Source organism: Macrotis lagotis, chromosome 5 (assembly GCF_037893015.1).
Source record: "Macrotis lagotis isolate mMagLag1 chromosome 5, bilby.v1.9.chrom.fasta, whole genome shotgun sequence".
In the NCBI taxonomy this organism is placed as follows: Eukaryota; Metazoa; Chordata; class Mammalia; order Peramelemorphia; family Peramelidae; genus Macrotis; species Macrotis lagotis.
The window spans coordinates 270,895,908-271,040,086 of record NC_133662.1 but is presented as its reverse complement, the minus strand read 5'-3'; the positions used below and the strand labels follow the sequence as shown (position 1 = coordinate 271,040,086).

The 144,179-nt window shown below is 40.9% G+C and overlaps 2 protein-coding genes and 3 pseudogenes across 11 annotated transcripts; 1 reads left to right on the top strand and 4 right to left on the bottom strand.

Annotated features, from left to right (window-relative positions):
- Nucleotides 1-43,465: 43,465 nt before the first annotated feature.
- Nucleotides 43,466-123,761, bottom strand: LOC141489139 (UDP-glucuronosyltransferase 1A1-like). 10 transcript variants are annotated; one of them, XM_074189855.1, is made up of 7 exons: nt 59,773-60,114; nt 58,514-58,533; nt 54,865-55,441; nt 51,004-51,135; nt 49,493-49,580; nt 47,429-47,648; nt 43,466-45,179 (listed from the first exon to the last, which is right to left on the bottom strand). In XM_074189855.1, exons 1-7 carry the CDS (start codon nt 60,025-60,027, stop codon nt 44,882-44,884), a joined length of 1,590 nt encoding a protein of 529 aa, XP_074045956.1. In that variant the 5' UTR covers nt 60,028-60,114; the 3' UTR covers nt 43,466-44,881. The 10 variants fall into 10 exon arrangements, with proteins under 10 accessions (XP_074045956.1, XP_074045955.1, XP_074045953.1 ...); XM_074189854.1 differs by lacking the exons at nt 58,514-58,533; nt 59,773-60,114 and adding an exon at nt 63,200-63,885 and having other exon boundaries at nt 54,865-55,195; XM_074189852.1 differs by lacking the exon at nt 58,514-58,533 and having other exon boundaries at nt 54,865-55,554; nt 59,866-60,115.
- LOC141489140 (UDP-glucuronosyltransferase 1A5 pseudogene) lies at nt 83,510-89,525 on the bottom strand (annotated as a pseudogene).
- LOC141489141 (UDP-glucuronosyltransferase 1A3 pseudogene) lies at nt 100,505-112,952 on the bottom strand (annotated as a pseudogene).
- A 3,435-nt stretch (nt 123,762-127,196) lies between the features above and the next one.
- Nucleotides 127,197-133,873, bottom strand: LOC141489572 (UDP-glucuronosyltransferase 1A7-like). Its single transcript, XM_074190129.1, has 4 exons — nt 132,998-133,873; nt 128,312-128,551; nt 127,896-127,997; nt 127,197-127,277 (listed from the first exon to the last, which is right to left on the bottom strand). Exons 1-4 carry the CDS (start codon nt 133,856-133,858, stop codon nt 127,212-127,214), a joined length of 1,269 nt encoding a protein of 422 aa, XP_074046230.1. The 5' UTR covers nt 133,859-133,873; the 3' UTR covers nt 127,197-127,211.
- A 768-nt stretch (nt 133,874-134,641) lies between these two features.
- On the top strand, nt 134,642-143,802 carry LOC141489571 (large ribosomal subunit protein eL24-like; annotated as a pseudogene).
- Nucleotides 143,803-144,179: the final 377 nt, after the last annotated feature.

Genomic DNA, 144,179 nt, shown 5'->3' with positions numbered 1-144,179 from the left:
CACTCTTTTCAGGTGGCATGAGGTGGATGAGGAACAAAAAAAGTGATGCCAGGCACTTTGCCTATGCCCACAGAAGCAGCCCTTATTCAAGAAGTCAGAGATCAGTGGACTTTGTTGGATGCTTGCTATTTTCTGTTACCACGAGATTTAGAATGACAGAATTGCTAAACCATATGATTCCAGAGTTGGAAGGGATTGTGGGGGGGCATCCAATCCAGTCCTGAGCTCCCAAGAATCTTCTTTGAAAAATATTCAATAAATGCCACCCACCCTTGTTGAAAGATCTCCAGGCAGGGGGAACTCAATGCTAACCTCTTCTACCTTTCAAGTGCTTGAAGATAGCCATTCCAGCTGCATCCCTCCTGCCCCACCTTCCAAGGCCAGTTCCTTCAATTGATCCCTGTATAATTTGGACTTCATCCATTCTGGTTAATGTTCTCCAACTGCTCAAGATTGTTCCTAATGAACTGTGGTGACCCTAACTAGTTATAATCCTGTAGTTTTAGTTGGACTAGGTTAGAAGCCAGGAGGGCCATGATCTCCCTAGACCCAGCTGCTCTGCAGCTAAAGGTGACCTCAGCTTTGGGGCTGCCACATATCACTGCTAGTTCAGAATGAGTTTGAAGTCCACCCAAATGCCCCAGATTCTATTTTCTCAAATGAAGGGTTATCTAGCCCTGCCCCTACCAAGATCATTGAACCCAAGCGCAAGGCATTATATTGATTCCTATTGTATTTCATCACTCCCTCCAAATCTGTCCCTCCTCCACTCTAATTTCCTTTGAGGCACCTCTTTCAAGTTATCCAAATTCACATATATCCCAAAGACTTTCTGTCCCTTTCCAGAATACCTCATTCATATCCATCCCTTTTCTTTGCATTGTCCCATTCCCATGCCAAATCAGTGGCCAAATCTTGTTGGTTCTATCTTGACAATTGCTCTCATATCCTTCCCCTTCTCTCCACTGAGGTATCTAGGATTCTAATTCAGGGTCTTATTGCCTCTTTCCTAAACCATTGCAAAAGCCTTCTCACTAATCTCCTTGCCTCCAATCTTTCCTCACCCTTTTTTGGGCCCACAGCCCACAGCCTCTTCACTGGTCTCCCTGCATCCAGTCTTGCCTTATCATTATTCATCTTCCACCCAGTTGTCAAAATAATCCACCCAAAGCTCTGCTGACCATGTTCCACTCCCTACTGTCTTTAGGATAGAATACCTACTTCTCAGTTTGTCATTGGTCGTGCTGTCATTAGGACCATGCAGACCAGACTAGAGTGTTCTCTTCTGAGTATCTTGTTGATCCCCTAATCGTTGTAACATCAACTTTAACTTGTTCCTGGGGGAGAAGGATTGTTATGACACTCAAAGGGGAGATGATGTGATAGAACAATGTATCTGGATGGAGTCTAACCTATAGAACTCCAGTGGTTATGGAGCACTGAGCAGGGATTCTTGAAGCCCATCTTTTTTTGGCTTACTTTAATGGATAAGGGCTATGGCTTGGAGATAGAACCCAAGTTCAGATATTGGCTCTGCCACTTATATAGACTTCTGAATCTGTGGTCAGTGACTGGGGTCTCAGGTTCCTCATTTGTAAAATGGAGAGGATGGATGGTCCCTCTTTCATAGCAGAGACTCAAATGCTCATGGAATTGAACTGAACTGCATGACCTCTTAGGTGTTTTCTAGTATGTGATAAATAAAAGGGTGACTGAATGTATGGATTCTTCTAGAGATTTCTACACCTCTCTGAATTAGATGAATACAGTTAGGATTTAGCTAATGTCACCCATGTACCAGATGCTGAATAGAATTTAACACATTTTTTTTTATAATTAAGGACCAAATACAAAAGAGAAGCAAAAATAACTTACATGGCCTTGGGATCTTTTGTGAAGAAGACACATTCCCTTTTCTTAAAATTTCCCTGAATAAAATTCATCAAATCCTTAGGACAAAAATACAGAACAAAATGTCACAAAGTGACCTTGAAACTCAGGTGCTTGAACAAGAGCCTGCTAATTACAGAAATCCATTAAAAGCACTAAGCCTTTCTATTTTTTTCTCTTTCAGATGAAAAGAGCCCCAGCCCTAAAGATCAGGGAAAAAATCAGAGTAGTGGATGCTGTGTATTTGGAGCTTTCTAGGTCATGAAAGGTAAATGCAAACCCCAATGATAATTTTCCATGTCGTAATTCTTCCCAGATAATTGGGTAGTTGGGTGTAGTGGAGAGAGCTAGACATGGAGGCAGGAGTTCTTGTCCCTGACTCAGCTGCTGTGTGACCCTGGGGAAATCACGTAGCCCCTCAGTACCTGAGACAACTCCCAGAGACCCCTAGGAATCTAAATCTTGGTGATTGCTCTTATTATGGAAGAGACCTTAGGGTCACCTCATCCTATAGCCTCAGTTTACATTTAAGAAAAGTCTCATTAGAAGAGAGTGACAGAGCTGGTCCTGAACCACTGAATCAAGTCTTTTTTTCACTTCATCAGACTGTTTCCCAGTCAGGATCTAGTCTGGACAAGTTTTCTTAGTATGGGAAGAAACAAACTTTAGAGAAAAAAAGCTCAAATCTAAAACCAAGCACATGCTTTGTGGTCCTGCCCCAGATACAGAATATTTGCAACCCTGTGCTTCCCTGTCTCTATGGATCATTATTTTTATTCCACTGATAAATTTCAACCTAACTTGACCCAGAGGAAGAGAGCTCCCCACAAAGAGCTATAATGAGGGTGGGGCCACTTGGACTTTGTTTCCAGGTGATAGAATTTAGCAAGCACCGATAAAACTTGCCTTCTTTCAGGGGCATGAAAATAGCTGAGTTCAGCACCTGGATAGCAGGTGCAAAAGGTAAAGTTGGAAGATTCTCCCTCCTCATGCTCTCCTAGCAGCATCCTCATGGTGCCCAAGCTCTCTTCTCTATGCTGGAGCATGTTCTGGGAGCTTAAGTAAGGACTCTTGCCTTGGGAGCAAATGCTGCTTGTCACGGGACTTTTCTTATGTAACACTCTCCATTTTGGAGAAGAGTCAATAACCACTGGTGGGCAAAGGGGTAGGAGAAAAGACCCGGTAGGTGTAGACATCTGCAAAGAACCTGTTGAGTGTTTTTTCTTCTGTTAACAGTGACATATAAACATGAATGGAACATGAGACAAAAAACATAGAAAAAGGCAGAATCCAAGAACTTTCCTTTAACTTAGCTGAGGAGTCCTCTACATGGAAAGTTAGGGGGTGACTTGATTCCTGGGAGTCAGAGGACTTGAATTCTGATACCTGATCTGCTCCTTTGAGACTATGGGAAAGTTGCTCACCTGTTCTGGGCCTCATTTCCCTTTTTTAAAACAAGGGGTGTTGGTCACTTTCTACTGCTAAGGGAATCAGCAGCTCCCATAGCTAAAGCCCTCTTCTCTCAGCAATTTTAGGAAGTTTTCTCTTATAGATAAGGAAATTGAGGCACAGAGAAGGTAAGCAGTGAGCCCCTGTCATACCACAAGCAAATGGAAGAGGGGAGACTAAGCCAGACTGAAGGAAGTCATTGGCTTTAGATTCAAAAGCTTCAAGCAAATTACTGCCCTCTGACCCTGGGTCTCTATCTTTAAATCCAGACTAATATTTCATTCTCAGCCTCCCCGGAGGACTGCATGGAAAGTGTCTCATCAATTATCAAAACCCTCTTCAAATGCATTTCGCCACACTCTAGCAGAAGTGGTGAGGAGCATGTTAGCAAAGAGGAGCTGGGCTGGCGGTGGAGGAGGGGGCAGCCCATGGGTTTTTCTGACGGCTGATTGAGGTGAAGATGGCCTGCAGAGGCCCCAGGCAGGGAGGGCAGAGCACCCATGGGGATAGCAGGGGAGTGGGGGTTACTCACACTCTCGCTGTAGGACAGGTCTGTGCTTCGAGATATGCTGGAGTAAAGTGTTCGCATGCTCTCCATGGTCCCATTTCTCCGGTTTCTCATGGAGTTCCCCGAAGGCCAATGCATCTGATAGGGAATAGGATTGGAAACCTGGCATGAGGAGATGCCACTTCCCTTAGATTACAGTCGAACTTTTGTTGGCTTTGAGCAGCAATTAGTTTCAGAGAGGAGTCTGAGACACAGAGAGGTTAGGGACTTGTCCATGGCAAGGTGCCAGCATTATCATGGGCAGAAGTGGACCTCAGACCTTCTTGACCACAGGGTTGGTGGTCTAGTCACAGTGCCCCACTGGCTCTTGAGGTTGCAGAAGAGAGAACTTTAATCAGCAAATATGAATTGACTTCCTGAACCAGGCTTAGACTCTTAGGAAGCTCAAAGGGTTTGGGCCATTCTGTATAGATTTGACTCTAACCATGAAAGTTATCCCCTTGAGCCCTGGAGAAGAGTGGGGTTTTCAAAGATTCTGGACCCTAGAAGCTCTCTCCTTTGTTTTAACCCATTCTCTCTACCCTCTCTAGATGGCCTGATCCTGCACTATCCTCTCTCCCTACCCTACCAAGCTGGATAACAACTGGTGGACACACAACCCTCAGCTTCTTTGGAGGCTCTTTTCTATAATCCCTTCATGAACTGTTATGGCAAAAGTTACGGAAAGTAGGGACTGTCTCATTTAAATTGGTCATGTCACCTTGTGCTTCAGTATAGGGCTCTGTACAAGTTGACGTCATACATTCACCCCTCCCCAAATCCAATCAGTTATGTCATTTCTCCCTTTGTGCCATCTCCCCCAAACCCCCTTCTTTCCTCTGACACTGTTTCCATGTGTTACAGGCCCTCATTACCTCACTTCTGGACTATGACAGACTCTGGGAGTCTGCTTGCCTCAAGTCTCTCCCTACTCTAGTCCATCCTCCATTCAGTCACCCAAGTGCAGTTCTAGTGATGCCACCCCTCCTATATTTAATAAACTCCAGTGGTTCCCTATAGCCTCCAGAAACAAATACAAATGTCTCTGTTTGGCCTTCAAAACCCTTCTTTACCTGTCCTTGTTCCTTTCCAGTCTTACACTTTATTCTCCTCCCACTACTCTTCAATACATTGATAGTGGCCTCCTGATTGTTCCAGGAACAAGACCCTGCATCATTGGGTTCTGAAATTTTCCCTGGTGCTCAACTCCTAATAAGTTGTTAACATATGCTGGTTGATTTGACTTGTTTGTTGACTAAATGACTGATTTTGCAGGATTATCTCTTGGGAGAGATTGGACCTCTCTGTGCCTCAATTTCCTCCTCTGTAAAATGAGGGACTTGAACTAGATGACTTCCAAGGTCTCTTCCAGGTCCAGATGGATAATCCAAATGGCCCATCCCACAAACTCCCAGGGGCTTTTTGAGAGAGACTCCCTTGGTGGGGGGGGCGGCAGAGAGTTGGCAATCTTAGCCCTATGGACATGGGTTTGGTCCCAGCAAACATAAATTCTTGCCCCTGTCTGAAGTTTTGAGGGAAATGAGTGGAGAGAGAGATGAGAAGCCATTTCCTGGAAGCAGTTGCTATCCATTTATAAAATAAAGGGGGAGTGGATGCCCCACAGCGTCTTATACCTCCATGACCAATTTGCTCCCATCATAATCCAGGAATACCAGGGTCAGATGACTCTAAGATCATGTCTTTTATTACTCTTCTGTGGAACCTACTTCCCCTCTAAAAATCACATCCACACAAAAGGAGGAACAAGCTCCTTGTTTATTTGGGGGTTCAGGAGGAAGGCAAGGAGAGAAGTTGTCTTATTAGCTAGGGCCCCAGACATAAAGATGGCAGGGACCTCCGACTTTTGTCCAGCTTCCACATAGGAGCAGAGTGCACCTCCAAGAGGCAAATGGACTTTGGTGACAGAACAGTAGTAATAATAATAGCTACATCAGTGCCAGACCTTGGGCTGGACTCATTACAAGTCTTACCTCTTGGGATCCTTACAACAATCCTGGGAAGAAGCTGCTGCTATTCATCTCATTTTACAGTGGAGGAAACTGAGGCAAATAGAGTGAAGTGATTTGTCCAGGTCATGCTTCTAGTAAGTGTCTGAGACTGAATTTGAACTTGGTTTCTTTGTGATTCCTGGCCTGGAACTTTATCTACTGTACCACCTATTGGTTAACCTTAGAACCCCATTTCTAGAGCTGTTGGGAAATGGAAGCCCTCTGATTTTTAGATTTTTAGATTTTTAGAAATGGAAACCTGGAGAGAGGAAGTGTCTTGCTCAAAGTCATATAGGGATTAAGGACTGGAACCCAGCTCCTCTGCCTCTGACATCCAACATTCTTTCCATTGCCCTATAATGATCTTCCTTAATTACCATCACCATTGCTGTTGCTGCCTCCAGTAAAACTGATGGGCTTCAAACCATGGTTAAGGTTGAAAGGTTTGCAAAGGTGATGACTAGAGAGAGCTCCCTTCAGACCAACCATAGCCCCCAACAGCTACAGGAGAAGGCTTCCTCAGAATGCTCAGCATCCTTGGCCTCCCCTCTCTCCACCCCACCCCGGGGGCAATGCAATCTGTGCTGAATTTCTATCCCAAATAGACTCTTCATGAGAGATAGAAGCAGAAAGCTGTTTAGCAAAGAGATACAAAGAGATGGCACCCCTAAATTTCAGTCCCATCTCAGTGTTTTTAATTCTGGTGCCAGGAAAACATTTCCCTCTGGAGTCTAGAACAAATTGTCAGGAGACCAAGCTGGATGAGTTCTCTGTGTGAAGCCCAACACCCAGTCAAGGAGAAGATGCTCACTGCTCACTAGAGGTTCTCTCCAGGGTAATATGATACGGATAACCTAGCCGGAAAGAGAACCATTTAAATTCTAATGGATGGTGGCAGAAGCCATGGGCTTGTAGCTTGAGCCTTAGTCTGATTGGCTTGTTTTTTTTTCTTTTTGGGGAAGAGAACAGTTGGGGTCTTGTAGTTGTGGCATGACTTTGACTTTGAAATCTCTTTAAAAATCTGGGGCCACCTAGAAATTTTTCATCCAGCACCATCATTGGTGACCTGGGCCTCAGTTTCCTTATCTGTAAAATGAGAGGGTTAGCCTAGATGGCCTCTTACATCCTTCTCTGCTCTAGATCCAGGATCCAGTGCTCCTCAAAGTTTATTCTTAGCACGTGGTTTAGGGTAGACAACAGTCCCCTGAGGAAGGTAGTACAGGAATGGTACTTTATATGTAATGAAACTGAGGCAAGTGGTGGTAAAGTGACTAGTCCAAGATCTCACCCAAACGCCATCATGTCACCTCAGTCTAAAAGGAGAATGATTTTTATGGCACTCAATATATGAATCACATTACGTCTCAGTATGAACTGTGATCTTAAAGTGCAGGTTTCCCCTCATTCTTCCCCTGCTCAAGAAACTTCAGATTTCCTTCTGCTCTCAAGCTAAAATGCAGTTTTTCTGTTCAGCATTTAAGCCCCTTCACAATCTAACTCCATGCTACCCTTCCAGATTTCTTTTATAGGACTGCCCCTCACATATTTTGTGTTTCAGACAAAGTGGTCCATTTGGGGTTTCCATGAGATGCTTTCTATCTCCCATCTCCAGACCTTTGTCCAAGCTGTGTCCCAAGCCTAGAATATATTCCCTCTTCTCTCTTCCCTCTTCCCTCCTTCAGGGATCCATTTAGTCTTTCCTGATCCTCCAAATCTTAGTGCCCCAAACACAGTATATTTATTTTGTATCCAGTTATTTTTTTCAACGTTTCTTCCACTCTGGTTAGGAGTCTGGCATTTCTACAATCTGGAAAAGTCATGTGAAACATTTTGGTCCTTTCTTTGTTTCTGAGACGTCTGGTTTTTTTCTTTTTCTTTGATGGGGTAGTTAGTCTCTAATTGTAAAATTTGGGCTGCCATTCGACAATACTACACAGACATTTTATGCATTTCTGAATTTCTAAATGTTTTCTGTGTCATGTGCAGTAGAAGCAAATCCCCCCCCAAATTCTCATTTCATTTCTTTTGGTGACCCATGATATATAGAAACTGCCATGGGGAAAGTGGCGATGTGGAAGGGATAACGGTCTATTTATTACTCAGTTACTCTCATGCTCTCTGTATTCTCCCAGTACAGTGTAAGGTCTGGGAGGTCAGAAGCTGCTGCTTCCGTTTGTAGCCCTGAGGCCTACTACCCTTGCTGGTATGCAGACAGCAGTAAATAATTGCTTATTGCTGTACAACTGAGGAGCGATGTGGTACAGTGGTACAGTGTCAGATTGGGAATTGAGAAAATAAGTTAAAATCTCACCAATAATGCTTAATGGTTGAGAGACCACGAACAAGTCCATTAACCTCAGTTTCCTTCTCTGCAAAAGGAGGGAGTTAGAGTCGATGACAATGAAAGTTCTTTCTAACTTTCAAACTATGATCCTGTGAATTCACCTTGGTTTGTTTTTACCACTTGAAAGCAAAGTGATCCATCTAACAAACAAACAAGCCCCATCAGAGATGGGGTACGTGTAACAGGATATGTGGACCTCTGCCTACTTCCTGCTGGACTCCTCCCCCATGGGGGATCCTTGCTGACTGGAACCTCTTTTTGGTGCCTCCTTGGTCTAGCAGTTCCAAGGACCTTCCACCCAGCCCCACTTCTCATTATCTATTGGCACTTGCGGGGTGATCGGAGAGGAGATAATAGCCAACCCATAACTGGAAGGAGCACCACTATTATTCTGATGGGGTGTCTAGGGCCCTCCCCAAGGAGTTAACACCGTTATGTTGACTGTCTGATTTCACACAGCAAGTGATTTGGGCCCTGGAAGCTCATTCATCTCCTGGTGAGTCAAGGGCATATGTCTCCTCTCTAATGTGAGCTCCATCAAGGACACAATGAGTCTTTGACCACGATGCTGAAGCCAAAGCTTGGAAGCTGGGAGACTGGACCAGACATGAGAGGGCAGGTCGGGATAGCACCTTTGTCTTAATCACAAGGGGAGAAGTGAAGGATTCACTGAGTCCTAGAATCACAGTGATGGGAGAGGTCTCAAAGACTAAGCTTTATTCAGCCCTTACCTTGCGAAGCTGCTTATTCCATTTTTGGATGCCACTGAGACTTATACATTTTCCTCCCACATTGGACCTAAACAAATTTCATTTCTTGCTCCCTGGGACATATAAAACCAAGTCTAGTCTCCCAAATTCCTGGGAGTCCTCACCATGGCCATTCCCCCCAGCTCTAGAGCAGATTTCAAGGGTCAGAGCAGGAAGTATTTGGAAATAATGCAAGGCAATTGCTTTGTCTTAATTTTTTTAAGACAGTAACTTTGACTTGAAGAATTCAGAGATGCGTAAGAAGACTGTACAGAAGGATGCAAAGTAACGGAAGCAGAACCAGGAAGACAATGAGCAACGACTGCTGCAACGATGTCAACAAAGACATCAAGCTGACCAAGCTTCATCTGGAGGAAGCAATGGGCCCATGCTCCTCCCCCCCCATCTTTGCAGAGGTGGAGGAGGTGGTGAGGAGGGGAGAGGGACAGTGACGCCTTGGGCACTGGGGGCAACAGAGGGCACAGAGCCTGGGTTGGAAGACCAGTTCAACCATGACTGCAGATGTGACTAACTGGGCAAGTCACTCAACTGCTTCCTGCCTCAGTTTCCTCTACCATAAGGCTCAGATGAGCTAATGTTTATAAAGTACAATGAAAACCTTAAAACGCCAAATAAACGCTAGTGACCATTCTTATTTGGGTTCCTACTTCCAGGTTCAGCCAACATATCCACCACTTTGCCAGACTGCCTTTTTCTTCTCTCCCTCTATTTTCCTTTTTTAAAATTATAAACAATGACTCCTGGTGTGGAAGAGTGAGGAGGGATGCGTACAGAAATGAAGGAGCCATAAAAACAGATCAATAAAAATTAAAGACAAGAGATTGTAACTTTGAAAATATGGGCTCTTAGAGCTGGAAGGGACTTCAGGGAACCCTGGATCCAGTCCTTTTAATTTTCAGATGAGCAGACTTGCCTAAGGCAGGTCAAAGCCTTGTCAAAATTCTAACCCAGCTCCCCCCGGCTCCAATTCGGCTCTTGCCCCTTTCTCCTTCCTGGGCAACCATACACTGAAAGTTAGAGTTTGTTGTCCCCACATGGCTGCTTTCTTTCTAAATACAAGGTTTAGGGATCTTGGACAGAAACATGTTTTTAGGAACAGCTAGAGGGAGGGTTCACATGGGCTAAGGGCAGTGGCATGAGGAGTGGGGAGATTTGCCTCCTCTTTTACTCAGCAATCTTAACAACTAGAAGTGACCACGGGCATGGCTGCAAGTAAAAAATTAAATGAGAACTAGCTTTTTAATTATTTATCCAAATCTCTAAAGTGCCAGAGTGTTTCTGCCTGGCTTTTAAATAATCCAGAAGATGAACCTCCTGGAGCAAGTGAGAGCACTGAAGAAACAGCCCAGTTTCATTACCAGTCCAAATGCCTGTTCTCCTAGCAGTTAACATTTTAAAGTTGCCGCTTCTTGGTCAACTTGGTGCCATTTGATGAAAAGGCTGACCCTGCTTCCCACCTGCCTCAGCTCCCTGGGAGCCTGCTCACTAAGACTACATGCAAGTCTGCTCTCTGTAGCCCCACGCTCGGGAGAACCCCACATCCTCGTCCCTCTGAGACATCCTGTCCAAAAAGCAGTTGAGCTGAGGCAACCCATCACCCCCAAATCATCCCCACCCCAATCATAAAACTATGAACACCATGAATTTTTCAGCAGTGTCTATGGGTAGGAAAAATAGCGGGTGAAAGTTTGAGTTACCATTTCAAAATACTCTCAGCTGTCAAAATTAGAGATGAGAAAACCTTTCTAGAGTCCTCTTCATGAGTCAAAACCAGCACCAAGTGAGCCCAGGAATCAGTCCTTTCCATCCTCAGCTGATGCTTGTGCCCTTTTTCCAGCTTGTGAATCCCCACCAAAGCCAGGGGCTGCCCAGATGGCAGGAGCAGCAGGAGCCCCTGTCTCCCACCCCTTCCTCAGAGAGGAGAAAAGCCCCTGACTCACCATTGTGGCTGCTCTGCTGGCAGAGCCTCTTCCTGGCCTCAGATTCCAACTGTGTTCCAGCCTCCTCAGGAGGAAGGTTCTGATATATTTGGAGCCCAGAGCCCCGCCTCCTCCTCTGAGGGATGCTTGCAAAGGGAGGACCACAAAGGTCAGGACAGTGAAAGGAGAGTGGGGGGAGGCAGGAGCCATTGGTTTCTGCCCAGGAGTGGGAAGAGCCTAATAAGAGACTCAGAGGCCTCCTGCAGAGACCTCCCAGGCAGGTGCCAAGAGTCAGAGATCCACTCAGGGCCTCTTTGTTCCAGTGACATCCAGTCACTCTTCAGGTCCACAGATGATCCACCGCACACTGAGAAAACCATAAATGCAAGTGGAAATGCTAGTTAAAGAAAATGATCCCGGGAGCTTAAGGAATGGGGCAAACAAAACCGGGGCACCTGTTTAAGAGGGTCATCTCAGGGTACTTGGGGAAGAGGCTCCGAGAGTCACCCACTTCTGCACCCATTGCACCTTTTTGTGTAATAACAATATCATCATAATAAACAGAAGATTGAATGGCTTGTGAGGACCACATGGATGAAATATCATTCAATCCACCAAGCATGTGTTATAGAGAGCCTACTGTGGGTATGCCAGGGCCACGGAATGAAAGTGGCTACCCTCAAGGAGCTTATCTTCCAGCCTAAGGGCAATGAAAAGGTGACTGGGAGGCATACTGCTGGGGAGGGCTCTGAGTATTGAGTTGCGGATTTTGTCTGTGATGCTAGAGGAACCGGATCAGTGAGTGGGGGGGCAGTCAGATCCTGGTTTTGATGACTGGGTGCAGAATGGACTGGAGACAGGGGAGTCTGGAGACAGGGAAACCAAGCAGGAGGTGATGACCTGGACTGGGTGAGATGTAATAAGAAGAGAAAAAGCAGATTCAAGCTGTGCCAGGGAGGTCATGTCAGCTAGATTTGGTGACTGATGGAAGATGGGGATGAGTACTAGGGAAGAGTTAAGGATGATGCTGAGATTGTGGAGGGGCAAGAGGGTGGTGGTGTGGAGGTGCCCTCTGGGGAAAGAGGGGCAGGGCTGGGGCAGGAAGGCAGAGGAGGGAGCCAAGGCCCCTGGCTTGGCAGAAGCAAGTATAGTCATGATACAGGGCAGTGTGACTAGCCTTCCATTCTAGAGCTTTAAGGCATAGGATCTGGTGGGCACTGCTGACCGCGAGCCCTCGGGTGCACCATAATCCTTCTGTCTGAGTGTGAGCAAGGGCAAGGAAGGCGTGAGAAGGAGGAGGAAGGTGGGATCCTTAGCACCCTGGAGCTTTGAGTCCCACAGGTGACCCAAGGTATCATACTTGTCTGCAAGCCCCCAGAGGCTGCCTCAGCTCCAGGGAGGACAATGAGCAAGGCAAGTGTCATCTATGATCCAGGGGCTATGCCAGCAGCCCTCCAGTGCAGGCCATGGCAAGATCCCCAGCTCTGGAGTCGAGGGACCTTGGTATAATGAGGTCAATGAGGATGCAGCTAACATTGATGACTAAATTATCACATTTGATTCTCTTAATTTGATTCTCATAAACCCGGGAGGTCGGTGCTCTCAGTATCCACATCTCTTGTTGTTCAGTCATTTTTATCATTCTTCATGATGTCATTTCCTTCTCCAGTTCATTTTACAGATGAGGAAACTGAGGCAAATAGACGAAAGTGACTTGCCCAGGGTCATCCAGCTTATAAGGTCTGAGGCTGGATTTGAACTTAGGAAGTATAGGTCTGGCACTCTAGCTGCTGTGCCACCTAGCTGGCCCTCTTCTACAGATAAGAAAACTGAGGCAGACAGAGGTGAAATGATTTACCCAGGGTCATGGAAGTGGGTAAATGTCTGAGACTGAATTTGAACCTAGCTCTTCCTGACTTCAAGATAGATGGCATTAAGTAGAATTGGCTTTGTTCATCTGAAAGAAGTTAAAATGGAGGCAGACACTTGGACGTCAGGAATAGTTCGGCACCGAGGCCCTGGAGTGCTATTGTGCTCAGACTGGATCCTCCTTTTCATTTCAACTTTGCCTGAAGAATCCTACTTTTTTAAGATGACTCCCCATTGAGCAAGCTTCAGAGAGGAGGCCTGTGGGTGGTCTCTGATGCTCACAATGGCAGCATATGAGGACTGAGAGGGGCCAAAGGCACCAGCACCTTACCTTAACTAGAAGAGTCCCAAAGGGACCTCTCATGTCATCTCCTAGCAGGGACCTTATAGACCATCTAGTCTAATCCCTTCATTTTATAGAAGAGGAAACTGAGGCCTAGAGAGAGAGAGGAAGTGGCTTGCCCCCAGGTTTCACAGGCATATTTGATCACTAAATGTAATCTTTGGAAAGAACTTCAGTAGCCACCTAGCCCAGCCCATACATGAAATGAATCCTGATTGAATAAACCCAACAAAACCAATCCTTTGGTGAAAGATTTCTTTTTTTTTTTTTTTGTAAGGCAAACGGGGTTAAGTGGCTTGCCCAAGGCCACACAGCTAGGTTATTATTAAGTGTCTGAGGCCGGATCTGAACCCAGGTCCTTCTGACTCCAGGGCCGGTGATTTATCCACTACACCACTTAGCCACCCCTGAAAGATTTCTAAAGACTGGAAAAAGGATGCATCAGTCTTCCATCCACCACCATCAACCACCATCTAAGGCACTTTCTAATTGCTGATGATATAAAGAAGACTTACAAAACTGTCCCTGCCCTCATGGATCTCACATTCTTTTTTTTTTTTTTTTTGGCAAGGCAATGGGGCTAAGTGACTTGTCCAAGGTCACAAAGCTAGGTCATTATTAAGTGTCTGAGACCACATTTGAATTCAGTTCCTCCTGACTCCAGGGTCAGTTCTCTATCCACTGTGCCACCTCTCTGCCCTGGATTTCACATTCTAAGAGGGTAAATGACCTCAAAGCAGTAACCTACAAGATCTGCCCAGGACAGAAGCAAGGGGGATGCCAAGGGGATGACTAGGTGGGGGGGTGGTATCTTGGAGGAGTTGGTGCTGGAGTTGATTCTGGGGAGTCTGAGGCTACAGGGAAGCAGGGAGGGAGGGCACCTGCTCAGGTGTCCGGCCTCAAGGGGGGGCCAAGGTTCTTGCACTGAGATACCTTGCCTAACCGGGCTCATGGCAGCCCTTCTCTTCCTGCTCTGGGTTCTTTTTGACTTCTGAGAAGAGGGAGAAGGATCTGCCCGGGAATCCTCAAGGCTCTCTTCCTACTGGACCTACTGTCCTTCATTCTCAGTAGAAGAAAACTAGGCTCAGGGAGGCGACCTAAAAGCTACTCCGTAGTGGAGTCAAAGTCCAGGTATCAGGACAATATGACGCAGGAAGGACAGCGGTTCTGTCCACACTCGCGTGTCTGCAAGTTGCTTACCCTGAAAATAACTCTGCTCCGTGTCGCAGTTTGTGTCCAAATGCCAAAAGACCGAGCAGAGTTCCTGGCTCTTTGGAGGGTTTACTGCCCATGGCTTAGTTGATTGTTGTGGATCGATTCACAAGACCTTGGAGAGGGCTCAGGATTTGGAGCCCGGAGATGTGGGTCTGAATCCCAGCTGCACTGCTGACTATATGTAGAATTCTGGGGGGAGTCTCTTCATCTCTCTGAACCTCAATTTCTCATGTCCTTAAGATGACCTGGAAGGTCCTGTCCAGCTCTAAGGCAATGGATATGGAGGGTGTGATGAGAGAGGGATGTGAAAATATCTGGAAAGATGACAGAGCCCCAGCTCCAGGCCAATGGGAGTCAGGTTCTGCCACATTCACTCCATCATTACCCAGAAGCATTTGCATCTGCCTCATTTGGGGCTACAGAGAAGGAGAGCTGCCTTTTGAGACATCACAGCCAGCGTGGCAAGAATCCTGGAGGGTTTCCAGGCTGCCCCCAGCTTGAAAGGAGGTCCTCTGGCCATCTCCCAAAAGTGGGGGATGCTTAAGACCCCCCCGCCCCAGAGCCTCCTCAAATAGCCATCTGCTTAGGGGCAACTTTCACCATTGTGAAGAGATTGCTACCTGTCCTCTAGACAAGCACCGACTTTCCATAACTTTCCTTTGGCTCCTAGATTTCACTGTGTCCAGCCTGGTGAATCCAAGTTGCCTACAATTTAGGCAATTGTACTGTGCCAATGAGTCAAGTTCATTTTACCTTTCACTGGGGACCTGTGATGGGACTTAGGGAAATGACTTTGCCTCCCTTCCATTTGTCCCTTCCTGGAATTCTGCAGATACTAATGCAATTTTGGGCATGAGTTTGAGGGTTATTGAAAATGGAGTATTCTAGGTCAAATCCCATTGATTCTAGGTCACATCCGAATTATTCCATAGCCTTGACATATCTTTTCACCAACTATAGTTAGAAATAAGCAAGTCACTCAATGGGGATTACCATGGACCATAGTATACTTCTGTTATGTACCCCTGTTCTCTGCCCTCCTCTCCAAACCGCAAAAACCCTCATTCAAATACCTCAATTTTCAGAAGAGAAAAATTGAGATCCAGAGACCCCATGAATTGAATAGCTAATAATCCCTGTCATTTACACAGGACTCTAAAGTTTGCAAAGTATTCTGCATACCTGATCTCATTACAGCCTCACAATCACTCTGGGAGGTAGGTCCTATTGTTATTCCCCATTTGACAGCTGAAGAAACTGAGCCTGAGACAGGTTAAGGACTTGCCTAGGGCCCACAGCTAGGAAGTACTTGAGATGGGATTGGAATTTGGGGGCCAAGATTCTGTTGGACAAATATTGTTGAAGGTTTGGAGGGCTTCTTGTGGCTAAAATTCATGAAATGACAAATTGACCAAGTGCATCCTTGTTCAGTTTTCCTTAGATAGAGATTCTGAGAGACTTCCAAATGATTCGCTGACATTTAAAAACCTGATAGAATGTAAGCTTCTGGAGGGTAGGGACAATTGCATTTTTTTATATTGGCTGTCTTACACTTCACACATTGGAACTACTAAATGAATGATTCTTGGTTGGGGTTGAAATCCAGATTCCTAGTTTAATGTGTCCTTTCTCTGCATGTCTCCTAAAAAGGATGTGGAGTGGTTTATGGATGATTCCAGAATCTTAGAATAGGAGGGACCACAGCATTAGCACCTGAACTAGACTCCCCTTCAGCATTCCCAATGAGTGAACAGTTCTTTCACCTTTGGCCAAGGACCCCCAATGCTATGGACACCTACAGTTCCAAAGTGGGGCCCATTTAATGTTGGGCTTGCTCTAATTTTTAAGGAGGTCAAGTCCGAATCACTTCTGCTGCTCCTGGTTCTGCCATCAGGAGGTCAACCAGAATTAACCAAGGCTAATTAATCCCTTCTTCACTTTTAGCCCTGCAACTATCCAAAGAGGAGGCTCTTTGGAGTCCTCCCTTCATCTTTAGGTAAAATGGCTATGACCTCTTTGCATGGAAGCTCTCACAAAGTCATCTATTATTGATCAATCCATCCACACACATTTACGGTGATGTTTCAGGAACTAGGCTAGGCACCTGGGGATACAAAGGTAAATGTCCAAAGTCCCTGCCCTTAGGAGCCAGATCCATTGGATTGCAAGATCATAGGAGGGATGACATTTTGAAATCAGTTAGAATTGACATGAACCTACACTGAGACTCTTGGAAAGATGCACTACTCGACCACCGGAAATCAAGCCCTAAAGCTGATGAAATAGTTTTGTTTATTAAAAATTCACCCAGCATGCCATCATGCCCTATCTGACCCTCTTCTTTCCTTTTTAGAGGCTCAGTTACTCAGGGCCCATTTCTTCCCTTTTATCCAAATTATGAAGCCTCATGTGGGGAATGGAGAGAAATTCTGAGTACTTTTCTGTGGCTACTCTGGCTCTTGCTGGCGGCCTCTATCTGGCTGCAGAGGGGCCAACAGCTCCCAGTGAGGAAGGCTGCCCCCCCCAGCCCCCACACCTAAGAGATATAAGAAACATTAGGAAGCCCAAAAGGGAGCTCAGATCTTTTATTGTTAAAAGCAATGACTACAAATACTTGGTGTGGGCAAGAGTTCAGGGGTCAATAGCTGCAGAGGAGAAGGGATAATTGACTCTTTGCCAAGAAAGGACCCTTGTGGCAAATTATGAGGGGAAGGCAGGGGCTTCTGTGGCCTTCCTTCCAGTCCCACACACCTTCTGACACCATGGAAACTCACTCAACCTGAGTGATGGATGTCATCCATCTCTAGTCAGAGAGTTAGGCTTCCATTAGCTTTGGTCTCCATCTTTCCAACAACATGGGGGAGGGCTAGTAGTGGTGGAAATACTGGGGAATACAAACGCATTAGCTTCTAACCCCCAAATATGGAAATAATTGATTAGCTTACAAAAACAGCCCATGTTCCCAGAATACAGTGTGATTTTCATTCTCATTCAGTAATAAACACATAATAGACTTTGGGGGGGATGAGGGAAGATTTCTTGAGTGACTCTGGGTGAGTCACTTCACCCTCTTTGCTTCAGTTTCCTCATTAGTAAAAAGAGCTGGAGAAGGAATTGGTCAACTCCTCTGGTATTTCTGAAGAGTTAGACAAGACTGAAAAAGATGACTGAACAACAGCCCCAACAATTGAGCCATTTAAAGTTTGCAAGGCACATTATATACATTATCTCATGTCATTCCCTACAGCAATCTGGGGAACTAAGTGTTATAATGATCCCATTTTATAGAGGAGAAAGCAGAGGTGACCAGGTTCTGGGCAAGGGTCCAGCAAGTATATGAGACTGTATTTGAACTCAGGATTTCCTCGGACTATTCTGTGTGCCACCTAATTGCTTGTGGAACTATGATTCCATGGTCTTAGTCATCAGGTCAGCAAGACAAGTTAATGAGCTTCTTTAGTCCTAGGCACTCTACTAAGTCTAGGGATGCAAATTTAGAAATGGAGTTCAAAGGCAAAAGGGAAATTCAGTCATTAGTATGGGGATCCCAACCCACAGCAGTTCACAAGATGGGGGTCTGGAGGCCCTGGGAGCTGAAGGGATGTGTTTGTAGACTTGGGGAGATCATGTCCAAAGCAGGATTTGAACTTGGACCAGATTCCAAGGCAGTCAGTCTTCTTACCTCCTCTTCCATGGTGCATTTCATGGTAGGATTCTTATTCTCCCAATGTTATTATTACTAATTAATACAAATCTCCCAATTTCCTAATAATATTTTAAGTAATGTAAGAATAGCTAAGTGTGTAGGAGCATAGTTCTAGAGTTAAAAGGAAATCCCCCCCCCCCCCAAAGCAGAAATATTAGGCCTAGGACCTTCCAAGATGACCTGAGTTCTAATAAAGCCTCTGACTAATTATGTGAACTTGGGTAAGTCACTTAAGCCCTAGCTGTCTGTTTCAGGTTCCTCAGCTGTTAAACGTGGACAAGAATAGCCCATACCTCTTGGGGTTGTGAAGATCCAGTGAGTTAGTTTTTGTAAACCTTAAAAGAACCATTGTTCTTGTTAGCCTTCCCAAAGTCACAGAAGGTAGGTAATGGCAGAAACAGAATCTGACCTCAAATTCATTTCCCTTTCTCACTATGCTGTGTCATTATTCTGTGCAGTTTCTGCAATCTCCTCTGTTAACATTTTTGTCCCTTACCCCTGTTGCCCTTGTCCTGGAGTGGGCCAGTTATCCAAGGGTCATTTGTGTGCTTACCCTCTTGCCACATTCCCAGATCAAAAAAATAGATAGAAAGGGACAGCTAAGTGGCACAGCCAATAGAACAATGAATGACTCTAGAGTTAGGAGGATCTGTTAAATCTGGCCTCAGGCGCTTAATACTTACTTAGTTGTGATATCTTGGGCAAGTCACTTAACCCCCCCAATGGCATGCAAAACTCCAAAGAAATTAAGAAGCAGACAAATAAACAAACCAATAAATAAATGGAAAGTTAGGTGTTTTGTTAGTAGTGGAGCCCAGGTTCAGCTGTTGGCCAGTTCTAGAAGCCTGGAGGCAATTAGGGTTGACATTGAACCAAGCTCTGCCATGTATGGTCAGCTCTTCCTATAGGAGGTATGTCATTGTGATGCTCTTCCCCATCTGGCCCACCTGGAACACCTCTATAATGGTCCACATTTAATGCTCTGGGATTAACATGGCACTGTTTTACATAAACCACCATTTAATACACAGTAAAGTTGCCCACATCCTGACCACAGCAGAGATGTCACACACTCAGATATGGGGAAGAGAGGGTTTGCCTTCCCATCTTCCTTTGCTCCTCTTCCTCTGCTTCCCTTTTTCCTGCTCATCAAACTTAGGGCTGAGACTCTTTCCCATTCATGCTCTGCTCATTGATAAAGATATGGGTAGGCCTGAGAGATGATAGGTTCCTCAGAGGTAGGAATATTTCATTTTTGTTTTTACTGAGAAAATCAAGATGGCAATTCTACCTCAATTAAGTTACTTATTCTCTAGCATTCTGATCAAACTATCAAAGGATCGCTTTAAAGGGCTAGAACAAACCCATTAAGAACATTCATCTGAGGAATGAAAAATCACTTGGGGAGAGACAAACCTCCCTCTTCATACTAATATAAACTCCAAATGGATGTGACTTCAATGGGGGATGTCACTCATAGGCAGACTGGACAGCTGAGTTGAAGCAGCAAAGCTCCCTGAGGGAGAGACAGGAGATGGCATGCATCCGGAAGCCTAAAAATCTCTAATGGAAACAGCCCAAGACCCTGTGAGGTCCAGCCCAAAGCCCTCAGCATCCTTGTGGGAGATGCAATAAAGATTGATAGTCCCTGTGTGGGGATGAGGGGGTGGTGATGGAATATCCATGGCTCCTGCAGGCCCAGAAAGACAAGTCCCTGACACCAGAGTCCTGGACCCTGTCCATGGTTCAATATCGTGGATTACTCGACTTTATCAGCAGAAATTATATTAAAGAAGACACATTAGCATCTACTACCCTAAGTCTATTGGACTGGCTGCTGAAACCTTCCCTAATTGTTGTCTCTTGGCTGTGAGGATATGAGTTCTTGGAGACCAGGGACTGTTTGACATCTTTGTATCCCTAATTAACCCAGTCCTTTGCACATAGTCATTAATAATTTAGTAATAATCATTCATTCATTCATTCATTCATTCATTCATTCATTCATATGAAAGAACACATTGCAAGTAAATCAGAAGAGCAAAGAAGAACATACCTTTTACAATTATAGTTCCCATGGACTATTGGTGACAAACCTGTGGTAGAACATCCCGAGCTCATATGGGTCTGATCAGCCACAGTTGAACACGCTGCCATTTGTCTTAAACAGAGTGAGGTCATTTTGGTCTCCTTCAAAACAAAGGACAAGAACCATGGCTCTGAGAAGAATTCATGACCAAGGACTGAGACAATAGTAGAAGGTAAAATAGACAATATGATTCCAGTCTACTGGTGTCCTATAGTTTGTTGAGCCAAATTTGTTGTTTGGGAATCTCCATAGTTTGTAGGTCTTTGCCATTTCTAGAAAGAGTTGTTATGAATGTTTTTGGGTAACTGGGTCTTTTTTTGACTTCTTTGTGAGTGTGGGCCAAGTGCTAATGCTGAAGGGCCCTGCACCGTTTATTAACTTTGGGGGTATCATTCCAAATTGCTTTTCAGACTGCCTGACCAATTCACAACCTCACCAGAAATCCAAGAATATACTTGTTTTCTTAGAGCTCCTCCAAAAATTGTCATCTTTATTTTTGTACAATTGGAAGTGAAGGGATGCCTCTGTTCTGGGGAAGAGCTCACCAAATGATGGCCTATGAGTGTACCAGATTATTGTTGTGTTCCATGAAATGATTAAAGGATACTCTTGGGAGAAGACTGAGAAGAGTTTTATCAACTAATTCAGTGTGAAGTGAGAACAACCAGGAACCAATTTAGACAATAATGGTTGTAAAGATAAATAATTGATCAAATGTATAAGAATACAAGTCATTCCTCAATTAACAAAAGGTCAAAGATATAAAAGGGAATTTCTCAGATGAAGAAATTAAAGCTATCTATTGTCATATGAAAAGTGCTCTAAATTATTATTGATTAAGAGAAATGTAAATTAAAACAACTCTAAGGTACCACCTCACACCTCTCAGATTGATCAATATGACTAAAAAGGAAAATGATCAATATTGGAGGGAATGTGGGAAAATTGGGACAGTAATGCATTGTTGGTAGAATTGTGAACTGATCCAATCTTTCTGGAGAGCAATTTGGAATAAGCATACCCTTTGATCCAGCAATATCTCTACTAGGACTATATCCCAAAAAAGTCATGAAAAAGGGTAAAAAACACACCTGCATAAAATATTTATAACACCTTTTCAGAGTGGCAAAGAATTGGAAATTGAAGAATGGCTGAAAAAATTGTGGTATATGAATGTGATGGAACACTGTTGTTCTATAAGAAATCTTGAGGAATGGGACTCCAGAATAGTTTGGAACTGATGCTGAGTGAAGTGGGCAGAACCAAAAGAACATTATGTACACCAACAGAAACAAGGGATGAAGATCAACTGTGATGGACTTGATCATCTCTGCAGTATGTTAATCAAAGGCAATCCTAAAAGACTTATGATAGAGAAAACCATCATATCCAAAGGAGAAACTGTGGCATTTAAATGGACCAAAGTTTACTATCTTTAATTTTTTTAAAAGTTGTTTTATAAATTATGCTGTTTTTCTAATTTTTTTTCTCTTCTGTTTGGATGTGATTTTTTTCATGACATGAATAATATTGATCTCTGTTGAGCATGATTATAGGTGTAGAGCTTATATTACATTACTTTCTGTCAGGAGGAAGTGGAAGGGAAGGGAGAAATATATATATATATATACACATATACATATATATGTGTATATATATATATATATATATATATATATATATATATATAGGCCCAACATTAAATGGGCCGGGAGGAAAATATTTTAAAAATGATTGTTGAAAACTACATTGACATGCAGTTGGAAAAATAAATAAAGAAATAAAAAAAGAAAAATACCTGGAAGACTTAAGAACCAGAATCAATGCAATTTCTATCCATGATTCCAGAGTCCTGATGATGGAGTCTGCTCTCCGCCTTGTGATGGAGAAGTGATGAATTCCAGATGCAGAATGAGGTATACATTTTTGGATAGGGCCAATGTGGGAATTTGCTTTGCTTGCTTGACTCTGCATATTGGTTAAAAGGCTTTTGTTTTAAGGGTGGGATAAGATTAGGAAAGAAATAGGTGGGGGAAGGGATAGAGTTAGTAAAAAAGAAAGCAAGTTTACTGAAGCATTTAAACATTTTCAGATGAGAAAAGAATGTCTAAATGTCTAGGTCAGATATAGAAGTTATTATATACCTAACGAGAAAAATAAGATGAATATAACAGATCTACAGCCTTATAGTCAGTCCTCTGTTCTATTAGGAATATGGAAATGTGCATTTTATTTGCTCTTTCTTAAGTTTATAATTTTTTAAAAAAAGAAATTCAAAACCATTAAGAGTCATGGCTTAAATACAACACTAGCCAAAAGATTACAGCATTATATTGCAAGGATTATATACTCAGACCAAGTAAGTGGGATTTATACCAGGAATTTAGCAATGGATTAACATAAGAAAAACTATTAATATAATTGATTATTTCAATAAGAAAAATGAAAATATATTAAAAGATACAGAAAAAAAGATTTTGATAAAGTACAACACCCATTTCTATCAAAAAACATGTGAAAACATAGGTAAAAATGAATTTTTCCTTAAATTGATAAATTTACCTAAAACTATCAATTTACTATAAATTTACCTAAAACTTTATTTCTTTTCATTTTTGAGGGGCAATGGAATTAAATGACTTGCCCAAGGTCACACAGCCAGAACGTATCAATTGTCTGAGGCCAGATTTGAACTCTGGTCCTCCTGACTCTAGGACTGGTACTCAATCCACTGTACCATCTAACTGCTCCAGGGTAATTATTTCTGATGGGGACTAGCTAAAAACCTTCCCAGTGGGATCAAGTATGAAACAAGGATACCCACTGTAACCAATATTATTCAATATTGTATTGGAAATCTTATCAATAGCAGTAAAAGAAGAAAAAGAGATTGAAGGAATCAGAATAGACAATGAGGTAACAAAATGATCTCTTTTTGTGAACTCTATGGTGAGACACTTGCAAAATCCCCAAGACTCAGCTAAAAAATAGTTGAAATAATTAATATTTTTAGCAAAATAACAGGATATAAAGGAAATCCATTTAAATCATGCATTCCTGCATATCACAAAAACAAATCCTATAAGAAGAGATAGATACCCCATTTAAAATAACTCTGAAAAATAAAATAAAATAAAATCACTCTGGATAGTATAAAATACTTGGGAGTATAGCTGCCAAAACAAGCCCCAGAAGTAAACAGAATTATAAAAATAAACAAAAACCCTTTTTATGCAAATAAAATAAAATCAAATTCAATAATTGGAGAAATATTAGTTGTTCATAGGTAGGCAGAACCAATATAATAAAAATAACAATTTTACTTTAATTTGTATATTCAGTGCTATCAGTTAAATTACCAAAAATTATTTTATGTATTAGCAAAAATAATAACAAAATTCATATGGAAGAATATAAAGTCAAGAATGTCAAAAGAACTAACAAAAAGGTGGTTTAGCAGTACCAGAACTTAACTTATACTATAAGGCAGTAACTATCAAAACCTTCTAGCACTGGCTAGAATAGAAAGGTAGATCAATGGAATAGTCACATGCAATTTACAGCAGCAAAAAAATATAGATTTAAGATTTTGAGATAAGAATTTATTATTTAATAAAAATTATTGAGAAAATTGGAAAGTATAAGGGGCAGCTCGGTGGTGCAGTGGATAGAGCACCGGCCCTGAAGTCAGGAGTACCTGAGTTCAAATCTGGCCTCAGACACTAATTACCTAGCTGTGTGGCCTTGGGCAAGCCACTTAACCCCATTGCCTTGCAAAAAAAAAAAAAAGAAAAAAAATTGGAAAATAGTAGGGTAGAAATTAGGCATAGACTAGTATTTTTCACCATTTACCAAGAAGAAGGTCAAAATTGATACATGAACTTTTACAAGAAAATGACTTAACAGACATATGAATAGGCAAATGATTTATGAATAAACAAGAGACAGAGAACAAAGCAAGGTATAAAATGGATAATTTTGATTACATTTAATTAAAAAAGATTTGTAAAAATAAAACAGAAGGAAATCATAAAATGGGGGGAAACTTATTGACATTCTCATATTAGGGCCTCATCTCAAATTTATAAATGACTTTGTAAACTCTATAACAATATGAGTCATTCCTAACTTGATAAATGATATGAACAGATAATTTTTAGAAAAAGAAATCAAAACAATTTATAGTCAATGAAAAAATACTCTGAATCATTATTGATTAGAAAAATGCCAAATAAAACAATCTTGACATAGCAACTTAACTCCTATCAGATTGGCTAAAATAATAGGAAGGAAAGTAAAAAATGTTGGAGGTGATATGGGTTACGAATTTACTGTTGGTGAATTTGTGAACTGATCCAACCACTTTGGAGAATAATCTGGAGTTATGCCCAAAGAATTATTAAACTGCCTTTACCCTTTGGTCCAGCAATAACCACTGCTAGGTCTAGTTCTAAAGATTAGGGAAAAAGGAAAAGAACTTACTTGTTCTAAAATCTTTATAGCAGTCTTTTTTTTGGTGGCAGAAAACTGGAAATTGTGGAGATGCTTGTCAGTTGGGGAATGGCTGACCAAGCTGGGATGTATGATCATGATGAAATTCTACTGTGATCTAAGAAAAGATGAGCTTGATGATCTTAGAAAAACATGAAGAGACTCGCACAAAATAACGAAGGATGAAACGACCTGAACTAAGAAGGTGTTTTATTCAGTAACAGCAATATTTTAAGAATAAGTTTGAGTGAATAAGTAGTTTTGTCTGTTATGAATATCCAAATTAACATAGAGGGCGTATGAAGGAAGATACTTTCTGAATCCAGAGAAAGAACTGATCAATAGAAGTATGTAAAGGATGGTATGTTTCCATATTTGTATTTAGAGGTAGTCATCTCTAGGGCAGAAGTAGAAAGGGAAGAAAAAAAGACATTTACATGAAAACTTTATTATTATAGATTTTAAAGGAATAATGCATAATTGATTTGCAGTTTCATGTGTAATCATCTTTTTGGTTATACCTTTGGAAATGCTAGTTTATTCCAAAATAAAAATAAAATAAATTAAAAAAATGTACCAATCCTCAAACTTGACTATGCCTTTAGACATGTACAGAATCATATTCAGAGTTTTGTTTAATTACTACAGCTGAAATTTCTGAAAATCTGACTCCAACTGTTAATTAGAACTAGGTTTTCATTTTGCACTAAAAGAAAAGAAATAAAACATTAATGTCCAACCATGGACACTGTTAAAAAAAAATGGTGTCTTTTCCCTCTCTTACTTGATACTTCAATATCTGGGTCTATTCCCTTCATTTTTCTTTTTGTGCTTAGGGAAGACATGACCTTTTTCTTTCCCAAGAACATCCCCTCTCTTTCTACCTTTTCTTTTGTCCCCTGGATGCATGGATCTTCTAATCTTCCTACTTCACCTCATTTGCTTCCTTCTCTACTGCCTAGGAATATGCCCAGCCTCCCCTCTTGGAAAAAAACGCTTACCTGCCAGTGTTCCCTCTGGGAGAACAAGTCATCTACACCCCTGGCTTCAGGCTTCCCCGTCTCCAGCTCCCACTCACTTCTCAACCCCTTACAGTCTATCTCTAGATTGCATCTATCTTCTCTCACTATCACACTGTAATGGTGCTCTCTCTCCCAGATATTTGAAATGGAGGTGCTGATGATCACTCAGATGCAATGTGCAACCCAAATGAGGGGTCCTAGCACTTAGGTAGACGAATGTGTTATAAGATTCGTTAGGTTGAATAAAGAGAAGCAAGGACGTTCTCCAGTTGAGGGTTAGAACTGTTGCAGAAATCGGGCACCGTGGAGAGGGAGCCAGGCCTGGAATCAGGAAGACCTGAATTCAAATTTGGCCTTAGACACTGTAGCTGTGCAACCCTGAGCAAGTCACTTAGCATCTCTTGATTTCAGTTTCCTCATCTGTAACATGGGGGCAATTACAACATCTATCTCCCAGGGTCATCATGAAGATCAAATGAGATGATATTTGTAAAATGCTTAGCACCAGGTCTGACTCATGGTGGGCAACTATAAAGGCTTGTTTCCTTCATCTTGGTAGAACAGCAGGCCCACCCACATCTCTGATGTACACATGAAGGAAATACTAGATCATCTTGAAGGTGAGGTACTCCAGGTGAGGGCACCCAGACAGGGCTTCTCCTAGACTTTTTTAGCTGGAAGACTTCATTCATTCACTCATCGTACTGATGAGAGGGCCAAGGTCCCAAGAGTGAAATAATTTCTCTAAAGCTGAGCCGGGCTTATAACAAAGATTTCTTGACTCTCAATTCAACATTGAAGGTTGTTTGTTCCCCACTGGCCCCTCTGCCTTAATCTATTCAGGAACAATCCTCACCATGTGGGTTTTATGGAATTATCTCATCACTGGAGTTAGCTCTATCCATAATTCATGGAATCATCAACTTGGGAGCTAGCTTCACTTCTTGCAGACTTCTCACCGAGGGCCATTTCTCAGCTGTTGATGGAATCTGGGCAAAGCATCAGAGATGGTGGCATCGACCTGACGCAGTGTCCCCACCTCAGTCGAACAACATCCTAACTTCCTTTCGTGAGATGCTTATGTTGGAACCAGAGCCAAGGAGCCAAACCCTCAGCTGCTGGAGAGGATGCCGAGGCTGGGGCCCTGGAAGCCATTGAGAGCAAAAGAAATAGTCAAGATACTACATTTCAAAAGAAAAGGAAAAACCCTCTGAGAGCTGGAGCGACACTTTCATGAAAAATACATGAGGCTGCTTCCAGTAATTACGGATCAGGGCGGATCTGTTTCTTTCATGGCCATTAATTTATATCAATGATTTATCAGGTGCTGCAGCGGCAGTGGGAGCGCCCGCACACAGACACTTAGGCCTGCTTTTATGTGTACGTTAAGACACAGATGATAGATTCCATTCTAAGAGAGTTTTTCTCATCTCTGATGATGGAGATGAATTTCAAAGTCTGGACTCATTCAACTAATCAGCAGATGAAATGATTGACTTGCTTGGCCTCCTCAATGGGACTCAGGAGGGTTTTTAAAAATTGTTGTTCCAAGTTCTGGGCCCCTCGGGACTTCTGGGATGAGCTCATTCCTCATGGTACCCAGGGGATGTCAACCATAGGAAGACACACCTTCTGAACCAGGAGGGCTATCTTGTTTAATGTCTCCCAGATTTAGAGTTGAAGGGTCCTCAGAGGTGATCTCCTTTAAGAGCCATGCCCAGGTTGCTGGCACTTTCCTACAAGGTTTGTTCTCAGCCTCTTCTCCAGTTGTTCCCTAGGTCATAAGTCTCCCTCCTCAGCGCCACCTCCTGGCTCTCTTGGCTTCCTCCAGGTCTGACAGCAGGCCTGTCAGAGTCAGTTTAAACCTGTTGATTGTAAGAAGCACCTACACCTGGGACATGAGCTTGGCTTCTGATAAGTTTAGGAAGGTGAATTGTGACTGAAGCAAATTAACCTCCAGAGCCCATCTTGTGCATTTTGTAGGCAGCTAGATGGCTTAACAGACTTGGAGCTGGAGCTGGAGTCCAGGAAGACCTGACATGACATTTTCTAGCTGGAAGACCCTAGGTTTACCCCTGTTTACCTCAATTTCCTCAACTGTAAAGTGAGCTGAAGAAAGAAATGGCAAACCACTTTGATATCTTTCCCAGGAAAACTCCAAATGGGGTCACAAAGAGTTGGTAAGAACTGAACAATAATGACTTTTTTCCTTCCAGGGCAGGTATCAAGACATTTTCTATAAGAAAATGTCCCAGTCTTCCTTAATCTTAGTGCCTTCTGACAGTGTCTAAATTTTCATCTAAATATCTTGTTTGTACAAATTTCTGTGTGTTGTCTCTCCATTGGACAGGAAGCTCCTTAGGGCAAGGGTGTCTTTTGATTTGCTTTGTATCCTCAGACTCGGCACCAAGCCTGCTCCCTGATTTGATAAGTTGAACCAGGGCCTTTCCCACTATGCACCCACTATGCGTCCTCATCTTCAGCATGTCCTTACCACACTTAAGAGAGCAAGGGGAACTCATTTCCCAGTTTCTACAACTTTCAGGTCCTGGAAGAAGAGGGAGGTAGCTTCAGAAGCACAGGATTTGGAGTCTGGACCCCCTTGGGATGGTCACTGTGTGGCTCTGGGCAAGTCATTTGATTTCTCTGGGCCTCAGTTTCTCCTCCTGTAAAGGAGGACTCTACATTCTCTCTCAGCTCTGAGTCTAGGCTGTCCCTGGCCAGGGCTGGACAGGTTGATATCAGTCCAGATGGCAGATATTTCATTGCTTTGGGAGTTGTTTCTACTTGTAATAAAGGGATTCTGAGTAGAAAGTGTGATGTTCTTCATGGAATTGGAGGGATGAGAATAAAAACTGTTTGCAGAACTATGGCTTCACAAGTGTTCTTCAGGGTTACTTTAATGCCAACAAGGGCAGGGAGAGGCAGCACAGAGCAGATGTACTAAGAATCAGAAAGACCCGTGTTCAGGTCTTACCCTGACACCCACTGAACAAGTCACTCCCACTCTCAGAGCCCCAGGTGCCTCTTAGAAATGTTCAGGTAGAAAGGAGTTGCTCATCTGTATTGGTGGAGGGCATTTCAACATTGGACATTCACCATATTGTTGTTATCAAGGGTTTGGGCCAAGAAAAAATTAATAATGAGGATGCACATGTGGATAGTGGGATTTCTCATCTGATGCTCATAAGTACCTAATCATTATACACATTTTACAGAGGGAGAAACTGAGGTTCAGAGAGGTAAGGGTAACTTGCCCAGGGTCACACAACTAGGGTTAGTTCAAAAGGGTTTTCCTAGACCACAAGTCCTAAACAATCCTCTATATAATACACACCCAGCAGGCAGTTCATCTGGGTTTGAATCACAAAAGGTTAGAGCTGGGAGGGACTTAAGGCTCTGTGTGGCCTAACTCTGTCTCCTCATTTGGTAAATAGGAAAGCTGAGGCTCAGAGATCTGCTGCTGACTGACAGCCGAGAACAATGAAGGGAGGCCAAAGAGCTCAATTTAGCCTAGGACTCAGGACTCAGCACATGATGAAAGGCTTAGTTTTCATGTGTTTTGGGTAAACTTTCCTTCATTCCCAAACATTTCAGCATGAATGCAGAAGTGTTAAGTGCTTACTAGATGGGCCAGAGATTGGGCTGAGAGATAGGGATCCTCTTGGATGAATCAGAAGCCATCCTGAAGCAAGGGAAAGAGTTCAAGACTAAGGACTTGGGTTAAAAAACTGTCTTTGTCACAGGCCTCAGTATCCTCTTCTGTAAAATAAAAGGATTAAACTAGATGACCCCCAAAGTCCCATCCAGACCTAGAGCTAGGAACCTGACAGTGACTCCCACCAGTCTCAGAAGGAGAACCTTCCTCACCCCCGGTGTCACTGAATATAAAACAAGCGAGCTGGGTTAGAGGATCTCTGAATTCCCTTTGAATTTCTGCTTCTGACTCATGATCTACCCATAGGGGCTTCCGCTTCTTTGTTGAACTGTGGCACATCTGGGATATATTCTACATGTACGATAGTCTTGAGGGGGCAGCTAGGTGGTGCAGTGGATAGAGCACTGGCCCTGGAGTCAGGAGGACCTGAGTTCAAATGTGACCTTAGACACTTAATCATTGCCTAGCTGTGTGACCTTGGGTAACTCACTTAACCCCATTGCCTTAAATACATAAACAAAATTTTTACAAAAAGAGTGGTCTTATAAATAACCATTAAGTTAGTGCTAGTGGTAAGTGCAATAGACAGTTCTGTACACACATAGCTTCCAAAATCACAAATCTAACTATGTTATTCTTCTGCCCCAAACCTGCAGTGTCTCTCTTGCCTCCAGGAGATCAGCCTAGCTTGAGGGGTTCCCATCATTGTTTCCAGATATAATTCATGTTATTCCCTTTCATGTGGGCTAAATTCCCACCAAAGTGGCTGGCTTTTCCCCAAAACTCAGTATCCCATTCTCCAAGTCTGTGGCTGGAATGCAGGCACTTATCAACCCTACTTCTTCCCATTCTTAGCTTTGTTCAAGGCTATGTGAAGTCTTACTTGAATCATTTAAACTGTTAATTGAAATGGTTTATTAATCTAGATTTTTTCCATCAACACAAAGAATTCCCTCCCTTTATCCCTCCCTCCCTCTATCTTTCCATCCCTTCCCCAGATATCTGGCAAGCATTTGTTAAGTAAGCAATTATTACTAGGAAAACAAAGTCCAAAACAAACGATCTTTGTCCTCAGGATATTATATTCTAATGGGGAGGATGGCCACCCAGAGAAGTAATTACAAACTCTAGGAGAAGGAGACCAGTCAAGATGGTGACTTAGGAAATAACAGTTCAACCAGTTCTCCTTCCCTCTCCTTGATGAAAACTTTAACAAGAGTGCCAGAGATGCTAGGAAATCCAAGGAGCAAACACAGTGAGTCATCTTTCAAGGCCAGGTAGAAAGGATAGGAGCCAGCCAGGAGCTGGGTCACTCCAACTTCAGGCCTCCTTCCTCTCACTGCCTTTCCTCTGAGATGAATTCCCATTAATTTAGTCTGGAACTTGTTCACACATAGTGCCTCTATTTGGGAACTTTTGGAGCCCAGGAGTGCTTAGTTACATGGTAGCAGGTGCTTAATGAATTCATATTGCCTGAAAAGAACAGTAATATTGTGACACTGGCGCCAGAATGGAAGTGTGAATTTGACCCTGGTCAGTGAGTGAGAGACCAGGGCAGAGAATTCAGAACAAGGGGAGCCTGCAGGTCTGCTCTTCTGAAACTACAGAATCTCCCCAATAGAGGCCCAAGGGCTAGGACTGGCAACACCTTACAGGAGCTCTAACCAAGCGTTAAGTCTATAGCTATGTTACCTTGACCAGTGATGTCAAACTCAAATGGAAATGGGTTTCTTTTGACTCTCCAAACCAGAAATGAACACTATCTGTGTTGTGTTTCCTTTTTATTTATTTTGTTAAACATTCCCCAATTATATTTACCAGGAGGGAAGTGATTAGACTTTGACCTAGAGTACATGGGAACTTAAGAGTACCAGAAAGTCAGCAAGCCCCCTGCCTCAGTTGCCCCTGAGATTCTTGAAGATCAGAGCACTCAATATTCAGAGAAAGTAGCAGAAGGACAGTAGATAATACAAATGAGGAGCAAGCAGAGTGCCATCATTCCCTTCAGTTGTACACAGAGCTCTCATTTGGTTTCAGAATTCTGAAAGGTGAAGAAGAGCTTAGGAAAATAGAAAATAGAAAAAGCTGCTTTTAGTAAACTACTTCAGTAAACCATTAGATAATTTGATTTTAAAAAAGAAGAAAACCAAATTTTCAAGATAAAAGAGAAAAATATTTTATAAAAATTTTATGAAAATGAAGAAATAAGAGAAAATTATTCAAAATTTGCTCAGTTATATATCAGTAAAGGAATTTGATATATCTTACAAAAATATAAATAGCCCAACTAGGGGAACAAGAGAAAGAATATCAATGACTCTGTTTCAGAAAAAGAAAATTTAAAAACTAAATGAATTCCCAATGAAAAAGTCCTGGTGTCAGATGAATTTAAGGAGCTAGGTGGAACAATGGATGGAGTGTCAGGCTTGGACTCAGGAACACCAGTTCCAATCTGGTCTCAAATAAATCACTTAAGCTGTGGTCCCAGTTTCCTCATCTGGAAAATGAAGATAGCAATAATATTTATTTCCTTTCCTCTTATTTTTCTCTTGAACCATTAGGAATCCTGTTTCATTGGGATTCCTAACTTGCCTCATAGAGAAGTTGGGACTCATTTTGATGGCCTGGTAGCCATTGTCCTTCATTCTAACATGGTCTCTGTTGGTTTGTTTCCTTGTGCTCAGTTTTTAACTGAGCTTTCTTCCTTGTAATTTCACTTATATTTGCTAATATTTTTTCCACTTTCTGACTCTTTCCCCTTTGGTGGCAGGAGAACCTCAAAATGTTTAAACCTCTCATAACCGTGGGAATTTTGCTTTTTACTAGACTCACTCCCTACTCCAAATAAGTTCTGAAAGGATAGTCTTGGCCCCAACTGAATGTATAGGAAATTCCCCATCCCACTAAGACTAGAAGAGACAGCAGAGCCATGGTTGGTAACATGAGAAAAGCCATGAAAGACAGTAGTAAGTCTTTAGGACTAAAGAAGGAAGGATGGGTGCAGAGTAGGGTCTATGTAGTCTATTGTCTCCCCATGAGCTTCACTTTGATTTGGGGGTGAGGGGGAATTCTTGGTGAGGTCATTAAAGCGATCAGAGAACAATATCAAAGCACTCAATATTAACTAGTTTAATATTAATGAGGTTAGACGATGTCTGATGACAAAGGGTCAGATTAGTCCGTATCAGGCTGAACTATGCCCTTTGTTCCCCAGATTACTGACCTTAGCGATCAGGGAGATGCTGTGAATCAAGTTTACCTAGATCCTAGCAAAGTTTTCACCAAAGTATTGCTTACTACTCTTGCGGAGAAGATAATATGATGGATTAGCTGATAATATAATTGGACAAATTCACAATTGATTGGCCAGGCAGAACTGCCTCAAAGAGCGGATATTAAAGGTTCCATATCAACATGAAAACATGTTTCCAGTTTTCAGTGATGAACTTCAGCGACCTCTGCTTGGCCCTATGCCATTAAGCGAGTTTATTGTTAACTTGGCTAAAAACCCCAGATAGCGTATTTGCCGTTTTTGAAAATATAGAGAACCGAGATGTTATAATATTGATCTTGAGACCTCTCGGAGAGTTTTCCCATAAGGGAGACTTTAACTTATAGAATCTCTATATGGAAACCATGGTTCTAAGCCTAGATCTGATGGTTTGGAGAACATCATGACTGCCTCCCCTTAAGAGAGGCTGCAAGTTGAGAGAATATATTCATGAAAAAATACTGACAACAACGTTGTTTTGAAGGTTAGTACAGGTGAGGCTCCCAAATAACATTTTGTTTACCACCAGCTTGTTTTTTCTCCCTAATAACAAACCTGTCAAATTACATTTTGCCCAGACCTCTAGTTCCCCTCCCCCTGAAGCACCCCTCCCCTCCAACAGGACACTCCTTCCCCCTGGAGCACCCCTCCCTTTCAGCAGGAGCTCTCTTTCCTCTAGATCATCCCCTTTCTTTTTTTCTTTTTTCTTTTTTTTTGCAAGGCGATAGGGTTAAGGCCACACAGCTAGGTAATTATTAAGTGTCTGAGGTTGGATTTGAACTCAGGTACTCCTGACTCCAGGGCCGGTGCTTCATCCACTGTGCTACCTAGCTGCCCCTTTATTTTTTTAAGAAAGATTTTATTTATTTTGAATTTTACAATTTCCCCCCTAATCTTGCTTCCCTCCCTCCACCCCCCCACAGAAAGCAGTCTGTTAGTCTTTATATTGCTTCCATGGTAGACATTGATCTCAGTTGAATGTGATGAGAGAGAAATCAGATCCTTAAGGAAGAAAAATAAAGTATAAGAGAGAGCAAAATTACATAATAAGATAATGGTGTTTTTTTTTAAACTAAAGGTAATAGTCCTTGGTCTTTGTTCAAACTCCTCAATTCTTTCTTTGGATACAGATGGCATTCTCCATTGCAGACAGCCCCAAATTATCCCTGATTGTTGCACTGATGGAATGAGCGAGTCCATCAAGGCTGATTATCGCCCCCATGCTGCTGTTAGGGTGGACAGGGTTCTTCTGGTTCTGCTCTAGATCATCCCCTTTCTGTAGCACTGCCTCACATGAGTCATTCTCTGTCAGCATGTGGACTTAAGTTATATGTTGGCTCCTCTCTCCCCTTCCCCACCTCCCCTTTTGCTTGTAATAAAGTTTTCCTTTGAGCTGATTCCAGTTGTCTTACACGCTATTCTTAGAAGCCAGACACATGGAGGGTGGTTTCCCTTGATCCCTCTGGCTGCCCCAGGAGCCTTTCCTTAGTCAGAAACTGGGGACTTGAACAAGGACTGAATGGATTGACAGTCACACCCATATTGGGGCCAATTATGGAAGTGTGAGCCCAGTTGTAGAAAGCAAGGGTCAAAGAGGAACCCCAACATCCTCCCTGGAGGGACTCTCTCATGTTAAAGGATGATCTCAGAGGAATTGCTGCTGAGATTTACAGATAATGCAAAATGGAGAGGAATGGCTGACACTGGAAGATGATGTTTAGAGCTAAAAGGCTCTTAATAGGCTACAGCCCTGGCCTCAGCCTAACAAGATGAAATTCAATAATGAGAGAAAATGGTGAAAGCTTGCCCTTGGGTGCCAAAACTCAGCTTCACAATAATAATTGCTACCATTTACTAGCACTTTAAAGTTTGAAAAAGCATTTTATGAATATTATCTCATTTTATTTTACAACCGTTCTAAGAGGTAGATATGATTATGATCTCCACTTTATAGTTCAAGAAATTGAGGCAGACAGTGCTTAAGTGGCTTGCTTAGGCTCATGCAGCTAGAAAGCTGCACTTGAACTCAGGTCATTGTACCAGCTAGCTTTACTGTCTGTGTCACCTTGGACAAAGCGAATCACTTCTCTGGGTCTCCATTTCCTCATACGTTCAATGGAAGAGTGAGATAAGCTGCCATCAGAGGTCCTTTTTGGCTTTGGAGGGGCGTTTTGGTGATTGCTAAGTCCCTTCTAGTTCTAAATCTTTTTTAAAAAGTATAAACCTAGAGGTTTCCAGCAAACACAAATAAATATAACAGGCAATGGATAAAATCCTGCAGGACCCCTGGGCTTTAACGAGGCAGAGCCAAGCTAGTTACTGAAGGCAGAGAAAATGCTTCTGTTCTGTGGCTCCTTCTAGAGTGAAGCCTGAAGCAGAAGATTAGAGTAGACAAGTCAGTGGTTATGGACTCACAGGACCTGAGTTCAAATCTTGTCTCAGAAGCTTCCTATTTGTTTGACCTTGGGCAAAGGACTAACTTCTCTCTAAGACTGGACTCCGTGGATCCTGTGGTTCCTCCCAGCTCCAGAATGATGGTTGCCCACTCAGGAGAAGAATCTCTCTGCCTATTTTCAGGTGAGTTTCTAGGTTCTTCCAGAAAGTGAGAGGGGATGCAGGTGGGATAGTGGCAGTTTTAAAAATGACTCCTGTAAATCTCAAGTTACATTCCAAGGAGATGGGTCTCTTGGGGAGTGGAGCACACCATACCATCAAGAAACAGGAGCCAATCCACACGACTCTCTTGCTAGGTATGTCAATGAATCAGTGAATCAACCGGGATCCATTGTGCCTTCATTTTATGCCTATCACTGATTCAAGTTCTGGGGACCCAGAGAAAAATGAACAAGACTTTTTCTTTTAACGTGCTTCCAGTCTAGCTGGGGAGGGAACATGGTCACCCACAGAACCTGTCAAATAGATCCAAGGGCATTGGATCTGTGGTGATCCTGACTTAGCCAGTGAGGGCCAGAGCTGGCTCAATAGGTAGCTTTGTGTCTGAGAGAGGGTTCGGCATGAGCTATTGGGGGGATCTGGAAAGGCTTCTGCTCTGATCAAAGCTAGGTTCAGCATTCCAGGTCTCAAGGGTTAGCAGCAGCAATGCAGGGTGAGGTGCCTCAGAACTTCTACCCCTTAATAGGCCACTAATAGTCATTATTCCAATTCCTGCACTATCGTTCCTTCCAGAATCATTTTTTTTTTCCTAGATCAAAGTCTTTTGCTTTTGTCTCGCCACTGCTTGGTTTTCAGGGGATGGGAAAGGGCTTTTTAGCCTTCACCTGGGGCTTTTTGTAGCAGAAATACATTTCTGGGGTCATGATTAATGTGTTCTAATGGGACGTCCATTTGGAAAATCAATGAAAAGAATTTGCATTAAAAATAGAAGACACTTAGGCTGATTTAGTGTGACCTCTTTTTAAGCTATGATTTATGGGTTCGTAGGACACGGCTCTCCAAGCCCTCACTGATGGACTCGTGTATTACACATGTGAATTATTTCTGAGCAGTAGATGGGAGATTAATTGACTGGTGATGGGCAGAATCCTCTCTCCATCGTTCCCCTTGGGTTGGTGGGTATCTCTCTTTTGCAGCTCTTTGGCTCCAATGGCTCTTGGTGTCTATTTGGGGCCTCCAAGATAGATTTCAGAATGACTTTTTCCCTTTTTAAAAAATAAGTTTTAATTGAGGCTATTTGTTTTTTTAATCACCATAATTTCTTTTTTTAATCATAAAAGTATTTTTTTCAATTACATGTAGAGATAGAAAAATTTTACAAAAATGGATATTGAAGACTTTCTCTCTTTCCTCTCTCTCCCCAAGAGAGCAAGCAACCTGATATCATTTATACACACACAATCATGTTAAATATAGTTCCATATTAGTCATGCTGTGCAAGAAGAATCAAAACAAAAGAAAAAAATGATGAAAAAGAAAAAATTAAATAAAAAATGAAAACAGTATGCCTTGCTCTGCATTAGCCTCCCCTCTGGAGGTGGATGGCATTTTCCATCCTAAGCATTTTAGAACTGTCTTTGATCACTGTATTGCTGAGAAGAGTCAAGCCTATCACTGTGGATTATCAAAATGCTTCCTTTACTGTGTACAGTGTTCTCCTGGTTCTGCTGACTTCCGTCAGCATCAGTTTATGTAAATCCCAGTTGTTCTGCAATCCTCCCACTCATCATTTCTTATGCAACAATAGTATTCCATAATATTCCTCTACCACGACTAGTTCAGCCTTTCCCCATTTGATGGGCATCCCCTCAATTTTTGATTCTTTGCCACCACAGAAAGAGTTGCTATAAATATTTTTGTTCCTGTGGATCTTGTTCTTTTTTTAGGGCACAGCCCTTGTACAATTGCTGATCAAATCCCTTTCCAAAGAGCCATCCTGTATCACCATGAAAAGAAAATGAAGAGGGAAAAGATCTGCCAAACCCATCCAGATATCCAAAAAAGGTGAAAAGACAGGTGATGTGCTCCCCTTGTGGCCCCCTGCTTCTGCCAGGGGATGAGGTGGAAGAGGTCTGACAGGTAGGCAAAGAATCAGAAAAGAACAGCATCACAAAGCCCAGGGAGGGGAGAGAAACCAGGAAGACAGAGGGCACTGTACCAATGCTGCAGTCAACAGGAAGGATGAAGGCCAGGCAACCACTATCACTTTGGAAAGAGCTGGGTTGGGTGCAAAGTCATATTTCAAACCATTGGAAAGGGAGAAGAGGAGAAGTGGAGGCAGGGAGTTGTTAATCACTTTCCCCAGGAGTTTGGCAGTGAATGGCTGGCCAGATGGGAGGTTGAAATGTCAATGATAAAATAATGCTATGGATAGTATGACTTCCACATTCTGGACCAAGAGACTCATAAAGATGAAGTAACTTACCTATGTTACCCTGCCAGTAACTGGTGAAGGTAGGATCTGAATCCAAGTCTCTCTGATGCCTCTCCTCTACACTGGCAAATTCGTCATGGTCAGGGAATACCTTTGACCATAGAGTTATGAATTGAATGAGACCTTCAAAGTCATTGGCTTCATTTTCTTCATTTTGTAGATGACAAAACTGTGGTTTAGACAGGAAATGACTTTTCCAGGGTCCCAAAGGATCCCAACCTGGGTCATCTGACTCCAAACTCTATCCTCTTATTACCATCCTGTTCCTGAATCCATTTTGGGCACCAAAAGCCTCCAGGTGAGTAGCACTGATTGGGGGACAAAGTCAGCAAGTCAACAAGAGTTTCTTGAATGCCTACTATGTGCCAGGCCCTGGGACATAGTGAAGACAGACCTCGCTCACAAGGGGCTCGTGATGTGATGCAGGAGACAACAAGCAAACACTTCCTTGCAGAGAATCTGCATCTAGAACAGATAGGAAATAATTAAAAGAGGGAAGGCAGTGAAATTCAGGGGTTGATTGAGAATGGCTTCCTGTAGAAAGTGATAGTGTAGCAAAGATGTCAGGGAAAGTGGGATTGGTAAAGTTTGCAAAAAAAGGAAAATGACAAATGTTTGAAGGTCTGAGGGAAGGTCTGACGTGAATACATTCTTGGTGTGGCTATGAGTTGGTACAAACATTCAGGAGAGTAATATGGAATCATGCCCCAAAGTTACCTGCCCTTTGATCTAGCACTATGCCAGCCCTAGACTTGCACATCAAAGAAAATAAGAGAGGGACCCATTCAGATTAAAATAAAACATTTCTTTTTTATAGTGATAAACAACTGGAAAGGAGGGGATTGAGTACCATTTGGAGAGTGGCTGATCATTAGATGGTATAGAAATTTACTGGAATTTTACTGCACCATAAGAAATGGCCAAAAGGATGACTTCAGAGAAACAGGGAGACTTGTGTGAACTGAGGCAGAGGGAAGTGAGCAGAACCGGAAGACCATTTTATGAAGAAACCTAGATTCTGTGAAGACAAATGCCTTGGAAGGACTTAGGATCACTGATCATTGGGCTGAACAATTCAGCTGCAGAGGACTCCGGATGAAGCACATTCTCCACCTTCTGGCAGAGAAGGGAGAGATTTAGTGTCAGAGGATGTATTCATTTTTGGGAAATGGCCAATGTGGGAATGACCCTTATGGTGATGCAGATTTTTTAGAGCTCTTTTCTTTTTTTCTTTTTGTTCAGGGGAAGTGAAGGAAGGCAGAGGAGAAAAATCCTTTTTAATTTAATTGAAAACTTGATGAGAAACATTTAATTTTAAAACAAAATTTAAAAAAACTCTCATATGTAGTCAATGCTGATATGTTCTGGGGGGATGGAGAGAAGGGAGAACACTAACAACAATCAGGATAGAGTGGGAGATGGCATGAGCCGAACTGTATCCCGAACAATTGAGATGGACTGAGTGGAGCCAACTTTTCAGCCCTGGCAGCTTTAGCCTCCCATGGTTCGTGGGGGCTCTTTTGGCCTGTCATGACGACTGGAGAACAAAGACCAGAGCCAGCCCTGCTCCCAAATGGTCTCCTGGATCCAGATGTGGATCCACAGCAAGGGTAAAGGCTTTTTGTACACAAGACATAATGATGATTTAGTGGTCAAATTGATTTTCGGCAAGGGCAGATCTATTCATGTCATCCCAAGCTGCCTCCCTCACCAATAAATCCCACTGGCTTCCTCTGTAGGTTGCACAGCCATTGCATTTCTTTGTACCTAGTGAGAGAGGTTGGTTTACACCTAATTTCTGCAACCCTGCTTTCCAGTTTGCTTAGCAGCAAATGCCTGGTCCTTTCCCCAGGATCAAACACCTTTGGATTCAGTGAATACTAGGTTTGATTATTTCTCTATGTTAATCTGCCCCACTGACTGACCTCTTTAGTTTTTAGCCAGAACCAAATCATTTTTGACACTTGCTCTGTAGCATAATGTGAGGTTTTTCATGACTTCATTTGAGACACTTGCGTTTTTTCCCAGATGAATTTTAAATTTTTTTCCCTATGGATCTGAATAAATAAATTACTTTAAGTAGTCTTATCATCTTTATTATATTGACTTAGTCCTGGGCACTAGGACTTCATTAATTATTTACATTTTTCTTTGTGGAGCGTGTTTTGTAATTTTAGTTAAAAAGTTCCTATGGGTGTCTTGCTAGGCAGACTCCCAAGTATTTTTTGTATCCTATAAATATTTTAAATGGAACTTCCCCCCCACCTTTTTTTGTTAGACTTTTTGATAGTACACAGAAATGCTGATGATTTATGTGGATTTATTTTCTATCCTAAAACTTTGCTGGTTACTATTTTAATCTGAGTTGATTCTTTGAGGTTCTCATTATCATCTGTAAAAGCTATTTTCTCAATTTCTTTTTCTTGTTTTATTACTCTAGCCTCATATCCAAGAGTTGTAGCAAGAAAGGACATCTTAGCTTTATCTCTCTCTTATCAGAAAGCACTCTGGCCCCCTCCCCATTCTATTTGCAATGTTATTTCTTGGTCTTATTTTTTATTTTATTATTTATTAATTTTAACTCTTGGTGTAAGATAGATATTAAATAGATTATTAAGAAAAGATCCTTTTGAATCTCATTTTTTTCTAGTGTTTTTTTTTCAGAAATGAAAGTTGTGTTTTATTTAAAGCATTTCCTGAATTTATTGACAGAATTATATGAATTTCACTTTTACTAGCATGGTAAAGTATGTTGATAATTTTCCTAATATTGAAGCAATGTCTCCTTCTTGGTTTGAATCAAATTAGATGATAACGTAGAATCTCTGTGATGTAATGCAGTGGCCTCTTTGCTAATATTTGATTTTAAAATTTTGCTTCAATGCTCATTAGATGAATCCATTTATGCTAGTTTTCTTTTCTGTCTTGATTCTCCCAGCTCTGGGTAGCAGGATGACGTTTATAGAATAGAGAGAATTTGTTAAGATATCTTCTTTTACTATTTTTATATTACAAATATTTTTATATTACAAATATTATTGGAATTAGTTCTTTTAATGTTTGTAAGTAAGGATAACCATTATTTATAAGAACTTTATATTTATCTCATTTGATCTTCATAACAACTCTGTGAAGTAGGTGCTATTATTATTCTCATTTGACTATATTTACTCAGAAAGGTCAAGGGATTTGCCCAGAGTCACACTGCTGGAACGTGTATGAATCTATATTTTAACTCAGATCTCCCTTACTCCAAGCCCAGGGCTCTATTCACTATACTGTAGAGGTGCCTAATTAGTAAAATTCATGCAAGTAGCATTTATGATCTACACAGCAAATATAATTGGCAGAGTAGAAAAACCTGGATCTCTAGAGATATCTTTTTTTTAACATGATTTAATTATTTCCAATTACATATAGAGAAAATTTTAAACATTTATTTAAAAAAATCAAATTCCCAAATTTCTTTTCTCTCTCTCTCTCCTTCCTCTCCTTCCTTCCTGAAATGGCAAGTGATTTGATATGTCATTTTTGAGAAATCATGTAAGACATGTTAGATATTTTATGAGAAGAAATAGACCAAAATAAAAAAAAGGATGAAAAAAATAAGGTGAAAATGGTTTGCTTTGATCTGCATTCAGACTCCATTAGTCCTTATTTTGGAGGTAGATAGCATTTTCACAAGTCCTTTTCAATTGTCTTGGATCATTGAATGGTGAGAAGAGTTAAGTCACTCACAGGGTGGCTGTTCCTGTGTACAATACTCTCCTGGTTCTGCTCACTTCACTGCATCTGTTCACACACATCTTTCCAGGTTTTTCTGAAATCAGCCTGCTTGTTATTTCTTATAACACAGAATTAGCCTATTGCACACATATACCACAACTTGTTGAGCAGTTTCCCAATTGATGGGCATTCCCTCAATTTTCCAATACCTTGTCACAACAAAAAAAATGCTGTAAATATTTGTATGAATAGATCCTCCTCCCTTTTTTCTTTGATCTCTTTGAGTGACAGACCCAATAGTGATATTTCTGATTAAAGGTTATACGCAGCTGTGTAGCCTTTTGGATATAGTTCCACATTGTTCTCCAGAATGGTTGGCTCACGTCACAACTCCATTAATAGTGCTTTGCTACTCTAGTTTTCCATATCTCCTTCAATATGCAACATTTTTCTTTTCTGTCACATTTTGATGGGGGTGAGGCAGTATCTCAGAGTTGGTTTAACTTGCACTTCTCTAATCAATAGTGATTTAGAGCATTTTTTCATATACCTATAGATAATTTTGATTTCTTCTTTTAGAAAGAGGTCTTTCTAAAGAAATAAAATTGTGTCTCTTAGAGAATCGTTATCACTATTAAATAATGTTGTGATTGCATTAACACTTCCCTCAGGGCCATTTCTCCCTCTGGGTAAATGTACCTGCAGGAGAGGTAGACAACAAGGCCTGAGCCTGATCAATGGGAGCCAGTATCCTGGGCATGGCCATGTCGAGTCCAGATCAGTGGGGTCTAGATTATGCCTTGGAATGCAGGGAGTTGAGACTTGGGACTGTCTGTGCTGAAAGGGCTGTCAGGAATGGAACATGCACATGCATGAAGGTTTCCACCTGGTCTTGAGTGTATTATTAAAAGGACCTCTAGCATGGAGACCATTGTCTTTGTCAGACAGCACAGATGGACTTGTCTGTGGTTAAGCTCAGAGGTTCCAGCTAAAGTCATTTCTATATGATCTGATTTCTCTCATCTGGACCGTCCTCTACTTTCCCATTGAAACTGTCCTGATTTAGTCATCATTCATTTTCTCTTGAACTATATATAATCTAAATAGTCTCTGTACCTCTTATCTATCGCACCTTGAATTCATCTTTTACATTGCTGTTTTCCTTTACTATGTTATACCCCTGCTTTAAAGCCTATGCTGATTCTTCATCTCCTATGGAAAAAATTCCAAATGACCTAGCTCAAATGTCCCTTTGTTTTCCCCTGACTCTACCCTTAAACACTCCCATCTATTTTGCTTTGGTAAGATGTTCACTCTCCCCAGAATGTCCTTCTTTCTTACTAACTTCAGTAAAACCCTATTTGTCCTTGGAGTTCCAGCTCAAATGGTATTCAGTCCATGAAGCTGTCCTCAACTCCTCCTTCCTACCCCAAGAATTCCCCTCTCCTTTCTCTGAGCTCCTGTGGTACCTTCTCCCTAACTCTATATTCCTAAGTTACATGTCTTTAATCGTCTAGTTTCTTCTAGTGATGTTGTTTAGCCATGGATCACTGGGGATGCCAAAAATTGTGATTACCAGTCACTCATAGGGCAAAGGTGAGAAGCATGGTGATGGCAATGAGGCTTCTCCAGTTGTGCTTGATCTGACATTGGAGATGGATGTGGGGCAGGCAGGGCTTGAATCTAGGTTCCAGCACTTAGCACCTGAAGATCTTGGGTTCCCTTTCTCTAGTCTCTCACCTTTCTTAGCTGTAAAATATGGGGGGTTAGAGCTGATGGCTTCTGAGGCTCCTTTTAGGTCTCTGTCTACAACCCTAAGATTTCCTCTTCTACAGCTCCTATTTCCATTAAAGATTGAACATTGGCAGTAGCATTAAAGAGATTGACTCAGAGTCCCATAGGAAAGGTCAAAGAGTTATGTGGACAACTCATGTTCTATGTTTGCACCCACATTGTGTTCAGAGAAAGCAAACTTCTGGGACATTGAGTGCAGCAGCCCTGTTGAGTATTGGTGGAGGGATTTTGATAAGAAATAGAAAGGATGAATTTGGTAGGAGGAAGGAAAACCCATATCAATGAGATTGCAGATGCATTAAATATCAGTTATCCGAGTATGCTTCTTAGTGACTATAGTAGGCTGAAAACTCCATTCAGACTGTTCCATTTGTTGAATGAATAATTCAATGACTTTTGGTTATCAAAAGAAGTCAAAATAATGCACACAAAAGCAAAATCCATAAAAAAGAGACTCCAGAAAAATAATTAGTAGACATTTATTCATATATTTTGGGTTTTTGAGCAATATGATAACTTTGCCAAAGGCTCTGTTGATGAATGACTGCTAACATTCTGATCATTTGGACTGGTGTAGTATCCCATGGCATTTTGGTTGTTTGTTTGACTTGATCTATTTTGGTCTTGCAATGCAGAAACAATCCATTTCCTTTGAGGGATATAGCACAATTAATTCCCATCATTATTAGAATAAACAAGAACCCAGTTAGCAGATGTGCCAACCTTCCTGTGTCCAAAGGGATCACATGAATCTTGAACACACGTATGATTAGTGGAAGAGCCCAACCCAATAATATCTGGGTATTTTGCAGAAAAAAATTAAAACTGGAACTAGAGAGGAGGTGGTGGAATGCATTAACATTCCTAATCAATGATTAGCAATCACAACTCATTAGGAAGGGAGTACTGTAGGAGTTTTTCAGTTTTAAAAAAAATGATGACTGCAAATAGATAACTGGCGCTTCCACTTAGACAAAGCAAATCATTTGAAGCTAGCATTTTGAAGGATGGGAAAAAAGATTCATTCTTGCTGTCATGTTCTAATTTTCTTAATCATTGTGTCTTGACAAGGAGAAAGGAGGGCTGTGAGTCAGAAGACCTGCCTCCTGCCCTGGTTTAATTGCAGACTAACCGTGTAACCCTGGAGAAGGTCTTAGAACCTCGAAATCTGAGAAGTGGAAAAGAGCCCAGCAGCTATCAAGTAACACTTGCTCCTGGATCAACCTCCCCTGTACTGACCTGGAAAGCCCCAGTGAATGGGAACTCACTTCTTCTTCAGGCAGTCCTTTCCTTTTGGATAGTTCCAGTGGCTAGGAAGTTTTTAGTGACATTGATCTAATGACTCTAGTTCCCATTGTTCTTAATTCTATCCTCTGAGGACAAGTAGAGTATACCTAATCTCTCCTTCCTGTGATGGCCCTTCTAAATGGGGAGGCAGTAAGTATTAGGCTTCTCCTGTAAGATTCATCTTCAGCCCCAGAGATTTCCCCTCAGCTGTAATATGAGGTGGTTAGACTCCATGGTCATCATCCAGCTCTTAAGCTCTAGCTCCTACTTCCATAAACAGAAAAATAAAATTGAGATTTTCTTTATCAAAAATTGATTTAGGGGCAGCTAGGTGGCATAGTGGATAGAGCACCAGCCCTGAAGTCAGGAGTACCTGGGTTCAAATCCGGTCTCAGACACTTAATAATTACCTAGCTGTGTGGCTTTGGGCAAGCCACTTAACCCCGTTTGCCTTGCAAAAACCTAAAAAAAATTGATTTGAAATTTCCTTCTATGAACAAGTGTGCATTTGTGTATTTGGGTGTTTCATATGGTGCATTTTCAGAATCCATAGGGAGAACAAACTAAACTTTCACCTAATATTCCAAATGTAGCTCAATTAGACTTTGCTTTAGTGGCTTTCTTAGCTTTGCCTTTTTTGCCAAAGCATTTCCGATAACAAAACTTGAAGGATTTCACAACAATTAGTACAACAGTCAACACAATGGCCAGGAGGAAAGCAATGACATCCAAGGAATGGTACTGGATCCAGTTGAGGTCATGGGCAGCAGCACGTAAATGTGGAGCCCCTTTGTTTCTCATCACAAACTCCACCCAGAACACGGCAAGGTCAAGGGGACTGATGGGTCGATCTTTGTGAAGAGCAGAGAGCCGCATGATGTTTTCCTTGTAGCTATAAAATGTTAAAAAAAAAAGGTAGATTAATTTCCAAAGCCCTCAATGGGGTGTGGGGGGGAAGTGAACACTTTATTATAGTGTCTGTGATAGATGAAGAAATGCCAAAGATTTTTGTGGTGCCCAAGATTTGGAGAGAGTTCATTTCAGAGTTACCCAAAAAAGAAGGTTGCCATGGCTTAAAATTCTACAAAGGAAATCAACTTGACAAAGGAAGGAGGCTCAATATAATGAACCAAAATGATTTATTATAATGAAAAGGAGTAAGTGGTAGATTGTCTGAAGATTGTATTGTAGCTTCACATGCTGTTTATCAACCAACTTATTTCAATCAATCAGGAGTGGATGACAGCTGAGGAAATCAAAGCAATCCATAATCATATGAAAAATTGCTCTAAATCACTAATTATTAGAGAAATGGAAATTAAAGCATCTCTGAGATAGCACCTCACACCTCTCAGACTGACCAATACGACCAGAAAGGACAATGATCAATGTTGGAAGAGTTGTGGGAAATCTGGGACACTAATACATTGTTGGTGGAACTGTGAACTCATCCAACCTTTCTGGAGAGCAGTTTGGAACTACACTCAAAGGGCAACAAAAATGTGCATACCCTTTAATCCAGCAATACCACTACTGGGCCTATACCCTGAAGAGATGATGAAAAAGGGTAAAAACATCACTTGTACAAAAATATTTATAGTAGTCCTGTTTGTGGTGTATGTCATGAAACACTATTGTTCTATTATAAACCAGTCGGGCTGGGAATTCAGGGAAGCCTGGAGGGATTTGCATGAACTGATGCTGAGTGAGATGAGCAGAACCAGAAGAACATTGTACACCCTAACAGTAACATGGGGCAATGATCAACCTTGATGGACTTGCTCATGCCAACAGGGCAACAATCAGGCACAATTTGGGGGTATCTGTGATGGAGAACGTCATCTGTATCCCGAGACAGAATTGTGGAGGCTGAACAAAGACCAAGGACTATTACGTTTAATTTTTTAAAAAAATGTTTTATTATGTAATTCTGCTATAGCTCATACTTAATGATTCTTCCTTAGGATATGATTTCTCTCTCATCACATTCAACTTAGATCAGTGTACACTATGGGAATGATGTAAAGACTAACAAACTGCCTTCTGTGGGGGTGGGGGAGGGAAGTGAGATTGGGGAAAAATTGCAAAACTCAAAATAAATCTAAAAAATAAATAAAAAAGAGTGGATTATGCACTTGATACTGGAGGAGAAGGAAACCAAAGGTGACCAAACTCTAGATGAATTATGGTAACACCCTAGAGGCTACAATTAAAAGAGATTGTTGGTTAACTTAAAGGACAACAAAAAAAGGGTCTTTAAAAGTGTCATTGGTGAATGAAAGATCAAAGAAGAGACAGGAATGATTAGGGAATAAAAGAGGTGCTACTAGACCATGGTTCATGTGCCAAGGATCTTCTGTCTTCTGTGCTGCAAACTTATTGTCTGTTACTCAAGGGTGTGCCATGGCAGTCAGAAAAAACTGGAAGGGATAAGCCTTGATAAAAGCAGATTGTCTCTAATGAGAATGCCTGGACAGACTGGATGAGGAATCCTCTACCCAGGCTGTTATGGAAGAGGCTAAAAAAGTCAAGTTCATACAGAGGAAGATGGTGAAAAGACTTGAATATGAATTGGCTGATAGAACTGGGCATCATTTAGCCCAGAGAAGAGAGACTCAGGAGATAGGACAGCTGCCTTTGAGGTGTGATGGATTGTCACATGGAAGGGAGACTAGATTTGGCTTGCCTAGTTCCTTTCCTTGCAAGGGTGGGAGCGGGAGCAGGGGAAGGAGACATATTGAAGCCAAATTTCAATTGCCAATTATAGCCACCCCAAGGTGCAATGGAATTCCTAAGAGGTCATCAAGTCCCAATCATTTGAGGTCTTACCACACATCAAATAGAAACACTTTGTTTGACTTTGTTAGGAAATCAAGGAGGGCTCAGAGATGCTTGCACTTCTTTGTTGAGAGGGAGGGTTCTCTTGGGGATTAGGAGAGGAAACATTGGAAAGTAACAGCAATGGGCAAAAAGAGCCCCATATGCTATTAATTTAAAATAGAATTAAAATGAGTGATTGTTTCTCAACTTATCTTATTAGAAACCTGGAGTTGCATAAATTAGAATTGCTTTTAAAAGTGGCACAGCAGTATTAGAAGTATCTGTAGGAAATGGTTATGCTGTCCCAACCTACTTTCTTACCTTTTATCATTGATAACACTCTTCAGTGCCTTGCTGAGATCATCTGTTGTCATTTCAAGGACATTCAGGGTCACACCTGCCCCTCTTGACTCCATGCGTTTAGCATTGTCCATCTGATCTCCAAACAAAGGCATCATCACCATTGGCACTCCATTACACAGTCCTTCATAGATCCCATGAGAGCCAGCATGAGTGATGAATGCCCGGGTCTTTGGATGAGCTTGGGAAGGAAAATAGAGAAAGAATTGCTCTATGGTTCCATAATCTATTAACTTTCAGGGAATAGAATATTTCACAGTCTGAAGGCATTATAAACACCCAATGTTGCTAATATCTATTGTGGAAAATCAGAGTATTTTTCTAAAAATATGTTTCATTGTCCAAACACTGGAGAACACTATTAGACTTGGCCACCATAATCGTGTCCAAACCTATTAGCTTTCTCTAGTGTTTGTCCATTTACTTATCTTCTGGTAGCCTATTTAGCGTTCTGTTGTTTTAGTTCTGTTTGACTCTTTGTGGCCCCATTTGGGCTTTTCTTGGTGGATATACTAGAATGCTTTGCCATTTCCTTCTTCAACTCATTTAAAGATGAAGAAACTGAGGCAATCAGGTTTAAGTGACTTGTCCGGGATCACATAGCTAGTAGTATTTGAGGTCAGATTTGAACCTAGGTTTTTTTTTCAACCCAAGCTTTTTCCACTGTACCACCTTGTTTTCCAAGTCTATAATTCTTAACAATTGTGACCACACAATGAACAGTAGTGAAAATGGTGCTGAGTGTTAAAACTTGTCTTCCAGAATCCTACTTTGATGATTGGTGACTTTTAGCTACCATTTAGACCCAAAGTACAACGATTTTATTATGACTAATTTGCTTAAAGGCCTTTTCTATAAAGGTAATACCCTATGTGTCTGCTGGATCAATATTTTTTTAAGTCATTTTGATGTCACAACAGCACTATTTTTCTGATTATTGCAGATTTGGGTAAATAATCCTTTGATTAATTTTATTTCAGAAAAATTGACTTGAGTCATTATCTCACTTATTGATGCCCATCTGTTGTCTTTTTACTGACATATCTCTGGATCCAGTAGGAAGCAATTCAAGCCACCAACTGGCTATTCATGGTAGACCATGGCCTAATTCATACTCCTTTTCAGTATTTCCAGAGTTTTAGTGTTAAAAGAATTATAGAATCTTAGAGTTAGTCATCTAACCACTGATCATTATATCTTTTTTCCCTGAAGAATGTGTCTGGATTGCTATGAACTACAAGCTTGAGTCAACCAAAAACTAGTGCCAATTCCTAGTGCATTACTGATCTCTGCCTTTGTCAGACCACATATGGAACATTGTGCTCTGTGTAGCAGGCTACATTTTAGAATGAACCTTGATAAGGTGGAGACCATCCAAAGGAAGGTGACCTGTGTTGGGAATGTCTTGAAATCCATGCAAGTGATTATTGAAAAGGGGAAATTGAGTCTGCAGAAGAGAATAATCCAAGAAGTCTAAGAGAGCTGTCTTCAAAGGTGAAGGATGGCCATGGATCAGAGGAATGAGTCCTTATTGAGAAAGCGAAATTATAAACTGTGCAAAAAAAGGCAATTCAACCTTGATAAACCTTGATAAAAATGAGACTTTCCCCAAAGCTAAATGGAATGAATACTTGGGAAGTCATGGGGTTCATCTTCACTGGAGGTCTTCAGTCAAAAAAGAAAAGTGATCTCTTGTAAGTGACATAATCAAAGGGATTTCTCCTGGTTGAATTAACTGACCTTGGGGGTCCCTTCCAGCTCTGAGGATATTATGATTCTTCAAATTCCTTATCAAGGGGTGGGGGGGAGGGAAGTAAGATTGGGGGGAAAATTGTAAAACTCAAATAATATCTTTAATAAAAAGAAATTTTAAAAATTCCTTATCAATTAAAAAAATCATTAAAAAGCTGCCCCCCCCGGTTGTGTCTACTGATTATCCCTTGGCTATGGTCTACAGACACTGAAACCTCGCTTTGATATCCATACCCTGTCCCTCCTACCCCCACCATATGCATGAACACATACCAAGCAGATCATTTTGTGGAAGCCATTTGACAAGTTTGGTGTTCTTGGCCAGATTAGGTGGTGTTTTTCCAGTGTACCTCCACAATACCTTGGGAGAGTAAAAAGTAAGAAGAATCTGAGAAAAGCCCATGATACAAGTTCAGCAAAGGAACAGAAGCAGTAACCATTAAGGACTTGAGATGAAAGAATAGAGACTTCGGGCAGTCCATCAAAGATCAAATTCACCCTTCATTTTAGACCTCTCTCCTACTTGTGTTCTCTGGAAAAATATGCTCACTTGCAGCAAGAAATGAAATCTCTTTTTCTCTGGCTAGTTTCTGGTATGGTAGCCCAGATCAAAGCAGCCTGGAGAAGGATTGGGATAGAAAGCCTTATGATCATAACTTCCCTGAGGCTTTTGAATTTAGCTATGGCACAGAAGTCATAGTCTATCAATAATTTGTTCTAAATGCCTTAATCATCTCCCTTTTCAATGCATCCCATACTCATTCTAGAAAGCTTTTTTTGCCTCAGAATGAATGTCATTTTTAACTCACAAGAAAGAGGCATGGTGTTTTTGGAGTCAGCAGACTTGGGTTCAAAATCCACATTGCCCAATTGTTCTTGGATGGAATTTTCTAGGGTTTTTAATCTCTAAAATGAGAGGACTCAACAACTGAACTGATGACCCTTGGGGCAATATGCCAGCATTCATTTGAGCATTCATATAACTACAGCAAAAAGCCCCAAAGTGGCTATGATTGTAATTGGTTCAAAGTATTTTGCAAATGGCAAGAGAATAATCCCACCCCAGGGGTGGGATGTTGGTTAGAGAGCCTGGAATTTAGAGTTAGGAGATTTTAGGGCTAATCCTAGCTCTGTTACTTACTGCCTGTAAGACAGTGGTCAAATCCTTCATCATGTTAGGCCTCCGTTTCTTCATTTGTAAAATGGAGGAGATTTGGCCTTGATGACATGGAATGTCTCTTCTAAGTCCAAGTCTAGGTTTCTATGATACTATTCAGATACTTAATCCATTAAACAGATGCCAAAATTTCTAATCTGACATTTTTACTAAAGAGTCAACGTTTGAATCCTATACAAATATATTCAAGAAAAACAAATATCCAATAAAGGTTGCTCTGTCCTACTTCTAAAATGGCCTTGTTAGGGAGGATGGTTAAATGAGCTTTGACTAAACTCAATGTAACTTGGCTGGGAAGTGAAAAAAGAGAGTTTAACAGTGAAACTCCAAACCACTGTCCTCCTAAGGACAACCTATTTGGATACTGTGGGGCAAGGGATTAAGTTTTGTCTAGGGCATGGGTAGGAAATGACTATGAAATCATGGTGTCTGGCTGCCAAGGCAATCCCAGGTGGGGCTGGAAGTTCAATAAATCTAGAAACTTTCTAGGGATGAATTAGTTTGGCCAAATCTAGCAGGCGAATTTTTAAGTTTTGGCCCTCAGCAGATGAAGGTTTCCCCACCCCTGGTCTAGGGACAGAAAAGAGTAGCAGAGAGTTGTCCTTACAGTCTGAGGTACTGTGCCCAAAGCTTCAGCGATTTCCATGGCTTTGGCCATTGGGATTTCTGAGACCATAGAGCCCAGAGAGAAGACCACAATTCCATGTTCCCCAGAAGCATTCACATAGGCTTCAAATTCCTAAAATGAGAAGAAAGCATTTAATTTAATGCATATCATATAATCTGTGCACAATATCCTTCTCTGGGGCCAGAAAATACCTGGTTCTGGAAAAAAAATGCCAGGCAGTGTGATCAAAAGAGACAGTGGATTGAGAAAGCTGAAATGACAGTAAAAACTGGATAGGTGCCAACTCCCTCCCATGATGCCTGAATAAACTCTCCCCAGGTAAACCATTCCCTTCCACTTTTTGGTTTGCTTTTAAAAATTTTAAAATTAAGATGTTCTGTTGGCATTCTTTTTCACATCACGGAACTTCCCAAGGTGCCAGAGCCGGCTAAGTGAAAAGTTGATGAGCTCCTCAGAGGAAGATGAAACAAACTTCTACTAATGTCCAGTTGTCACACTTCGCAGATTCCCTTCTGCAAATCCAGAAAGATAGGGAGTCCTTTTTAGATGAAAAAAAAAATCAGTCTCAGAAAAAGTAAGTGATTTGTCTAATGCTACTTAGCCAGTAAGTGAATAAACCCCACTCTGAATACTGTTTTCCTCCTGGACACTCCATTTCCTGACAGTAATGTGCTAGTGCACGCTAAGTACCAGAATGATGAACCTGTAAGCCAAGCCTGGGAGGGTGGTCTGAGGTACAAGGGTGTTTTGTGTTGTGAGGAACATAGTAGCTATCATCAAATGTTTAAGGGAGAAAGATTTCTCTTGTTCTTGTTCAAGAGACACTTGATTAGTCGTCACCATGTAACGGGCACCTTGTTGGGTCCTGGGGACGCAAAGAACCAGGTTCTGGCCCCAAGGCACTCAGACTATAACAGCAAAGGATAAAACCAGAATGGATGGGCAAAGTCAGAAGGATGGCAATTTGAGCCCATCCTAAGAATAAACTTGCTAATAATTTGAACTGTTCCCAAAACGCAACAATCTTTCTCAGTTGGTATTGTTTCCCATCATGGCAACCATGGTCCAAGAAGAGTCTGGACAACCATTGATCATGGGCAGAGCTCATAGAATTATGGATCTAGGGATGTGGAAGGAACCTCCACCGTCATCAAATCCAACCCCTCATTTTGCAGATGAGGAAATAGAACCAAGAAGAGGAGGTTCCCCAAGTCTACACAGGAGATGGGAGACAAGACTAAGCCTTAGTTGGGGTTGGGCAGTATGACATCTGAGTTTCCTTTCACATCCACCATGATTTTGACTCAAGATACAATTCTTTGTCTTCCATCCAATCATCTTGTGCAGGAGGACATTGTTTGGGAATCCTTTCCTCAGATCTCCAAGTCTTCTAGAAAAGGCCTTGCAGGACAGTTCCTTCCTACCACCTGTGGATTAGAACTTGAAAATGTTTAAAGTTGGGGGCAGAGGGACTGTACTAACTTGTTAGAAGACAAGGAGCAGAAATTCAATCCAAGATACAAAAGTCAGGAGTCCATTGATTAATAGTATTTTGGTGTCCTAGGGGCTTCTTTTGAGAACACCTTTTTGGGGACACTGAATGTCTGAGAAGGATCTCTAGAAGTTCCTACAGTTAACCAGTTACAGTAGTTTGGGGTAGTGTTCAATCACAAATAAATTTGCACTGATTTCTCACAGTTATTATGAGTGTCAGTGAGAAAATACAAACAAAATACTTTTCTTATGCTTATTATTAAAAAAACAAAGATTTTTTAAGTGCTGTCTCTATGTGAGACAAGACAGCTGGGAGGCACAGTGCCTAGAATCAGGAAGGTTCATCTTCCTCAGTTCAAATCTGACCTCATCCATTGATTAGCTGTGAGATCCTGAGCAAGTCACTTCACCCTGTTTGCCTCCCTTTTTTCATCTGTAAAATGAGCTGGAGAAGAAAAAGGCAAACCACTCCAATAGCTCTACCAAACCAAACCAAACCAAACCAAACCAAACCAAACCAAACCAAACCAAACCAAACCAAAAAACCTCAAACCCCAAACGGGTCCAGGAAGAGTTGGTCTCTCAAACAATAATATGTGAGGCATTGTGCGAAGCCCTGGGAATGCAAGGAGCAGAAGGAGATAGTCCTTGTCCTGATGGAGCTTACATTCAGTGGGGAAGACAACACATTAGGGGAAGGGGGGGGGGGAGATTTAGTATTATCATCTTCAGTATCACCAAATGACCTAGAATCAGGAAGACCTGGGTTCAGTTCTAGCTTCAGAAGCTTTCAGGTTGCAAGTTATTTAATCTTTGTCTCCCTCAGTTTCCTTATCTGTAAAATGGGGGTAAGAAGAGCATCTCCATTCTGAGGTTGTTATCAGAATAAAAGGAGATGTCTGTCATGAGCTTTAGAAACTTTAAAATGTTAGTCATTATTCTAGTTGTAATTCTATTACTTCCAACCCTTCCAAGAAGTCCTGTAGCCCCGTGGAGGTGGAGGCAGAGGAATTGTGAATTGAGGCTTGGGTTGGGACTTCTGCCTTCCCCATTCAAGCTTTGTCATGGGCAAGTTTCTAGGCCATTTGCATTTCACCGTCTCCATTTGTAAGAATAATGGTGATGATGATGAAGGTGATGGCTAGTATTTCTATTTAGCTTACTGGATCCCAAGGACTGTGCTAGGTAAGCTAAAGGAAGGGGATTGGACTCAGCATCCCCTTCCTTAGAACCTTCCTCAATCCCAGCCCTAGCCTATCTGTCCCTCCCCAGGCTGTTCTTGCCCCTCCCTGCTCCCCCCCTCGCCCCCGACCCAGACCCCTTCCCGCAGCCCTTCCCTGCCCTTTCCCCAGCCACGGGTACCCTGAGTGCAGTGGCCCAGCTCTGCTTGGAATCCACAACTCAGTGAATTTTTTTTTTGGTGACAATAAAGGAGAACCAAGCAAACAGCAGACCCATGCTGCACAATGAATGAAGAATCCTGAGAGATTCTCTGCTCCGGGGCCTGAAACCCAAGAGGGCTGGGCTGGGGTCTAAGCTGACTCTTTCCCTCTCTCTCTGCTTAGTTGGGAACCTCTGACTGAACAAACAGAGGGCTGGGGAAGAGGCCAGGAAAGACTGGGAATGGGGAAGAGCTAACAAGAGGAAAAGGGGCGGGCCGAGGCTGAGAAGGCTACAAACTCGCAACCTTGATCTTGGACACACTGGGACCCAGAAGGGCCCGAGGGCCACTAGGATCCTGGCTTGGGGAGAGTCAGACTTGACTGAACAACAGTTGCAGGCTTGCTACCAAAACCAAATTCTGCAGAATTTCCAAGTTATTTATGACAAACAAAAAATCAAAAACAAAATTTGAGAAGTTATCCCTTTGGGAATATTTTTTCCAAACCAAGGAGAGCATAAGAAATGTTATTATGGTTCATACCAAGACCGCTGGTCACTTCAGGCTCCTTTGAGGCTGGTCACCCCCAATATTGTGTTTAATAAAGTGGAGTTGTTAGCTGCTATGAGGGGCCTGGTCCTGGACATAGTCTTTCCAAGTGATTGGCATAAAGATCACATATTTACAAAATTCTGCACTGGAAGGTTGTCCAGTGTGGGGCCCTGGGAAGGCATATGCTAATTCCAGCTCTGGTACATAAAACACCAGACCATAAATTACCCCTATCTAATACCCAATTGTCCTATATGGAAAATAGGAATAATGACCTCCTATCCAATGACTTCTTCAGGTAATTGCACAATGAAACTGAGATCCCAAGGGAGCACTTGCATGAAAACGTGGAGTCTTCACTAATCTGGAAGGCTTGAAAGAAAGGGAACAAGAGGAGAGGATCCAGTACTCACCTGAGACAGTGGTTTTGTAGAAACACAGTTAATCCCCCCAATGAAAACCATATTGGGCATGATGGGCCTGGGGTAGTCCTTGACAAAATCATTCCTCAGAAGCCAAATAGAGCCATGACTCAGAAGGTCCTTGACAGTCACTTCTTTGTGGAGGAGCTCAGAAGCCAGACTTGCATATGGGGAGTACACAAAGTCACAAAGAAAGAACTGGGCTATAGTCATGAGCAGGTTTTTAACTCTCTGCAGAAAAGTCATATGATCTGTGTTCTGAGAAAACGCTCGAGGAATGTAAGAAGAAGGGTTGGGGCATTGTGTGGCTTCAGAGTCTAAACTGCATGGCAACCCGTGAAGAAAGTAGATTGCTGGCAGAGAGAGATACTTGGCCACGATTGGGCCACAAGGGAGGAAAGGGTCTGTGAAAACAGCATCAAAGTGATGGTCTCCAAGAAGGGTCATCAGTTCTTGGTTGGAAACCAAGTGGGAGCAGGCGGACAGAAGAATACTTGAGACATTTCTTATGCTCTCCTTGGTTTGGAAAAAATATTCCCAAAGGGATAACTTCTCAAAAACCTTATGACTCCTCTTCTGGGCCTGGGATTTCAACTCTTCCAACTGGAAGGGCACTGGATACTGTCTGAGGGTATAAGATGAATCTTCTTTAATATGTAGAGTTGCTGCAGGGGCAACCACCTCGATCTCATGGCCTCTTCGATGCATCTCCCGAAGGACCCCCTGTATACTGAGCCAATGACTGCCATCTTGTGGAACCACCAACAACTTGCCCCCCTCTGCCAACACCACAAAATATATCCAAAGGAAGAGGACATGTTTCCTCCAGACAGATCTCCACCTTGTCGTCATTGCTACTTCACTCAATCCTTCTGCCTATTTCTCTTGTGACAGAAACTAATTTAAGTTAATATTTAATCAGGAATTGAAAAAGTCAGTTAAAGAGAGCAAGACACTTGCATATTAGAAGTTAAAGAGTGCCCCAAATAGGGATTTACTGAATGTTATCTGATGCTCTCTCACCCTTAGATTCTCAATTAGGAAAGAGGTATGCTGGGCCCTGGACTGAGATGGATCAGTAATTATGGAATCCTGGCTGATACCTCATCCCCAGTTCCCTGACTCCCTTATAGGACGACACTAGAACAATAAAGTATACCTTGACCTAACCACCACAGTTTGTGTGACCTATCACACTGTTTGAACACACTACAGAAGCTAGCCAATAAGAAAGCATCACCAACAGGATGTGGACCAGGATGATGAGTCATAAATGACAGAAAGGATTTTCCCTCCAGGAGCACCTGCCCACTATCTTTCCTTGCTATCCTTGAGCAAATATGATGAAATAAAATTTATTCTAATATCATTATCATACATTAATGCCTCCCAAGTGAGTTTTCCTTTGTTTCCTCATTTCCAAGGCCACCAAGGCCCCTCATAGCAACTAACACCTCCACTTACTGAAACATTAAAGACAACATTGGGGTGACCAGCCTCAAAGGGGTCTAGGCTGAAGTGACCAAGTGGTCTTGGCATGAACCAGGTGCACAGAGTTTGCCAGTCCCCTGACTCCTTTAATGAGCAGAGTCTGTTGGGGAGCATGAACCTGAAAAGAATCAAACGTTTAGCTTTGCATGGTTTCGCCCCATGCAGCACCCTTCCCTTAGGGAGCAGAGTACTCTAGTTGCATGACCATTCATAAACGTCCTTTTGCTTGGTTTTGGGGATGATTTGTCAATCTGAATCCTTTTGGGAGACCAGGACAAGTATTCCCTTACCTTAACAGTAACTCATCAATGTGGGAACTCCCTTCATCAGGGCAAATTCCAGCCCTCCAGCACCTTTTCTGAGTGACACACCTGTCCACGGTCTCTAGAAATCTTCCAGAAAGGATCCAGTTAATGCACAGCTGGTCAGAATTCCAATCCAGCTTGATCCCAGTAAGCCAGAACAGTAACTGTACATAATTATGGCCCAAGAGAAATATTGTGTGTGTGTGTGTGTGTGTGTGTGTGTGTGTGTGTGTGTGTGTGGTGCTGGTAGTGGTGGTATCTATAACCCTTTTTAATTCTAGTGATTTGTCTTTGCTATGATCTCTAATTTATCCTATCTATATTTTTTCTTTCTTTTTTTTTTTTTTGCAAGGCAATGGGGTTAAGTGGCTTGCCCAAGGCCACACAGCTAGGTAATCATTAAGCGTCTGAGGCTGGATTTGAACTCAGATCCTCCTGATTCCAGGGCCAGTGCTCTATCCACTGCACCACCTAGCTGCCCCTTATCCTATCTCTATTTTGCTTGAACAAAGTTGTTTACATGCTGTCCTCCCCATGCCTTCCTTGAAGGCAGGGACTATTGTTGTTTCTGTTGCCTTTCTTTGGATCCTTAGGATTTGGAATAGTGGGAGCTGCAGAATGCACATTTTGATCACTAGGGTTTTCAAAAATGGCTCAACAATAGGTCCCAGCCCAAGCTCAACTTTATCATTGTTCCGGACCCTGATTGACTCAGAGAGAATGTAAATAGCAATTATTTCTGTTTTGGTCAGAAAACCCGAGTGTCTCCCACTCCCAGATTGATTTTTTTGGACTTGGTAAAAGAGATCATTCTTTGCTTCATTTCTTTCTAACTTAGTCTATTCACTGAATGGACATTGCCCCAGTCAAACTGAGATCTGTTAAGGATCTTAGCTTAAAAAGACCCAGACCTCCTATTATGTTCAGGACCATCTTCAGTTATCCTGATCCATATCTGACTTCTGGAACTAGGTCCAGGAGGAGAAAGTGAGGCTGGGGACTTTGCGCAGCCCTCCTTCACTTCAATCCAATTCACTTGCATGTCATGGCATCATGATGTCATGGTCCTCTTGGAGAATGAAAGACAAACATCTTCAACAACAATCCTTAGGGCTTGGTATTGTGCCAGGAATATAAGTGATTTAAATGCCTTTTTCCTGACTAAGTTGCTGGGGAAGAATAGGTATCTAGAATGGTGTATCTAAAACCACTGTAAATATTAATTATATGCTAACAAAACTGATAACTTAGTGAAAGTAAAGGAATTGTCAGAGTGGCAGAAAAAGAAATTGAGTGACATAAATGAACTCCCAGAGGGTAAAAAAAATTCTATGAATTTTTAAAGTGAATTTATCAAACATGCCTAGAAAAGTTAATTTCAATACAGCAAAATTGTTTGAAATAAGAATAAAAGAAGGCACCTTTCCAATATCTTTCTATTATATAATTAATAGATAAAGCTGAGAAAGAAAAATATTGACTAATACTCCCAAAGAACATTGATGGAAAAAAATGAGCAAGTAGGCCACTATAACCTATCAGAGAGATAATACGTTATAACTAGGTTGTGATTATACCAGGAAAGCAATGTTCATTCAGCATAAGGAATATTATAAATATTAACCCTACTAATATAATGATATTTTATAATGATAATGATAATTATAAAACCGATGTGATTATATAAATAGCTTCTGAAATGATTTTTTTTTGGTTTTTGTGAGGCAGTAGGGTTAAGTGACTTGCCCAAAGTCACACAGCTCATGAATATAGAGTGCCTGAGGTTGGATTTGAACTCAAGTGTCCTCCCAACTCCAAAGTCAGTGCTCTCTCCATTGTTCCACTAACTGCCCCTCTGAAAGAACTTTTGACAAAATCCAACACTCTTTTCCAGTAAGAACCTGGAGAGATTCCTGTTCTTCTCTAAGGTTTGGTTTACTTGATGTGTAAAATACAAAGAACTGTGCCTGGTGACCTGCCAGGACTATGGCAAGAGCCAAGTAAAATTAAGATTAAATATGAGGACTTTGAGAACCAAAAAACAGGATTCAAGTATTGAAGAATTATTACAGAAAATGCTAACAATCCAATAAAGTTACTCAAGGTCAAATTGACATATGTCATACTATGTTGGCAGATAGTGGCCCTCACAGGACATCTTGTTTTCTGCTTCCATCTTTTTGTACCATCCTCCGAGCCTGGATTTCTTTCTCTCTTCATCTATTCATATCAGACTTCTCTGCCCAAGACAATCTAAATTCCACTTCATTGGGAATCCCCCAGTTCATTCTTAGGGCCACTCATCCCTACCCTGAAAATTATATTGTCTTTGTTTTTTTCTAGACATAACCTGAATTTTCTTCTATCTGTTAGGTACGCTCTCATTTTTGCATTGGTATCTTGAGGGCCTCATGAAATCTTGATGTATAGTTGGCACTGGAAAAAATACTTGATTAATTGATTGAGAAGCTCAAAAGAAAGGGAGTCTACTTGTTCTAATACCCACCTGAGATAGTGGTTTTTTATAAACACAGTTTATACCCCCAATGAAAACCATGTTGGGCATGACTGGCTTGGGAAACTCTCTGACAAAATCATTTTTTAGCAACCAAATCGATCCATTGCTCAGAAGGTCCACAATGGTCAGCTCTTTGTTAAAGAGTTTAGAAGCAAGATGCTCATATGGAGAATAGACAAAATCACAAAGAAATACTTGGGCTGCAGTGAGCCCCATATTTTTCAGGCGCTGTCCAAAAGTCATTTGATCTGTGTTGCCAGAGAAACTTCTTGGGATATAAGAAGATGGGTTGGGGCACCTAGTGCTGACCATGTCAAGATTACAAGGCATTCCAGTTACAAAGTAGAGAGCAGGTAGAGAGAGGTACTTGGCTATAATTGGGCCACAAGGAAGAAATGGGTTAGTGAAGACAGCATCAAAGTTCGTGTCTTCAAGGTAAGTCATCAGCTCTGTATTGTAGACCAAGTGGGAACAAGCAGTAAAAATCAAATCAGAGCTATTTTTCATCCTCTCCATTGTTCTGAAAAGCATCTCCCAGAATGTTAACTTCTCAAAGGGATCATTTTTAATCCACTGAAAGCTGGCCTCCAGATCCTCTTTCTGGAAGGGTACTGGATACCTTTTGAGGTCATAAAATGGAGCTTCTTGGATAAGAGCAGTCACTTCAGGGGCAATCACCACAATTTCATGTCCTCTGATCTGCAGTTCCTGAAGGACACCTTGCATGCTGAGCCAGTGGCTGCCATCCACTGGAATCACCAGCAACTTCCCCCCTTCTGCTAACCCCAAGCAGAACAGCAAAAGAAAGAGTCCCGGAGCACTGGAATATTGAGCAGTCATCTCTCCCTCAGTCTGCCATTTGCTACAAGCTGTTTGTCTCTAGACCAAAGGTCTTTGATTTGTGATTCTCAATCTTTTTACCTCCAATTGATCTGTAGGACAAGTTAAAATTTAGCCCAGTTCCATGATTGTTTTTATTGAGAAAGGGTAAACTACAGAGAACAAGGCATTTACTTTTGAAAGAGTGGTAATTTTAAGCAACCTCCCATGGCAAGCTATCTAAATAGGGAGGGCATGCTGCAGATTTGGGGCTGAAAGGGACCTTTTCCTGTGGTCATCCAGTCCAGCTCTTTCATGTTACTTGTGAAACAACTGGGAGATGAAGTGAGGAGCCCAATGTCACACAGGTGACACATCCAGATCCTCTGACCCCAAATCCAGAATACCCCCCCCCACTATGTTACACTGCCTTGTGGTTTGTATAAAACTCCAAAGTCAGGGGCACAGCAGATGTTCTAATTTGGGAGACAGGAGGATCTCTCTTTGAATTCTATTTCAGCCTTTTTAAGCTTGGTGACCCAGGGTAAGTCACTTAACCTTGGAAATGCCTACAGAAAGTCTTTAGGGCTGGTCTTGTAGATCATGTCCCTTTCACTAGAGGATGGGTCCCACACACGGAGCATTCTTGCTGATGAAATGACATGATGCCCATGATGCCAATTCAAAAAGCTTTTCTCTGTCAGAATCAAGTATCTGGACTGGATAGAATCTGTCTTCTTCCAGAGTCATTTTTTTCAAGGGTCAGAAGCACATTGATCCTAAATTGTAATTTACTCAAAGAATACATGAACCAATAATTAAGCCCTGTCCTGGCATTTGGACACCTTCCATGGAGAGAATTCCCTGCTCCTCTTTATCTTGAGAAGTCTGAGGAGAACCTGTTGACCACTTTCTCTGCCTAAAACCTCTTCCTAGCTCCTAGCTGCATGGATAGCTGAAGGGGAGAGGTATTGCCTTGGTACTTATATTTCTTCACTTATAAATGAGAGAGGAGGACCAGACAGCCTTTCTGACCCTTTTTGGTCATGGTACACAATGAACCTAAGTCAAGACTGCCTTTCTCCTCCGATTATGTCCAGTGCCATTATTGGATGCCTGGGTGGGAGCATTCTCTCCTTTTCTGGGTATGTGGGCCATACTTCTTCATCTCCTTACTTGGATTTAAGCTCCTTGAGGGCAGAAATGATTTCTCTTTTGTACTTTTGCATTTGCATCCCAGCCCCTGGTAAAGATCCTGGCATGTGGTAAAGACTAAAGAAATGGATGACAGTGGTTGGATGAAAATGAGAAATCATTGAGAAAATGGTCCTTTGGCCATTCCATTTCCTGTTTCTAGAGTATATTTCACATAGTAGGTGCTTTGTAGATCTGCCCATAACTTTTACATGCTGATTGTGGAGAATGGACCTTCCCATTGTAATCTGAGTTTCCTGTGCTTTTCTGCAATGCCTGGTGTATATGAGGAGTTTAAATGATGCATATTTATTGGTTAAATAGAATTGAGTTGTCCATGCTTCTGGATGGAAATAGTTCTAAGGAGATGATTTTCTCTGGGGTTTGGTGGGGCAACATCCTAATTGAACAAAATCCTCCAACTCTCCTGAACATGGGGAAAAGTGGCTGAAGGATCAAAAAAAAAAACCCAACAGCAATCTCACTGAAGAGAAAGCCTTCACTCTCATGATTGTTGTTCTGGAAAAAGCTTATTCATCAATCCCACATGAAAATCCATACTATGTGGTTCAAAGGTTAAAGAGAAGACTTTTCCTACATGCCAAATGTCAAGAAGATTCATGAGCTGGTGACATGGGGCAAAGGTTATACACACACAGAAAGATCTCTCCATTCTGCTGAGCTTCCAGCCTCTGTGGCCTTTCACATGGTTGAGGCACTTTACTCAATGGCCCTCCAGAAGTAGATGAAAGCAGCATGATGGGTGTTGGCAAGGAAAAGCTTTTTGGAAAGTTTTTCCCAACAAGTCAAATGATCAAACTAAGGAGACTGAGAAAGAGTTCAGGTAGGGAGGGGAAACCAGAAGAGCAGTGTCATGAAAAGTAGGAAGAAGAGAGTAGGAAGGAGAAAAAGGCTGCTGGTGAAGTCAAAGACCATAGAGGTTAAGAAGGATGAGGACTGAGAAAAGGTCATTGGATTTGTCAATGATAAGATGACTGGTAACATTGGAGGGGCCAGTTCTGGTTGAAAGATGAAATCAAAAGTCAGTGATAAGAAAAGAGTGAAAGAGAGGGAAGTGGAAATTTTTGTTGTGGATGATCTTTTCTGGAGTTTAGTCACAAAACCCCAGAGAGATACAGTCCAATCATCACCAAAGATAGATAGATCAAATGAGGATATATTGAAGCAGGGGGAGATGTGAGCATATTTGTTGGCAATAGTAAAATAGCCAAGAGTCAGGAAGAGAATGAAGATTTGTAAGAGATTGGGGGTACTGAAGAAGACAAGGTGTAAAGGGATCACTTGTGCAGGCAAAGGGATCTGACGTGGCAAAGGAAACTCACTTGCCCAAGGTTATACATCTAGACAGAGCAGATCATGGACTCAATTAAGACTCCTGATTTGATATCACTCAAAAGACAAAGACATCATTGCAAAAAAGCTATTTGCAGGTAAACTTTTCCTATCTTTATCATCACCTCTAATTTGTCTCTATAGGTGTAATAAGTTCAGGAAATGTCATAGAGCTTATAATGATTTTCTGGGACCTCCTTGGGTCATCTCACTATGGACACTAAGAATACTGTCTTCTCCTCTCTTAAAAACAAGATGCTCAAAGTTGCCAACTGGGGAGCATCTGTAATATTGGTTACGGGATCACATACCAACCTGAGAGAGTGGTTTGGTCTTTGCACAGTTGATGCCCCCAATGAAGACCATATTTGGCATGATTGGTTTAGGGTAATCCATCACAAAGTCTGTCCTTATAAGCCACACAGATCCATGACTCAGGATATTCACCATACTCATGTCTTTCTGAAGAAGTTCTGAAGCCAGGCTTGTAAAAGGTGAAAAAAACATATGGCACACCACCTTATGGAATGAAGAGTATAGAATGTTCTTTACCTGCTGTAGAAATGTCATCTGGTCTGTGAGTCCTGTGGTCATTCTAGGGATATAGGAAGGTGGGTCAGGGCAATGAGTGCTTTCAGCATCAAACCTACAGGGAACTCCTCTCAAGAAATAAACACTTGGAATGGATAAATACTGGGCCATAATGGCACCACAGGGAACAACCGGATCAGTTAAAATAGCATCATAGTGGACCTCTTTCAGAGATTTCATCAGTTCCTTGTTATAGACTAAGTCCATACAAAAGTTAAGCTGCATAGAAGACATTTTCCTCAATATGGCAATGATATCAAAAACTCTATCCAGAAAAGGTTTTGGATCAAAAAATCTAGGGAAACTTTTGTGTATCATCTCCTGGAAGAGGTCCTTGCTGTAATTGACTGGAAAGCTCCTCAAGGTGTAGAATGGTCCTTCTCTGATGTGCACGGACAGTTCTGGAGCCAGGACAATACTTTCATGGCCTCTCAGGCTGAGCTCCTCAATGAGTTCCCGCATGCTGAGCCAGTGGCTTCCATCCATAGGGATCACCAGTAGCTTCCCACCTTTGGCTAAGCCTAGGCAAGCAGCCCAGAAAGCCAGCCTCACCACAGCCCTGGACCAAGAACGGAGCACTGGTGCCATGTCTGCAAAGTCCAGGGTCCTTAAGAAAGAGCCAGTTCTATATAAGCTTTACTGTGTTCCATTTTGATAAACTCTGTTCTTCTCTTTTTCTGGTCATGGAAACAATGAGACATTTAATGAGATAAAATGTAAGTGGAAGAGAGATGGAACTTTGGATTCTTCATATATGTGATTGATTTCCTTAGATTAACCATTAAAAGAAATATCAATATCTCTATCTCTTCCTCTCCTCTGGACCAAAAACATCCACAGAACAACACTGTCTTGTTTTTTAGGATGTTGCAAGGCAATGGGATTAAGTGCCTTGCCCAAGACCACACAGCTAGGTCATTATTGAGTGTCTGAGGTCACATTTGAACTCAGGTCCTCTTGACTCCAGGGCCAGTGCTCTATCCACTGTACCACCTAGCCACCTCAGAACAACACTATCTTGATCACACTCATATCAGAATCACAGTCTCCAAATTTTGAGGTAGAAGGGGACTTAGAAGTCACTTCATTTTACTAAAGAGTAACCAGAGGCCAAGAAAAGGAAAAGGACTTGCCAGGAACTTGGCTGTCCTCTCTCAAAGCCAAATTTCTTCTCCTACCTTATCTGCCCAATTTTTCTACAATAAGTGATGTGCATCAGATTGCATAATTTCCTCCCTGCTGCCTTCTTACTTACTCCCTTATGAGATGGTTTCTGTTCCTGTCTGACTTGACTTTTCTGGTGCACTTGGTATTGGAATTCCCTCCTTGAATCTGTCTGTCTCTGTCTATCTTTGTTTCTGTCTGTCTCTGTCTCTGTCTGTCTCTGTTGCTGAGTCTCTCTGTCTTTCTCTCTGTCTCGGTCTCTGTCTCTCTCTGTCTCTGTCTCTCTATCCTCTCTTCTGATGATACTCAGCCTCTGTGACTTTTCACCGGATTTAGAAACTTTTCTCAATGGACTTTTCTGAAGTAGATGAAAGAACCATGAAAGAAATGATATTTGGAAAACGTTTGTCCAAGAAGTCAAAGAGATGATTGCATGGGAATAATGACCATCACATCCCTTTTTGAATGAAGCAGATTCCACATCAGTTTTCATGTACCACTCAGTCGATTACAGCTGTCTTTTATCGATGATCCTGCGCCCACCGTTGGAGCCTTGGTCTTCCTGGCACCCTTCGGGTATCAGTTCACATCTTACCTTCTTCAGGAGGTTTTTCTCTGCTCCACAGCTCTCTCTCATTATCATCCATGAACTGCAGTTGTCTGAAAGGTTTCTCATTATTTTCACATTGTCACCCAATCAAGTTTCTGCTTTTAAAAGTTCAGGAGTCATTTTTCCCCTTTCTGTGTATGCCAGAGTCTCACAGTACCTATCACTTCATGACTCAGTGCCCATTACTTTTATGGAAGGCTAAGAAAGAAGGGGGAATTACCAACTTTAGGGGAAGGGTGTCCCCACCCCAAAGAAATATTGTGTACTGATGAAAAAAAAAGACAGTTTCATGAAGGTCATGGAATGATAAGAAGTTCATTGGTTAATTATTTCCCTCTAACCACAATATGAAGCCATTATCTTTCACATCTCATCCAGCCCAAGGCTGGGCATGGTACACTTGGTTGGAGTCCAGAGGACAAGACTGGACCAACTAACTGGGGCACACCATTTCATTCACCTCAGCCTCAGTATCCTTATGTGCACACAGAGATGATTATCCCACCTAACTCAATAAAGCATTGGAAGATCCAAGGAAATAATGGATATAAAATGGTCTGTGGTATGAGCTTTTATTATTATCCTAGTGGTTCCTTTACGCCCACTTTTGTGAGGAAGGAAGTCAGCGTGATTTAGATTCATGAATGGTAGATGTGAAGGCAGAACCAAAGAAAGACCCTGTGTACCTGCACTATCAGGGATGATTGATACCATTATTTAAAAACTAAACTGGATCTTACTCTTAGTCTAAGCTCAGAAAAGAGATGGAAATCCCAAGCTTAAAATTACAATTTCACTACTCTCTTTCTAAGTATGAGGTCAGGCAAATCCAACTGCCCATGACCATCTGACTTAAGATCACAGGTCTTCAGAATTGGGTGAAGCTTGGCTGGAGATCAGGAGATCACTGAGTCCTTTGGTCTCATTTCACAGAAGAGGAAAGGAAGGTAATATAATGTGGGGGTGAATTAGTGGTAGAGTTGCTAATCATGCCCAAGTCCTGTTCCTGCCTATACCCAATGGCTTCCCTCCTTGGCTCCATACTGATCCTTCCAGCCTGAGCTCAGAACAACTGCATTGGTGCCACAGAATGAGAGGGAGGGCCCTTCTGGCATGGGGGGAGATAAGAGACAGGGCATCTTGTTGGCGGAAGAGTAGGGAGGCAGTTATCTCTGGAGAGGTGCACACAGGTAAAGGTATAAGGTATAAGAAGCCTGGAAAGGAGAGGGGAGGTAACAGGTTAGAAAGATCTTTGAATGAGACTTCTGGGGCATCGACAAAATGGTGGCATGAAACTAGCGTGCCGTCAGAGCTTTTCCCTTCACAATGTTAAGTGAAGTCTCTACCCAGGCATTAAAGCTACAGATTCTACCAAAAAAAGATCAAAACAAGTTTTACCTTTGACATCATGGAAGGTCTTCTGAAAAAGGTCTGTCTCTTTGGGGGAAAAAGGGGAAGTAAAGTCCAGCTGGGCAGGAGAACGGGAAAGCCAGAAGGAAGTTTCTAGTCAGAGTGCAACCCAATTCCCAGTAGCGAGTCAGCATTCTCAAACCAAGTTTGAGCCTTTGGAACATGGACAGAAGACAGGACTGGGTTGGGAATAAACCATTGCATTGGCAGAGCCTAGACCTATAGGAGGAAACAAACCTCTTCTTAGGACCATATGGCCTGTGTAGGTAAGATCTTGGCAGTTGATATTCCAGAGATCAGACCCCAGCCCAGGCACAAAAAGCTCAAGATTATACTCCCTATACCATGAGAACAGACCTCTACAATCAAAATGAACAGAAAAAGAGCTAACCATAGAAAGTCACTATTCAGATAGAGATGATAAAAATGCCATCTCAGAAGAAGAAAATCGTGACAAATTACCTACATGGGAAACCTCAAAAGAGGTCATGAATTGGATTAAAATCCAAAACCTCATAGAACTTAAAAAGATTTTAAAATCCAAAGAAGAGAAGAATAAAAATAGAAAAAAAGAAATGAATGCCATGCAGGAAAATTATGAAAAATTGACCAAAGAAATTAACTCCTTTAAAAATAAAAATAACCACCCGGAAAAAGAATATAATTCAGAAAACAAGACAATTGACCAACTAGAAACAGCGATGCAACTCATCTAAAAGCCAAATCAACCAACTAGAAAAGGAATACAAGTCATCTAAGAGTCAAATGACCCAACTGGCAAGGGAGTGCAACTCAGCAAAAATTAACCAAATGGAAAAGTAAAACAACTTACTGAAAAGTAAAATTAACCCAGTATAAAAGAAAATTCAAAATCTAATGGAAGGGAATAAATCTCTAAAAAAGTAGAATTAGAAAAAGAGAAACTAATGACTCTAATGATCCCATCAACCAAAATCAAATGGCTGAAAAAATTGAAGAAAAGGTTAAGTACATATTAGGAAAAGCAATGACTTGGAAAATAGATCCAGGAATTAAACTGTCTACTAGAAAACTTAGATTTAAAAAAGCCTGGAAAATACCTTTCAAGAAATCATTATGGAAAGCTCTCCTGATGATGATGTTTATCCTTCATTGTTGAAGAAGATCATGACATCAGGGAGCTGATGGCATGACAAGAACTAATTGGATTTGAGTGAGTGGGAAGTGCTATGCTAAGTCACCAACTCACTTTCTCCTCCAGAGTTTTCTTGGTCCAGTGAACAGATATGAATCAAAATGACTGGAGTTCATCCTGGATGTGTGATAATTAGGGTTAAGTGACTTTCCTAGCATCTCACAGCTAGTAAGTGTAAAGTGTCTGGAACTGGATTCGAACTCCCATCCTCCAGACTCTAAGGTCAGTGTTCTATCTCTCTATGGTTCCTCCTACCTTAATAGACCAGATCAAGAAGAAAAAATTGTCCTTGAAAGAGTACTGGGGGTACCTAACGAATAGGCATAATGAATAGACACTGGCCCTGGAGTCAGGAGGATGTGAGTTCAAATCCAGCCTAAGACACTTAATAATAATTGTCTAGTTGTGTCACCTTGGGCAAGTCACTTAAACCCATTGCCTTGCAAAAAGAGAAAGAATACCAGAACAATTCCAGAAAGACATCCTAGGATTAAAACTCCAAAGATTATCACAGGTAAATTCCAGAATTCTCAAATGAAGGAGAAAATACTGCAAGCAGTCAAAAAGACACAATTTAAATGCAAAGGAAACACAATCAGAAATACCCACGACTTATCAGCTTAAAAATTAAAGGATCAGAGCACCTGGAATATGATATTTTAGAGGGCAAAGGATTTTCGATTACAACCAAGAATTTAGTATCCTGAAAAATTAATTCCATTCCGTAAGGAGAAAAGATGGTCTTCAATGAAATAAAGTCCTTACAAAATTTTCTGATAAAAAGAAGAGATCTGAGCAGAAATTTCAAGCTTCAAATACAGGACTGAAGAGATACACAAAAAAAAGGAAAATGGAAAGGAAAAAAGAAAACAAATGTTAGTCAAGTACATTAAATTGTATACTTCCCTACAAGGGAAGATAACACTTAGGCAACTCTTGAAAATTGTAATTCTCTTCAATAGTTAAATGATTAAATATAGTTGATGGGACTGTTCTTAAAGAATATGGCTTTGGTTGGTTCTTGGCTTTCTTTATCAAAGGAGACACAAATGACAGCACTTTGAGACAAGTTAAAGTATGTCTGACTATGGCTGATCAGTCTAATATGAGCCCAGAATACTCACAAATGGTCCATGTGAACACCTGGGATGTTTACTCTATACTTATGTTTTTCACATTTCCTTTGAGCCACTTAAATTCTGCCTTGTTCATAGAATACATCACTTTCTCTGATGAGAACACCCTATGCTGGGTGATCCTGTGCCAGTGTCACCCTTGCCTTACAATCTATTCTAAAGCTCTTAAGAGAGACCTTCAGGGTGTTCTAGTACTTAGAGTACTTAGAGGCTCTGTACAAAATTTAATCATAAGTGACCTTACTTTATTAGATACCTCAATTAAGGAGGTACCGGTCATGAAAACATCATGAAAATATTTTACTCTGCTTGACACTTTGGCTACAATTGGAGGGAGTGGGGCTTGGAGGATATAAATGGTTCATGAAATGATTTGATTTTGCAGGATGCTTTGACTCTTGAGAATTGTGTGTCCATGGAAGGTAAGGGGGTAAATGATAAAGTGGTTATTAATGTGTGTTATTTGTGATTCTTGAGAAGTTTGTTTCTAATGAGACAGATGAGGAAAGGATACTTAGTGACTATGAGGCAATATTGCTTATCAATCAATCAAGCCTTCTATCAGGTCTCATAAAAAGAGTATATTTTGACAAAGGGATTGTAGGTGCAAGACAGGGTTAAAACAATAAAGACATAAAAAGAAGGACTATACTAGGAAAAGGCTAGGCATTACTGGATAAATAGTACCAGATGAAGAGGCACAGAGATCTATTATATTAGAGGGAAAGAAAGGAGAGGGTGAATACTGAGTAAATCTAGGCAATGGATTTGTCCCAGAGAATGAATAATATATATTCCCTGTTGGGTTTAAAAATCTATACTACCCTAAAGGGAAGGGCGAAATGGGAAAGAAAGGGGAAGAAGAGCTTGATATAAGGGAAGGAGAAGGTAAGAGTGAGAATAAAGTTAAAGCTAAATGTAAAATGAAAGGTAAAAGGGGAAAGGGAGCAAACCATTGGTAAGGAGGAATAAGAGGAAAGGAAAGAGAAAAGTATAAATGTGGAAAGATAGTATGGAAGGACATACAAAATTAGTACTCTTAACTAAATGTGAATGGGTAGAACTCTCTTATAAAATGGACAAGATAGAATGAATTTAAAATCACAATCCTACAATATGTTGTTTACAAGAAACACATTTGAAGCAGAGAGATACACACAGGGTAAAAGGTAAAATGTGGGAGCAAAATATTTTATGCTTCAGCGGAAGTAAAAAATCAGACAAAACAAAATCAAAAACAGATCTCAATAAAAGGGATAAGGAAAGAAATAACATCTTCTTAAAAGATACCATGGACAATGAAGCTATATCACCATTAAATATATATATATATATATACATATATATATATATACATATATATATATATATATATATAGACATTCTTCTAGTGTCATAACATTCAAATTCATAGAGGAGAAGCTGAATGAATTATATGGAGATGGACAACAAAAATTTAATAATGGAGGATCTCAACCTCCCTCTCTCAGATAAAGCTAACCACAAAATAAACAAGAAGGAAGTCAAAAAAGTGAACAAAAGCTTAGAAACCTTAGATATGGTACACTTCTGGAGAAAACTGTATGGGAATAGAAAAGAATATACCTTTTTCTCTGCTATATATGGCACTTATATACCAAGACTGATTGTGTTCTAGGGCATAAAAATCTTACAATCAAATGTAGAAAGCCTGAAATAACATTTATTAAGATCATGATGGAAAAAAAAATTACATGTAGTAAAGGACTATGGAAAGATAAACCAAAAATTAATTGGAAACTAAATAGCTTAATTTTAAAGAATGAGTGGACCAAACAACAATTAATAGAAATAATCAAATGTTTCATCCAGGAAAATGCTAACAATGAGACATCATACCAAAATTTATGAGATACAGCTAAAGCAGATTTTAGGGAAAATTTTATATCTCTATATGTTTAAATGAATAAAATAGAAAAAGAGGAAATCAATAAATTGGGTATGCAACTAAAATAACTAGAAAAAGAAAAATTAAAGATCCCCAATTAAATATCAAATTAGAAATTCTGAAAAAAATTCAATAAAGTTGAAACAAGGAAACCATTGATATAATAAATAAAACTAAGAGTTGGTTTTATGAAAAAAAACAATAAAATAGATAAACTCTTGGTTAATCTGAGTATAACAAATTACTGGTATCAAAAATGAAAAGGGTGATCTCACCACCAATGAGAAAATTAAAGAGATAATTCAGATCTATTTTGTTTAACTGCATGTCAATAAATTTGGCAACCTGAGTGAAATGGATGAATACTTACAAAATTACAAACTAATCAGATTAACAGAAGAGGAAATAAAATACTTAAATAACCCCATTTCAGAAAAAAGGAATTGAAGAAAACATCAATAAAATCCCTAAGAAAAAATCTCCAAGTCTAGATGGATTTACAAGTGATTTCTACCAAACATTTAAGGAACAATAAATTTCAATTCTATATAAACTATTTTTGAAAAATAGGAGAAGAAATCTTTCTGTCATATTCCTTTTATGACACCAATATTGTGCTGATAATTAAACCAAAAAAGAGGCAATACAAAGAAAATTATAGACCAATCTCTCTAATGAAAATCGATGCAAAAATCTTAATTAAAAATTTAGTGAAGTGATTACAGGAAATTATTACTGGGAGAAGATACCATGATCAGGAAGGATTTATACTAGGTAGACAGGAATGGTTCAATATTAGGATAACACTCAATGTAATTGAACACATAAATAACAAAGCCAACAGAAATTATATGAGTATCTCAACAGATACTGGAAAAGCCTTTGACAAAATACAATACCGCCTATTAAAAACACAAGAGAGCAAAGGACTAAATGGAGTTTTCTTTAAAAGTATTTAGCAATATCTAAAACAATCAATAAATATGATATGTAATGGGGATAATTAGGAGCATTTCTAATAAAAGAAAGGGTGAAACAAGGATGCCCATTATCACCCCTACTATTCAATATATGCTATTCAATAACAAAAATGTTAGCTTTCGCAATAAAAGAAGAAAAAGTAATTGAAGGAATTAGAACTGGCAATGAGGAAGTAAAGCTTTCACTCCTTGCAAACAATATAATGGTATTCTTAGAGATTCCTAGAAAATCATCTAAAATACTATTTGAAACAATTAACAACTTCAGCAAAGTAGCAGGATACAAAATAAACCCATACAAATCACCAGCATTTCTATATATGAACAACAAAGCACAAGGGTAAGAGATACAAAGAGAAATTCCATTTAAAATAATTGCAGACAACATAAAATACTTGGGAATCTACCTCCCAAGACAAACTCAGAAACTTTACGAACACAATTATAGAACACTTTTCATACAACGTTTGATCTGTTCGATTGGAAAAACATCAATTACTCATGGTTAGCCTGAGCTAAGTATCCAAATTAAATTACTTATTCAGTGCCATACCAATCAAACTACCAAAACACTGTTTTTCAGAACTAGGAAAAATAGTAAAAAATTCATCTGAAACAACAAAAGATCAAGAATATCAAAAGGGGTCAGCTAGGTGGTGGGGTGGATAGAGAACCAGCCCTGAAATCAGGAGTACCTGAGTTCAAATCCAGCCTCAGGAACTTAATAATGACCTAGCTGTATGGCCTTGGGCAAGCCACTTAACCCCATTTTCTTGCAAAAAGAAAAAAAAAGAATATCAAAAGAACTGTTGAAAAAATGTAAAAGGTGGCCTAGCTGTACTAAATCTAAAACTACACTCCAAAGTAGTGGTCATTAAAATGGCCTGGTACTGGTTAAGAAGCAGAGGTTTGGACCAGTGGATTAGGATCGGGACAAAAGATACAACAGTAAATGAGTATAGAATTCTACTGTTTGACAAACAGAAGGCATTAACTTCTGGAATAAGAATTCACTATTTAATAAAAATTCTTGGGAAAACTGGAAATTAGTATGGCAGAAACTAGGCCATCTCATACCATATACCAAAATATGTTCAAAATGAGTACAGGATTTAGACATTAAGGGTGATATGATATCACAGAACAATTAAAAGATCAAGATATATATACTTTCTGCAGAACTATGAAAAGGGGAGAAATTATGACCAAACAAGAAATAGAGTAAATTATAAAATACAAAATGGATAATTTTGACTATATTAAACTAAAAAATTTTTTGCACTTGGAAAACCAATGCTAGCAAGATTAGAACAACCAAATGCTGAGAAGCAATTTTTTCCTGATAGTTTTGATGAAAGACTCATTTTTAAAATATATAGAGAATTGAATTAAATTTATGAGGTTCCAAGTCATTCCTCAATTGATAAATGGTCAAAGGATATGAATAGGCAGTTTTCAAATGCAGAAATTAACGTTATTATATATCATATGAAAAAATTCTCAAAATGATTATTGATTAGAGAAATACAAATTAAAACATCTATGAGGTACCTATTAGATTGATTCAGATAACAAAAAGGCAAAATGATCAATGTTGGAGAGATTGTGGGAGGACTGGGACACTAATACTTTGTTAGTGGAGTTGTGAACTAATCCAGCAATTCTGGAGCGTAATCTGGAACTATGCCCAAAGAGCAATAACACTGATCATATGCTAACCCAGCAGTACCAATATAGACCTATATCCCAGAAGAAATCATAAAAAAATGGGAAACATCCCACATGTTCCAAAATATTGGTAGCAGCTGTTTTTGGAGTGGCAAAGAATTGGAAATTGAGGGGATGCTCAGCAATTGAGGAATGACTGAACAAGTCTTGATATATGAATGTTATGGAGTATTATTGTTTTATAAGAAACCATGAGTGTTTGGATTCTAGAGTAACCTGAAAAGAATTACATGAACTAAAGTTGCATGAAGGCAGCAGAACTAAGGGAACATTGTACATATTACCAACAACATTTTAAATTGATCAACTCCGATGGATGCAGCTCCTCTCAGCAGTCCAGAGAGCTAGGACATCTCTGGAGACCTGTTATGGACAGAACCATCCACATCGAGATGGAAAAAACAAAAACAAAAAAAGCACAGAATCTGAATGGGCACTATGCTCAGTTTTAAAGTTTCTCTTATGTCTTTCCTTTCTATCCCATGGTTTTCTTTCTTTTCCTTTAGTCCTAGTTCCTCATACACAAATGACTAATATGTAAACATGTTAAACAGAAATACACATGTAGAAAGTTTACTAGACTATTCATCCCTGTGGTGGCGGGGGGAGAGGGTGGAAGAAAATGTACAGCTTAAAAATATACAAGTGGATGAATACTGAAAAGCTTCCATATCATGTAATTGGAAAAATAAAATAAAATAACAATCAAATAAAAAAGACAGAAAGGTCTTTGAATACCACAAGACTTTTATTTGATCTTGGACTAGGGAGCCACTGGACTTTCCTGTCTGAGGGGTTGTGGCAGTGGTATGATCCTACCTGTCTTTGAGGCATATTAGCTTGACAGTGGAGAAAAGGGTGACCTGGAGTGGGGAGAGACTTGTGGCAAGGATTCTAACCATTAGGCTTAAGCAATAATCCAGGAGTGAGGTGAGGAGGACTTCTTCCAGGGTGATGGCAGTGTCAGAGGAGAGAAGGGGGAGAGGTATTACAGAGTAGATTAACCTAGGAGGAGAAATATTGCAGAGATAAAATTCATAAGATGTGGCATAAGTCATATTGGAGAAGTGGATAGGATTGAAAGAGATGAAGCATTCAAGGATGTCACCTGAGATATGAACCTGGGAGACTGGGAGGATGGCAGTGCCCTTGAAAGTTACAGAAAAATGCACAGGATGGAATGGTTTGCAAGCAAAGATTATGAACAAGTTGAGTTTAGGACGTCTGTAAGACATCATTCAGTTGGATATGTCCAATAGACAGACAAACATATGAGGCTAGAGATTAGCAGAGAGGTTAAGGTTGGGAAAATAAGATGGCAATCACAGCATGGGAGAACATATTTGAAACTATAGGAAATGAGGAGATCACCAAGGGATTCAGAATAGGAGAAGAGGACTCAGGAAAGAATCTCATGGGACACCCATGGGAAGTGGGCATGAACTGGACAATGATCCAGCTAAGGAGCCTGAGAAGGTGCAGTCAGAAATCTTCAACCAGGACCATGGTGTCACAAAAACCTTGAAAGAAGAAATTAGGAAGGAGAAGAAGGGAACTGATGATGTCCAAGACCATAGAGGCCAAGAAGAATGAGGATGGAGAAAAGGCCATTGGATTTGGCAATTATGAGATCATTAATAATTTTGGAGCAGGCAGTTTTGTTTGAAATGGGCAGTTCAAAAGAAAATAGTGAGAGGGAAGGAAGTGGAGACGTGTTGTAGATAGTCTGTTCAAGCAGTTCAGTCATGAAACCCCAGAAAGATACAGGATATTCATCACCAAGCTTAGATGGATAGATCAGATGAGGATATTGTCAAGCAGGGGGAAGGTGAACGTGTTTGTAGGCAAGAGGAAAATAACCAATAGTCCCAGAGATCGTGAAGATTAGTATTGATACTGGAGAAGACAGGATGGAAGGAGATCACTTGTGCTGGCAGGCGTGGGGGTGGGGTCTTAGGTCACAAAGTAAACTCACTTGCCCAAGGCCACACATCTAGATAGAAACAGATCCTGGATTCAGTACAGGACTCCTGATTTCACATCACCCAAATGACAAAGGCATCATTGCAAAAATCTTTTTGCAGGCAAACTATTCCCATTTCTCACCCTAATTTGTCTCTATAGGTCTACTAAATTCAGGTAATGTCACAGAGTTTATAGGGATTTTCTGGGACCTCCTTGGACCATCTCACTACGGACACTAAGAATACTGTCTTCTCCTCTCTTAAAAACAAGATGCTCAAAGTTGCCCACTGGGGAGCATCTGTAATTTTGGTTACTGGATCACATACCAACCTGAGAGAGTGGTTTGGTCTTTGCACAGTTGATGCCCCCAATGAAGACCATATTTGGCATGATTGGTTTAGGGTAATCCATCACAAAGTCTGTCCTTATAAGCCACACAGATCCATGACTCAGGATATCCACCATACTCATGTCTTTCTGAAGAAGTTCTGAAGCCAGGCTTGTAAAAGGTGAAAATAACATATAGCACACCACCTTATGGAATGAAGAGTATAGAATGTTCTTTACACGCTGTAGAAATGTCATCTGGTCTGTGAGTTCTGTGGCCATTCTGGGGATATAGGAAGGTGGGTCAGGGCAATGAGTGCTTTCAGCATCTAACCCACAGGGAACTCCTCTCAAGAAATAAACAGTTGGAATGGATAAATACTGTGTGATAATGGCTCCACAGGCATTAACTGGATCAGTTAAAATAGCATCATAGTTGGCCTCTTTCAGAGACTTCATCAGTTCCTTGTTATAGACTAAGTCTATACAAAAGCTAAAATGCATAGAAGACATTTTTCTAGTTATGGCAATGATATCAAAAACTCGATCCAGAAAAGGTTTTGGATCAAAAAATCTAGGGAAACTATTGTGTGTCATCTCCTGGAAGAGATCCTCGCTGTAATTGACTGGAAAGGTCCTCAAGGTGTAGAATGGTCCTTCTCTGATTTGCATGGATAGTTCTGGAGCCAGGACAATACTTTCATGGCCTCTCAGGCTGAGCTCCTCAACGAGTTCCCGCATGCTGAGCCAGTGGCTTCCATCCATAGGGATCACCAGTAGCTTCCCCCCTTTGGCTAAGTCTAAGCAAGCAACCCAGAAAGCCAGCCTCACCACAGCCCTGGACCAAGAAAGGAGCACTGGTGCCATGTCTGCAAAGTCCAGGATCCCTAAGAAAGAGCAGGGTTTATATAAGCTCTGCAGGGTTTCATTTTGATTACTCTGTTCTTGTCTTTTTCTGGTCATGGAAAAAATGAGATATTTAATGAGATAAAATGTAATTGCAAGAGAGATAGAACTTTGGATTCTTCACATATGTGATTGATTTCCTTAGATTAACCATTAAAAGAAATATCAATATCTCTATCTCTCCCTCTCCTCTGGACCAAAAATATCCCCAGAACAACACTGTCTTGTTTTTTAGGATGTTTCAAGGCAATGGGGTTAAGTGCCTTGTCCAAGACCACACAGCTAGGTCATTATTGAGTGTCTGAGGTCACATTTGAACTCAGGTCCTCTTGACTCCAGGGCCCGTGCTCTATCCACTGTACCACCTAGCCACCCCAGAATAACACTATCTTGATCGCACTCATATCAGAATTACAGTCTCCAAAATTTGAGGTAGAAGGGGACTTAGAAGTCACTTCATTTTACTAAAGAGTAACCAGAGGCCAAGAGAAGGAAAAGGACTTGCCAGGAACTTGGCTGTCCTCTCTCAAAGCCAAATTTCTTCTCCTACCTTATCTGCCCAATTTTTCTACAATAAGTGATGTGCATCAGATTGCATAATTTCCTCCCTGCTGCCTTCTTACTTACTCCCTTATGAGATGGTTTCTGTTCCTGTCTGACTTGACTTTTCTGGTGCACTTGGTATTGGAATTCCCTCCTTGAATCTGTCTGTCTCTGTCTATCTCTGTTTCTGTCTGTCTCTGTCTCTGTCTGTCTCTGTTGCTGAGTCTCTCTGTCTTTCTCTCTGTCTCGGTCTCTGTCTCTCTGTCTCTGTCTCTCTATCCTCTCTTCTGATGATACTCAGCCTCTGTGACTTTTCACCGGATTTAGAAACTTTTCTCAATGGACTTTTCTGAAGTAGATGAAAGAACCATGAAAGAAATGATATTTGGAAAAAGTTTGTCCAAGAAGTCAAAGAGATGATTGCATGGGAATAATGACCATCACATCCCTTTTTGAATGAAGCAGATTCCACATCAGTTTTCATGTACCACTCAGTCATGTACCACTGTCTTTTATGGATGATCCTGCGCCCACCGTTGGAGCCTTGGTCTTCTTGGCACCCTTCAGGTATCAGTTCACATCTTACCTACTTCAGGAGGTTTTTCTCTGCTCCACAGCTCTCTCTCATTATCATCCATGAACTGCAGTTGTCTGAAAGGTTTCTCATTATTTTCACATTGTCACCCAATCAAGTTTCTGCTTTTAAAAGTTCAGGAGTCATTTTTCCCCTTTCTGTGTATGCCAGAGTCCCACAGTACCTATCACTTCATGACTCAGTACCCATTACTTTTATGGAAGGCTAAGAAAGAAGGGGGAATTACCAACTTTAGGGGGGAGGGAGTCCCCACCCCAAAGAAATATTGTGTACTGATGGAAAAAAAGACAGTTTCATCAAGGTCATGGAATGATAAGAAGTTCATTGGTTAATTATTTCCCTCTAACCACAATATGAAGCCATTATCTTTCACATCTCATCTAGCCCAAGGCTGGGCATGGTACACTTGGTTGGAGTCCAGAGGACAAGACTGGACCAACTAACTGGGGCACACCATTTCATTCACCTCAGCCTCAGTATCCTTATGTGCACACAGAGATGATTATCCCACCTAACTCAATAAAGCATTGGAAGATCCAAGGAAATAATGGATATAAAATGGTCTGTGGTATGAGCTTTTATTATTATCCTAGTGGTTCCTTTACCCCCACTTTTGTGAGGAAGGAAGTCAGCGTGATTTAGATTCATGAATGGTAGATGTGAAGGCAGAACCAAAGAAAGACCCTGTGTACCTGCACTATCAGGGATGATTGATACCATTATTTAAAAACTAAACTGGATCTTACTCTTAGTCTAAGCTCAGAAAAGAGATGGAAATCCCAAGCTTAAAATTACAATTTCACTACTCTCTTTCTAAGTATGAGGTCAGGCAAATCCAACTGACCATGACCATCTGACTTAAGATCACAGGTCTTCAGAATTGGGTGAAGCTTGGCTGGAGATCAGGAGATCACTGAGTCCTTTGGTCTCATTTCACAGAAGAGGAAAGGAAGGTAATATAATGTTGGGGTGAATTAGTGGTAGAGTTGCTAATCATGCCCAAGTCCTGTTCCTGCCTATACCCAATGGCTTCCCTCCTTGGCTCCATACTGATCCTTCCAGCCTGAGCTCAGAGCAACTGCATTGGTGCCACAGAATGAGAGGGAGGGCCCTTCTGGCATGGGGGGAGTTAAGAGACAGGGCATCTTGTTGGCGGAAGAGTAGGGAGGCAGTTATCTCTGGAGAGGTGCACACAGGTAAAGGTATAAGGTATAAGAAGCCTGGAAAGGAGAGGGGAGGTAACATGTTAGAAAGATCTTTGAATGAGACTTCTGGGGCATCGACAAAATGGTGGCATGAAACTAGCGTGCCGTCAGAGCTTTTCCCTTCACAATGTTAAGTGAAGTCTCTACCCAGGCATTAAAGCTACAGATTCTACCAAAAAAAGATCAAAATAAGTTTTACCTTTGACATCATGGAAGGTCTTCTGAAAAAGGTCTGTCTCTTTGGGGGAAAAAGGGGAAGTAAAGCCCAGCTGGGCAGGAGAACGGGAAAGCCAGAAGGAAGTTTCTAGTCAGAGTGCAACCCAATTCCCAGTAGCGAGTCAGCATTCTCAAACAAAGTTTGAGCCTTTCGAACATGGGCAGAAGACAGGACTGGGTTGGGAATAAACCATTGCATTGGCAGAGCCTAGACATATAGGAGGAAACAAACCTCTTCTTAGGACCATATGGCCTGTGTAGGTAAGATCTTGGCAATTGATATTCCAGAGATCAGACCCCAGCCCAGGCACAAAAAGCTCAAGATTATACTCCCTATATCACAAGAGCAGACCTCAACAATCAAAATGAACAAAAAAGAGCTAACCATAGAAAGTCACAATTCAGATAGAGATGATAAACATGCCATCTCAGAAGAAGAAAATCGTGACAAATTACCTACATGGGAAACCTCAAAAGAGGTCATGAATTGGATTAAAATCCAAAACCTCATAGAACTTAAAAAGATTTTAAAATCCAAAGAAGAGAAGAATAAAAATAGAAAAAAAGAAATGAATGCCATGCAGGAAAATTATGAAAAATTGACCAAAGAAATTAACTCCTTTAAAAATAAAAATAACCACCCAGAAAAAGAATATAATTCAGAAAACAAGACAATTGACCAACTAGAAACAGCGATGCAACTCATCTAAAAGCCAAATCAACCAACTAGAAAAGGAATACAAGTCATCTAAGAGTCAAATGACCCAACTGGCAAGGGAGTGCAACTCAGCAAAAATTAACCAAATGGAAAAGTAAAACAACTTACTGAAAAGTAAAATTAACCCAGTATAAAAGAAAATTCAAAATCGAATGGAAGGGAATAAATCTCTAAAAAAGTAGAATTAGAAAAAGAGAAACTAATGACTCTAATGATCCCATCAAACAAAATCAAATGGTTGAAAAAATTGAAGAAAAGTTTTAGTACATATTAGGAAAAGCAATGACTTAGAAGATAGACCCAGGAATTAAATTGTCTACTTGAAAACTTAGATAAAAAGAAGCCTGGAAAATAGTTTTCAGGAAATTATTATGGAAAGCTCTCCTGATGATGATGTTTATCCTTCATTGTTGAAGAAGATCATGACATCAGGGAGCTGATGGCATGACAAGAACAAATTGGATTTGAGTGAGTGGGAAGTGCTATGCTAAGCCACCAACCTCACTTTCTCCTCCAGAGTTTTCTTGGTCCAGTGAACAGATATGAATCAGAATGACTGGAGTTCGTCCTGGATGTGTGATAATTAGGGTTAAGTGACTTTCCTAGCATCTCACAGCTAGTAAGTGTAAAGTGTCTGGAACTGGATTTGAACTCCCATCCTCCAGACTCTAAGGTCAGTGTTCTATCTCTCTATGGTTCCTCCTACCTTAATAGACCAGATCAAGAAGAAAAAATTGTCCTTGAAATAGTACTGGGGGTACCTAACGAATAGGCATAATGAATAGACACTGGCCCTGGAGTCAGGAGGATGTGAGTTCAAATCCAGCCTAAGACACTTAATAATAATAGTCTAGTTGTGTCACCTTGGGCAAGTCACTTAAACCCATTGCCTTGCAAAAAGAGAAAGAATACTAGAACAATTCCAGAAAGACATCCTAGGATAAAAACTCCGAAGATTATCACAGGTAAATTCCAGAATTCTCAAATAAGGGAGAAAATACTGCAAGCAGTCAAAAAGAAACAATTTAAATGCAAAGGAAACACAATCAGAATTGCCCACGACTTATCAGCTTCAACATTAAAGGATCAGAGGACCTGGAATATGATATTTTAGAGGGCAAAGGATCTTGAATGACAACCAAGAATTTACTATTCTGAAAAATTCATCCCATTCTGTCAGGAGAAAAGATGGTCTTCAATGAAATAAAGTACTTACAAAATTTTCTGATAGAACAGAAATGAACAAAAAATTCAAGCTTCAAATCAGGACTGAAGAGATAAACAGAAAAGGAAAATGGAAAGGAAAAAAATAAAACAGATGTTAGTCAAGCACAATAAATTGTATACTGCCCTACAAGGGAATATAACACTTAGGCAACTCTTGAAAACTGTAATTCTCTTCAATAGTTAAAAGATTAAATATAGTTGATGGGACTGTTCTTAAAAAAATATGGCTATGGTTGGTTCTTGGCTTTCTTTATCAAAAGAGACACAAATGACAACACTTTGAGGCAAGTTAAAGTATGTCTGACTATGGCTGATCAGTCTAATATGGACTCAGAATACTCACAGATGGTCCATATGAACACCTGGGATGTTTACTCTAAACTTATGTTTTTCACATTTCCTTTGAGCCACTTAAATTCTGCCTTGTTCATAGAACACATCACTTTCTCTGATGAGAACACCCTATGCTAGATGATCCTGTGCCAGTGTCACCCTTGCCTTACAATCCATTCTAAAGCTCTTAAGAGAGACCTTCAGGGTGTTCCAGTACTTAGAGTACTTAGGGGCTCTGTACAAAATTTAATCATAAGTGACCTTACTTTATTATATACCTTGATTAAGGAGGTACCGGTCATGAAAACATTATGAAAATATTTTACTCTGCTTGACACTTTGGCTACAATTGGAGGGAGTGGGGCTTGGGGGATATAAATGGTTCATGAAATGATTTGATTTTGCAGGATGCTTTGACTCTTGAGAATTGTGTGTCCATGGAAGGTAAGGGAGTAAATGATAAAGTTGTTATTATGTATGTGATTTATGATTCTTGAGAAGTTTATTTCTAATGAGACAGATGAGGAAAGGGTACCTGGTGACTATGAGGCAATATTGCTTATCAATCAATCAAGCCTTCTATCAGGTCTGATAAAAAGAGTATATTTTGACAAAGGGATTGTAGGTGCAAGACAGGGTTAAAACAATAAAGACATAAAAAGAAGGACTATACTAGGAAAAGGCTAGGCATTACTGGATAAATAGTACCAGATGAAGAGGCACAGAGATCTATTATAGTAGAGGGAAAGAAAGGAGAGGGTGAATACTGAGTAAATCTAGGCAATGGATTTGTCCCAGAGAATGGATAATATATATTCCCAGTTGGTAAATATCTATATTACCCTAAAGGGAAGGGGGAAATGGGAAAGAAAGGGGAAGAAGAGATTGATAAAAGGGAAAGAGAAGGTAAAAGTGAGAATAAAGTTAAAGCTAAATGTAAAATGAAAGGAAAAGGGGGAAAGGGAGCAAACCATTGGTAAGGAGGAATAAGAAGAAAAGAAAGAGAAAAGTATAAATGCGGAAAAACAGTATGGAGGGACATACAAAATTAGTACTCTTAACTAAATGTGAATGGGTAGAACTCTCCTATAAAATGGACAAGATAGAATGAATTTAAAATCACAATCCTACAATATGTTGTTTACAAGAAACACATTTGAAGCAGAGAGATACACATAGGGTAAAAGGTAAAATGTGGGAGCAAAATATTTTATGCTTCAGCGGAAGTAAAAAATCAGACAAAACAAAATCAAAAACAGATCTCAATAAAAGGGATAAGGAAAGAAATTACATCTTCTTAAAGGATACCATGGACGATGAGGCTATATCACCATTAAATTTTATATATATATATATATGTATATATATATATATATATATATATATATATATATATATATACATTCTTCTAGTGACATTAAAATTCTTAGAGGAGAAGCTGAATGAATTATATGGAGATACAGACAACAAAACTTTAATAATGGAGGATCTCAACCTTCCTCTCTCAGAAGTAGATAAAGCTAACCACAAAATAAACAAGGAGGAAGTCAAAAATGTGAACAAAAGCTTAGAAACCTTAGCTATGATAGACTTCTGGAGAAAACTGAATGGGAATAGAAAAGAATATACCTTTTTCTCTGCTATATATGATATATATATATACATATATATATATGTATATATATATATATACATATATATATATATATATATATATATATATGAAGACTGACTGTGTTCTAGGGCATAAAAATCTTACAATCAAATATAGAAAACCAGAAATAACATTTATTAAGATCAGGATGCAAAAAAAATTACATGTAGTAAAGGACCATGGAAAGATAAACCAAAAATTAATTGGAAACTAAATAGCTTAATTTTAAAGAATCAGTGCACCAAACAACAATTAATAGAAATAATCAAATGTTTCATCCAGGAAAATGCTAACAATGAGACATCATACCAAAATTTATGAGATACAGCTAAAGCAGATTTTAGGGAAAATTTTATATCTCTATATGTTTAAATGAATAAAATAGAAAAAGAGGAAATCAATAAATTGGGTATGCAACTAAAATAACTAGAAAAAGAAAACTTAAAGATCCCCAATTAAATATCAACTTAGAAATTCCAAAAAAAGTAATGAATAAAGTTGAAACATGGAAAACATTGATATAACAAATAAAACTGAGTAGGTTTTATGAAAAAAAACAATAAAATAGATAAACTCTTGGTTAATCTGAGTAAAACAAATTACTGGTATCAAAAATGAAAAGGGTGATCTCACCACCAATGAAGAGAAAATTAAAGAGATAATTCCGAGCTATTTTGCTCAAGTGCATGTCAATAAATTTGGCAACCTGAGTGAAATGGATGAATACTTACAAAATTACAAACAAATCAGATTAACAGAAGAGGAAATAAAAAACTTAAATAACCCAATTTAAGAAAAAAGGAATTGAAGAAACCATCAATAAACTCCCTAAGAAAAAAGTCTCCAAGTCTGAATGGAATTACAAGTGATTTCTACCAAACATTTAAGGAACAATAAATTTGAATTCTACACAAACTATTTTTGAAAAATAGGAGAAGAAATCTTTCTGTCAAATTCCTTTTATGACACCAATATGGTGCTGATACCCAAGCGAAGAAGAGGCAATACAAAGAAAATTATAGACCAATCTCCCTAATGAACATTGATGCAAAAATCTTAATTAAAATTTAGTGAAGCGATTACAAGAAATTATTACTAGGAGAAGATACAATGATCAGGTAGGATTTATACTAGGTAGATAGGAATGGTTCAATATTAGGATAACACTCAACATAATTGAACACACCAATAACAAAACCAACAGAAATCATATGATTATCTCAATAGATACCTGAAAAGCCTTTGACAAAATACAATACCCCCCTATTAAAAACACAAGAGAGAATAGGAATTAATGGAGTTTTCCTTAAAAGTACTTAGCAATATCTAAAACAATCAATAAATATGATATGTAATGGGGATAATTAGGAGCATTTCTAATAAAAGAAAGGGTGAAACAAGGATGCCCATTATCACCCCTACTATTCAATATATGCTATTCAATAACAAAAATGTTAGCTTTCGCAATAAAAGAAGAAAAAGTAATTGAAGGAATTAGAACTGGCAATGAGGAAGTAAAGCTTTCACTCCTTGCAAACAATATAATGGTATTCTTAGAGATTCCTAGAAAATCATCTAAAATACTATTTGAAACAATTAACAACTTCAGCAAAGTAGCAGGATACAAAATAAACCCATACAAATCACCAGCATTTCTATATATGAACAACAAAGCACAAGGGTAAGAGATAGAAAGAGAAATTCCATTTAAAATAATTGCAGACAGCATAAAATACTTGGGAATCTACCTCCCAAGACAAACTCAGAAAATTTACGAACACAATTATAGAACACTTTTCATACAAAGTTTGATGTATTCGATTGGAAAAATGTCAGTTGCTCATGGTTAGCCTGAGCTAAGTATCCAAATTAAATTACTTATTCAGTGCCATACCAATCAAACTACCAAAACACTGTTTTTCAGAACTAGGAAAAATAGTAAAAAATTCATCTGAAACAACAAAGGATCAAGAATATCAAAAGAACTGTTGAAAAATGGAAAAGGTGGCCTAGCTGTACTAAATCTAAAACTATACTACAAAGTAGTGTTCATTAAAATGGCCTGGTACTGGTTAAGAAGCAGAGGTTTGGACCAGTGGATTAGGATCGGAACAAAAGATACAACAGTAAATGAGTATAGAATTCTACTGTTTGACAAAAAAAAGGCATTAACTTCTGGAGTAAGAATTCACTATTTGACAAAAATTGTTGGGAAAACTGGAAAATAGTATGGCATAAACTAGGCCATCTCATAGCATATACCAAAATAAGTTCAAAATGAGTACAGGATTTAGAAATTATGGGTGATATGATACCACAGACCAATTAAAAGATCAAGAAATATACTTTCTGCAGATCTATGAAAAGGGGAGAAATTTATGACCAAACAAGAAATAGAGTACATTATAAAATGATAATTTTGACTATATTAAGCTAAAAAAGTTTTTGCACTTGTGAAACCAATGCTAGCAAGATTAGAAGAACAACCAAATGCTGAGAAGCAATTTTTTCCTGATAGCTTTGATAAAAGTGTCATTATTAAAATATATAGATAATTGAATCAAATTAATATGGTTCCAAGTCATTACTCAACTGATAAATGGTTAAAGGATATGAACAGGCAGTTTTCAAATGAAGAAATTTAAGTTATATATCATATGAAAAAATTCTCAAAATGATTATTGATTAGAGAAATGCAAATTAAAACAACTATGAGGTACATATTAGATTGATTCAGATAACAAAAAGGCAAAATGATCAATGTTGGAGAGATTGTGGGAGGACTGGGACACTAATACTTTGTTAGTGGAGTTGTGAACTAATCCAGCAATTCTGGAGCGTAATCTGGAACTATGCCCAAAGAGCAATAACACTGATCATATGCTAACCCAGCAGTACCAATATAGACCTATATCCCAGAAGAAATCATAAAAAAATGGGAAACATCCCACATGTTCCAAAATATTGGTAGCAGCTGTTTTTGGAGTGGCAAAGAATTGGAAATTGAGGGGATGCTCAGCAATTGAGGAATGACTGAACAAGTCTTGATATATGAATGTTATGGAGTATTATTGTTTTATAAGAAACCATGAGTGTTTGGATTCTAGAGTAACCTGGAAAGAATTACATGAACTAAAGTTGCATGAAGGCAGCAGAACTAAGAGAACATTGTACATATTACCAACAACATTTTAAATTGATCAACTCCGATGGATGCAGCTCCTCTCAGCAGTCCAGAGAGCTAGGACATCTCTGGAGACCTGTTATGGACAGAACCATCCACATCGAGATGGAAAAAACAAAAACAAAAAAAGCACAGAATCTGAATGGGCACTATGCTCAGTTTTAAAGTTTCTCTTATGTCTTTCCTTCCTATCCCATGGTTTTCTTTCTTTTCCTTTAGTCCTAGTTCCTCATACACAAATGACTAATATGTAAACATGTTAAACAGAAATACACATGTAGAAAGTTTACTAGACTATTCATCTCTGCGGTGGCGGGGGGAGAGGGTGGAAGAAAATGTACAGCTTAAAAATATACAAGTGGATGAATACTGAAAAGCTTCCATATCATGTAATTGGAAAAATAAAATAAAATAACAATCAAATAAAAAAGACAGAAAGGTCTTTGAATACCACAAGACTTTTATTTGATCTTGGACTAGGGAGCCACTGGACTTTCCTGTCTGAGGGGTTGTGGCAGTGGTATGATCCTACCTGTCTTTGAGGCATATTAGCTTGACAGTGGAGAAAAGGGTGACCTGGAGTGGGGAGAGACTTGTGGCAAGGATTCTAACCATTAGGCTTAAGCAATAATCCAGGAGTGAGGTGAGGAGGACTTCTTCCAGGGTGATGGCAGTGTCAGAGGAGAGAAGGGGGAGAGGTATTACAGAGTAGATTAACCTAGGAGGAGAAATATTGCAGAGATAAAATTTATAAGATGTGGCATAAGTCATATTGGAGAAGTGGGTAGGATTGAAAGAGATGAAGCGTTCAAGGATGTCACCTGAGATATGAACCTGGGAGACTGGGAGGATGGCAGTGCCCTTGAAAGTTACAGAAAAATGCACAGGATGGAATAGTTTGCCGGCAAAGAGTATGAACAAGTTGAGTTTAGGACATCTGTAAGACATCATTCAGTTGGATATGTCCAATAGACAGACAAACATATGAGGCTAGAGATTAGCAGAGAGGTTAAGGTTGGGAAAGTAAGATAGCAGTTGCAGCATGGAGAACATATTTGAAACTATAGGAAATGAGGAGATCACCAAGGGATGCAGAGTAGGAGAAGAGGACTCAGGAAAGAATCTCATGGGACACCCATGGGAAGTGGGCATGAACTGGACAATGATCCAGCTAAGGAGCCTGAGAAGGTGCAGTCAGAAATCTTCAACCAGGACCATGGTGTCACAAAAACCTTGAAAGAAGAAATTAGGAAGGAGAAGAAGGGAACTGATGATGTCCAAGACCATAGAGGCCAAGAAGAATGAGGATGGAGAAAAGGCCATTGGATTTGGCAATTATGAGATCATTAATAATTTTGGAGCAGGCAGTTTTGTTTGAAATGGGCAGTCAAAAGGCACGTATAAGAAAATAGTGAGAGGGAAGGAAGTGGAGACGTGTTGTAGATAGTCTGTTATCAGATGAGGATATTGTGAAGCAGGGGGAAGGTGAACATGTTTGTAGGCAAGAGGAAAATAACCAATAGTCCCAGAGATCGTGAAGATTAGTATTGATACTGGAGAAGACAGGATGGAAGGAGATCACTTGTGCTGGCAGGGGTGGGGGTGGGGGTCTTAGGTCACTTGCCCAAGGCCACACATCTAGATAGAAACAGATCCTGGATTCAGTACAGGACTCCTGATTTCATATCACCCAAAAGACAAAGACATCATTGCAAAAATCTTTTTGCATGCAAACAATTTCCATCTCTCACCCTAATTCATCTCTATGGGTCTACTAAGTTCAGGAAATGTCATAGAGTTTATACGGATTTTCTGGGACCTCCTTGGACCATCTCACTATGGACACTAAGAATACTGTCTTCTCCTCTCTTAAAAACAAGATGCTCAAAGTTGCCCACTGGGGAGCATCTGTAATATTGGTTACGGGATCACATACCAACCTGAGAGAGTGGTTTGGTCTTTGCACAGTTGATGCCCCCCAATGAAGACCATATTTGGCATGATTGGTTTAGGGTAATCCATCACAAAGTCTGTCCTTATAAGCCACACAGATCCATGACTCAGGATATCCACCATACTCATGTCTTTCTGAAGAAGTTCTGAAGCCAGGCTTGTAAAAGGTGAAAATAACATATGGCACACCACCTTATGGAATGAAGAGTATAGAATGTTCTTTACACGCTGTAGAAATGTCATCTGGTCTGTGAGTTCTGTGGCCATTCTGGGGATATAGGAAGGTGGGTCAGGACACTGAGTGCTTTCAGCATCTAACCCACAGGGAATTCCTCTCAAGAAATAAACAGTTGGAATGGATAAATACTGGGCCACAATGGCTCCACAGGGAATTATTGGATCCGTTAAAATAGCATCATAGTGGGCCTCTTCCAGAGACTTCATCAGTTCCTTGTTATAGAATAAATCCATACAAAAGCCAAGTTGCAGAATTGTGGCATTTTTCATTACAGTAATCATATTAGAAACTCTCTTCAGGAAAGGCTCTGGTTGGAATACTTTAGGGAAACTTTTCTGCATTATCTCCTGGAAGAGGTCCTTGCTGCAATTGACTGGAAAGGTCCTCAAGGTGTAGAAGGGTCCTTCTCTGATGTGCATGGACAGTTCTGGAGTCAGGACAAGACTTTCATGGCCTCTCAGGCTGAGTTCCTCAACGACTTTCTGCATGCTGAGCCAGTGACTTCCATCCACAGGGATCACCAGTAGCTTCCCCCCTTTGGCTAAACCCAGGCAAGCAGCCAAGAAAATCAGCCTCACCAGAGCCCTGGTCCAAGATCGGAGCCCTGGTGCCATGTCTGCAAAGTCCAGGATCCCTAAGAAAGAGCAGGGTCTATATAAATGCTGCTCTGTTCCCTGTTATAACCTGGCAGTTTTGATAACTTTGTTCTTATCTTTTTCTAGTCATAGAAGCAATGAAACATTTAATGAGATAAAATGTAATTGGAAGAGAGATAGGACCTTGGATTCTTCACATACATGATTGACTTCCTCAGTTTAATCATTAAAAGAAATATTGACATCTTTCTCTACCTCTCCTCTGATCTCTCCACTGGACCAAAAATATCCTCAGAACAACACTGTCTTGATCACATTTTTATATCAGAATCATGGTCTCCAAAATTCGAAATGGATGGGGATTTATAAATCACTTCATCCAATCCTCCCATTATACTGAAGAATAAACAGAGACCAAAAGAAGGGAAAGGACTTACCCAGAAATTTGACTGTCCACTCTCATTGACTTTTCCTACCTTATTTGTCCATTTTCTCCAATGAATTGTCTGTATCAGAATGCATTATTTCCTCCCTGCTTTCTTTCTTAGTCCCTTATTAGATGGTTTCTATTCCTGTCTCACCACAGTTTTCTGTTACTTTGGACACTGAAATCCCCCCCCCCCCCAGTCTCTCTGTCTCTCTGTCTCTGTCTCTCTTCTCTCTGTCTCTCTCTCTCTCTCTCTCTCTCTCTCTCTCTCTCTCTCTCACACACACACACACACACACAGACACACACACACACACACACACACGCACATGCACATGTGTGAATGCGCATGCTCAGATAGAACCCTCTACTCTGATGACCCTCCAGACTTTATGACTTTTCCATGTTTTAGGATATTCACGTAATGGATGTTCACAAGTAGATGAAAGAACCCTGAAGGGGATTTGCTAGGAAGTGATATTTAGAAAGTGTTTGTCCAACAAGGCAAAGAGATGATCTCATGAGAATAAGAACCACTGAGTCACTCTTTGAAGTGAATTCCACATCAGTTTCCATATGCCACCCAGCCCATTGTGGCTGTCTTCTATGGATGACCTCTCTCCCTCACAGACTGATGGTCCTGCACACAGAGAGGAGTCTTCATCTTTAGGCTCTGTTAGAGCCTTGGTCTTCCTAGCATCCTTCAGGCAACAATTCCTACCTCACCTGCTTCAGGAGGTTTTCCTCTACTACCCAGCTCTCTCCCATTACCTTCCATCAACTGTAGCTGTCTGGAAGATGTCTCATTATTTACACTCCCATTAAAGTATCTACTTCTAAAGACAGGGGTCATTTTTGCCTTTCTGCATATGCCAGAGCCCCACAGTGCCTTCTCTTCATGGCTCAGTGTTTATAACAGTCATTGAAAGCCAAGAGTGAAGGAGGAATTGTCAACTGTTTAGGTGAAGGGAGTCTCCACCCCAAAGAAATCTTGACTACTATTATTAAAAAAGAACCTTTAATCAAGGTCATGGAATGATAAGGCGTTTATTGTTTAATCATTTCCCCTCTGGCCACGAGATGATGCCACTGTTTTCCACATCTTATCCAGCCCAAAGTTGGACATGGTGCAATTGGCTGGATGGTGGGACCTGTAGTCCAGAGGACAAAGTTGGACAATTACTAACTTGGCCAAAGCATTTGATTTACCTCATGTGAACATGGAGATGATTATTCCACCTACCTCATACAATGATGTGAGGACCCGATGAGATAGTAGATATAAAATGCTTTGTGGTATGAGCTCTTATTATCACCCTAATAGTTCTCTCCCCAAACTTGGTGAGGAAGGATGCCTGTATGGTTCGGATTCATGAATGGTGGCTATGGAGGCAGAACAGAAGAAAGACCCTGAGTATCTGCACCAACAGGTATGGTTGATATTATTTAAAAACTAAAGTGGATCCTACCCTCTAGCTAAGCTCAGAAAAGAGACTGAAATCCTTAGTTTAAAATAATAATTACACTGCTCTCTTCCTAAGTCTTAGGTCCAGCAAGTCCTACTGGTCATTGGCATCTGACTTAAAATCACAGGTCTTCAAAACTGGGTAAAGCTCTCAAGGAGGTAAGGAGGTCACTGAGTCCTTTGGCTTCATGTCACAGAAGAGGAAATGGTGGTAATAATATGGGGATAACTGAGTGACAGAGTTGTGAATCACACCCCAGTCCTGTTCCTGCTTGTACCCATGGCCCCTTGACTCCATCCTGATCTTCTTAGCCTGAGCCCAGAGCAGCTGCATTGGTGCCGCTGATTCTATTCCCTCTAACTTTCAGATCTGGTTAAAAATGTACTTGTGGAGCTTAGGAAGGTCTTTTTTCAATGTGGCTAAATGCTCAACATATGAGGAAGGTCAAAGGACAGTCCCTGCCCTCAATGAGCACATAGTCTAATGAAGGAGACAATCCACAAACAGCAATGAACAAAACAGACAAGATCTGATGGCAATAATCCACAGATGGAAGACAGTGAACTTCAGATAGGACTGGAAAAAGGTCTTCCACAGAGTGGGATTGACTCTAGTTAAGACCTGAAGGAAACCTTGGAATACTGGAGGCACAGTTGAAGAGGGAGGGTCCTCCTTGCATGGGGGAGACAGGAGACAGGGCATTTTGTTGGAGGAACAGTAGGGAGGTAGCTGTCTCTGGGATGAAGAATGCACAGGTAAGAGTGTAAGGTATAATAAGACTAAAAAGGATGAGAGGTAACAGGTTAGAAAAGTCTTTCAATACCAAAAGACCTTTATTTTTTCCTAGACCAGGGAACCACTGAACTTTACTGTTCCAGGGTAATGTTGGTGTTAAGGTCTCACATGTCCTTAAGGAATATTAGCTTGACAGCTGAGAAAAGGATGACCTATAGTGGGGCAAGGATTCTAAACATTAGGCTTTAGCAATAATCTGGGGGTAAGGCGAGAAGGGCCACCCACAGAATGGCAGTGTCAGAGATAAGGGGGAGAGATATTGCAGAGGTGATTACCTTAGGAGGAGGAATATTAAAGAAATAAATTTAATAGGACTTGGCATAAATCATATTGGAGAAGGGGATAGGGTTGAAAGTGCTACTCCTTCTCCTTCTCCTCCTCCACTTCCTCCTTTTCCTCCTTCCTCATCTTCCTTCTCCTCCTCTTCCCACTCCTACTACTATTATCATCTCACTAACCAAATGAAGAAGCATATGGGGATTTCTCTCTGATTGCTATTAAGGAAACAGCAGGGGAAGGAGCTGAGGCTGCATCAAAGCAATTTCAGTTGATGACATCATTCCAAAAAAACCTAGCTCAGACACTATAAATATACACAGAATTCTTAAACCATTGCCTAAAAGATTAAAATGGTGCTTTTCCTCCAAGTCTGGGCTCAGGCTACCTAAACTTCTCTCTGATTTAAAACATTTCATCCTTCAATGCTGCATAGGACCAGAAGGTCTGTCCCTAAATCCTAAAGGGAAGAAACTGAGGTCTGATTGGGCAGGGTTATAAAATGATCTGCTCAAAATTATCAGGTTTATGATTGGCAGAGTTAGGACTCTATCCCAAACTTCTGGTCTCAATCCTGGTGTTTCTCCTGCAGCCTTCTGGCATCCTTGCATAGCCTGAACAATAAACTCTTTCAGGATGTCCATCCATCCTTGTTGAAGCCATGCCATTGTGAAATGGCCCCATTCTGGGGTCCCTCAGCACTGAATGTGAGCACAAGGCTCTTTGAGTCCTAATGATCTCTGACCTCCCTCACCCTTTATGTGCTCTAAAGGGACAAGGCTGGACCAGCCTGGGGATAAACTCAAAGTTTATAGATCCATCAGAAGATATGTGTTGGTTAAGTTGGGTATTCTCCTTATTTTATTTTAGGGACAATGTAGAATTAAAGAAATCTTAGGTCAATGAGAAAATCATTGCACTTGGAATCAGAAATTGTGCCCTAGTCATATGAACTAAAAGGGACCAAAGAGCAATGGGTTTGGAAATAAGGGTTTGAATGTTGTCCCTGGAAGACCTTGGGTAAATAAGATAACTATTCTGGCCTCAGTTTCTTTGATGAAAACTTAAAGACCCTGGACTTGAAGGTCCCTAAACTGCCTGTCAGTTCAAAAATCTACAATCTCTGATGCTATGATCATTGAACCCAAGCACCTCATTTTACAAATGAGGGAACTGAGACTCAGAAAGAAGCCACTTGCTCAAGTCAACATAGCTGCCTTTTTCATATAGAACAAGTCTTTCTAATCTAACTATGGGGTTTACTTGGTATTATAGTTTATTCCTCACTCTCCTTGCTGTTAACTTCAGAAGTTGATGACATCCTCATGTACTTAAGGTTCCTCAGGACAACCAGAAATTACTGTACACAAGATTAAAGGTTTAGGAGATTCACTAATGGGCCCCAGAGGAACTTCACAGCAGCTAGGGGTCACATATGACCATCTATCTCAACCTCCACTTTACAGAACCAAATAACAAATAGACAATCAAGTCCATTATGAGTTTCTAGTCATCTGAGCAACCTGTGCTGCTCAACAACCTGAAGATGCTCCACTGTGTTTGTGCCTTTGACTTCTCAACCACTATGCAGAATGACATGTAGTTTAAGAGATTTATTTTATTTTTTTTTTTAGGTTTTTTTGCAAGGCAAATGGGGTTAAGTGGTTTGCCCAAGACCACACGGCTAAGTAATAATTAAGTGTCTGAGACTGGATTTGAACTCAGGTACTCCTGACTCCAAGGCTGGTGCTCTATCCACTATGCCACCTAGCAGCCCCATTTTAAGAGATTTATTTCAAAATTTCTCCCAACCCCAATGGAGTTATGGCCCTTGAGGGGCCCTTGAGGAGAATCTATGAAGAGAAATCAGAAGAGTCTGGAGAATCATTTTCAGTTGCTATTGTTCAATTCAGTGATTTTCCATGACCCCATGGACCATACTATCAATGGAGTTTTCATGCCATTTCTTTCTCCAATGGCTTAAGGTAAATCATGGTTAAGTGACTTGTGGGGTGGGTAGGTGGGAGTGGCCCCAGCTAGTAATTGTCTGGGGCTGGATTTGAACTCTGGACTTCCAGAATCCGGGCCCAGTGCTCTATCTACTGCGTCATCCAGCTTCCTCCTATGCAAGCAGAAGTTCAATGCCTAGCTCAAGGTATTACAGGTGGTGTGTTAAGACAGATTTGAACTGGGGTCTTCCTGACTCTGGGCCCAGTACTCCATCCACTGATCCATTTAACAGCCCAAATCAAGCCTCAAATCTCTGTATCCATCCATTCTGATGAGGCAGATCAACTGCCTAAGCTTCATCTACACTTGTCTTATACTGTGGATTTCCTCAATGCTTGTGGACAAACAGACACTGCCTAGAAAATTAAGAGACAGGTAGAGATGGAGAATAGTACTGTTTACTTTTTTATATAAAAGTTCAGAAATTTTGGTTATAAGAAAAAAAATCAGTCTTCCAAAACCTGTAATAAATCTTTCTCAGATTCAGTAAATATATAAATGAATAGATAAATATGGATAAATCAGTTAAGAAATAGCACTTTGGGCAGAGCCAGTATGGCAGTGTGAAGGCAGCATTTCCCAGGAACTCCTTCCTCTCAAAACTCCAAAAACCAACAAATTATGACTCTAGCCAAAATTTAGAGGGGCAGGGTCAGCTAGGTGGCACAGTGGATAGAGCACCAGCTCTAAAGTCAGGAGTACCTGTGTTCAAATCTGGCCTCAGACACTTAATAATTACTGAGCTGTGTGGCCTTGGGCAAGCCACTTAACCCCATTTGCCTTGTAAAAAAAAACAAAACTAAAATTTAGAGAAGCAGAACCCACAGAAAGAGTCAGTGATACATTTTTCCCAGTCAAAGATAATTTGGAGATTCCTCAGGAAAGGTGTGTTTTACTGAGATTGAGTATTGGGAAAAGTTCCATTCGCAGCACAGCCCTGGAACAGCTTGAAGGGGTGGGGAGAGAATTCTGCTACATCAGAATGAGTGTGGAGTGAGAAGCACATGCCACAGAATCTGCAATGAGAATATGGAAAAACCAGCCTGCACCTCCAGAGCACAGCCCACAGATGGTAAGGGAGTCTGGGAAGAATGCAAAGATTTCTCTGCTCTCCCTTGGGATAGGACTCTGCTGCTAGCCCACACTCAGATACAGGTTGCAGTTTGGGCTTCCATACTAAGTAGCCAAACTGGACTCCTCCTTACAGCTCCAGGGCAGAAGGAAGTGAGGCGGTCATCTACATATCAAAGCATAGGCAAAAGAGCATAAGACCTTGGAGGAGTAAAGGTCTCAGTGGGGTGTCCCCCCCCCAAAAAAAAACCTCAAAGCCTTGGAAGTGCTGCAAATTGGTCTTGGACTGAGGAAATGAGTAAACAACAGAAAAAGAGGAATCTGACCCACAGAGAATTACTTAGTCCCATGGAAGATCAAAACACATATTCAACATAGCTGCCTTTTTCACATAGAAGAAGTCTTTCTAATCTAACTATGGGTTTACCTGGCATTACAACCTATTCAGATGATGACAAAATCAAAGCTTCCATATCCAAAACCTCCAAGAGAAACAGAAAATAAACTCAGACTATGGATGAGCTCAAAAAGGACTTTGAAAAGCAATTAAGGGAGGTGGAGGAAAAATTGGGAGGAGAAATGAGAGAAATGCAGATAAATCATGAAAACCAAATCAACAACTTGCTAAAAAATACAAAAAAATACTGAAGAAAAAAATATGCTAAAAATCAGTTTAGGCCTAATGGAAAAAGCAAAACAAAGGCAAATGAGGAGAAGAACACCTTAAAAAGCAGAATTGGCCAGCTAGAAAAGGAGATAAAAAGCTCTCTGAAGAAAATAACTCCTTCACAGAAGGGAATTAAAGGAAACTGATGACTTTCCAAGAAATCAGGATGAAATAAAACTCTTCCAAAAAAAAGCCAAAAATGAGAAGAAAATGTAAAATAACTCATTGGAAAAACAACTGACCTCAAAAACAGATCCAGAAGAAATAATTTAAAAATTATTATTGGGCTATCTGAAAGCCACAATCAGGAAAAGAGCCCGGACTTCATTTTTCAAGAAGTAATACAGCAAAATTTCCCTGAGATCCTAGAAGCAGAGGGTGAAATAGAAATTGAGGGAATTCATCAGTCACCTCCTGAAAGAGATCCCAAAAGAAAGGCTTCCAGGAATATTATAGTCAAATTCCCAAACTCCCAAATCAAAGAGAAAATTCTAACAAACAATTCAACTACAGAAGCTCCATAGTCAGGATTACACAGAATCTGGCAGCATCTACATTAAGAGCTCATAGGGATTGGAATACGATATTCTGGAAGGCAAAAGATCTTGGTTTACAACCGAGAATCAACTACCCAGCAAAACTGAACATCCTCTTTTAGGGGAAAAGATAACTTTCAATGAAAGTTCAAACTTTCCTACTGAAACAACCAGAGCTGAACAGAAAGTTTGATCTCCAAGTACAGGACTCTGGTGAACCAAAGGGGGTGGTGGTGGAAGAGAAGGACTAACTATGAGGAACTTAATTATCTTGAATTGTTTGTATTCCTGCATGGGAGGAAGATACTGATAACTCATATGAACTTTCTCATTTATAAGAGCTGTTAGAAGGAGCATGTATAGACAGGACATAGAAAGGAGTGGAATATAATAGTATAACATAGTAAAAAGATGGAGTCAGTGGGCAATAAAGGAAAGTACTGGGAGGAAGGAAAAGGAGATGAAGAAGAAGCTAAGAAATTTCACATAAGAGGCAAGAAAAAGCCTTTTCAATGGAGTGGAAAGGGGGAAAGCAAGGGGGGGGGGGGATGAGTGAGCCTTCATTCTCATCAGAAGTGGCTCAAAGAGGAAATTACATACACACTAAATAGAAATCTATCTTACCCTAGAGAAAAATGAGAAGAAAAGGATAGGATTAGGGGGAATGGGGGGAGGGAAGGAGAGAATAGATGATAGAAGAGAGGGAAGATTGAGGAAGAGGGTACTCAGATTCAACACACTTTTGGACAGGGACAGGATGAAAGAAGAGAGAGAATAGAATAAATGAGAGTGGGGAGGAATAGAGTGGAGGTACAGCTAGTAATAGTAACGGTGGGAAAAATATTGAAGCAACTTCTCTGGTGGACTTATGATAAAGAAAGCAACTCACCCCAGAGACAGAGCCATTGGAATTTGAACACAGACTGAAGTACATTTTTTTATCTCTCTCTCACTATTCTGGATGTTTCTGATTTTCTTGGGGGGGAGGGGGGGGGTTCATGTTTATTTTTATAACAAAATTATTGTAATAATAGTCATAATAAATTAAAGTTCACTTTCAAAAAAAAGAAAGAAATCAGGAGGGATGGGAATTCAGAGAAGCCTGGAAGGATTTGCATGAACTGATTCTGAGAGAGATGAACAGAACTAGAACACTATACACCCTAACAGTAACATGGGGGTGATGATAAATCTTAATGGACTTGCTCATTTCATCAATGCAACAATAAGGCACAATTTTGGGGTGTCTGATAGTGAATACCATCTGTTTCCAGAGAAAGAACTGTGGAGCTTAAACAAAGACCAAAGACTATTTACTTTAATTTTTTAAAATTTATTTTTATTAAAGATATTATTTGAGTTTTACATTTCCCCCCAATCTTGCTTCCCTCCCCACTCCCCCCACAGAAAGCACTCTGTCAGTCTTTACTTTGTTTCCATGTTGTACCTTGTTCCAATTTGGGTGTGATGAGAGAGAAATCATACCCTTAAAGAGAAGAGAAGTCTAAGAGGTAACAAGATCAGACAATAAGCTATCTGTTTTTTTCTAAATTAAAGGGAATAGTCCTTACACTTTGTTCATACTCCACAGCTCCTTATCTGGATACAGATGGTACTCTCCTTTGCAGACAGCCCAAATTTGTTCCCAATTGTTGCACTGATGGAATGAGCAAGTCCTTCAAGGTTGAACATCACTCCCATGTTGCTGTTAGGGTGTACAGTGTTTTTCTGGTTCTGTTCATCTCACTCAGCATCAGTTCATGCAAATCCCTCCAGGTTTCCCTGAAATCCCATCCCTCCTGGTTTCTAATAGAACAATAGTGTTCCATGACATACATATACCACAGTTTGCCAAGCCATTCCCCAATTGAAGGACATTTACTGGATTTCCAATTCTTTGCCACCACAAACAGGGCTGCTATAAATATTTTTGTACAAGTGATGTTTTTACCCTTTTTCCTCATCTCTTCAGGGTATAGACCCAATAGTGGTATTTCTGGGTCTAAGGGTATGCACACTTTTGTTGCCCTTTGGGCATATTTACTTTAATTTTTAAAATAAGTTATCTTTTTACATAATTTTGCTATCTCTTATATTTTATTTTTTCCTTAGAGATATGATTTCTCTCTCAACACATTCAATTTTGATCAATGTATAGTATGGAAACAATGTAAAGACTATCAGACTGCTTTCTGTGGGGGATGGAGGGAAGGAAGCAAGATTGGGGGGAAAATTGTACAATTCAAAAACAATTAAAAATGGCATATTCTTAAAAAAATAAATTAAAAAAAGAAATAACACTTTGGTATTCGCATCTGTACAGACTTTGGCAAATGTAAGGGCTCCCTCTTATGGAGGGATTACCTTCCTTCCACATTATTATTCCAATCTTTCAACATAAGCTACTTGATCACAATAATCTCTAGATTTTTGGTAACAATAATGTCTGCACTTCCCCAAGTAAGAAATTTTCTTACCTTTTTTTTAGGAAAATCTTCAGATAATATCCACCCTTAGTAAGATAAAAGTTAGGGCTAGGAAAGTTGGTCAGGGTCCTGGGGGGAGGAGTTTGAACTTCAACTTGGAAGTTGGTTTCATAGGAAGGGAGCTAAGCTAGGAACTTATTTCCTCTTCTCCTACCAGAGGCTAAGGTAGTATTTTGGGGGAGAGAATAAAGAACCATGTGTTCAGGTGGTAGGTTTGTATATTTGTGATTATGCTTTGATTTCCAAAAGTTAATTTGAACACCATTATGGGAGCTAGAATCATTGGCCAAGAGCTTAAAACACCAATACTTCTTAAGCGGACCTCAAAGGAGTCAAATGGGACACACCAAAGACTCATTGAAGAAGCCCAAGTTTGTGCATTACATGTCTCTCATTTGACTAAAGAGGAAAATCATGTGCAGAAGAGTCAAATCCCTTCAGCAATGGCCACATATTTGGCCACTGGCAGAATCAGGTCTCCTGATTCCTAAGGACACAAAAGAAGAGAGAACTAGAGGCAATGAAAACAAAAAGAAGTCAGGGCAAAAGTGTTTGTAAGTAAAACCACTAGAATCCCTCGGCCTCAACTGAATCCTACTGTTCTGCCTAATTCAGAAATGTCACAAAGATACTAAGGCAATCTTCTTGGCGCAACCTGCCTCACCAAATGTTTGGGGACTAACTAAATTTAACCAGATTTTTCTCTAAAAACATGTTCTCATTAACCCACCAAGTGGCACCTGCAATGTTAGATAATGTATCATACACCAACCTGAGAGAGCTTCTTGGACCTGGCACAGTTGATGCCCCCAATGAAGACCATGTTTGGCATGATTGGTTTAGGGTAATCCATCACAAAGTCTGTCCTTAAAAGCCATACAGATCCATACTTCAGAATATCTACTATAGTCATGTCTCTCTGAAAGAGTTCTGAAGCCAGGTTTTCATAGGATTTCAGTAATGATTGGCACGCCACATTCTGGAACAAAGGGTATAGAATGTTCTTTACCCGCTGTAGAAATGTCATCCGGTCTGTGAGTTCTGTGGCCAGTCTGGGGATATAGGAAGGTGGGTCAGGACACTGAGTGCTTTCTGAATCTAACCCACATGGAACTCCTCTCAAGAAAAAAACAGCTGGAATTTTCAGATACTGGGAAACTAGAGTTCCACAAACATTAATAGGATCAGTTAAAATGGCATCATAGTGGGCCTCTCCCAAGGACTTCATCAATTCCTTGTTGTAGACTAAGTCGGCACAAAAACTTAAATGCATGTCAGAAATATTCTTAAAGAGTGTTATTATGTCAACAACTCTTTTTAGAAAAGGTTGTGGGACAAATGTCAACTGGAAAGGAGATTCTGTTAACTCCTGAAAATGGTCTTTGCTGAAGTTGACAGGAAAAGTCCTCAAACTGAAATAATCTTCTTCCTTGACACGCACGGACAACTCCGATGTTAGGACAACAATTTCGTGGCCTCTCAGATTGAGCTCCCGAACGACTTCTTGCATGCTGAGCCAGTGGCTGCCATCCATGGGGATCACCAGCAACTTGCCACCTTTGGTAAATGCCACACAGGCAGCCCAGAGAGCCAACCTCACTAGAGCCCTGGACCAAGCTTGGAGCCCTGGGGCCATGTCTACAAATGCCAGCACCCCTAAGAAAGAGCAAGGTCTAGATAAGCTGTGCTCTGTTCCCTGTTATAACCTGGCAGTTTAGATAATTTTGTTCTTATCTTTTTCTGATCATAGAAGTAAAACTATTTATACACAATATAATTGGAAGAGAGACTGAACTGATGGTTTCCCACAAATATGATTGATTTCCTTAATTAATCATTGAAAGGAATGTCAATATCTCTCTCTCTACCTCTCTCTATTGAGCTCATATCCTCTAGACCAAGAGCAAAACTGTCTTGATCACTCTTTTATGACAGAATCACAGTCTCCAAAATTTGAGGTGGAAGGAGATTTAGAAGTCACCTCATTCAATCCCTCCATTTGACAGAAGGGATATCTGATGCTTAAAGAAGGGACAGGACTTGTCCAGGAGCTTGCCTGTCTGCTTTCATCGCCAACTTTCTTCCTTTCTTCTCCTTTTTTCCACTCCCAGAGCCTCCAACCTAGTGAAAGTCCTCATCATTTTATCTTGCCTGGAAAATTCCCAATTCCTAGTTGGCCTGTGGTCTTTGACATCAAGTCTTTTCTCACTCAATGGACTCCAATCCAGACCTTGCCTAGTACTACTGTGTACATTATATTCGGTGAGTGATGGGGTCTCAATCAAAACAAGACAAGCATCCCCCCACCCAAGAAGCTCACACTTTCCTGATGATTGCAACATGTGGGACACATGAGTTTATATAAAGTCTCTACATAGAAAGAGGGCCTTTGGGGATCAGGAAATCTAGATAAAGATGGCCCCAAACCAGCCTTTGACAAACAATTTGCAGAGCTTGGTGAAAAGCACAGAACTATTCATTGTCCTATGCCTACAGCTGAATATTTTCTTAGTCTCTTTTTTTTGTTCCATTCACAAGATAGAGAATTGGTTTGAACTGCTCTCTGATCTAGTACAACAAGATGGATGGCAATTCAGTGTTCTCTGCAACACTGTCACTCTGGGTTCCTGGGCATTTCACTGAACTCAGATCGATTGAGAGATGATTTGAAGTTCCAGCAACTTTGGGAGAGAACAATTCCTCATTTAAGAGTTCCCTCTATCAATGATGTGCTCCAGATTTCTCTTGGGCTAGGTCTGTGTTCTCCTTCTCCTTGTCTTTCAGGGGGTATTCAATTCTCTTCTGAGCCCCTTTCCTTCCTGTCTCCCTATCTCACTAGTTCCCTGCTCTCTTGAGAAATTTGTTTGGGGCTTCAGATGGGTATCCTTGGCAGAAGGGTAGTAGAATTTCAAAATTTGAAGGGAACCAGTTGACCAGCTAGTCTTAGCACAAAGCATGGTATAATAAATATTTGTTGATTGACAAGGAGCACAGGAGTTTTGAGAACTTGATGCTCATGGACAACTCTGGTGTCAGGATAACAATTTCGTGGCCTCTCAGATTGAGCTTCTGAATCACTTCCTGCAGGCTGAACATTGGTTGCCATCAGTACTGTTGAGAAAAAGACTACCTCCTGAGATGGTCCAGTCATCTTTGCAAACCTCTCATTGTCACAGCTAAAAACGATAGTCTTTCACCCATTCCTTTTAGTTCTGTCCATTGGCAGACCAGTTCTGATGCCTCTTCCATGTGACAGCCTTTGCCTACATGAAGATGGCTCATATCCCCTGAGTCCTCTCTCATTTAGCCCCAGCTGCTCAGTTCCTTCAACTGGTTCTTCTGTGGTATGATCTTGAGGCCTTTCCTCACACAAGTTACCTTTTTCTGAAATATTTCCAGGGGTTGAACCAATACCTTCCTAAAGCTATGTTATCCTGAACTCGACAGTCCAACAAACCAGAGATGGTCTAATCATGGATGGACAGAACAGAACCATCCCTCCCCTCGTTGGAGACATCCTCTCTCTCCCTTCAACCTAAAGAAGACTGATTGCATGAGTTTTCTGACCTGTCCTATTATTGGCTTTAATGAAAAGAGAGAAGATGAGCCAATCAAAGAGAAGATGAATCTGTCCCCTTCCCTTTTTTCCTTAGTTCCTGGGATACCATATCCCAACTCTCCCAGCTAGTCTGCAAGTTGGATGTGAAGGCCCCCAGGATACACAAATAGTAGAACACAGGTTCACACTCAGGTTTGCCTCTCAATGTAGTTCTCTTTCTATTATTACTTTAGAGTAAACAAAGTTGATATGTAAGTGTTTATAATATGCTGTCAATATTGTGAAACTATGTCATAGAATGTTTATGTGTTACTATGTGTGTAGATAGCTCTTTATCCCCATCACTCTTTCCCATTCTTTTTGTCTTCCCTTCCCCTCCCTTTCTCTATTCCTCTGTCTGTCTGTCTGTTTGTATGTCTCTCAGGTTGTTGGTCAGGGGGAAGTTCTCACTGTTTATAGAGACACTGATTGGGAGAAACAGTGCAGGAGAGTAAAAAAAGGGCTGGTCTTTGACTCAAAAACCTGGGTTCAAATTCTGCTTTTGATGAGTATAAACCCTGTGGTCTTGGGCAAGTCACTCATCTTTTCAGAGCCCCAGCAGCTATCTAAGCCCATGAGAAATAGAGGAATTGCCAATTTATCTCATTATAGCGAGTTCCCATACTTGAGTAATCACAGGTATTGAATTCATATAAAGGCCTGGAAAAGAAGTTTCTGGGTTTACCATTTCCTTGTTTTAACTAAATAGTATCCATTACGGATGATGTGGCAGAGACTATTAAATTGGGAATTAAGATAATATCACTTGGTCTTCTGGACAAGATGGCAGAGAGAAGACAGGCACTGTTCTAAAGTCTTTTGATATTCCCTCATAAATAATATGAAACAAACCTCTTAACAGAAATCTGATCTACAGAACCCATAAAGAAAAGCCAGGAGAACATCCACCTCAGGATTTGTCTTCAGAGATCCTGGGTGAGTCTGGGCACAGAGGGTGGACTCTGAGGGGAGCATAGACCAGTTGGAGCCTGGGAAACTGTATTAGCCATGGATTAGCCTGATTAGCAGTGGGGCTGGAGCCCAGGAAGCTGAGGCTTGATCAGGAGGTCGGGATAAAGCCTGGTCGGCTGGGGGGCTCTGGTCAGCTAGGGAGCAGAGGCATTCGTGTTGGCGCTGAACTTCAGGAGTTCACCGGCAGGACTAGAGGGAGAGTTCTGGTGCAGGAGAGCTGCAGACTTCATCTCTGGGCTCCTCTGACCCTGAGGAACTCAGAGTTCACACCTCTATTTCACCTGAAGCCTCTTCCCAGAACAAACACAATTAGGACTACTTCTGCCCCAGGCTAAGGCTGAGGAGCAGAATCAGTTTGGCTGTGAACAGGGAGAGTAATGACCTCATTAAAAAGTCAAAAGTATTTAACAGCTTCAACCACTCCCTCTAGGTCAAGGGAGAGGGCCTCAATCAAGGTCACAGACACTCCAGAGAAAGCAACCAGCATCCCCTACTGGCCAGCTGTAAATATTAAACTCAGTGAGCAAAACCTCTAGCATGCCCAACTGGCCAGCTGGAGATATAATAATCAGTGAGCAAATCCTCTAGCACCACCTACTGTCCAGCTGAAGATATTATACTCAGTGAATAAAGCCTCTAGGAATCCCAAGACCAAACCTCTGTGAACCAGCCCCTTACCAATGCAAGGTCTTAGGAGAATTGAGAAAGGCCAGTGCAAAGGAGGGTCTGTAGAAAAATTCTTGGAAGGAAAAGACACTAAGTCAGATAGAGCTAGAACCTCTGAGGAGAATATGACCTGCTCTCTAGCATAGAAAGACTTCCTTGAAGAAATAAGGAAGTAGTTTAAAAATCAATTGGGAAACTTGGGAGAGAAAATTAACACTTTGCCACAAGAAAACAATTCTCTCAAAACCTAATTGGTCAAATGGAAAATTACAAAAATATAATTGGCCAATTGAAAAGGAGTTGTAAAAGGTAAATGAAGAAGAAGAAAATTCTCTAAAAAAAAAGAATGGAGTCTGTGGAAACTAATGACTTCATGAGACAGCAAGAGTCTGTTAAACAAAACCAAAAAATAGAAAAAATAGAAGAAAATGTAAAATACCTCATTGGCAAAACCGCTGAACCTGGGAATAGCGAGGAGGGACAACCTGAGAATTATTGGTCTTTCTGAAAACATTGAAGAGAAAAAAATCCTAGACTTAATATTACAGTATTTAGTGATGGAGAACTGCCCTGATACCATGAAACCAGAGGGCAAAATAATTATTGAAAGAATACATTGATCCCCTCTGGAGAGAGAGAGATCCTAAAATGAAAACACCAAGGAATTTTGGGCAAATTCCAGAACTATCAGAAGAAGAACTAAAAGAGAAAATCCTGCAAGTGTCCAGAAAAAAAACAATTTAAATACTATGGAGCCACAGTGAGGATTATGCAGGACCTGGATGCATCAACATTAAGGGATCGAAGGGCCTGGAACAAGATATTCCAAAGAGCAGAGGAGCTTGGAATGCAGCCAAGAATCCACTATCTAGCAAAGCTGAGACTTCTCTTTCAGGGGAAAATATGGACATTTAATGAAATGGAAGAATTCCATCAGTTCCTGATGAAAATACCAGATCTAAAAAGAAAATTTGGACAAGAAATGAGAAGGTTAAAAAGGGGGAGGGGTAAAGAAAAAAACTGCTATCCAATAAAAATAAAAAGTCAAGAATTTCCAGGGATTCAATGAAAAAAAGTTCAAAAGAAGGTAGCTTAGCCCACCTGATCTAAAATTATATTATAAAGCATCAGTCATCAAAACTGTCTGGTATTGGCTAAGAAATAGGGTGATGGACCAGTGGAATAGACTAGGTGCAATAGCAGGAAATGATTATAGTAATCTGCTGTTTGATAAACCTGGAGTCCAGCTTGTGGTATAAAAACTCTGTCTTCGACAAAAACTGTTGGTAAAATTAGAAGTTAGTATAAAAGAAACAGATTAGACCAACACCTCACAACCTGTACCAAAATAAGATCAAAATGAATACAGGATTTAGACATAACAAACAAAATTATAAGCAAACTAAAAGATCAATGAGTAGTTTACCTGTCAGATCTATGGAAAGGGAAGCAGTTTATGACTAAGAAAGAGATGGAGAATATCACTAAAAACAAACTAGATGATTTTGATTCCATTAAATTAAAAAGCTTTTACACAGACAAAACCACTGTAACCAACATCAAAAGAAATTTAGTAAATTGGGAAACAATCTTTACAAACAGTATTTCTGACAAAGGACTTGTTTCTAAAATATACAGAGAACTGAGTCAAAATTTTTTTTTATAAAAAGCCATTCCCTAATTGAAAAATGGTCAAAGGATATGCAATGGCAATTTCCAATTGAGGAGATCAAAGTAATCCATAGTCATATGAAAAAGTGCTCCAAATCATTACTTATTAGAGAGATGCAAATTAAAGCTTCTCTGAGGTACCACCTCACACTTCTCAGACTGGCCAATATGACCAGAAAGGACAATGATCATTGTTGGAAGGGTTATGGGAAATCTGGGACACTAATACATTGTTGGTAGAGCTGTGAGCTCATCCAATCTTTCTGGAGAGCAGTCTGGAACTATGCCCAAAGGGCAACACAAATATACATACCCTTTGATCCAGCAATACCACTGCTAGGTCTATACCCTGAAGAGATGATGAAAAAGGGTAAAAACAATACTTGTACAAAAATATTCATAGCAGACCTGGAGGGTTTTGCATGAACTGATGCTGAGTGAGATGAGCAGAACCAGAAAAACACTGCACACCCTAACAGCAACATGGGGTGATGATCCACCTTGATGGACTCACCCATTCCATCAGTGCAACAATCAGGGACAATTTCAGGCTGTCTGCAATGGAGAATACCATCTGTATCCAGAGAAAGAACCATGGAGTTTGAACATAGACCAAGGACTATTAAATTTGGGAAAAAAACTGATATCTTATTGTCTGATCTTGCTATCTCTTTCTTGCTATCTACTTTCTGTTTGAAATGATTTCTCTCTCATTGACTTAAAAAGCATCATCCTTCAGTGCTGCAAAGGTCTCAGAAGTCATCTAGTCCAATTCCCCCATTCTACAGACAAGGAAAATGAAGCCTGAGTTGGAAGGGTGATAAAATAACCTGGTCACAATCATCACATTTGTGACTTGCAGAATTAGGGATCTACTCCAAACCTCCTGAAGTTGTTTCTAGCGTTTCTTCTGTGGCCTTCTGGCTTCCCTGTATGCCCTGAACAATGAAGTCCTTTAGGATAACCCATCTATCCCTACTGAAACCATGCCATTGTGAAATGGCCCCAGTCAGGTGTCCCTCAGCACTGAATGTGAGCACAAGGCTCTTTTGAGTCTTAATGAACTCTGACCTCCACATATCAGGGGCTCCTAAGTCCAGAGCTCTCATCCTTTCTGTGTACCAGGTTGGAACAGCCCAGGGAGAGACTCAAAGATCCATCAGAAGATATGTCTTGGTTAAGTTGGACTTCTTATTTTTATGTCAGGGATGATGTAGGATTAAAGAAACTTTAGGTCAATGAGAAACTTGAAGTCAGAAATCCTTAGTTCTAGTCTTGATGCTGCTTCTTAGCCATGTGGACTAGAAGGGACCCAAAGAGCAATGGGTTTGGAGATAAGGGTTTGAATGTTGGAATTTTTAACACCTGAGAGATCTTGGGTAAATAATGTAACTTTCTGGGTCTCAGTTTCTTAGCTGTAAAATAAAGACCCTGGACTTGAAGGTCCCTGAATTGCCCGTCAGTTCAAAATCTATATACTCTTATGATGCTGTGATCATTGAGCTCAAACTACTCATTTTGCAGATGAGAAAACTGAGATTCAGAGAGGAGACCTACTTGCCCAAAACAACATAGCTATCTTTTTCATAGAGAACAAGTCCTTCTAACCTAACTATGAGTTTACCTGGCATTATAGCCTATTCCTTGCTCTCCTTGCTGTCAGCCCTAGAGGTAAATGTCATTCTCATGGACATGCAGACACTTCAGCCACCCAGAAATTCCTGTTCACAAGATTAAAGGCTTGGGAGGATCACTGAAAAGACCTAGGCAAATAGCTGAGGTTGGCTTTCTATTCTGACCTCCATTTTACAAAATCCAACAATAAATAGACAATTGATCCCATTATGGGTTTCTAAACTTTGGGCCTTTAAACCTTTAGCCTACAAGTACCCACTGGGTTTGTGCCCTTGCCATACCTACCACCATGCAGAATGAAATGTAGTTGAAAGTCTTATTTCAGGATTTTCTCCCAACCCAAGTGGAGGTCATGGCCCTTGAGGAGGAGAATTCAAGGACACAAATGAGAAGAATCTGGAAAATCACTTGTCCCCTGCTTCTGGGGAATGGAAACCCCAAAGATGAACTCTTGAATGTCCAGAGGAAGTACTGTTACTATCCTTTGATGGGACACTCAGGGCTCTGGATGGGTGAGAACACAACTACTTTCAGTGAGGAATAGGACTTGCCTTAAATTCATAGGTTCTAGACCTGGACAGAACTTTGGAGGTCATCTACATTGTTCCTTCATTCAAAAATGACAAAATTAAGACCTAGGAACATTAAATAATTTGCAAAAGGTCATGCAGACATAAGTGACTAAGGAAAGATTTGAACTGACTGATGCCAAAGTCAGGGTTCTTTTCACAATCATGTTCTTTTGCCCCATAGAATTGTCCCATAGATCCGAATTACCCCATAGGAAAAAAAACTTTATTAAGTTCCTATTAGAGAGGAGCTTCACTGGAGGCAATCCAGGGATCTGGTTTAGTTCTCATTGCCAATGGTTTGGGTTTCCTCTATTATATCTGATGTGAAAGTTTAACTCCTAATTCTCTATTCATCCTGCCTTGATTGCCCTTCATGATCAAAGCTGAGTTGTTATTGCTCACTTGTTTGGTCATGTCTGACTTTCCATGACCTCATACTTTCCAGGGATTTGCTTGGTAAAAATTCTGGAGTGGCTTGCCATTTCCTTCTCCAATGGTTTTAAATAATTGAAGTTAAATGCCTTGTCTGGGGTTACAGAATTAGCAAGTGTCTGAGGCTGGATTTGATCTCAGGTCTTCCTAACTCTAGGTCCAGTATTTCATCCCCTCAGTCATTTAGCTGACCCAACTGAACCTCAAGTCCCCCTTCTTTGCTCATTTTGGTGAAGGAGATCAACCCACTAAGTCAGGATTGGGGACTGGCCATCAGTGGGCACAATGGGTATATTTGACCCTAGGAATTTTTCCTTTATGAATTGTTAGTCAAATTTTTCTGAGTAAAAATGAATTTCCCTGAGGAAGAAAAATTAGTCAAGAGAGATCAGGCTTAGGATTGTTGGTTTTGTATATCTGTGCCTTTCCATGTTTTCTATATGTATATATAGTCTTTTATTATAACAGGAGCTGCTGAAGGGAAGGAGCTGTTTCATATCATTTATCTTTGTATCTATAGCACCTTGTGCAGTGCTAAACATAGTAGGCATTTCATCCATGCTTGTGGACTGACAGACACTACAATTTGAAAGAGAGGTAGTGATAAGGAACAGCATTGCACTCTTTTATTAAAAGTTCAGAAATTTTCATTATAAGAAAAAATCATTTTCTATTCAAATCTGTAATAAACTTTTCCCAGATTCAGTAAATATATAAATAAATAGGTAAGTATGGAGAAATCAGTAAAGATCTGTTTTGGTCTTTCCAGTTACAGAAGCTTTGACAAATGCTGCATGGGCTCCCTCTTATGGAGGGAGTAACTTTTCTCACTATGTCACTGTTCAGATCTTTCTCCCTGCACTTATTGGACACAATGATCACTGCATTTTCTCAGGTAAGTTATTTCTTTATTCCACTTTAGGAAAAGCTAAGGGTAATATCCCCTTAGGACAGATAAAAGCTTAGACTTGGAGAGTTGGCAGCTATCCAGGGTCCTGATCATAATGTATACACTACCCATCCTCTCTATTTCTGCCCTGGAGGGCAACACATTTAGAATTGCTTACAAACCCTGAGCTGTCTATTAGGAGGTTCAAAGCCCTGAATAGTGGAGAGAACATTTGCCTCTCTGAAAAATTCTTCTCATTAATATTCAATTAGGGACAGCTAGGTGTTGCAGAGGATAGAACACTAGTTCTGGAGTCAGGAATATCTGAGTTCAAATCCGGCCTCAGTCACTTGATACTTACGAACTGTGTGACTTTGGGTAAGTCACTTAACCCCATTGACTTGCCAACAAAAGGGAGAGAGAGAGAGAGAGAGAGAGAGAGAGAGAGAGAGAGAGAGAGAGATTAAAGCCTAAAGCTCATTAGCTTACTGCTCTCCATATAAATTCAAACTGAGATATTATGGAAACTGATAGGGTATCTTAGAGTTAGCATAGTCCTGACTTTCACAAACTAATTTAATATGGTACATTTTGGGTTTCAACAATGTCAACAGAACTTCCAAATGTTCCAAAAAAGGAAAGGTCTGGCTCAATGGAATGGTTTTTTTTTTTTAGGTTTTTTGCAAGGCAGTGGGGTTAGGTGACTTTCCCAAGGCCACACAGCTAGGTAATTATTAAGCGTCTGAGGCTGCATTTGAACTCAGGTACTCCTGACTCCAGAGCCAGTGCTCTATCCACTGCACCACCTAGTCACCACAGGAAAAAGAAAATATTAAGAAAATAAAAACTTATAAGATTTTTCTCTTAAAAACAAATGCTTAAAATGAAAACCAACTAATATGATGGCTTGTGAGATATCACATACCAACCTGTGAGAGCTGCTTGGTATTGGCACAGTTCATGCCTCCAATGTAGACCATGTTTGGCATGATTGGCCTGGGGAAATCCAGCAGAAAGTCTGATCTTAGGAGCCACACAGATCCATGGCTCAGAACATCAGCTATGCTTAGATCTCTCTGATTGAGTTCTGAAGCCAATCTTGCAAAAGATGAAAAAAACACATGGCATGCCACAGACTGGGGCAAAGCATACAAAAAGTTCTTTATGCGCTCCAGGAAAGTCATGTGGTCAGTGTTCTCAGTGAACATCCTTGGAACATAGGAAGGTGGATTAGGACACCGAGTGCCTTCATCTGTGAAATCACATGGGAATCCCCGGAAGTAATAGACAGCTGGAATAGAGAGATACTGAGCCAGGACAGCTCCACAAGGAAACACAGGATCAGTCAAAACAGCATCATAATGGGCCTGCTCCAGGGACTTCATCAGGTCTTTATCAGACACTAATTCAGTACAAAAGCTAACATACATGTCAGCATACATCTTCATGCCTATAGCCAAGTAAAAGATTCGTTTCAGGAAAGGTTCATTTTCAAAGAACCCCTGGGAATCATTGTGCATTATAGCAAACTGATCCTTGTTGAAGGAGACTGGAAAGGTCCTCAAAGTGTAGAATGGCCCTTCTCTGATGTGGATGGACAGCTCTGGAGCCAGAACAAGACTTTCATGGCCTCTCAGGCTAAGCTCCTGAACGACTTCCTGCATGCTGAGCCAGTGGCTGCCATCCATAGGGATCACCAGTAATTTCCCCCCTTTGGATAAGCCCAGGAAGGTGGCCCAGAAAGTCAGCCTCACCAGAGCCCTGGACCAAGATTGGAGCCCTGGGGCCATGTCTGCCAAGTCCAGGATCCCTAAGAGCAGGGTCTATCTAGACTCTATTCTGTACTTTGTCACTACCTGCCGGTTTTGACAATCCTTTCCCTTATCTTAATCTAGTCATGAAAGCAATAATCTTCATGAGACAAAATGTTATTGGAAGAGAGATTGAACTTTTGGTTCGTCACATATTTGATTGGCATTCTTTGATTAATCATTGAAGGAAATCTCTGTCTCTCTGTCTCTCTGTCTCTGTCTCTCTGTCTCTCTCCCTCTCTCTCTCTCTCCTTCACCACTTGATCTCTCTTCTCTAGACCAAAAATATACTCAGAGCAAAACTATTTTGACAACACTTGTATGTCAGGATCACAGTCTCCTCTATTTCAAGGTGAAAGGAAATTTAGAAGTCATCTCATCTAATCCTCCCAATTTACTGAAGAGTAAACCAATATCAAGATAAGGGAAAGGACTTGCCCAGGAACTTGACTGGCCATTGCCAACTTTCATCTACTTTATCTATCCATTTTTCTCCAATGAGTGATCTATACTAGATTGCATTTCCTCCCTGCTGACTTCTTACTTACTCCCTTATGAAATAGTTTTTGTTCCTATTTGACTAGAGTTTTCTGCTACACTCGTCACTGATATATACCCACCATTTTAGATTTCTCCCTCCCATCGCTTCTTTAAGCCTTCTGTCTGAGTTTCATTCCTGAAAGACTCCAAGACCTCTTGAGTCACCTGATGTTCACTTATTAGGTCTAAAGTTAGCAGTTCCCCTCTCTACTTTCTTTGTAATTTTTTCTCTCAAAGTCTACAGTGAATTTCAGGTCCTACCTGATTTCAAAGGAACCATAAGTGATTTAATAAGTCATTCGAAGTTTATGTGACATATAGAAATTTAGAGTATCCACCCCAGATGTTCACATGGACTATCTATGCCCAACCTGTGATAGAGCATTCCAAGCTCATATTAGTCTGATCAGCCACAGTCGGACACACTGACATTTGTCTCAAACAAAGAGATGTCCTTTTGGTTTTCTTTGATAAAAGAACATCCATCTTTTCCCCTGATCTAATCAGCTCCCATGGATTTAATTCCATCTTTATATTGCTAATTCTCAGATATATCTGTCCTCCAACTAACTATCTACTGCCCTCCAATCTTGCATCTCCAGGAGCCTTCAGACATCTGGTCCTGGAAATCTAGTAGATATAGTAAATGCCATTTGTCCCAAACAAAACTTATCGGCTTTCTCCTTAAGTCTCCTTGCTTTTCTACCTTTCCTGATTCTATGGATGTCAAAATCATCCTCCAAGGCCCTCAGGTTCGCAACTTGAGTCATCCTGAATTCCTCACTATCTTTCACTCTCCTGGTCCAAGCTATTTTCCTCTGTAGCATCTCTCCAATATACCCCCTTCTTTCCTCTCATGGTGCCCCCACTCTAGTGCAGACCCTCATCACCTCACCTCTGGAGTATTGCAATAGATACTGGTGGGACTGCCTACCTCAAGTCTCTCCCCTCTTCAATCCATCCAACATTTGGCTACTAAAGTGATTTCCCTAAAGTGTAGTCCTCCCCATTCAACAAAATCCAGTGGCTCCCTATTGTCTTTAGGAGCAAATACAAAATACTTTGTTTGGCATTCCCAGTTCTTTCTAACTCAGCCCCTTCCTTTCTTTCTGATCGTTTTACACCTTTCTCCCCATCATACCTCTTTTGATCCAGTGACACTGGCTTGCTAGATTTTCCAAGAACAAGATCTCCATTTCTCAGCTCTAGATGTTTTCACAAGGGTTGCTTTCTGTACCTGGTATGCCCCCTTTTCTCTTCTCTATCTCTTGGTCTCCCTGGCTTTCTCTAAGTCCCAATTAAAATTCTGACTTTTAATGAAAACTTTCATTGACCTCTATAAATTTTAGTGCATTATTCCCTATTTATCTTGTATCACTTTTATTTATATGTGTTTGGCATATCTTTTTTTTTTTAGTTTTTGCAAGGCAGTGGGGTTAAGTGGCTTGCCCAAGGCCACACAGCTAGGTAATTATTAAGTGCCTGAGGCTGGATTTGAACCCAGGTACTCCTGACTCCAGGGCCAGTGCTCTATCCACTGTGCCACCTAGCTGCCCCTGTTTGCCATATCTTTGTTTGCATAGTGTCTCCCTACTCTTTGTTGGGAAAACTTTGGAGGGCAGGGCTATCATTTCTTTTTTATCTCCAGTGTTTCACTCTGGAACACAGCAGGTGCTCACTAAACGCTTCTTGTTTGCTTGCTTGATGTATTATGAAGAGATGATGTGGCCCTATGACCCAAGTATGTATTCCTTCATATCTGCTCACACAAACATACAAATATCTCTGCCTTCTTGGCTGCAAACAAGCCCACAACGAGTGTGTCAGAGGAAGACTTGAGCCTTTCTGCCTCAAATATAGTTGATGGATTGATTCTTGTCTTTCACTATCAAAGAAGACCAACATGAGATCATATGCTATCATATCAAATTACTGTGTGTTTGACTGTGACTGATCAGACCCATATGAGCTCAGAATGTTCTATCACAGGTTAGGCACGGATAGTCCATGTGAAACCTGGGATGCTTGCAGACTTGTACACTTTATGTTTCTTTGAGCTGCTTCAATTCTGTCTTCCTCATAGAGCACAGCACCCCCTCAGATGAGGACATGCTATACTGGGAGATCCTGTGCTAGTGTGTTCCACACTGCACAATAGATTCCAAAATTCTTAAGAGAAACTTTCAGGGGGCAACTAGGTGGCACAGTGGAAAGAGCACTGGCCTTGGAGTCAGGAGGACCTGAGTTCAAATCTGACCTCAGACATTTAATAATTACCTATCTGTGTGACCTTGGGCAAGTCACTTAACCTGATTGCCTTTTGAGAGAGAGAGAGAGAGAGAGAGAGAGAGAGAGAGAGAGAGAGAGAGAGATTTTCCAGGGTATTCCTGTATTGTTTCTGCTGACTTCCCTGTGAATACTTACTCTGGATGAGTCTCCCATAAAATAATCTTTCTGGCAAGCATACATTTGGCATTGGAATAATGTGACCAGTCTATCAGAGTTGTATTCTCTGTAGTAATGTTTGAATACTTGGAAATTTATTTCAAGAAAGGACCTCAATGGCTGATGTCTTATCCTGCCTGCTAATCTTTAGAATCTTCCTAAGACAATTTAAATGGAAGTGATTCAGTTTTCTGGCAAGGTCTTGCTAGACTGTCCAGGTTACACAGGCATATATACCAATAAATTCAACACAACAACTCTGTGGACCTTCCTTTTGGTAGTTAGTATAATACTTCTTCTCTCTACATTGTCTTTCAGAATCTCCTAAATACTGAGCTAGTGCTAATAATGTGTGTTGTCAACCTCATTATCAATGTACACCTCCCTGAAAAGTACACTGCCATGGGAAGTGAACTTTTCCACCTCATTCAAACACCATATTGACTGTTCCTTGACCCTTTGTGAAGCCACACTGGCTCTCAGGGAGGTGACCATCTTTAGTCTATTAAGGAGGACTCTGGCAAGGATGTTACCAGTAATGACTAAGAGAGAACTACCCCTGTGATTGTCACAGGATACTCTATTCCATTTGTATTAATAGAGATGACAATGGAGGCATCTTAAATTTCTGGGGAATAACATCCTCATGCTGTATAACCTGGAACATTTCAGTCAATTTTTGGATGAAAAATGCACCCCTCAGCTTGTAGATCTCAACTGGAATAGAATCAGCACCAGGTGCCTTGCCACATGAAAAACACCCAATGGTGTTCAAAACCTTTTGTTTTTGTTCAGTTGGAGCTTCAGCTGGGGAAGGATTGACTTCCCTGAGGTAAATGGTCTATGGCCTCAGAATTGAATGATGATAGTCTGATGAGAACACTTTGGAATTGTTCAGCCTATCTCTCTGGGGTCATGTCCCTATCACTAATCAAGGTGACTCTATCAGCATTGAATAGTTGTGATGCACCATAGCTCTCTGGCCCATAATAGCCTTTAGTGTATCATCAAAGTGCTACTATCAGCATAAAACTGAATTTCATCTGCCTTTTTCCTGAGCCAGGAATCCTGTATCTCTTTAACCTTCACTTGTGCTTTACTTTTAATGAAATTAAATGCTACCTGTGAATTCTGGTTTTTTTCCATTTAGCAGCGTCTGTATTTCCCCCTCATTTTCATTAAACTAGTCTTGATGCTTGCAAGCATTTTGACCCTGATGAGCAAAGACAATATTCTATACTAAACCTCTGAAAATTGCACACTCCTTTTTCGGTTCCACTGTTGCCAACCATGTAATGGTTCACTTTTCCTCCAAGTGAGCCACAAATTATTCCTGCTCAGAGAAGCACTCCAATCTCTTGAGTCTAATCTTCTTTTGGTGGTCATTTTGCTTTGGGGTCACCGCTTCAGTTGAATGTGAATATTTAGCTTAGAGAGGATGTGTCTTTGCTCAGTCCAGCACTCTGTGCCACACATTGCCTTCATCACTCTCACATCCTGTTAGAGCAGCTAGGTGCTGCAGTGAATAGAACACTAGACCCAGAGTCAGGAGGACCTGGGTTCAAATCCAACCTCAGATACTTAACACTTACTAGCTGTATTATCTTGGGCAAGTCACTTAACCCTGATTGCCTTGCATCCAGGGCCTTCTCCAGTTGTTCTGACTCTGGTCACTGGACTAGATGGCTCTGGAGGAGAAAGGGGTGACCTCACACAACACCCCTCCCTCAAATCCAATCCATGTGCTTATCGTGGTATCACAACCCTGCTGTCATGATTTTCTTCAAAAATGAAGGACAAACACCACCACCAACAACACATCCTGTCTGTCTGCTCTCCTTACTATCATACAATGTTTGTTGTGTGAGTGCATCCAGTAAGTGACCACTGCTGTTGCAGTTTCCAACTCCATTGCTCCCAAAGACTCCCTGCCATATCTGGTAACCTGAGCCTCCTTCAGCACTGAAGTCAGCCAGAATTTTAAGTTTGTCTTCTTTTGGTTTTCCCAAAATTTTTCTTTGCCTTCATCAGAGTTCATCATGGTGAGAGCAGGCACTGATGATGGTGTTATGAGTTTTTTCTGCAAGTGGCAATGACATTGCCATAAGCCAGCCATTCATTTCTTTCTTTTAGGTTTTTGCAAGGCAAATGGGGTTAAGTGGCTTGCCCAAGGCCACACAGCTAAGTAATTATTAAGCATCTGAGACCAGATTTGAACCCAGGTACTCCTGACTCCAGGGCCAGTGCTTTATCCACTACTCCACCTAGCCTCCCCCATTCCTTTCTTTTGATAGGTATACAAGCTTACTGGCTAGTTTTGATTTTGATTGCTAAGTCTACCCCACCTTTCAGGGCACTCCTTTTCACTGTAACCACTCCAGAAAAATATGTATCCAACTCTGACTTCAGTAAGCTGGCTTTCATAATAGTTGCTTAGCAAGCATGTATAGAATTCAACTGAAATGGAATTGGAACTATCCCTGGGGCACCTTACTCTACCTTACATCAACCATTCTTATCCAAACTCTTCTGCTTCTGTGGATGACTTCTCCACTTTTCCAGTAACTCAAGTTCACTACTCTAGAGTTAGCTTTGACTCTTCCCTCTCCTTCAAGTCCAACACTCACTCAGTTGGCATCACTTGCCAATTTACCTCTCTAACATCTCTTTCATTCATCCCCTTCTCTTTCTTTCTAGAATCTTGGTTCTAATTTCTTGGTTCTAATCCCCTTTTTACCTAGTCTATTGTAAAACCCCTGATCTATCCCAATCTCCCAGTCTTTTCCCATTCAATATGATCCAACACAGTATTTGTTAACCCCTACTCTGTTTCAGGTGTCATGTGGGTCCTGGGGCTACAAGCACACGAAGGAGGTAACCCTCAGCCCCAGAGACCCACGGGCACAGAAGAGCATACACAAAGTAGATAGGAAGAGAAATGGGGCAATGGGAAGTGTTTTGAGTTATGGATGTCAATTGCTCTCTGCTTTGAGTAACATTCCACAAGACTGAAGTTAGGATGGCAAACTCATTGTCAAAAGGTATGGGGATGTACATGGTCTTTGCCCACAGTCTCCTCTGCTGAATCCTTCCTATCCTTCCTCCTTGACTACTATGTATGGACAGAGAAGCTCTGTCCTCCTCTGTCCTTCCTTGTTCCCAATTTTATCAGACCTCAGTCTCCCTTCAGAAGCCCAAGGTGACTTGGAGCAGCATGTAGTAGAATCTCCGAGCTGAAGGAGCTCCTAAAACATGCCTGAATGATAATAACCACTACAACTACACCAACACGCTAACATTCCCGCAATGTTGTAAAGTTTGAGAATCCCTTCACACAAATGACATCACACCTTCACAACGCCCCCGGGAGGCGAGTGTGTTGTTTTTATTATTCCCATTTTATAGATGAGAAAATTACGACCTGAGAGAAATGAATTGACTTTCCCAGAATCCCTCAGCACGGGTCTGATTTGGGAGTTGAACTCAGGCCTTCCTGACTTAAGGGATAACACCAAGTCTGATGCAGAATACTTATTGATGAATAAGTGGCCTATAGGTTTCATTTGACACGAGTCTTGTGGTGGGATGGACTACCCTCAGCAGCAATGGGTGGGTGCCTGCTTGGAAGTCATTGAGTAAACATGGCTGTTACTCTAGAGTCTCAGAAAAGTGGTTTAAAATGGATGAACAGGCAAGTCTGGACTGCCACATACACTCCTGAAGAAATGATTCGTTTCAGGGTGATCTCAGATGTATTGAAGAATTTAGGATTGAACATTTTTGACTTTTTTTTTTACTTTTTTGGACCAGTCTGGCTGAAAGTCTGGCATTTTTAAGCTAAACCAAGCATCAGTCACATTAGAGAAGACATAATTTGGATTATCTTAGTCCCACGACTCCCTCCCTTTGGGTACTGGCTCATTAGTGCTGAGTGTTTTCTCTCTCTTAAGCCATCTATCATCTTCTCTCATCTTATATCTGGAGCCCTCATCTCAATTCTGTTCAATTCATTTCAATTTGACAGACACTTGAAGGACTGGAATACAGAGACCAAACCAAAAGAGCACATGCTTAAGGAGCAAGGTCTGTGAAAAGGGGATGTGGGGCTGAGCCTGGGCACAAGTCTAATACAAGGAAGAGGCAACAGAAACACCTAAAAGTATCAAGAGGAAGCCCTATGAACAAGTAGGGAAGAAGAGCAGGATGAAACTTCTGGAGGAAGTGGCCTATGGGCAAGCTGGTAGGTTGTGGGGCTTTCTGTGCCAAATGTCTGGAGATGGGGCATGGAGTGGAACAAAGGAAAAATGAAGGAGGCAGGTTTAACAAGTAGGGCAGTGAATGTGGAAAAGGGAAGAATGGGAAAAGGAACTGGCCAAGTAAGTGAAGACCAGGCTGCACATAACAGATGCTGAATAAATCTCTGGTAAATGTTAAATAATCATTTCCTCTCTGTATACCCCATATTTCCTGTAAAATAAGAGGATATTCAGCAACTGCTTATGATGGTTGCCTCTAGCTCAAAAAGAAGCCTCAGATCCTATGATTCTCCAGACCAAGTGCATGGGATCTTTCTTTCAAATATGAAGGGTGCAATGTATGTTGGTTGAATGAATGCACAAAGCATCATCCTTGAAATACTCCTTAGGGTGGGACTTTGGTTAGCTCCAAACCATATTCAATTATGTGAAATAGCAAATCTGTAAAATAAACAATGACTTTTATATGGCAGCAAAGTCTCGAAATCATTGTTGACTTTGGAACAGCTTTATTTTTCTGTTGTGCCTATCAATTGTGACTGCATGGTGCCTCCCACTTTAGGGAGCATTTGGTTATTTGCCTTTTGTTAAACATTTGCCAATAATCTACATCCACAGATGATTCTAGATTTCATCTCAGAAACTCTGTCTAAAGTACAACTCTACGGTTGAATCTCTGGAAATCAGAACATGTGCACACATATGGCCATGTTGATGGCAGAACTTCATTTCCTGGAAGGGTAAAGGATGAGGACTGGGACTGTTTGCACATTGGTCTTGGTGGCCCCAGTGCTGAGTGAAGTGTCTGACCACTAAATTAACCCTGGTTGAACTGAACCCTTGTTAAGTATGAGCACAACAGCCAAGCTGAGATCAGTAATCAATTCGTTTCCTATTTAACTCAAGGCCCATTTAGCTTATGACTCATTTGTTATTCTTTAGGGTTACTGAAAGGTAGGTCTTATTTTTATTATCTCCATTTTATACTGTAGCTCCTGGTCAATGAGGAAAGAGCAGAGGTGAGATTACAACCCAGGGGTGCCCAACTTCAGCTCTAGCTCTTGTCCCACCGGGGCATCTACCATTCAACACTGCCCCCCCCCCACAAGACTCCCTTGTGTTTCTAGAACTTAAGAGGGAACTGGAAAATGAATGGGGTGTTCTCAAAGTTGCTGGACAATTTAATATAATTTCACGGGGAGCCCAAGGCTAAAGGATGCTGGGAAAACACTAAATGAAGTAGGAGTTAATTTCCATGGCATGCCAGACTCAACATGACCAAACAGATCTCATTATCTTTCCCCTTAAATCCCTCTTCTTTCTATCTTACTACTGTTGAGAGGCCCAGAGCTTCCAAGTCCTGCTTATGAGAACTTACAGCTCCAGGATTCTGATGTTTTATTTTGCTAACCCAGCTGGTAGTTAACACATTACCTGGTGGGATCAATGGGCAAGAGCAGGCATGAGACATAAGAGGTATCTTCCAGAAGACTCATCATTTTTGTGGTGAGAAGTCTTAATAGAGAGCTTAAAAACTGTTCTGGTGTCTCTGAAATATTAGTCAATCTAAAGAAAGGCTGGATCCAGGTGTACAAGCAGCAGTATTTCTAGGAAGACTTGGGCAAGAACTAGCTTGGATGAGGAAGTAAGGAAGAGTGTGATCTAAGCTACTGGAAGGACACTGTGGGCCAGACGCCGCAATGGGCCAATCCTATGGCTCCTCCTTCTGTGAAGAGAGCAACCCTGCCTGGCATCCTACTACTCAACTTTTCATGCCATACTGACATGTGTACGACGATCAGCTCCTTGAACACAGGGATCCTATTTCTTTGATTTTCAGAATCTCTAAGACCCATTTCTATTTTCCATGCAGGGTCTTCTTTTACTTTGTTCTTCACAGCCTCTCCATTGCTGTTCGGGCTCACATTTCAAATGCCTATGGGTCATCCTGAACTGGATATCCATCTTAACTCATCTTAAGACATCTTAAACTCAAATTGTCCAAAATTGAAGTACTTTTTTTTTTTACTCAGTCTCACTTTTAAACTTCCCTTTTACTATCAAAGGGACCAACATTTCCTCTCCCTAAACCAGGCACAAATGTTGAAAAACCAGGTGTCAGCCTCAGCTTCTCACTCTTCTCTTCATGCCCCTCCCTCTACCTCTCCCATGTCTTCCCAGGTAACTCAGATAACTGCCACCACCCTTGTATAGGTCCTCACCACCAGAGTCCAAGTTTTTCATTAACAACCTTTCCAGTCTTCCCCCTTACTCCCCAACAGTGGGTGACTCTAGATTGAGTGACTCGGGCCTTTTTTACTATTCCACTAATATTTCTCAGCTCTGAGAATTTCCTCTGGCTGTCCTCCCTGTCTGAAATGACTGATCTCCTTCAGCTGCAACTGCTGACCTCCCTGGTTTCCTTTACATCCCCCCAAAAACCCTACCTTCAAGGAGGCCTTCCCTCACTTCTCTTCATTGTCTTTTCCTTCTCTCCTTGCTCATTTTGTATGGATTGTGGCCTCCCCATCAGATGGCACCGTCCTTGAGGGCACAGACCATTTTTTGTGTCTTTTTGAAACCCCAGAATTTAGCAGAGTGCTGACTCAGAAGACATTTAATAACGTTGACTGAACTGAATTGAATTGAATTCCTGAACAATTCCCTTTGGCTTGATCTTGCTCCTCTACTCTCGCCTCATCCAGGTCATTCTTCACTTAGCTGACAAAGTGAACTCCCCAAAACTATTTGAATAAATAAAAAAAATTATTGAATAAACACCAGTGGTTTCCTCTCCCCTTGCAGATGAAATAGAAAATTCTCAGTTTTGACATTCAAAGTCCTTCATCTGGCCATTGCTAGTCTTGCACCACACATCCCTTCCACTTACTGTGGAACCCAGGGTCACTGGTGTCCTGGTTGCTCTCTGGAAGCTTTTCTGGCTACCTCTGCCACCTCTTCCTCCTCCTCTCTGTCTCCTGGCCCTTCTGAATTTCTGCAGTCTCCATTAAAGTGCCCATTTCTGGGGCGGCTAAGTGGCACAGTGGATAGAGCACTGGCCCTGGAGTCAGGAGGACCTGAGTTCAAATCCAGCCTCAGACACTTAATAATTACCTAGCTGTGTGGCCTTGGGCAAGCCACTTAACCCCATTTGCCTTGCAAAAAAAATCCCCCCCCCAAAAAAAGTGCCCATTTGTACAAGAAGCCCTTTCTTTTCTCCTCTCACTAACAGTGCCTTCATTTTTCCTCTCGTATCTGTCTGTATCTACTTAGTTACAACTTGTAACCCCTCATTAGACTGGCAGTTCCTTGAGGGCAGGGACTGTTCTTGGTCTTTCTTTGTCTGTCCAGCACCTGACCCATTAAAATGCCTTGTACAGACTAGAGAATTAATACAATTATTTGGATGAATGAACCATCTACAAGCTCCTGACTGGAGCCACTCCACTCCCTCACCACATCTGGTTCCATGTTGCCTCTTTCTACTTCTTCCTCCCTTAGAGACAGTAGTAGACCATCTAAAGAGAACCCGGGACAGAGGCTCAGGAAACTGGCTCCTCCCCACTTTGTGATCTTGGAGAAGTCACTGAAGACCTCCAACTCTTAGTAGTCTCATCTGAAAAAACCTGATGCTTGAATAGATCTATTTAAAGATTTCTTTCTATTCTTAATGAACTCTGAGTTCTACTTTTTTGCAAGATTGCTATGGAAATATGTTTTCCAAGACTTTACATGTATAATTGAAGTCATATTGCTTGACTTCTCAAGGAGTGAGAGGAAGGGAGAGAATTTGGAACTCAAATTTTTAGAAAATTAATGTTAAATTTTTTACACATGTAATTGAAAATAATTTAACAAAGGAACATATGCATACATATGTGTATCTATGCATACATAATACATGTCTATACATACATGCATCTAGCTATGATTTCTTTCTGTTCTAAATTTTAGGACTATCCCATCTTGCCCATCAAATTTATCTCCTGTTCTCAACACAAAGCTTTTCCCCAAGGATCATCCATCTACGGTTGGACTGGATAATCTAATTCACTCCCCTAATTATATAGATGAGGAAATTGAGACCCAGAGAGAAGTGACTCGGCCAAGGTCACTCAGGAAGTAGAAAAACTGGGATTAGAATCCAAGTCATCAATCCAAAGAGAAGAGATAGCAAGAAAGCTAGGAGGGACTTAGAGGTCATCAAGTCCAAATGCCTCATTTGGCTTCTAAGGAAAATGAGAACCAGGAAGCAAAAGGGCCTTCCTTGTGTGACTCAATGAGTAGCCAAGACATGGCATGTAAACCTGGGTGCTCTGCCTTCCAGTCTAGGGCTCTCACCATTATCTTCCTTCCTTCCTCCTCTCTCTAATGAATCTCCTGCTTGCTTCAGTAGTTGGAAACACCACCCCCTTCCCTATTGGAATGCAGTCAGCCAGGCCATCCTCTAGGTCAGCAGATATGCAAACATTCAGGGGACCTGGGTCTCCTCTGTCCAGAAAAGCAATGGTGTGATTACTGATTTAGTCATGGGAAAAGCTGCTATCCACTATTTCATTTCAATACATGTCAGTCCCAGGCAGCACACACTGGTCAGACATACATCACGGCCAGGTTCTAGGCAAGGTTAAAAGACAGAAGAAGCCAAGAAAACAAAAAATCACAAACCTGGTGTAGTCTTTTCCTTTGTTTGCAGTTTATTCCTCCAATGAAGGCCATATTGGGCATGATGGGCCTAGGGTACTCAAATACAAAATCATATCTCAACAGCCAAATGGAACCTTGTCCATAGAGGGTGGCCAGAGTCACCTCTCTCTTCAGGAAATTGGAAGCAATCACCAGGTAGTTTGTGTACAAGTCTTTGAAGAGAAGGTCCTCTAACTCACTCACCAGGAAGTTTATGACTCTCTGGTAGAAGGTCATCTGGTGAGAGAAGGCAGTGTAGCACCTGGGGATGGTAGCCACGGGGTTGGGGGTCCTGCTCATTGTGTGCTCCAAAGCACAGGGAAAGCCTCGAAAAAAGTATATGGAAGGTATGGAGAGATGCTTGGCCAGGATCATCCCACATGGCAATGCTGGGTCAGTGAAGAGGGCATTGAAGTGGCTTTCTTCGAGGTATCTGATGGTCTCCTGATCCTTCAGCAGGTTCTCACAGTTGAGGAAAAACATGTCAATAAGGAGTCTATTATTCCAGTACTCATTCCAGGCTGTGCTGGGGAGAGACTTCTCCACAAAGAGATTGTGGCCAAATATCCGGAAACGCCTTTCCAGTTCGGCCTGGGAGTAAGAGACTGGGTAGAGTTTTCGTTTGTAATATTTTGATTCTTTAAGGAGCAAATTGACTTCTGGTACTAGAACCACAATCTCGTGGCCCTTCTTACTGAGCTCTTCGATCACATCCCGCATGCTGAGCCAATGACTGCCATCTTGAGGGAAGACCAGGATCTTTTTGCTTTCAGCAATGGTCGAGAATGTTAGGAAGCTAAGGCTGCCTACTCCCCAATACAAAAGGAGAAAAAGGGGGGCTCTCATGTTGGACTAAAAGTTCAGTCTCTCTCCTCTTTCAATAAAACTCTGGTGTCCAAACAGACCTAAGTGCGCAGACTAATATTGACTTTTGATGGGGCATGCAGAGTCCTGTTGGTAAACACTGCCCTGGTCTGAACCATCTACCTCATTTCAACACCACCCGGGCAGATCATCAGCCTTCAGAGCACCCAAATCCCAGGGCTTGGTCTTCAGCCTTGCCTTGCACAAAGGCATACTGTATTTGACAAGTGGGTGATGGACATAAAACAAGTTGGGTGACTAGGAGGTTGGAAGACAAACAAATTTTAAAAAAATACGATTTTACCCCTTGTTAAAAAAAATTGAGAAATTCATCAGTGAAAGAAATTAGTGGGAAAATGAACTCAGTAGCCCTATGTCTTTTTCTCACTTTCTTCACTCTGCAAGGTGCTACCCTGCTTTTCATAGTAGGCTCTTTTTTTTTTAGAATTTTTTCAAGGCAATGGGGTTAAGTGGCTTGCCTCAGGCCACACAGTTAGGTAATTATTAAGTGTCTGAAGGCGGATTTGAACCCAGGTACTCCTGACTCCAGGGCTGGTGCTCTATCCACTGCACCACCTAGCCGCCCCCCCAATAGTAGGTTCTTATTGGACTGAGATGCTGTTGGAATGATTGGGGTGAGATGAGCCAGTTGGAGAGCAGTCAAACCAGGCTTCTCCCTCCTGAGCCTTCAAAGGCTGTCCTTTTCCATAGCTGAGTTTTCTGGGGAGGGACTGCAGCCCATTGAACAGCAAAGCTTGGCTTTTTTTGTTACTATCTTCTCTGGGAAAATTTCTAAAATGTACCCCCCCCAAAGACTCATTTTAGGGACCTGTGTGCTCCCATACTTTGTGCTCTGGTTGGGGCCAGCAACTTAAGCCAGGGGAATGATGGGTGGGGCTGAGAACAGTCTCCCAAAACCCTGGGAACCCATATGTATGTGCCTAGACATCAGCAAGCCTGGACTAGGTGATATTTGCAGAGCCATCTGAACCCTGATTTCTTAATCTCCCACTATTGTTGGTTATTTCATCCATTTTTCCATTTCATTTTCACTGTTCATCCCTCTGAGATGGGCAGATACCAGATACTCTGTGTATACTTTGGGTTACCTTTCTGAGTTACCCCCCCCATTCAAGGGACAGGGAAACAGATCTTTTGGGGTGAGGGGACTTGCCCCCAATAGTAAGATCTACTCTATGAAAAGTGATATGAGGAGGAGAGGATCAGGTAAACCTCTGGAGGGCAGAAGAGCAGGGAAGATGTCAAAGACCAGGGAGACAGAAAGTTAGGGTTGGGACATCCGGTAAGGCCAGAGGGGAATCAGGATCAGAGTTAGTTGGAGAGCAATTTTCAATGCACGGCATCTTCCTGGATAGATTGCAGCTGGTGATCATCCCCCATTATGATAGAGGGGACCTGGCTTCTCAGAGACCATGAGTCCAGACTCTGGGAGGGCCTCCTGGTCTGAAAGGTGTGATGTACATGCCTGAGGATGGACTGTGTGGATGTCCATTGAGGACCAGCCAGGCTAAGGTCAGAGAGCCAAAGCCATCCAGAAGAGTCATTTACTAAGGCAGTGAGGAGTCAGTGAAGAGCATGATGGCCTCAAAGAGTAGAGTTCAAATCCTGCTTCAGCTGCATCCTGACTGGGTAACTCTTGGCAAGTCTTCATCCCCTATTGCTGCTGGACACATAAGTATCTGAGAGATCCTTGGCACAGTCCAAGTGACCAGATGAGGAAGCTCTCTGCCTCAACTTCTCTAACCAACACACCACTGAGACTCAGTTACTCAGCTGGACTGAGAAGCACCTATCATCCATGTCTGCTGCCTCCACAGCTTTATTTCCCACTCATTCCCCAAGTCTCTGAGGAAGGTGCTATCCACAGACCACCCAAAGAACTTCAGGTTTGCATTGCTTGGTATTTTGCAGCCCCTACTCTGGCAGCTTCACAGATCACATGAGAACCTGTTCCAGGGACTCAGTGGGGACATTCCCATCAATTCTGGATTCTGGGGCTGGTCCCACAACTCACTCCCTGAAGGACACTATCCATTGAGGTCAGAGAGAGAGGAAGAAAGTCCAGATGCAGAGTAATTTGGTGATAGTTGGGTTAGAGATGTGGCCTGACATCTGTAGGCCCTGAACTCCAACTGAGCCTCAGAGATTGACTGTGTGACCCTGGACAAGTCTCTGCCTTTGTTTTCATATCTATAAAATGCAGATAACAATAGCCCTTGGGTTGCCATAAGACTCCAGGGCCATAAGGGATGGAAATCCCTTAGCATGCTATATTTTTCCTATATAGTAGGGTTATAGAAATGTTAACCATTATTACTATTACTATTACTATTACTATTACTATTACTATTACTATTACTATTACTATTACTATTACTATTACTATTAAGGGGAGAACGTGGGTCCCTGAGTTCTAGTCCTTTGGGACCTTAGAAGGTTCACAGTAGGTGTTTATTCCTTGCTTTCTTGACTGCAAACTTTAAAGTACTCTGTAGATGCTTTCTAGGAGAGCCTGGTCCTGGAGATAAGTAGAGAAAATACCTTTTTTTGCTCTTACTGCAGAAGTGGGGGCCTATAGATGCAGAAGAGTACATACACTGTTAGCTATAGTCTATATGTGGTTTCCTCCAATTTTGTGTTGTTTTAAGGGGTGGTTCACTGAGGAAGGGATATACTAAAAAAAGAAATGCTATATAAAGACAAGAAGTATCAATAAAAAGACAAAAATTAAAAGTCCCCTCAAATCAGTTTTTCCACGGAAAATCCAGTTGAGAAAATGGGTTGGAAGGGATGTTGGATTTTGTAAACAAGACCTGGTGAGAGGGAACAGATTGCAGAGCCAGTGGGCAATAGAGACAGGGCCTGAGCTGGGGAGGATTTCTTAAGGGGGAGCAAAAAGGAGAAGAGAGTGGGAATAACCCCCCTTTCCCAGTTAATATCCTATTTTAACCATCTAATCACTTGCTAACTACAAATGAATCTCCAGTGTTTCTACCTGGGGAAGGAGTCTGACTCAGGCATCACCTCCACTCTTCCTTTACTCTGTCCTAGCCATGTCACCACTAGAATGGAAGCTCCTGGAGGGCATGAGGTGCTTGCTTTGGTTTTTGTCTCTGATGTCCTGTTACTGGTAACACCATAAGCTCTTCATAAATTTTTATTCTCTCTCTCTCTCTCTCTCTCTCTCTCTCTCTCTCTCTTTCTCTCTCTCTCTCTCTCTCTCTCTCTCTCTCTCTCTCTCTCTCTCTCTCTCTCTCTCTCTCTCTCTCCCCTTTCTTTCACCATGGCCATCCATACTCAGAGTCTCATAATAAATCTACCCTGGAGGTAGCACAATCTAAAAATGATAAGACCCATTCAGAGATGAATTTCCTAGAGATCTCAAAGATGGCAGATTCCAAGAGGAGGAAAAGACCATAGAAATCACTTATCCCTCCCCAAAGAAAAGTAATCATTATGAAATCATTCATTCATTCATTCGTTCATTCAGCAAAAAAATAGATTCACCACATTTAGGGGCCTGTGTCTACGAAGTGAAATGTCATATAAATTCTCTTCTTAAAGAACTTACAAACTAATGGTGTGGTGGGTGTAGGTAGGGGGGAAAGAGACCAAATGAACAAGTTGAATCTTAGAAGACTAGAGGAAGAGTCAGAAGCCATTGAGTCCAACTCTCTTCTTTTACAAATTGAGCCCCTGAACCCTGGAGAAGCTGATATTCTTTTTTTGTTTTTGTTTTTGTTTTTTAGGTTTTTGCAAGGCAAACAGGGTTAAGTGGCTTGCCCAAGGCCACACAGCTAGGTAATTATTAAGTGTCTGAGACCAGATTTGAACCCAGGTACTCCTGACTCCAAGGCCGGTGCTTTATCCACTACGCCACCTAGCCACCCCAGAAGCTGAGATTCTTTCAAAGACCCAGGGCAGCATATTGTGAGTAGGAGTATTAAAGAAAGACCATGGAAACCAGTTGTGCTCTTTTCTCTCCCTCATATCCCATTAGATAGGAGCTCCTATTAAACAGAAAGAGGGCCTTCCTCAGACAGAAGTCTGCTTGGGAGGTAGTTTAATCCTACCCCAAAGACCAGGTTGGGCATGACTGGTTGAAGAAATTCGATAACAAAATCCTATCTCAACAGCCAAATAGCACCCGGTTTCAAAAAGGTCCCTCACTTGCAGATCCCTGTGAAGGAACTCTGAGGCAATTCTGTCAAAGGTGGATTGCAAGTAGAAACAGTACCACTTCTCCATGGTGGAGGTGAAGATTTTGTCAGCCTTTAGGGAAAGGTCATATGGTCTGTAAATTTGGGAAAAAAGCCACGGAACATAAGCAGGGAGACTGTCATGAACTGACATGAACCACGGGTTCCTCACCTTGCAACTGTTCAAGTTGCACTCAAACCTCCAATCAAATAGAAGGAAGAAAGTTAGAGGTGCTCAGTAAGGACCATCCCACACAAAGTCTCCAGAATCTTCACAAATGACCCTACATTTTGCACAATCTTGACAAAAGCCATTGGCCAGGAGTGCTTTCAGAGATTGGTCAGCCAAAGACATTTAGGTCCTCATTAAGTTGATCCTCTGGGTACCCGATACATTTTAGCTGTAAAGATGTCCTGGCTCACATGGGGCAAGAGGACTACCACCTTGTGGCCCCTTTGGCTGAGCAGCTCCACCATAGGGAACATGCTGAGCCAGAGGCTGCCATCCATAGGCAGCTTTTCTCCAGTAGACAAGGTAAGCGATGGCAGGAAGAATTTGAAAACAAGAAACTCCTGCTGGGACATTTTCCCTTGAAATGGAAACACCTGGGGCTTCCTGGGCTTAGACTGAGAAAGGCAAAAGAAGCCAGAATCAGTTAATTTCAATGAGATAAACTCAAATATTGACTTTGTAGTTTTATCGATGACCATGGTTCCTTGTTTCCTAGTCAAAGGGGACTGAGGCATCACACACTATTTATTATTATTATTATTGGCTTCAAACATAAAAACCCTGAGAAGCTGGATTTAGATGTCAGTTAGTCCAATTGTCACATCCCCAAATCCTCCCCAACCTGACATAGTTCAACACACCTTGGTCCACATTCAGCTTCAACACCTCCACTGATGGAAATGCCCTTGGTCCTTAGTAGGTACTTACTGAAGGTTTGATACAAATGAAGGAATGAGGCAACTTATTTCCTTTTCGGACACCACTAATGGATAAAAAGCAACTTCCATAAAGGACAGCTAGGTAGCACAGTGGATAGAACCCTGGATTTGGAATCTGGGAGACTAATATTCCTGAGTTCAAATAGCCAAGTGACCTTGGGTAAGTCACATCACCCTGCTTGCCTCAGTTTTCTCATCTGTCAATTGAGCTGGAAAAACCCACCTGGGATCATGAAGAGTCAGTCAGATATGACAAAAAGCTACTGAAAAATAACCACCACCACAAAGGAATACATCTAAAGAAAAGAGATGCTAATAAATATGGGGTAAGTGGGCAAAGGAAAAGGCCTTTTCTTTCTTTTTTCTCTCTCTCTCTCTCTCTCTCTCTCTCTCTCTCTCTCACACACACACACACACACACACACACACACGTACACAGTCCCTCAAAGCTTGAGAGATTGCCTTTGAGCCAATCCTTTGGCAGGAGGAAATATTTAAGGTCAGTTTAATGGAGCCACGCAGATAATGACTAGCAGAGTCAGAATTCAAACCCAGGACATAGAATCACAGATTTCAAGTTGGAGGGAATGAGGACAAAAGGGTCCTTGCCTTTAGGAAGCTTCCATTCTTTCTTGGGGTGGGGGGGATGGGGGCACCAGTTACTGGAGGCTCAGGAAAGACTTTGCTTGGGAAGGTAGGGTATTGGCTTGAACTTCACTTTGAAGGAAACTGGAATGCTAAGAGGCAGGGATGAGGAGAGAGGGCACCCTCCTCTCCCCTCCTTGAGTCTGCCTGCTCTAATTCACCCTCTACTCAGTTCTCCCAAAAGATCTTACTCAAGCTGAGGTCTGAGCATGTCATTTCCCTGCTCCATAACCTGCAGTGGCTCCCTATGTCTGTAACAATTCAGTAGAACTGAGGGCATTGGTGAATCCCTAGAAATACTGCTGCCTCACTGGAATCAAGGATATTCTTAGTCCTACTGAACTCCCAAAAAGGTACTCAATTTCCTTTTTTCAGTCATGTAAAACATCTGCAAGACCTGAGGGAGACAGAGTCAAAAGCTGCCACTGATGCTCTGCCTTCCCTTCCCTGCTTAGTGCCACAGAGATGAAGCAGGAGGGACTTGGAGCCCAGCCCAGGGCCTGTTCAAGTAGCAAGGGACAAGGACCTGGACCCTTAAGGAGGACCCCGTCATCTACAGAGCTTTCCTTCTGCCCACCTCAGCCACTAAATGAGAGGAGGAAGACACGAGCCACGGGTTCCTCACCTTGCAAGCCAAAGGTGCAGAAAAGACAAGTTTACCTTGCTGGAGGCTGCAATGGGAATTTCAGGTAAGGAAGGAGCCTTCCTACCAAATATGCCTTTGATTTGGCTGCACTCACTCCTAGATGGTCATAGACAGAAGCTCTCCTCACTAAGCCCAAAGGAAAGACCCCCAGAGGAGAGGAAAGCAAAATCCCTTGTCTAAACCATGAGAACCTGAAGAATTGCTGAGTCACCTTGGGGCAAGTTGATTAACCCACATTCAGAGAGAGCCGAAACTGCAGGGGACTTAGAGATCATTCAATCCAAAGCCATCATTTTAGTTTAATAATAGAACTATGGAGTCGAGGAGACTTGTCTGAGGCTACACAGCTCCTCTCAGATCACAGAATTAGCATCACAAGGCATTTTAGTTACCATCTAGTCCAAATCTCTCATTCTATAGGGGAGGAAACTGAAGCCCAGAAAGATTAAATCACCAGATCCTCTGACTCCAGATCCAGAGCTCTTTCCTGGCACTGTGCCCAACCCTCCATTTTACAGAGGAGGAAACTGGCTCGCTGGCCCAGAAATGGGTCAGTGGCTGAGCCAGGAAGAGAACCTGATCTCTTGACTCCTAGGCTAGCACCCTCTGCTTCCATTCTTCTCTTCCATACTTGTTTCATATTCATGGGATCAATCAATCAATATTGAGAAAATAAATTTATTCATAAGTCAAGATGGAGAGGAAGCCTGGCTTGGCTGCAGGATCTGGGCAACCTTGGCTTGATACTTCCTTCTGACACCTACTGATGATGTTACCCTGAACGATGAATGAATGAACAAGAAACCATTGAAGAAGCCCTTAGTACAGACCAAGGCCCCAATCAACAAAAGTGAGGCAACACTTGCCCTCAACAAACTTGTATTCTAATGGGAGGGAAGCCTCTAAAGGGGAACAGAGAGAGGCAAGGTTGTTCTCTTCAGCTCCCCAATCACCTTTCCCGGGCTAGAACTTTGCAGAACTGGTTCCATCTGTGTTGGTAGAAAGACCAGATCCTCCTTGTTGCCCCTCAGGCCCTCTGTAGCCCCAATATATGTTGGAGAGAATAACCCAATCTTTCTTAAGCAGAGAAAACAGAGCACAACCAGATCTTTGTTTTCTTAAGTTTGCTCTTTCATTAAGTATTGCCAAATTTGGGGCAGTTAGGATGGGCAGAAGATAGAGCATTTGGCCTGAATCAGGAAGACTCATCTTGAGTTCAAGTCTAACCTCAGATATGTCCTGGCTGTGTGACCCTATTTGCCTCAGTTTCTTCATCTGTCAAATGATTCAGAGAAGAAGATGGCAAAGTCCTCCAGTATCTTTCTCAAGAAAACCTCACATGGGGTCATGAAAAGTCAACAACTCCATCAGAAGTCTGAGTGTTTCCTCTCTATTGATATGGATTAAAACATGGTAAAAAAAAACCATTCTTTTGCTCTACTGAATTCACTGGTTGCAAGGGAGGATGGGGGAAGGGTGTCACTGAAAAGTTCTGGAGGTATCATCAAGACAAGAATTTCAACATTCGAAAGGAGAACACGGATGACAAGCCAGTTGTGACTCTAGCAGGTGATCCATAGAGCAGGGAGCGGGGTGAGCTTTGAGCAAAGATGCTGGCAGTGTCTCTCGAGTTCACAGCTGATAGATCATCACCTCCAGGGCATCCTATGACATTGTTTTATTGAAAGGAATTCTTAGACTGAAAACTTACAACTCTGCTTCTTAGTCACTATCTGAGGACTTGAACCCAGATCTTCTTACCTCAGAGGGCAGCCTTCTCTCTACTCTGTCCACTAATTAACATAAATCTCAACAAAAGAAATGATCATGTGTGATAGAGGGTTGCACATGGAGTCAAGAACAACAGGGTTCACATTCTGCTTCTGATATTCACCAGTTGATTGACCCTGGGTAAATCACTTAACAACTTTCAGCCTGTTTTTTCATCAATAAAAGGTGAATAAAAACAGCTTTCTAAAACCATAGAGAAGCATGGAACGAATTACAGGAACTGATGCTGAGCGAAGGGAGCAGAACCAAGAGAACATTGTACACATGAACAGCAACATTGTGAGTTGTTCAGCCCTGCTCTCAGCAGTCCAGAGAGCTAGGAGAACCCCAGGAGACCGGCTATGGACAATGCTATCCTCATCCAGAGGAAGAAAAACAGAATAAAACAAAACAAAGAAAAACGTACAGAATCTGAATGAACACTACATTCACTTCTCTTACGTTTTTCTTTCCTATCTCATAGTTTTCTTTATTTTCCCTTAGTCCTAATTTCTCATACAGAAAATGACTAATCTGTAACCATGTTAAACACAATATTCACCGGACTGTTTGCTATTGAGGGGAGAGGGTGGGAAGGGAGGGTGGAAGGAAATTAACTTATAAATATGCATATATATGTGATGAATGTTGGAAAATTTTCATAACATGTAATTGGAAAAATGAAATAAAATATCAATTAGGAAAAAACCAACAGCAACAAAACCAGCTCTTAACTTTGAGAGTTGTAAGGAAACAGATGAGGAAATATTTGTAAAGTGTTCTGTAAACCTCATTATATTTTAAGCCCCTTGAAGGCAGAGACTGTTTTACCTCTTTTTGCCTCCCCAGAACTTAGCACAGTTCCTGATGCATAGTAGGCACTTAATGAATATGTATCAATTAATCAAAATCTTAATTACTTCGATCACCACTATGATGAAGTTGATGATGATGATGATAGAGCAATGACTGATCAATATGACCTTAAGGTATCTCAAGGCATTTAGAAAGCTGTCCTCCTGCCTCCCACTCCTCCCAAACCAAGATGTCAGATGACTCACCTTGGACAGGGGCTTCGCCTCATGGCAGGTGATGCCCCCCACAAACACAATGTTGGGCATCAATGGCCTAGGATAGTTGAAGACAAAGTCAGTTCTTAGTAACCAGATGGATGTGTCACGATACAGTTCATTCACAGTCATGGGCCTTTGTAAAATTTCACTGGCAATATTCAAGGGGATTTCCATGAAATAGGAGCACAGTGACAATTCCTGAAGGTGGAAGACATAATTCCAGACACGCTCTATGAAGGTCATGGAGTCCGAGAGCTCACTGAGTCCTTTTGGAACATAAGATAAAGGACTGGGGCACTGAGTTGCCTCTTCTAAGTAATGGCAAAAGAGCCCCCGAGTGAAGACCACTGATGGGAGGGAGAAGTACTTGGCCAAAATAAAGCCACATTGGTCAAAAGGATCAAAAAGGATGGCATCAAATGCATTCTCCCTTAAGTAGTTCAACAGCTCAGTGTTTTGAAATAGACTCCTACAGTTTGAAAAAACATATTCAAAGAACAAAGTGGTATTTGGGTTATTGATCAGAGAGAGCATGTGTTTATTTATGTTATCCCACTGGTTATCAGAAAATCTCTTGAATGCCTGGTTGAAGTCTTCCAAGGAGTAGGAGGGTTTGTAAGTTTTCACGGTGTAAGGGACAGATGACTTCAACCTCCAGCTCACCTCAGGGATGACCATCACCACTTCATGTCCTCTCTGATGTAGCTTCTCCACCACCACACTCATGCTGAGCCAGTGGCTCCCATCCATGGGCACCACCAGCAGCTTGCCTGCCTCAGCCAAACCACCAGCCAGCAGGAGAAATGTCCACAGGGGAAGGAGGGCACCAGACTGAAGGAGAGAAGCCATTTAGAACCAGATACACAGAGGAAGGTAGCTGTCTATGGGACTTCAGAGTCCTGAGGAAGCCTATTAGTGAAAGGGAAGGCTGCCAGAAGGAAGGGAGGGTGCCCATCTATACAACGATGACATTAGTTAATGATTGACTAATCATATGTGTTCAGCAGAGCACACTTAGGGAGAACAAATAGCTCTTAATCATCCAGGAGGAGCTCAGTCACGCTACATAAACATCTTTGGCAAGATTTATGAATTTGGTAACCAATGGATGAGCCCCTCCTGGAGACTTTATAGAAAACTTTTCAAAGATTAAAAAACTGGTGGAGGGTAACCCAGCAGGAATGTAACCAGCATTGCCTTCAGTCAAATAAATATTTATTAAAGGCAGACCCTGTGCTAAGCATTGGAGATACAAAGAGAGGCAAAAATCATCCCTTGTCCTCCAGGAATTTATTTTCTAATGGAGCAGGCACAAACAGACAATTACATCCAAGCAAGATAATGTGAAGAAGACTAACAAGGAAAGTCACAGAATAAAAAGAAATCAGGAAAGACTTCCTGGAGGAGGGGGAGTTTTAGTTGGAACTTGAAGAAATTCAGAGAAGCCAGGAAGCAGAGATAGATAAGGAGGGAGAGAAGGGTCATGGGTGAATATTAGCAAGGAGGCCAGTACAGCAGGACCCAAGGATATGACAGAGAAAAGACATAAGAAGATGGAGAAAGGGGAAGGGATGGCAGTTCTGTCTACTCTCATAATCACCCAAGCAAGGGGGACCCTGTCTGTGTTTATGCATGGGTGTGCAGGTGTATGTGTAGGTCTGCTACCAGAATAATGTCTGTGCTGGTGCTTGTGAGGAGGGCTGGGAGGTGTGTATCTTCCTCACATGTGTCCAATGGCACATGGGCATTCATGTCTGGGTCTGCCTGTGTGTAACTATGTTTGTGTGAGAGAGATTGCTCAGCCTGGTCAGGGAATCTTCAGCAGGTATTGAACTCAGCACATCTTGAAATGATTCTAGGAGGAGGGGGCAGAGAAAGATATGAAGCACAACAAAGGGAAGGTATTCTTTTTAATGTCTTCAGCGGAAGAAAACAGAACAGAATAACATTGGATTGGTCTAGTTAATCTTTTATCCCTGACAAAGCCAACTTGGCAAAGTGCCACCCTAAGAATGAGGGAGGGCGAGTCTGAACCCTTCCTCAGACACTATGTGACCACAGGGAAAGTAACAACCTCTCTCTCAGTCTCAATTTCCTCGTCTACCAGATGAGAGCGGGTGGTAGACTCAACCTCTCCAGTCCTTTGCAACTGAATCTAGAGGCCTATAAACTTTCTCTGTGGTGAGGGATAGGTCAAGGAGGAGAGCTAGCCAGGGTTGTGTGCAAAACCACAGGGTTTCAGATGGGGAACAGACCTTGCCAATACTCAAGTCAAAGAATGTTGGACCAAGAACCAAAAGCTAAGTGCAAACGAGATCCTCTGATTTATTCAATCCAGGTTCCTTTCCTTTCTTTCTTTTTTAGTTTTTTTGCAAGGCAATGGGGTTAAGTGACTTGCCCAAGGCCACACAGCTAGGTCATTATTAAGTGTCTCAGGCCAGACTTGAACTCAGGTACTCCTGACTCCAGGGCCAGTGCTCTATCCACTGAGCCACCTAGCTGCCCCCCAGGTTCCTTTTCTACATCACTGTTAGTCCTGTCAACTCCCCATCTCCCTCCTTCTCCCTTGTCACCTTCTCTATACTGCATTTCTGTTTGGGAGCCCAGATTATGATTTCTGGGTCAAGAGATTAGGTAAGGGAGAGAGAGAGAGACTGTCAGACTCAAAAGTCTGGCTCTATGCAGGTTTGGTTGACTGCAGGAAGGCTGTGAAGACATCCTCATCGTCCTGCACCAAAGGCAGAGATCTTGGGCAGAGTTCAAAAGAATAAAGGAAATGAAATAATTCACTTGCAATAGAAGCAATAAAATGGGGATAAGGCCAATTAAAATCTTGTGTAATTTGGGTATCAACTTTAGCCGAAAGTCCTTTGTTGTGAGATGTACTTCACATTCTCCTGAGGCAGTGACGGAAATCACTGTTGGGGGTACTTGTTGGTAGGTTACTTAACCATTGGTGTTTCCAGAAACAGGCCCAGTTCCCACCTGAGTAGAGTCACACACAGCTGGGAATGGATAAATTCTTTGAATTGGAGTAATGGATATAGAATAATAGAGATAAGAAGAGCCTTAGAGATAATTTGTTCTTACACACTTCCATTTTACAGATGAAGAAACTGAGTCTCTAAGCCAACAGAGTGATTTTTTTTTCTGAAGGCCAACATAATACAGTTTAGTTCAAGGGAGGCTTGCTTTGGTGTTGACAAACTGAGTGAAGATCCAAAGTCTGCTGCTTATTTCTTGTGTCCTTCAGCAAGGCATTTTTTCCCCCTCTTTTGTGAAATTTTAACAAAGAGGTTGAACCACACAAAAAACATGAATTGAACACAAACCCAATAAGCATTCCTGGAAGAACTAAAGAATGATTTTCAAAATAAAATAAAAAAGAGAAAAAATTATTCAAAGAAATGAAAGCAAAGGCAGAAAATTATAAAAAGATAATTAACTGCTTGGCAAAAAAGGGGGGGAAGGAGAATTGAAGATCATGACACCTTAAAAGTGGAGTTGGCCAAATGGAAAAAAGAGGTACAAAAATCCAGTGCTAAAAAACAATTCCTTAAAAAAAGAGAATTACTGACTTATGGGGCAGAACCAAGATGGTGGCATGAAGCTATCATGCTCCCAGATTTTTTGTCAAAATGAAGCCTCTAAACAGACATTAAAGCTATTGATCCCACCAAAAAAAGACAAGATCCAAAAGAGTGTTCAACTGTAGCCATCACAGAGGATCTTCAGTGAAGGTCTGTCTCTTTGGGGGAAAAGGGGAAGTAAAGTCCAGTTGGGGGATGGGGGGAGCAAAAGCTGTCAGGAGGCTTTTGGCTATGGTGCAGTGCAGGTCCCAATAGCTATACTAGCAAGCTGGCAGGGAGGGTCCCAAACCCAAACAAAGTCTGTACCCTGGGAATATTGGGGCAAAAGACAGGACTTGGTTAGGAGCAAATCACTGCATAGGCAGAACCTGGATATAAAGGAGGAAACAAACCTCTGCAAAAGCAACACCAGGGCTGTATAGACAACATCTTGACCAAGGAAAAGCTGGAGATCAGACTCCATCCCCAGCATAAAAAGCTTGGGTGTATAATCACTACACCCCAAATGCAGAGCTCAAACAATCAAAATGAGCAAAAAAAGCTAAAATAGGCCACTAGTCATAGAAATTTACTATGCAGATATAGATGATAACAATGCCACCTCAGAAGAAGAAAGCAGTGAAAAATTGTCTACATGGGAAGTCTCAAAAAAGAGTTTATGAATTGGACTCAAATCCAAAAGACATAGAAGAGTTTTAAAAAGAATTTCAAAACCAAAGAAGAAAAATAGAAACAAAGAAATGAGAGTCATGCAGAAAAATTATGAAAAATTGACCAAAGAAATCAATTCCTTTAAAAGTAAACATAACCAAACTGGAAAAAGAATGTAACTCTTCAAAAAATAAAATCAACTAACTGGAAAAGGAATGCAACTCAGCAAAAAAGGAAGATTAGTCAACTGGAAAAGGAAACAAAAAGTCTAACTTTCCTAAAAATTTAAATTGGACAAAAAAGAAACCAATGAATCTCTGAGACTACAAGATTCTATCAAACAAAGTAAAAAGGCTTAAGAAATTGAAGAAAATATAAAGTAACTTTTAGGAAAAACAAAGAACCTGGAAAATAGATCCAGAAGAGATAATTCATGAATTATTGGACTACCAGAAAGCCTAGATCAAAAAAAAAAGAGCCTGGAAAATATCTTTCAGTAAATTATCAGGGGAAAATGTCCAAATCTGCTAGATTAAGAAAACAAAATAGCCTTTGAATTCCTCTAGAAAGAGATCCCAGGCTAAAAACTCCAAGGACTATCATAGTCAAATTCTAGGATTTTCAAATAAAGGAAAAAATGCTGCAAGCAGCAAAAAAGAAGCAATTTTAAAACAAAGGAAATGCTATCAGACTTATGTAGAACTTATCAGTTTCAATATGGAAGACTGGAGGACCTGGAATGCCCTATTTGGGAGGGCAAAGGATCTTGGATTACAAGAATTTACTACCCTGAAAAATTCAGTATATTCTCTCAGGGAAAAAGATGGATGTTCAATGAAATAGAGAACTTCAAAAATTTCTTATTAAAAAGATCAGAACTGAACAAAGAATTCAATCTCCACATTCAATATCCAAGAGAAGCATATAAAGGTAAATGAAAAGGAGAAAAAAACCAAAACAAATATTAGTCAAGAACATCCTACAAGGGGAGATATAAAACTTGCAACTCTTGAGAATTATATTTCTTTTAGGATAGTTAAAGGGTTGAATATAGTTGAAGAGATTGGGTTTAAAGGATATGAATATGGTTGTTTCTTGTCTTTCCACTCAAGAGGACCAAGATGACATCACTATGTTTGAGATAAATAATCCAGGTGAAAAGCGGGGTTATTTACTCTAAACTTGTGTGTCTCAGTTTCCTTTGACCTATTTTAATTCTGTCTAGCTCATAGAGCTTAGCATTTTCTCTGATGAGGGTATCCTAAACTGGGAGGCCCTGAACCAGTGTCTCCCATATCTTACAATCAATTTTAAATTCTTAAGAGAGACCTTCAGAATGTCCCAGTATCCAATCCTGACCTGATTACTGCTGCAGGCAGGGATCTCAAAGTATGGTCAAGACACAAAAAAATCTACAAAAACTTCTTCAAAGAAGATTCTACTCATGCATACATTCATAGACATTACAAGATCCCATAGAATTGAAAGATGAACAGCTCTTATTGCAAGAGAACTCAGCAGGTATCATGCCAAAATGGCAGCCCTGAGTCAAATAAGGCTGGCAAATGAAGGCCAGTTTACTGAAGTAGAAGCTGGATACATATTTTTCTGGAGTGACCACAGTGAAGGGGAACAACATGAAGATGGGATAGGTTTTACAATCAAAACTAATCTAGTCAACATTCTTGAATGCCTACCAAAAGGAGTGAACGATGTACTCATGACAATAAGATTGCTACTTCCAGGAACACCATGCCATCATCATCAGTGCCTATGCTCCCACCATGACAAACACTGATGAAGTTGAAGAAAAATTTTATGATTTTTATCAACAGTGTACAAAAATATGTCAAGTTTATAATTCTGGGTGACTTTAATGCTAGAGTAGGTTCAGATTACCAGACATGGAAGGGAGCCCTTGGGAGGAATGGAGTTGGAAACAGCAACAGCAATGGTCACCTACTACTGAAGATTTATACAGCTTATGACCTCATTGCAAACACTGTCTTCCTTTTTCCTAAATGCAATAATGGATGCACCCTCGTAGCAAACATTGGCATTATGGAGAAGAGACAGACAAGATGTGAGAATGACAAAGGCGATATATGGTGGAGAAAGCTGGACTGCTCACAAACTCATCCTCTCTAGGCTAAATATTCACATCCAACCAAAGTGGTGGCCCCAAGGCAAAATGAATACTAGAAGAAATAATGTCAAGAGATTAGAGTGTCTCTCTGAGTGGGAACATTTTTTGCTAATTTGGAGGGAAAACTGAGCCAACACACAGCTGGCAACAATGGAGCAGAAAAAGAGTGGCAGCTTTTAGAAATATAGCATACAGCACTGCATTTGCTCATCTGGGTCAGAACACTGGCAAACTTCAAGTCTGGTTTGATGAAAATAATGGGGAAATACAAAAGCTGCTTAATGAAAAAATGAGAACTCCACAGGTTTTTCCTCACAGGGTAGTTCCTCCATTTCTAAGAAGGCAGCATTTAAATCCAGTCCAAATGAAGCCTAGAGAGATGCAGGACTCTTGGTAAGAGTTTTCATCTGCTTAGTATGAAGGCAGATGCAATTTAATTTTATGCTGACAATAACAAACCAAAATGCTTTTATGATGCCCTGAAGGTTAGTTATAGACCAAAGACATATGGTACATCTCAACTACTCAGTGTTGATGGATCCATATTGATTAGGGACATGATCCTAGAAAGATGGGCTGAACACTTCCAAAGTGTTCTTAACAGCCCATCATCAAACAATGCAGAAGCCATTGACCATTTACCTCAAGTTCAAGTCAACCAATCCCAAACCAAAGTTCCAACCGAAGAAGCAGTTTTGAATGCCATTAGACTCCTTTCAAATGACAAAGCACCCAATGTTGATTCTATTTCAGCTGAGATCTACAAGGTGGGGGTGGTACACTGCTCATCCAAAAGCTGACCTAAATTTTCTAGGTTAAATGGCATGAAGAGGTTATCCCCCAAGAATTCAAGGATGCCTCCATTGTCCATCTCTATAAAGGTAAAGGGAATAGATTGTCCTGTAACAAACAGAGGGGCAATTCTCTTTTAGTCATTACTAGTAGGATTATTACCAGAGTCCTTCTCAAAAGGCTGATCCTTCACCTGGAAGATGGTCAACTCCCTGAGAGCTAGTGTGGCTTTGGAAAGTGTGGCATAACAGTTGATATTTTGCTTGTTGCTCAACAACTCCAGGAAAAAATGCCAGGAATAGAACAGAGGCCTATATGCAACATTTGTACATCTGACCCAAGGCTTTTTATACTGTCAGTCACAAATGCTTATGGAAAATTATGTCAAAATATGGATTGCCTGGAGAAATTCATCAGCCATTTCAGGATGGCATGCTTGCTTGGGTTCTGGATAGTGGATGATGCTCTTGAGATTTCCCAGTCACCAATGGAATGAATCAAGGACATGTGCTTGGTCCCATACTTTTTAGGATGATGTTTTTGGCCATGTTATCAAACACCTTCACTGAGGATAAACATGGTCTCAAAGTCAGTTACTCTTCAACCTGAAAAGGTTACAAGCCAAGATCAAAGTGGAGGGAGGGTTGGTACATGATTTTCTGTTCGCACATTGAGTACACTCAATGTAGCCTCTGAAACTGAGATGCAACAAAGTGAGATGGATTGATTCTCTGCTGATTGTGCTCATTTTGGTCTAAGTTATCACCAAGAAAACATGTGTGCTCCATCAGCCAGAACCACACCATTCATATGTGGAACTATCCAGCAAATGGAGAAGTTTTGAATACTGTGGAAAATTCACTTACTAGCAGTGTCCTTTCCAAGGAGGAACACATTGACAATGAGGTTGACACATGCATTGCCAGAGCTAGCTCACTATTTGGGAAACCCCGAAAGAAAATGTGGGAGAGAAAAAATATTAGACTGAATACCAAATCGAAGGTCTACAGACCTATTGTATTGACCTCATTGCTATGTGCCTGTGAAACCTGAACAGCTTACCAGTGCATGTCAGGAAATGGAATTGCTTCCATTTAAATTGTCTAGGAAGATTCTGAAGATCACCTGGCAGGAGGAGATCCCAGACATTGAGGTCCTTTCTCAAGGTAAACTACTTAGCATTCCAACAATACTACAGAGGGTACAACTACTGGAGACATTGTTAGAATGCTGGAAGTGCACTTGCCCAAAAAACTATTTTATGGAGAACTCACACAGGGCAAGCACTTACAAGAGGGTCAGAAGAAGCAATACCAAGACACCCTGAAGGCTTCATTGAAGAAATTCAGAATTGATTGTATTATGGGAGCGTGGGAGACACTGGTACAGGAGTGCCCAGGTTGGCATGCCCTCATCAGTGAGGGTGCTGCACTCTATGAGGAAGGCAGAATTGAAGCAGATCAAAGGAAATGTGACATTCGTAAGTTTCAGGTGTTCACATAGAATATATAGAACATTCCAAGCTAGTGTTGGTTTGATCAGTCACAGTTGGACCGAGAGTCATTTGTCTCAAACACAGTGATATCATTTTGGTCTTCTTTGATAACAAAGGACAAGAACAACCAACCAACCAACTTAGAACAGTTAGAGACTATAATAATTAAATCAGAAGTGACTATACTTAACTAGATATTTAGAGATCTGTAGTACCACAGGGGAAGAGAGTGGGAAACTTCTTAGAAGGGTTGGACATAAAGAGCTTAGGAAGTGATCTTATCTTACTCCATATTTTAGTTAAAGGGGGTTTAAGTACCATGGTTGGGGAGCTAAAAGGGAGCACCTAATTAATCAACCTTTGAGTGATGATACTTTGAATGATAGTACTTCTATTAGGTCAGTTTAAAGGAGTATAATTTGACAAAAGGATTACAAGAATAGGCCAGGGTTAAAACAATAAAAATATAAAAAGAAGGGTAAGGTCAGGCATTAATGGATTTCAAAAAAAGAGAATTATCCAAGTGGAAAAAGAGATACAAAAATCAACTAATGAAAATAATTTCTTGAAAATTAGAATTTGGCAAGTAGAAATTAATGACTTCATGAGACATCAAGGAACAATAAAGAAAAATCAAAAGAAAGAAAAAAGTAGAAGAAAATGTAAAATCTCACATTGGAAAACAACTGACCTAGAAAACAGATTTAAGAATTATTGAAATTCTACCTGAAAGCTATCATCAAAGAACCTAGACATCATATTTAAAGAAAACAGGAAGAAAATCTGACCTGATATTCTAGAACCAGAGAATAAAAGGTTGGTTGGTTCTTGTCCTTTGTTTGGAAGACAAAAATGACACCACTATGTTTGAGACAAATTAATCAAGATCCAATAGACCTGAAAGACGAACAACTCTTGGGATTTCAAATAGAAGGTAAAATAGAAATAGAAAGAATCTATAGATCACCACCTGAAAGAGATTCTAAAATGAGAACTCCTAGGAATGGGATAGCCAAATTCCAGAGCTCCCAAGTCAAAGCTGCCCTAAAGAGAAATACTTCAAGCAACAGGAAAGAAGTCATTCAAATATTATACAAGATTTAACAGCTACCATATTAAAGAAGTGGAAGACTTGGAATAAGATATTCCAGAGGGCAAAAGAGCTGGAATTACAATCAAGAAAAACCCACCCAGCAAAACTGAATATAAGCTTTCAGAGGAAAAAAATGGATATTTAATGAAATAGATCATTTTAAAACATTCCTGTTGAAAAGACCCAGAACTGAATAGAAAATTTGACTTTCAAATACAATACTCATAAAGTTTTACATGAAAATTTTACCCAAATGCCCAACCCTTTCCTAAACCTTGTATTTCTTTGTAATTATTCTGTATACATGTATTCTATATATGGCTAACATTTATATAGTGCCTGCTATGTTCCAGGCACTATGCTAAGCAAGACTTTCAGATTTTATTTCACTGGCTACTCACCACTCTCCTGAGAGGTCACATGCCTTTCTGTATGAAAAGATGATGCATAAACTTTATCATTATTAGTGTCGTTAGTAAGAAAGTGTGAGACTGAGTCAATTATGCTGGTATGATGTTAAAAAAAGAGTGGATATCCTCTTCACCATCCTTCTGCTGCTAGTAGCCTTGAAGGCTGAGCTGTGTAGTTTCAGCGTATACAAGATCTACTTGGGCCATGGGAGGCACTATGCCTGCAGGAATGGAAAGGTTTGTCAATTTTTGAATACAAAATATGAGTCTGCATTCCTTTCAAAGAGGAATCCTCAGCAGAGCAATTGGATTGTCCTGTATTGAAGATAGCACACCGAGGGACAATAGGAAGAGATTCAAAAGAAAAGAACTCACCAGACTATTAAATTCCAGGGGACCATCACTGGGGCTACTCTTGTTGATATAATGACTAAGAGGAACCAGAAATCTGGAGTTTGAAAGGTTCCATGAGAACATGCCATCAGGGCTGCCAAGGAAGTAAAAAAAGTAAAGATAGCTGCAATGGAAAAAGGCTCCTATGAAAGCAGCACCTAAACAAAAAAAAAATGTGAAGCCAGGGAAAGTTTCTGCACCCCAAGTTGGTGGAAAACATTAATTATCTACTAAACAGATTTAGTAAAATAAAAATGAAAGGAAAACTATTATTTTTTAGTGTTGACTTCAAAAAAAGTGGATAGGTGAGAAAGAAGCAAGAGAGATGAATAATGGAGAAGATTATCTCTAGATAAAAGAGGCACAAAAGGAAGAATTTTTGCAGTAAAGGGAAAATGGTAGAAGGCAGCAACATGAACCTCACTTTCACATTAAATTAATTTTCACAGGCTTCAAAGTTGTTATTTTAGGTGCTGCCTTTCTAGGAGCCTTTTTTGATTTCACCTGTCTTCTTTGATTTCACCTGTCTTCTTTGTTCTTTGTTTAGCTTTTTCTGCTTCCTTGGCAGATTTCATGACTTGTTCTCATTGTGTCTTCAAA

Coding starts and splice junctions, on each gene's coding strand:
- LOC141489139 (XM_074189846.1), bottom strand. CDS start 123,686: ATGAGAGCCCCCCTTTTTCTCCTTTTGTATTGGGGAGTAGGCAGCCTT. Junction 49,581..51,003: donor TGGGCACAGTACCTCAGACT/GTAAGGACAACT, acceptor TACTCTCCCAAG/GTATTGTGGAGGTACACTGG. Junction 45,180..47,428: donor AGTGTTATCAATGATAAAAG/GTAAGAAAGTAG, acceptor AACATTTTATAG/CTACAAGGAAAACATCATGC.
- LOC141489572 (XM_074190129.1), bottom strand. CDS start 133,858: ATGGCTTCTCTCCTTCAGTCTGGTGCCCTCCTTCCCCTGTGGACATTT. Junction 128,552..132,997: donor AGGCGAAGCCCCTGTCCAAG/GTGAGTCATCTG, acceptor TGCCTTTCTCAG/TCTAAGCCCAGGAAGCCCCA. Junction 127,998..128,311: donor TTACAGCTAAAATGTATCGG/GTACCCAGAGGA, acceptor CTTTCCCTAAAG/GCTGACAAAATCTTCACCTC.